The sequence below is a fragment of the Myotis yumanensis genome, unplaced genomic scaffold (genome assembly GCF_028538775.1).
Source record: "Myotis yumanensis isolate MYYU_CA2020_CCGP unplaced genomic scaffold, mMyoYum1.0.hap1 SCAF_3, whole genome shotgun sequence".
Taxonomy (NCBI): domain Eukaryota; kingdom Metazoa; phylum Chordata; class Mammalia; order Chiroptera; family Vespertilionidae; genus Myotis; species Myotis yumanensis.
Genome location: NW_027223754.1, coordinates 206,801,290 through 206,945,468, shown reverse-complemented (window position 1 = coordinate 206,945,468; position 144,179 = coordinate 206,801,290). Strand labels below are relative to the sequence as shown.

At 48.7% G+C, this 144,179-nt stretch overlaps 1 protein-coding gene across 1 annotated transcript; it reads left to right on the top strand.

Annotated features, from left to right (window-relative positions):
- The first annotated feature begins 31,013 nt into the window (after positions 1-31,013).
- On the top strand, positions 31,014-134,579 carry CACNG2 (calcium voltage-gated channel auxiliary subunit gamma 2). The gene is made up of 4 exons (XM_070411043.1): positions 31,014-32,254; positions 121,490-121,573; positions 129,029-129,169; positions 130,548-134,579. Exons 1-4 carry the CDS (start codon positions 32,044-32,046, stop codon positions 131,081-131,083), a joined length of 972 nt encoding a protein of 323 aa, XP_070267144.1. The 5' UTR covers positions 31,014-32,043; the 3' UTR covers positions 131,084-134,579.
- The last annotated feature ends 9,600 nt before the right edge of the window (positions 134,580-144,179 follow it).

The window sequence follows — 144,179 nt, the reverse complement described above, 5'->3', positions numbered from 1 at the left end:
CGCACGCCCCCCCCCCCCCCCGCCCCGGTTGCCAGCCACCACCAGGCCAGAGGAGCTCCCAGCCCAGCAGTGACTGCACCAGATTAAGTCTTAAAGCAACGATTCAATGGAGACCGAGAACAAAGCTGGAGCAAAGACGCTTCGATCCATTCCAATTAGGAGCCGCCTTTCCAGAGGCGCAGGCTGCCGAGGCTGAAGGCAGGCAAAACGCCACAGCCCAGCTGTGCTGGAAGCGTGTCTGTTTTCCTGAAATCCCCGGAGGCGCTCCATCCACTGCGCTCATAACCCAAGGCCTGTTCTGAAGGTTAGAGGATTCGACTTGGGTGGGGATCTCCGCCACCAAAGGCCAGGGGCCCTTCCGTTCTTGCACTGGCTAAGGAAGGGGGAGGGGGGGAGGCAGGGGAAAGACACCTGCGGCCCGTGGTGGGCATGTACCGTGCTGCTGCTTCATTTTATCTGTGTTTATTGCTGTGGTTTTAAAACTAACATTTATTTCAGGCTTGTGAAGAGCAGATAAAATTAAGATATAACCCTGGCCACGTCGCTCAGTTGGTTAGAGTGTCGTCCCGATACGTCATACGTCAAGTTGCTGGTTCGATCCCCAGTCAGGGCACATATAGAAGCAACCAATGAATGCATAAATAAGTGGAACAACAAATCCATGTTTCTCTCCTTCTCTCTCTCTCTCTCTATCTATCTCTCCCCCTCCCCCCCCCTCTCTAAAATCAATCAATAAAATAAGTTTAAGATGAAGATACACGTGGGGCCTGGCCCTGCACACGGAAATGGAGCGCAGGCTGGTGCTGGCTGCTGCAGCCTGGCTTCGGTTAGGTTCACACCATGGTTTGCTGGCCTTTGACGCGCTCTCTCCAGTTGGCACCATGATATCATATGTTGAGCACAAGCATTCAAAGAACTGGCCCAAATACCAAAGCTGCCCATTCTCCAGTTGACATGCCAACCGTAAGCATTGGCTGGGGTAACACAGGACTATGATGAGTTCATGGTGCTGAGTCCAGAACGTCCTTAGGGGCTGTATCCTCTGTGAGGCGGTGTTTAAATTAGGAGCACACAGGAGCCAGGTCCTGGTGGGTCCTTGCTACTATTAAAGAAAGTTTTCAACAGTATAGAGGTTCTTCAAAAAACAAAAAATGGAACTGCCTGGCAACCCAGCGATTCTCTTCGGTGGAGTGTTATTTACAATAGCCAAGATATGCAAGCCACCCAAGTGCCCATGATTGTACCCATTTTACAGATGTGAAAACAAACTGGGGCTCAGAGAGGTGAAGCCAAGTCCTCAAGTTTAGTCAGGATGTAGAACGCACACAGGACCTGTGCTCTTTAGGTCCAAGTGAGCGAGTAGGTGTGCAGGCAGGACCCATGGCTGGGATGTTTAGGACAGACCTGCAGGGACACGGCGGTCCTGCAGTGCGAGCAGGGAGAACCCGTGTTTAAACATGGAAGTTGGGGGTTTGGAGAAAGACTCCCAGGAAAGGTGCAGGTAGGGGTTGTAATGGGGTGAGGAGTGGCAGGTACTAGTCCAAGGTAACATTTACTGAGAACCAGGCCATGGTAAGCCCTCAGCAAATGTAAGCCCTTAACCTCCTCCTTTGGGGGCCCTGCCACCACCACAAGCCACCCAGTGAGGGGCCCACTGCACAATCAGGGGCATCTGCAGGGTAGCCCACAGTCCTCCCACCCTCCAGCCCCGCCTTGGACACACCAGAGCTCCTGGGACCCCCATCCCGCACACCCAGCACTACTGGATGCCTGGGTCACTCCAGGTCACATCTGGCCATGCTGTGCGGGGCCCCTCCAGACCAGCGACAAGGGCAGCCGGCTCAGCAGAGGCAGAGGAGGAGACAGTGGAGCCCGCAGACCCTCCTGACCCCGTCCAGACTGCACTGGCTTCCAAGACCATCTGCTCAGGCGGGCGGGCCGCACGGGGCACTGGGGCAGAAACAGCCGGCACTCGGCCGGTCATGTGCGGACCCCCAGGACCTGCATGGTCAGGAGGCCTGGCTGGCCTTCCCATGGCAGCTGCCAGAGCTGCTGGGCGGCAGGGGTACCGGGCTGCAGGCACAGACCCTCCCTGACAGAGGTCCCAGGGATGGGGGCCAGGGAGAGCTCTGTGATCAGAGAGGGTGGGAAAGGGGCTGGGATGGGGAGGAGAAGAGGCACCACGTGTGTGCTCCCCTTGGAGACACGAGCACTGTGGGCTGGTGCAAGGAATGGAGCCCCTCTGATGCCCAGGTACTCCCTGGCCTTCCTGGTGCCACCAGAGCCCCCAGGACCCAGGAGTGAACTCAGTGCCCCTGCCTCCTGGGTCCCCAGGGCCCCCCAAATGATAGCCAAAGCCCCCAACCATCCCTTGCATCTGCTTGAGTCCCTCTAATCCAGGTTTGCCTCAGTCACCATGGTGACACTGTCCCAACATCAGTCAGAATGTCACCCATATGCATAAAGCCCCTCAAAAGCCTCCTATACCCTAAATCCTTGTCCTGGCCTGCACAGACCTCAGCAGCCTCATGTTCTCTCTCTCTCTCTCTCTCTCTCTCTCTCTCTCTCTCTCTCTCTCTTTCTCACACACACACTCACACTCACACACACTCACACACACACACACACACATACATACACACACACACACACACACACACTGTTGGTGCTTCAGTTTCCAAGACTTTCAGTTCTGTGTTTACTTAACTCTCTGTGCCCGTTCCCTCATCTATTAATGGGACAGTTAACAGTATCTTGGTTTTGGTTCCTGGTCACCCTGAGACACATGTGCAGGCAATGGTGGTTGTTTGTAGGTGATCCCAGAAGCACAGGGAAGTGAGCCCGGGAGGGAGAAAGGCCACTGAAATGTGCGCTGATGATTTACTAATAATGATAATCATAATAATGCCATTGTTTGTCGTCATGACTGACAGTATGCTCTCTCCGACCCCAGGCTTTACCCAGGCTGTCCCCCTGCCTGGCACACTCCTCTGCTCATCCTTCCTCCACCTGGCTCATATCCGGGTGTGCGTCAGGGCTCTGCCCAAATGCCACCTCCTCAGGCAGCCTTCTCTGAACCACTGGGTTTGAGCATCTCTCTCTTGGATGGGCTCACAGCACCTACCCTGCCCCTTTCCTCCAGAGCATTTCATCATCGTTGTCACCTCAAATTTACTGGCACAATTGCTTGTGATGCTCTTCTCATTCTGGGTCCCTCCCGCTGGACTGCAAGCTCCCTGAGGACGCAGCGGTGACATTCATCTTGGGCCTTGACCGATAAGTCAGTCACTCTCCAGGTGGGCAAGACGGGAAGGGCATTCGTAGGGAAGATGGGACCCTGTGGGCCAATGGGCTGAAGAGTGAAAGGTAGTATGGAGGACATAGTAGGGCTTATGCTAGGAAGGGACAGAAAAAGTGGCCACAAGGGAAGTGGCAATAGGAACTGGATGTATGAAGAAGAAGGCAAAGGTAAGAGGGACAGAAAGGTCTCAGGCGCCATGCTGCCCTCTAACACACTGTGCCTGTCCCTCCGTTCCTGTTCCTTCATCCACGTGGTTCCCCTGCTTGGAATACCCTCCCTTCTCCCGCCGCGTGAACCCCAGAGCGTGAATCCTTCCTGAAGGATTCCCTGATCACCGTGCAGAGAGGCAACAGCGTCCCTCAGTAAGAGGGCCGGCCTTGAGAACAGGTGGCTCTGGGTGCAAACCCGGCCTCTGTCAAGGGTGTGAAATGTTTCTCATCCCCATCCACCCACATGACAAACAATCCTGAAAAGGAGAATTGACTTTCAGGCAAAGATAGGTCAGAGCCAGGGCCACTGTAAAATGGCTTAAAGATGAATCTAAGAGTGTTACTGCAAAGCCTTTTGCTAAGACCTCAGAAAGATTTAAAGTGCCTCATAGACCCTCTCAGACAGACAAAGGCCTTATGGGGGTCTTAAAAGCATGTGCTGAAAACCCAGCCTTTTAAACCATTGCTCTTTGGGAAAAAAAAGTTGAAGAACAGCCTTGCCAGGAACCCAAGGTTAAAAAAAAAAAAAGATTTATGGGGGTAGATTTATAAAATGGAATGAATTAAAAATTGATTCATAAGAAGCCCTCAAAACTTTTAAAGGAGTTGTTTTGGCTATGAATGAAAGGACAGAGAGAGCACCAAATGAAAAGAGAGCCCTTTGGACCCTCAAATGTCGATGGGCAGGAAGGCTAAGAAAATGACTCAGCTGCAAACACTGGTCCTTTGTTATGGAAACGCCAGGGTAACTCAGAAGAAAGAACCAAAACCCTAGAGGGCAGTAGAACTGATTACTAATCAAGGAATGGGCCACATGTGCCCAAGTGGATTTCAGAACTGCTATGGACCAGTGACAGCTATGTGTCTTCCCATCTCCCCCTTTAGTGGGAGTGTCTACGGGGGTTATTCTGTGCCTGTCCCACCATTGCTTCCTGGGTATGCGGGGAGGACGAGGAATTTGTTTCTTCAACTCACAGATCTTCCTACTGAGAGGAGTGGTTCTCAAGGAGTTATACCCAGGGAACTCTACCAAAGGAGACATATCCCTACCTGCACCCAATAGTCTTAGACGATAACACGATTGCCAATGGAGTACAATGGAAGTGGCATGAAGTGACCCCTGAAGATAGGTCCTAAAAGGCAAACCAGCCTCTTAGAACTCAGCCACCATGCTGGGAGGAAGCCCTACCCAGATGGAGAGGCCATTGTAGGCATACTGACTGCCAGCCCAGAAGAGGTCACAGCCACCAGCATGCAAGAGAAGCTGTCAAAAGGACACCAGCCACCATCTAACTGACCCAGGGGACCCCGGGTGGGGACTGCCATGCTGAGCCCAGTCACCCTTAGAACCACGAGAGAGCATAACAATGATAAGTGATTATTGCTGTTTGACCCTCCCCTACATTTAGAACAGTTTGCAATGCAGCAAAAACAGCCGATGCAGGAGGTGAATAAGAGAATGAGAGCAAAAAGAAGGGAGGAGGCAAGGATGGGGGAGGGGGGAAGAAGGAACCACGAGGCAGGACTTTGTGTGTTGTTCACTGCAGAGGTCTGGCACATAGTAGGTGCTCAATTAATACTTGTTGACTAATGAAACATGAAGAAGGGAAAAGGAGCAATGGTAATTCTGAGTGCAAACTTCAGGATGGACCCAGGAGAGACTGCAAATGCCCAGACAGAACCTTTGGCTGCCCCAGATCCTCTGCGTGAAGGTTGAAGAAGAGAGAAATCGAATCAGTGGATGTGGCCTGGGCCTCGGGGGCAGTTTGCTCTTGAGCAACCAGCGTCAGGACTCCTAGGAGGGCGCTGGCAGGAAGGGGCCAGCTTGAAGGCTGGGAGAGACCCTGCCGAGGAGCCAGGCTCTGTAGGTTGGACACGCCTGGTCTGCGGCTACAGCGCCATCCAGCTCTCAGAGGCTGTCCAGTCGCTGCTCAAGGTCCCCAGCTACCCACCCCCTGCCACCCCCAGCCTGCCTGAACTTGCTTTCTGTCCTGCCAACCAACCCTTCCTTTCCAACCCCCCAGCCTTTAGGTTTCGTTTCCTATTCCACATTCTCTGTTTCTATTTTCACGGATCTGCCTTTCATTTCTCCTGCCCCCTTCACCCTGTTCTTCCCCTTTCACCAGCTTTCTTCCAGGACTCTTATTTGTTCTCCATTCCCGTCCACTTACTCTTCTTTCTGAAGCTTCCACTTGTTCCTCTGAGAATTTTAGTCCCATCCACCATGTAATCTCCCCTGAATCTCTTCTGCTAATGTTTCTCCTCATCCCTGTTTTGGTCTCTCTGTTTCCTGGCCCCTTCCTCCCTCACCTTCCTCAACTCATCCACCCACCCCTTAAACCTGTATCTGCCTCACTCTGTCCTCCTCCTCGCCACCTCCTCCCTGCCTTTTCTCTTCCTCAAACTGGGTTGTGAACGGCGCCTCGGAGCAGGACGCGCTGTAAAGCCGGGGTCCCGGAGGGCCAGGCTGTGATCATTTTATTTTTACAACGTCCTTGGATGGAGGGAGGTGTCTGTGCGGGGTGGGGTTGCGTGCTGGGTGGGAGGGACCATGGCGACGAATAGCACTTTCTACGAATATAGGTCAGTTTCTGAGCAGTATCCCAGGGGGCCCCACGAGAGGACCTCCTCGGGGCTGGCTCTGTGGAGGTGGCCACAGTGCCATCTCGGGGAAGCAGCGCGGAGGGGACCTGGCGGGAGGAGATGGGCGGGCTGCTCTTCGGGAACCAGAGGGCCCTGCCAAGAGCAGCTCCTTGGGCTCCTCCTTGGGGGCTGTGAGCAGGTGTGGGCCTTTTCTGGGCACATCTTCAGAAAGGATTCTGGAACCCCTCCCTGATGGCCAGCCCGACCTCACACAATGCACAGAACCCACACTGTGCCCAGTTCTGCTGCGTGTTCCCAGGACAACTGCTTAACTTCTCTGGTCCTCAGCATCCTTATCTCCAACATGGGAGAAACATTACCCCCGGAGAGAGCGAGGACATTAGTAACATGGGGAGGAAACGGCATGTTTTAAATACCTTCACTGTGCCACCTTCATACCTTATCACAGCGAACCTTCCGTCCTGCAGGGAAGCCTCAGTTAGTCCCATCTTACAAATGAAGAAACTGAGGCTGAGATGTCACGAGGGCTCAATGAGATCAGAGTTGTGAAAAGAGCTCTGCGACTACTGCTGGTTAACAATGGCAGCCACAGACTCCTCCTGGACTGAAACAAGCCGTTTCTGGCATCCAGAGAGCAGCGGCGACCATCATTCCTTCAAAAGTGTCGCGTGCCCTTTCTGTGCCTGGCTCTGTGCTGGCGGTGGGGACATGATGGTGGGCAGAGCAGACAAGGTGTTTGTCCTCACGAAGCTCACATTCTAAGAGGGAGACAGACATCAAAACAAGACAAAACCAAACTTCACACACACAACTAAGAGCACAGTGACAGTTGGTGCAGGGTGAGGGACATGGCCACAAGAGAGAACCCAGGGAGGACCCAGAGGAGGCAGGAGAGAACACCCCTGAGAAAGTGAAGTTTCTGTTGCAATCTGTAGGAGGAGCATGTGTTGTCCAGGCGAGGAGCGTGAGAAAAGCATATTCCAGGTAGTAGCATGAGCATGTGCAAAGGTCCTGGGGCAGGAAAGAGCATAGTGTAATGAAGGACCTAGAAGGTGGCCAGAGGGCTGAAGAGAGAGAGCTAAAGGTAGGGGTAGGGACAAGAGCTGGTCCTGGGGAAGACAGGAGGCAAGTACCAGAAATGTATGTGAACCCATTTAAAGGTTTTAAGCAAGAAGTGACATGAACTGACATCTGTTTCCAAAAAAAAAAAAAAAAATCCATCTGGCTACTGTGCAGAGAAGAGGCTGCAGAGGAAGGAGCAGAGTAAACAGGAGAAGACCCCAAAGAAATATCTAAGAGATGATAGCAGCTTAACCAAAGAAGATACTCAGACCTTTACAGTTTGTAAAGCTCTCTCTCTTGCCCCTGGGAGATCATGATTGTGCCCATTGGACAGGTGAGAAAATGGAATCTTTAAGAGGTGAAAGTGGCTTGTACAACACAACTCATCTATAAGTGTTAGACTCTGAACTTCGAGCCCAGTCCATGCCTCTTTCCTTTCTGTCTTATGGTCCCAGGAGAGTTAATGATGTGGCTCAACTGAGAGTTCAAAAATAAGCTGTTGGCCTTTGAAATGAGGATCTTTGCACATCCTCCTTGTCATTGTACTTTTACTGCATTTTTCAAAAGTTAAGCTTCCTAACTCTTGGTTTCTTAATCTGTGAAATCAGGACAATGACCAGCCATTCCTGCCAGGGCTATTGTGAGAATTAAATGATCATGAATGAGCCTGGCCGGTGTGGCTCAGTGGTTGAGGGTTGACCTATAAACCAGGAGGTCACGGTTCGATTCCCAGTCAGTGCATATGCCCGGGTTGCAGGCTCGATCCCCAGTAGGGGGCGTGCAGGAGGCAGCTGATCAATGATTCTCTGTCATCATTGATGTTTCTATCTCTCTCTCCCACTCTGAAATCAATAAAAATAAATTTTTTTAAAATAAAAATGATCGTGAATGTAAAGCACTGAGAAGAATGTCTGGCATACAGTAGGCGCTTAATCAATGTGAGCTCTCTTTTCCTTGAAGAGGAGAGAGGGTCCAGCCTATCCACCTTCAAGAGCTGGTGACCTATGCCCACTGTCATGCCACTGACCGTGGGTAATGGGTTTGACGATCAGCCCTGCCCCTTCCCCCCTCTCCCCCACGACCGCCCCCTGCCCAGCACAGGCTCTGAGCTGGTCACTTCTCTGAGTGAGTCCCTGCACCCTGGCCACAGGTTTCCAGAGGAGGAGCCCATCACACAGCTGCCCTCTGGCCAGGATGTCCCTGCACAGTCCCCAGCAGCAAGCCACCCTTGGCTGGTTCCTGAGCCCGTCTCCTTCCAACCACGTGCCCAACTCCTGGGTCCAGCCGATTGACAGATCTCTCCTGGGCCCAAGGAATGAGAATGAGGGGTGGGAAGCCTCATTCCCTGTCCAAGAAGGACCTCCTTATCAGCATCACGATGGATTCAGGTGGGTGGCACCTTCCTCTCCAGACAGACGTAAAAAAGGACGCTCAGAGAGGCAGCGTGACTGCCCCCCAGTGGCGGGGACAGTAAGTGGACAGGCTGGGTAGGGGACTCGGAGCCACCTGACTTGCCCTGTGTTCAAAAAGGGAAGAGGGGTCGAAGTGAGTTAGGTCTGAAGTGTCCACTGTATTTGGTGGCACAGTGGCAGCTGCTGTCCTAAGAGCAGGCCCGTGGTGGCGTGAGGAGGTGGGTGTGAGCGAAGGCAATCCTGAAAGCCTGGCGTAGAGGTGCCAGCTGCAGAGGGACCCGGAGCTGCGGGAGGGTTTGCACGGCTTTTATTAAGACAACAAACCAGGGGGGTGTTTATACACCAGTAAGGAGGAGCCGGTAGTAGAAGGAGAGGGAGGCATTCAAGACACAGGCTTTGTTTCTGCCGTATCTGTGCCTTTCATCTCAGGCTGCCCCAAATCCTATTTGAAAATACAGTATAAATAAATGATCAAATAATAAGACATTGTTTGTTCCCTGCCAGCGGCGACCTTGAAGGGTCTTTAGAACAGTCTTTGTTCTCTCCTGGCTTATTTCAGATTTGCTCTATCGTCAGCAGCAAACAAACACTGACTGAGCAACTGCCATGTGCCAGGCGCCGGGCCGGCTCGGGACACAGAGCCAGAGCCCAGCCTCCACCCTCAAGGAGCTCACAGTCTGAGGGTGCAATGGACATGGAGATGAGCCCCGGTGAGACAATGGGGCCTGTGCAGAGAGATGCACACAGCACAGGAGTCACCCCAAGGAAGACAGGAAGGAGTCTTCCAGGACTGAGGCGGGTGAGAGTATCATGGAGGACCTCAGGGGAGAGGCAACACCTAATCAGGGCTTTGAAGGACACCCAGGGGCCCACCAGGCAGAAAGATGCACAGCACATGCAAAGGCCCTGAGGTATGACAGAGCCAGAGCCTACAAGGGCTTTGACAGTGGTGGAGCCTAAAGGTGAGAACAGGAATAGAATGAGATGAGCCTGGAAGTGGGTGTAGGGGTCAGGTCAGCAGCGTGGATCACCTGAAGACTTTAACAATACCTTGTGCAGTGGAGTGAACTGATGCTCCCCTGCCCGAGTTTCAGGGGGAAAGTTGAGGATTAGAGAAAAGCTATTAGGGATTCATTCATAGTGTCTACCGTGTGCTAGGCAGGATTCCAGAGCTTATGGCATGTGGGTAAGCAAAACAGGAAAGAGCTTCACCCCTGAGGAGCCGACCTGCTCATGCCAGGAGTCAGACAACAAAGTGCAATTCTAATTCTCTTTAAGTAAATTGTATAAGATGTCAGAAGCAAAGAAAAAGTGGGGTAAGGTAGGTTGGAGTCTGGGGTGTGGGGTGTGGGTGATACAATCTTAGTGTGGTCAGGAGGAAGAAGTAGACCTCAAAGGAGGTGACGGGATGAGCTGTGTGTACATTGGGCAAGAGGGAGCAGCCAGTGCAAAGGCCCTGAGGCAGAAGTGTGCCTGGTGTGCCAGGGAACAGCAAGGTGACTAGTGAGGCTGAGCAGAGTGTCACAGGAGAACTGTGAGATATGAGGCCAAGCCTGGAGAACCCTGGAGAGACCTCCTCAGACCCTTGACTTTTATGGGACTGAAGTGGGGAGTCACCACCCCAGCTCAGGCAGGGAGGTGGCATGGTCTGATTTATGTCTTAAGAAGATCATCCCAGCCATTTTGCTGGAAATGGATGGAGAAAGAGACCCATTAGAAGCTAATAGGATCATCCAACTAGGAGAGGATGGTGGTTCAAACAAGGGTGAAAGCGGGGAGAAGCGATCGATTCGGAATATAGAATTTCCTGATGGATTCGCTGGGGGTGTGAGATGGAGAGAGGAGACCACAATGACTCTGGAGCTTTGGGGCTAGGCGTCAGAAGGCTGGAGTTGCTGGTCATCACGGGGAGGACACTACAAGAGAAGCAGGACTAGCAGAGGAGACCAAGGGTTTATATTTATTTACTAGAGGCTCAGTGCATGACATTCGTGCTCTGAGGAGCGGGGGAGAGGTCCCTCAGCCCAGCCTGCACCCTTTCACAGTCCGGGAGCCCTTGAGGGATGTCCAACTGCTGGTTTAGGCCCGCTCTGCTGGGAGTGGGCCTAAGCCGGCAGTTGGACATCTTTAGCACTGCCTCGGAGGCAGGAGAGGCTCCCACCACTGTCGCTGCGCTCGCCATCCATCAGCCTGGCTTCTGGCTGAACAGTGCTCCCCCTGTGGGAGCACACTGACCATCAGGGGGCAGCTCCTGCATTAAGCATCTGCCCCCTGGTGGTCAGTGCATGTCATAGCGACCAGTCATTCTGCCGTTCAGTCAATTACATATCACCCTTTTATTATATAGGATTTTGTTAATCCTCACCCAAGAATATTTTTCCATTGATTTTTAGAGAGACTGGAAGGGAGCGGGAGAGAGAAAGAGAGAAAAACATCGATGTGAGAGAGACACATGGATTGTTTGCCTTCTGCACGCACCCTGACTAGGGCCAGGGATCAAGCCCATAACTGAGGTATGTGCCCTTGACCGGAATCGAATCCAAGACCCTTTAGTCCACGGGGCGATGCTCTATCCACTGAGCCAAACCAGCTAGGGCGAGACCAAGGGTTTAAATGTACGGAGTAGGAAGTGCCTATCTGACGCCCACGTGGAGGTGAGAAGGCTGGTGTAGGTGGGGGTCATCCATGTGCAGAGGGCATTTGTGAGGAGAACACTTGGCCCCAAGGACCCAGGCGCGGCCCAGGGAGGGGTGAGGTCCCCGTTAGCGTCACATAGCCGGGGTTATTTTTACAGGAGCGGGGTCAAGCCCATACTGGTAAGAGGAGTGCATGTGCTATTTTGTAAATCTAATGCTATCTCTGGAAGACTCCAGGACTTCTGTGTTTGCCTTGAAGTGAATCGGGAGCAACCAGCGACTGCCCTGCTGAAGGGCGAACACCGAGTGGAACCCAAGCACCTTCCACGTTTCCCCAGCGACGGCCCTCAGCCTCAGCTTACTCGTCCACAATCTGGGCCTAAGCTTCCCCATGCGAGTTCTGGGAGGAGGAACTGTGATGGTGTATTTGGCAGGTGCCACCAGGCTTGAAGATCGCAGGGCGCATGGAGAAAGGGACAGAGGAGACCCCGGGCCCGAGAGGAGGGTGCCCAAGGCTTGGTGTGACAAGGGCCGTGGGTTTCCAAAGCGTGAGCGACATAAAAGGAAGCGGAGAGAACTTAGGTCAACACCCTGGCCCACTCCCAAGACCAGGGCCCTGGCAGTCAGAGATGCGAGGTGAACCCCCAGCTGCCCCTGAGAACTGAGAGGAGAAGGGGGTGTTTCGGCCTGTGCTGCATCTGATCAACACCTGCTCCCTAAGGAGCCTGACCCTGACCCTAACCCTCACAGATACTGTGTACTGAACAGACATGCGGGGCGGGGGCCACCTGCAGGTGGGGCAGCAGGGCTGAGCCTACGGGCGGCACAGCCAGCTCTGCAGAGGCAGGCACACGAGGAGGCACACGAGGAGGACCCGAGAGGATTCACACACACGAAGCACATGTGCATGTGCTCATGCATGCACATGCACACGCACACACACGTGTGTGGGCAGGAGTGCACACATGCACACACGCAACCCCGGAGGGATGCTCCAAGTTTCCCACGAGACTGGCATTTTTAAATGAACAGGATTGAGTCTTAATAACCAATATGAAGTTGTTCTTTTTAATAACTGAAAGTGACTGGAAAATTGTGGAATCGGCCTGCGGTGTTCTTCAGCTACCCAGCAAGAAGGATGAGACTCAATAGAGCTCAGTGGGAGCAGTTATTAGAACAAATAAAACATAATATCACCTTTTCCTGTTTACCCTGCAAGCTGAGGCTGCTCACCCAAACCCGCTTCATTAATTACTATTATCGCCCCATTCCAGGCTGGGAAGCTTTCTTACCATCCTCCCAGGACTCCGAGGAAGCCTATTAATTTGGGAATCTGATATGTGAACCAGAAAATTGGTGAGTGGAAGTCTTTCTCGCGGCAGCCCAGTTGCTTTCCTATCACAGCACATGTTTGCAAAGACATCCAGCAGTTAGAAGGGTTGAAGAAACCTCTATAACTGATGACAGTACAATAACACTCTCCTCACACTATAATGCTTCTCCTCTCTCTTCTCAGGAGTTTTCATTTCCTCCCAAATTAAGACGGAGCAGGGATCTGGAAGCACCAGATCCAAACTGAAGGCCCAGTCCTGCCATCTCCTAGCTGTGTGACGTGAGACAAATCACTGCCCCTCTCTGGTCCCTCAGTCCTCGCCGGCACTGTGATCATGGCGCCCAGCTCACTGAGTCCATATGAAGAACAGGTGAGAGGCTGTATGGGAAAGCCCCCGTGAATGGGAACCCACAGACACGGGAGTTGTCACCTTCAGAAACATTTTTATGACTTCAGCTACTACCACCAGAAATCAGAGCTGATGCTGTAGAAACCAACTCATTCATTCATTCATTCATTCAGGAACAATGGAGGCAGCTGAGAGAGTTTATCCCCCATCTTCTAAAGAAACAGGAAGTTCTCTCCACTTTACCCTAAAAAAAAAAAAAAAAAAAGCTCCCCGGTGTTTTTATTCTGTGGGCCCCTACCTGTGCCCAGCTCCTATAAGTTGTTTATACACCCTTCTCAGGGGAGCCCTGTGATGACAAGTACTACCACCCCCACTTTGAGAGGAGGCTCACCAGGGTTGCTCCCACGGCAGGGCTGGGATGTGGGCCCAGATCTGTGCTCCATGCTGGGGGAGCGCTCCCTGCCCTCCCGCCTGCTCCCCATTCTAACCTGCTAACCGAGGTCTCCCTGGTGTGACCTTCCCCTCTCTGGGAGGGACTCTGCTCCAAGGACGAAGGACATGCCACTCAGGCGGTTCCTCCGATTACGATTACCGCAGGATGAGTCTTCCCCATTCACTGAGCCTCCGGACCGTGAATCAAAGCCTGTCTTTTTTTTCTCCCTCCGCTACCAGCCCTTGAGTTTCCTATTTCGCCATTAGCTCATTGAACGGTGGCAGCGTTCCCAAGCCTCATTCAGGAGAACTCTGCCTTCTGCAGGACGCAGAGAGCAGGAGCCAGAGCCAAGGGGACCAGGAGGGGGTATAGAGCCTATTCGGACCCCCCCCACACACCACCACTCCCCCTGGGGTCACCCCAGAGGCTAGGACCCAAGTATGACTCGCTCAGCCTCCACATCCTCCTCTGTGAGTGGAGGGTCAGCTTCTAACCCCTAGCAGATGCTTCCTGACGTATGAATCATAAGGCTCTAGGGTAAGTGAGGGGCAGTTCCATGCGATGTAGAATGAAGAGCTTTGTAAGTTGTGGGACACTGTGCCCCTGCCAGCCGCTAGTGCTTCTGCACACACCAGGGAGCCACGGGGCTGGCCTTTCGTGGTGGCCAGAGAATGCCCCAGAGTTCACAGCCCCGGGCCTGTGCAACATAAATGTTCCCTCTTTCAGGTCAAAGACACCAGGGGGCGTCTTGGGGCCCCCTGGATCCCAGTTTTAAGGGTAGTTATTAAATGAGGTGATAATGATGATGATAATTACCCTCTACCTGCTCTAGCTTTCTCTGTCCCCGCAGCGATGCCCCTCCCTGTGACAGATGAGCAAACTGAGACCCAGTGAGTGGGGAGACTTGGCCACGGTCACACAGCTGTGGCGTGGGGACCCCTTTGTGGATGGTCTCTGACGTGGGGACTGTTCAACCCAGAGAAATTCGATTCATAGAAGGTCATAATGCCTGGTCCCCCGCCCATCGCACACAGTTGTCTGTCTACACTGGCTTTCAGAACTAACTAAAAAATGAAATGAAATGAAAAATGAGCAATCTTCTGCATCAGTAGGAGTCCCGATCTCTCTAGAATCTTGGACCCAGGCATCGTTGGAGGATGCCATCCGATGTCTGGTGTGACAGCTAGAAAGGCTGTTTTTGTTCCTGGGGTCGATGCTCTGAGCGATGAGGAAACAGAAACCCAGAGGGGCCGTGGCTTGGCCAAAGTTCCAGGGCCCAGCCCGCCAGGTTACTCTCCTATTAAAAGTCACTATGATTTTCATTTCTAGGAATCTATCCTACGGCAAAACCTGGAAACCATTTTATGTACCAAGTTGTTCGCCTCAGCATTATTTATAATCATGAAAAAGGGAAGCATCCTTAATGGCAACAATAGAAAAATTAATCACATTTTCCCCCAACCACCTGCTTTCTAGATGTGGGGCCCATTAATCTGTCCTCTGCTTTTGGAAGACTCACTGCCATTTTAAGCCTCCAAGTCTTTGTACATGCTGTTCCCTCTGCCTAAAATTCCCTTCCTTCCATTGTCTGTATATAAGCTCCTATTCTGCCATCAACACACAGCTCAAAATTACCCAGAAAGATGAACAGTTTATCTTTAAATGCCCAGCTCCTAGCTCAGGCCTGGGATATAGAATGGCTTGTTCAGTAATCTATTGAATGAAGGAAGGGACCACCTAGTGAGGCAAATACGTAGGTCTCTTGAAGCTCTCTATGGCTATTTATTTCTTCTGGCTTTTTTTTACCTAACACCTAAAACAAAAAGACAAATTCTGATGTCTGAATTGTATGGTTTGGCATGAGCTTTCACCCCATCTTCGGCCAATCTACCATGCTATTACAGCAGCTTCCCCCAGCACCCCCTCCTGGCCCCTGTAGCCTGTTAAAGCCATGGCCCACCTGGTCCAGTCCATAGGAGGTGTAGTAGACAGAGAATCAACCCAACAGCCAAAATCTCAAGGTTACTCAGGTTCCTTAATTATGTTCTTCAAGCATCATAATCTGAATCAGCATTTCTTAAAGTCCACCTTTCCGTTCCCACTGCCTTTCTCATCCTCCCTGAAGTTCCCCTACCACGCTTTCCTTCAACGCCCTGAAAAGTCCCTCCTGGGCCCCAAATGGAGGCTTCCTGGCCATTTCCCTCTCCCTCTTTCTTCTCGATTCTGTATCCCAAAGCTGTCTCTCCCCCCACCACCACCCCCCCCCCCCAAAAAAAAACTAATCAAGAATCAGCTGAAAGTCTGAAAGGAGAAACCAGGAACTCTTTTATGAATAAACTAGAGGCCCGGTGCACAAAAATTTGTGCACTCGGGGGGGAAGGAGGGGGTCCCTCAGCCCGGCCTGTGCCCTCTCGCAGTCTGGGACCCCTCGAGAGATAACGACCTGCTGGCTTAGGCCTGCTCCCGGGTGGCAGAGGGCAGGCCCAATCCCTAGGTGCAGACCCTGGTCGGGCTCAGAGCAGGGCCGATTGGGGAATTGGGGCGCCGCCCCCTGTCATGCACAGAGCAGGGTGGATTGGGAGGTTGCGATGCCACCCTCAGTCACGCTCAGGGTAGGGCCGACTGGGGGGTTGGGGCACTGCCCCCTGTCACACTCAAGGCAGGGTCGATGGGGAGGTTGCGGCGCCACCCCCTGTGACGCACAGAGCAGGGCCCATCAGGGGGTTGGGGAGCTCCCCCCTGTCACGTACAGAGCAGGGCCGATCAGGGGGTTGGGGAGCTCCCCCCTGTCACGCACAGAGCAGGGCTGATCAGGGGGTTGAGGAGCTCCCCCCTGTCACTCACAGAGTAGGGCCGATAGGGGAGTTAGGGCACCGCCCCCTGTCACACACAGAGCAGGGCGGATCAGGGGATTGGGGCGCCACCACTGTCACACTCAGGGCAGGGCCGATGGGGAGGTTATGGCTCTACCCTGTCACACACAGAGCAGGGCCTGTGTGTGTGTGTGGGGGGGGGGGGGGGTTGGGGCACTGCACCCTGTCACACACAGAGCAGGGCCGATCAGGGGGTTGGGGCACCTTCCCCTGTCAGGAACAGAGCAGGGCGGATAGGGAGGTTGTGGCCCCGCCCCCTGTCACACACAGAGTCGCAGGGCGATCAGGGGGTTTGGGCGCTGCCCCCTGTCATGCTGATCTGGTGCCAGGAGGCCTCGCGGCTCCGCTGATCCCGGTGCTGGGAGGCATATTACCCTTTTACTATATAGGATAGAGGCCTTGTGGCCAGCTGGTTTGCCCTGAAGGGTGTCCTGGATCAGGGTGGGGGTCCCCACTGGGGTGCCTGGCCAGTCTGGGTGAGGGGCTGAGGGCTGCTTTCAGGCTTGCAATTGACTGAAGCTCCCAACCGCTCCTTTTTTTCTTTTTTTTTTTTTTTATTCTGGGCCAGCTTTAGCTCTGGCTCTAGCTCTGAGGCCTCGGCTGCTGAAAGCTGGTATCTGGTTTGTTTGCGTTCTATAATCGAAACAATGTATAACTCCAGCTCTGAGATCCCGGCCGGCTGAAAGCAGGTTTCTGGGGTTTTGTTTAGCTTCTATATTTGTTACAATGTTTCAAACTGCCAGGTCAGAGGCCAGCAGCGGCAGGCGGGGAACGTTGGAGTCCACCAGTCACTAGAGCAAGCAAGCCTCATGTTCGCTTCAGTGCATGGCTGCTGGCCGCCATCTTCGTTGTCAGTTAATTTGCATATATTCACTGATTAGCCAATGAAAAGGGTAGCGGTCGTACGCTAATTACCATGTTTCTCTTTTATTAGTGTAGATTTGTCATTTTTAATGGCTTCCTCCTACCTAAAGAAAAAATGTTATTTTATAGCTTCTCCTCTTAGTCCATTCAGTGTTCCATCTTCACCCTTTTTTCTTCCAGCTCGCAACTTCAGGGGTGATTCTACCGTAAAGTGAACCAAGCAACTGTCTGTGCCCCAACCTTGTTAGTCTATGATTGACATTCTCCAGGTTCAAGCCAGAATGGCAGAAGGGCCTAGTGACCTCTAGTACACATTCCCATTTTACCTAAATCAGTGTGGTTCGTGTGCAGGCTACACTACAATAGTGCATATGTCGCCAGCATTTTTTTTTCCCAAGGGAAACATTGTGCTTGAGCACATTTAGCTACAGGACCCATTGAACTTGACATTGTCAGAGACTGACTTAGAGCAAATATGAGCTAGCATGGACCGTGTAAAATATTAAGTACACACAACAAGAGTCTGATACAAGCCATTACCACCACCTGCACCCTAGAGAATCTGCCCTGTGGATGCTCCTCTGACGTTGGGCCTGTTCAACCCAGAGAAATTCGACACGTGGAAGGTCATCAACTCCTGGTCCCCTGCCCATCACACACAGTTTTCTGTCTACATTGGCTTTCAGAACTCACTAACCACTGGCTTCCGGGGCTTCCAGTTGATTTGGCATTTTATGAGCAGCATAGATCAATTGGAAAAGTGAATTATCCCTGGTTAGTGACCAATAATAAGATAATAACATTATAACCACCCAGAAAAAAGTGTGGAGGAGCTGGAGAAAATGTGACAAGAGCAGAAAAATTGAATTAAGTTATGCAAAAAAAAACAAAACCCAAAAGTGGGTGACTTTGCATGAAGGCAAAGAGCAGTTCATTTGGCTTCAGAATTAAATTATTCCTCTGTTATAAATGAATTTCACACTACAAAATGTAGGCGATGTATTGAAATGATCATTGAGCTAATACAGCCAATAAATCGTTATGATCTCACTGCACTATCTTAGTTCCTTTCTGTGAACCTGTCAATGGCTGACCACCTGCAGGAAGATCTGGTCCCACCGCTTTGCTTTACTGCCCGTGTCCTGTTCGGCTGTGTCGGCCTCATAGACCTTCCTGTTTTTATCTCAGAAGCTGTGCATTTGCCAGTCCCTCTGCTTAGACAGCTGTCCCAGATCTCCACGCAGCCTCCACACCTGCATTCAGGTCTCGGCTCCCCCAGCTCCTCTGAGGGACCTTCTCTGGACCCCTTGCTGAAGGAGGACCCCACCATCAACCCATCCTCCCCATTACCGGTCTTCTCTCTCTGCTCCACAGTCCTACTTTGGTTTTATCTTTCTTGGTCCTTCCTGCTATATGAAACTATATACGTACTAAAGGCCTGGTGCATGAAATTCATGCACGGGGAGGGGGGGATCCCTCAGCCCAGCCTGCACCCTCTCACAATCCAGGACCACTGGCTCCTAGCCACTCGCCTGCCTGCCTGCCTCATCGCCCCTAACCCCTCTGCCTGCCTGCCTGATCACCCCTAACCACTTGCCTGCCTATCTGATCACCCCTAACCACTTGTCTGCCTGCCTGATCACCCCTAACCACTCGCCTCCCTGCCTGATGGCCCCTAACTACTTGCCTGCCTGCCTCATCGCCCCTAACTGCTTACCTGTCTTCCTCATCGCCCCTAACCCCTCTGCGTGCCTGCCTGATCACCCCTAACCACTCGCCTGCCCGCCTGATTGCCCCTAACCACCTCTGCCTGCCTGCCTGATCGCCCTTAACCACTCACCTGCCTGATCGCCCCTAACCGCCTTGGACCCCACTACGGTGGCTTTGTCTGGAAGGATGTCCAGAATGACATCTGAAAGGTCGTTCGGCTGTCCAGTCTAATTAGCATATTACGCTTTTATTATTATAGATATTCATTGATAGATTCATTGCCATGAATAGATGTAGAAGATGTAAAAGTAGTACATAGTGTTTGCCAGCAAGGTCCTGGGATCCTGGGCAAGGTACCAAATCTTGTGGGGCCTCAATTTTCTCACCTGGAATGATAATGCCACCTCATAGGGATTACTATGGACTAAATTATGCCCCCCCCCCCCCCCCACACACACACACACACTTCAAGTGTTGAAGTCCTAACCCCCAGTGTGGTTGTATTTGGAGGCGGGGCCTTTGGAAGTAACACTCATGATGGAATTAACTCCCATATAGGAAGAGACCAGAGAGCTTGCGCTGTCTCTGTCTCCTCCATGGGAGGACACAGAGAGAAGGTGGCCACCTGCAAGCCAGGAACAAGATCTGAACTTTCCAGCCTCCTGAACTATAAGAAATAGAAACAAAAATGCCTGTTGTGTAAGCCACCCAGGCTATGGTATTTTGGTATAGCCGAGTAAGACAGGGCTATTTTGAGGATTTGATGAATTAATGGATGTAAGGCAAACAGACTAATGCCTGAAACATAATAAGCTCCGTATGCATTTTAAAAACATTTTTATTATGGAATATTTCAAATATAGACAAAAGTAGAGAGACTAATCTAATAAATCCCCATTAAACCATCACTGAGCTGCCATAATTATCAATTCATGGCCAATCTTATTTTGTTTCTACTTCCATCCATTTCCCCAACCCTAGCTTATTTAGAAACTAACTCCAGACTTCATATAATTTTATCTGTAAACATTTCAGTATATATCTCTAAAAGTGGGACTCTTTATTTTAAACATAACCATCATATCATTATCACACCGAAAAATAATAAACACAATACCATCCTCACACCTTAAAAATCAAGCTTCTGTCTTGGTCTTTGCCACCACTATGTCCCCAGACTTAGAATAAGGTCTAGCATACAGTAGGCTTCAATAAACAGGTATTCCATAAGTGAGCCTTATCTCTTTGCTTCAAGGGTCTCAAATTTGACAACCCTTTTTCTATTCCGTTAGATTTGTACTCTGCACACATTTTTATGGTACCTACTTTTGGCTTGAATATTAGTATTTGATACCTTTAATAGTCCTGGAAGTGGAGGGGTAGGACCCATTGGGGAAGGGGAAGGAAAGCAACAACATTCAACAAATATCCCTGCTCCCTTATTGCATGTTTGACCCCATGTAAGTCGCTGGGATCCAGTGGTGACTAAAACATCACTGAATTAAATAATTTAAAAGTTCGTGTAGAGCAGCGGTTCTCAACCTTCTGGCCCTTTAAATACGGTTCCTCATGTTGTGACCCAACCATAAAATTATTTTCGTTGCTACTTCATAAATGTAATGTTGCTACTGTTATGAATCGTAATGTAAATATCTGATATGCAGGATGGTCTTAGGCGACCCCTGTGAAAGGGTCGTTCGACCGCCAAAGGGGTTGCGGCCCACAGGTTGAGAACTGCTGGTGTAGAAGAACGAAGATAGCAATAACTAGATACTGTGAAAGAGAGGAATATTGGGGAAGAACTTGGCTTATTAGCTATCAGAACATATTGAGGCCCCTATAATCAAATCCAAATGGTGCTGGTAAGGAAGCGATACATAGCTCAATAGAGCAGAACAGAGAGATCAGAAAGCAATCAGCATCTTCATGAGAAGCCAGTATGTGGCAGAAATGGTATTCAGTGGGAAAAAGAGTAATTGTTTCATTAATGAAACTTGCACAACTAGCTATCTTTTGTAAGAAAGTTAAAACTTTGTTTTATATCATATCCATAAATAAACCTGAGACAAATTAAGGATTTAACAGCCAAAAAATTAAGATAATAAATATTTTGGAAGAAAATGCAAAAAAAAAAAATGACAAGGGCAGTCTCAGGGCATGAAAAAACAAGCAAGTCCTACTTGAAAAAAATTTCATTTACTCCACGATATTACTTTTTATGGCAAAAGATATCATTCATAAAGTCAATATAAAAACAAGATAGTCTGGCCAGTGTGGCTCAGTGGTTAAGCATCAACCCATGAACCAAGAGGTCAGGGTTCAATTCCTGGTGAGAGCACATGCCCAGGTTTCGGGCTTTGATTCTCAGTAGGGGGCATGCAGGAGGCAACTGATCAATGATTCTCTCTCATCATTGATGTTTCTATCCGTCTCTCCTTCTCCCTTCCTTTCTCCTAAATCAATAAAAACATATTTATTAAAAAAAAAAAACACCAAGAAATTTGAGTACAAAACTATTTGCAACAGAGATGTTAAATAAAAGGTTAATTACTAAAGTGCTAAGCAATGAAGAGGAGGGTTGGAGTTAGGTGAAGGATAAAAACAGGTGAGACACAGCGCAAATCCAAGTGGCCAAGAAACATACAGAAAGATGCACAAACTCCGGCTTACCGGAACTTGCAATTAAAGTAACTATGAGATTTCATTTCATCCCCATCAGACTGGGAAGTAATAAAAATAAAAATAATCTAACACCTATTGCTGGAGCGGATGTGAAGAAATCGTAGGCTCATGAATTGTTGGAGAAAATGTGATGTATCACAGCATTTTTGGAAAGCAATCTGGCAACATCGACTGAAATAAAAAAAAATACATATAACCTTTGATTGAGCAATTCCACTCCTGGGGATCTTTCTATCGAAATAAAAGCTCCAGTGAGAAGGATGTATATACAAAGATGTTTATTGCAGCACTGTTTATAGCAGGAGGAGGGGAGACAGGAAACAAATGCCTGTCAATAGAAGACCAGATGAAGAATTGATAGTACTTATCACTACGAAAGATTATGCTGCCATTAGAAGAATGAATCAAGCTATGGCAGCCGACGTGGAGGGCATCCCTTCGAGTTGTTGTTTGAATGACAAAGCAAGAAGCAGAAAGGGTGCCTCATATAATCCCATTCTGGGAAACAGTGACGGCCCTCCACTCGTGAATGTGTGTATAGACAGGTGCAGGAGTGTGTTCATGTGCACATGTGGTCTGCATGGCTATTTTGTTTATGATTGTACAGACAGGCAGAAATACACAGGTTGTTAACATGGGGATGAAAGGGATGGGAGAGTGATGTGCATAGGGCAGTGATGGCGAACCTATGACACGCGTGTCAGAGGTGACACACGAACTCATTTTTTGGGTTGATTTTTCTTTGTTAAGTGGCATTTAAATATATAAAATAAATATCAAAAATATAAGTCTTTGTTTTACTATGGTTGCAAATATCAAAAAATTTCTATATGTGACATGGCACCAGAGTTAAGTTAGGGTTTTTCAAAATGCTGACACGCCGAGCTCAGAAGGTTCGCCATCACTGGCCTAGGGAAAAGGGAGTCAAGCCAAAGAGAAAGAAATACTAAAAAACAGCTGGCAGGAGTGGCACTATCTCAGCGATGCCCTTTTGCAGAGCATCTCCACGTGGATCTGTACCGAAAGACAAAGGGAGGTGTGGGAGAGCGGAGAGCACAGAAGAACCTGAAGAAGAAGGGGAGTGTGCCTGAGAGGCAATGTGTCTGTGGGGGTTGGGGAAGGGGGAGCTGGGGGAGGTGAAAGGATGGAGGAGATTGGAGGAGCCGGGCCAGGTCTCACAAATGGGTTACCGATGCTGCCACCTCACACCACTCCTGAGCATCTGTCTGGACCACATAGTCCCAGGCGCTTGGTATTAATTAATCTGAGGGAATCATTACCATTGGTCCCATTTTCCAGATGAAGAAATTGGGGCTCAGAGAGGGAAGCACCATTCCCAAGGTCCTTGGGACGCTTAAGCCAGTCTTCTAACTCCAGGCTCCAAGTTCTTCCACTGCCCCATGCAGTCTGGCCTCCAGAGCTAATACACCCCCCTTAGCAGCAGGGGCAGTCCCCGGCCGGAGCCCTGAGCAGGGGAGGAGGGGGGAGGGGGACGAGCGCTCCTTTTCCTAGATCTCAGGGCATCATGCCTGCCTCAGGACCTTTGCATCACAGTTCCCCTGTCTGGGATGCTTATTCCTCTTGCTGCTGAGTCAAGCAGGAGGGAGGAGGCAGTTGACCAGCAGTGCCCCCCCACGCTGATTATGTACTGGCAGGACTCTGCACAGGCACCTCAGCAATCCTCCTTCTTGATCTGCCTGAAATCCACATGGAGAGGAGTGCCCCCCCCTTTTCTTTCCTACTTGTCACCTCTCCAGGTTCCACTTTGTCCAGGAACCTCAGAAGTCCCCACCCCCATTCCTCTCAGAAACCCCAGCATCTTCTCCATAAGACACAGATGGCTTCCTGGGGCAGAGTTCCAGGCCAACTACCCGCTCCCCGCCCCCCCCCCCCCCCCCCCCAGGGATATTCTAGCCATTTCCTTCCTCCTCACCCACTTGGCTTCTGTTTCCCTCCCTGCTGCCACAGGGGTTTACCGTGCAGTTCACACATACCTGTGAGTACCTACTATGTGCCAGACAGAGACTATAACAGTAACATGACTAGGCCCCTCCCCTTACACTATAAATCATAAAATAAGCACATATGTGAGGTGAGAGGTGCTGGTAAGAGTTAAGGGGAAACATTAAGCAGGTAAAGAATGCGTGATGATGGAAGAGGGATGGGTGGGCTATTTTATGCCGGGTCGGTTGGGCCCTCCAGGGTAGACAGCTGTGGGAACCAGAGATTGAAAAGGAAGCCAGACAGGGGAACTGTGATGCAAAGGCCCTGAGGCAAGTATGGGGCCATGGGATCTAGGAATAGAATAGGAGTCTGGTTTGTATGGAGGAGGAGGGGCTGTGAGGTAGCGGAGCCTGGTCATGTAGGACATTCAGGATCCATGTTCTGTCCTGTCCTGCGTGCTCGGTCATGCACACTGCCTTCGTCTCACTTCCTCCATCCATTGGATTCCTTCTCCTGTAAGAGTCGCTGGAAATCACCTTTTCTTCCTTCCCTTCTGCCCTTTAACATTCTGTTTCTTGCTTCTCCTCTGCACCTTTGTGTGGCCTCTTTACTTTTTTTTACTCTGTAACTTCATTATTAATAATTTTATATTATAATTGTCGTGGCCATGGCTCAGTGAAATTCCATACCCACCCGGGGATGGCGGGAGGTTGCATAGTTGGTGTTTCGGAGCTTGGAGTAGGGGCAGAAGTCCCGGGTGAGAAAGGACTTCTCTGTGGGAATTCTTGTCATGGACACTGCCGCGTGGATATTTAGTTCCCAGCTCTCGCCAGGCTCAGAACCAACCACACACCCTCTCCCGGCCCCTCCGGCAGCAGATGCTTGGGCTCTCTGAGGCTTCCTCCGCAGCCCTCCGCAAGGAGCGAAACCTGCCATTTCTCCCAGCGTCTCCTTCCCTCCCAGCACAGGGCCTCTCTGTAGGGGATGCTCCGCGTGGAGCTGAATAGCCATGCGGGCTGGGAGCCTCTGGTCATCCACGTGGGCGGGAGTGGGGTCCAGAGAGCAGAGCAGGCCCGGGAGAAGCAGCATGGAAACTAGGCCAGCGCCCGGCCTTCCCACGTCTGACTCTGGTGCAACCTCTCTCCCTGTTGGCTACCAGGCCTCCCACAGCTCTCAGGCCACCTCCCCTTCCCCACCCCAGCTCTCCACCTGCTGAGCATCAGGGGCTTCTAGAGACCTGCTCCTACTATTTCTAAATCCTTTATCTAGTTCCCCTGGCTTGACCCCCACAGCCATAACCTTATTCATTCACTCAACCATTCCCTGAGCACTTACAAGGTGCCAGACACTTTCTAGGGCCAAGAAAGTGAAGCACCATTGAAACCATCCCTCTTCCACCATTGAAGACACTGCAGTGAAGAAGACCAATGTGATCTGACATCCTGGGGGAGGCGGCTGGGTGGGGAGAGATTTCAGATCATAAATAATAGAGTGTCAGGTTGCAACAAGCACTATGATTTAAACCAGTGGTTCTCAACCTTCTGGCCCTTTAAATACAGTTCCTCATGTTGTGACCCAACCATAAAATGATTTCCGTTGCTACTTCATAACTGTAATGTTGCTACTGTTATGCATCGTAATGTAAATATCTGATATGCAGGATGGTGTTAGGTGACCCCTGTGAAAGGGTCGTTCGACCGTCAAAGGGGTCGCAACCCACAGGTTGAGAACCACTGATTTAAACAAAACAGTCTAACGTCCGAGAGAGCGACATTTTAAGTTGTGTGACCAGCAATGCTTCACTGGAGGAGATATTCCAGCTAAGACCTGAATGATGAGCTAGGGGTCCAGCACTAAGGGAGAAAAGCATCCCCGCAGAAGGAACAGTAAGTGCAAAGGACTTAAGGTAGGAACAAGCTAGGCCAGTGATGGCGAACCTTTTGAGCTCGGCATGTCAGCATTTTGAAAAACCCTTAACCTAACTCTGGTGCCGTGTCACATATAGAAAATTTTTGATATTTGCAACCATAGTAAAACAAAGACTTGTATTTTTGATATTTATTTTATATATTTAAATGCCATTTAACAAAGAAAAATCAACCAAAAAATGAGTTCACGTGTCACCTCTGACACGCGTGTCACCTCTGACACGCGTGTCATCGGTTCGCCATCACTGAGCTAGGCACCTCTTACCCCTGAGGAAGCTGAGGCTCAGAGGGGTTAAATCACCGCCCAAGGCCACACAGAGAGGAAGCAGCAGAGCTGGGGTTCAAACCCAGGCCCATCTGACTCCACAGCCTGTTCTCTTCCCACTTCCTTGCTCCTGCCTGGGAAAGAGCCACAAGGACAGTGATGCCAATGGATGGCCCCTCATCCCAGGCACAGCAGTCTCCCCGGAGTTAGCCTCAGCCTTCCTGTCTGTCCCCGTCAATCATACCAACCTCCCTGAGGTCCCTCTTACTGATTGAGACCTCGTGGCTTTCACATGTGCTGCACCTCTGTCTGCAATGCCCTCCTCTCTTCCTTGACCAATGGTAACCTTTCTCCTGGCCCTTGAGGGTGAGCTTGTCACCAAAGCAAAGCCTTCCGAGACACTCCAAGACAGAAATCAATACTCCCTGCCCTGGACTCCCACAGCACATGTCTTCATTTCATTTCATTCATTCATCAGATATGTGTTGTGGACGTACTATGTGCCTTACATTAAACAGCAAATCCAAAACATGGAGAGACGTGCCACAAGACAAGAGGGTAGGAGCCCTGACTGATGTGGCTCAGTGGACAGAGCATCGGCCTGCGGACTGAAGGGTCCCAGGTTCGATTCTGGTCAAGGGCATGTACCTTGGTTGCGGGCACATCACCAGTAGGGGGCGTGCAGGAGGCAGCTGATCAATGTTTCTCTCTCATCGATGTTTCTAACTCTCTATCCCTCTCGCTTCCTCTCTGTAAAAAATCAATAAAATATATTTTAAAAAAGAAAAAAAAGACAAGGGGGCGGGGGCTGTGGGAGACACAGCGGAAATGTCAGATACCCCAGATCTTCCCCAGGCTGCGTCTCAGTGCCCTGGATTGGCTGTCTGCTTGCTGATGTCCCTGATGTTGGTATTTTAATTTCATATGCAACCCTAACTCCTCAGCATGGTGCCTGGCATGCAGCAGACATGCATTTGGATTTTTATATCAATAAAGTAATTCCTTTTTATAGAGCACCTGCTATGTGCTCGGCACTGTTCTAAGTGCTGGGGAAAAGATGTGAAGAAAGCAGACCAAACCCCTGCCTTCAGGCGGCTTACGTTCTAGTGGGGCTACAATGTAATTGAGTGAATTATTTACAAATCTCGTTTACTAATTAACATGCTGAGAAGAGAATGAATGGGAGCAGGAGTTAAGAGGCAGTAGAATATAGCAAAACTCTGTATATGACCTAAACAGGATTCTCAATTCCCCACTCCCCGTACCTCCAACACTCCTATCTGCTTCTCCCACAGAGTGGCCCATCTCAGTAATGGATGCCAATATTCATTTGTTTCCTTCCCAGCATCCCCAAATACCTCCACTTCTTTCCACCCGCATAGCCACAAGCTGGTCCAGGCCACCATTGTCTCTTGCTTGGAGCCCAGCAATAGCTGCCCTCCTGTCTCCCTGCCTCCAGGTCTGGTTTTCACATTCCATGTTCTACCAGCCTCCTCCAGGTTGTTGCTTATGCTTCAACCTCATTTTCATGGCCTCCCGGCTCTTAGCCTAAAATATTTCCCATCATTATCCTTGTATCAGCCATACTTAGCATTTCCCCCTAGAACTGGCCAATCGTCTTTCCCATGTGTGCACACTTCTGAATCTTTGCACATGCGGTTCCCTCCTTCTGGAATGCTCTTCCTCTTCTCAGCGCCCCTCCACTCTTCTCAGCTCCCCTCCACGCATTCCATATTGGCCTAGCTTACTCTTTCTCATTCCTACATCTCAGCTTACATGTCCTGTCCTCCAGCTGTTCCTCACTCCCGAGGTTGGATCTGGTTTTCCTGCTCTGTGGCCCCATAGCATTCCTCACCCAACTGTGGCTATTCCTTACTTGTCGGTTTCTCCTGCTTGTCTTCAGGTCCATGGAGGTAGAAACCATGTCTGTCCTGCTCAACATCCCCAGGAATCTGCATGGTACCTGACACATAGTAGTTGCTTAATCTGTTGAACGAATAAATGAATAAACATGGGATTTGGAGCGAGTAGAAGTTGAAGCAGTGCAAAATATTCAGATCTGTGGTATTTCACATACCTTAATATATGACCTTGAGACTTGATACAAGACCTCTCTGAGTCTCTGTTTATTCATTTATAGGATAAGAGAGTAATATGCTTTTGCAGGGTTCTTGGAAAGTTAAGTGTGAGAATCTGTGTGAAAATGCCTGGCACCTAGAAGTTACTCCCTAAATGCTTGTCAGATCTGTGGATGAGTAGGAAATAGACTGGGTGTAATACCCTTATTCAGAAAATTCATAGCTTGGGTCACAGCACAGTGGTAAGGACATAGGCTCTTAAGCTGGGCAGCTGGGTTGGACTACCAGCTCTGTCACTCACTAAATGGACAACCTTAGGCCAAATACTTAAAAACCATTATGTGACTCAGTTTCCTCATCTGTAAAATGGGAATAATGATGGAATTCAGCTTAGATCAGCACCTGGCACATGAGCTATTGTCATTGCTTTTAACATGTAACACTGACAACCACACAGGTAGGCTCTTGCCTGTGGTCCTCCTTAACAGATGAAGAGAGAGTTTCAGAGAAGTGAAGTGACTGCACAAGGTCAAACAATGAGGAAATGTCAGCCTTGTGCTTCAAGGCCAGGTCTGCTGCTCCCAAACCCCATGTTATTTTCACTCCATCAAAGAAGGAGCTCAAAATAGGCCTGTGGCATTTCAGCTAATTTCCTCTAAGCCCTTACCGAGTAACCAACCGCAGGCACACAAAGCTGCTCCCCTAAGAGCATCCATTCAGCAGCTGCTAAGTATGTGTGCCTGGTGGATCCAGACCATCTAATGGGACTTGCACCAAGCCAGCTCTTCCCAGGTGACCTTGCCTGGTCTGCAGAAGGGACCTACGGAGTAGAGCTGGGTTAGGAAGGGGCAGAGGGTGGTACGTGAGTTAGATGGAAAAAGAAGCTGGAGACCAACTGGATGTAAATGGGGGGAGAGTGCCTACTATGTACCAGGAATTTCATCGATCTCATACTATTTAACCTCACTATGATCACTCAGCCATTGTTTATTAAGCATCTACTATGTGTCAAGCTCTGGACTAGGTCCCGAAGATGTAATGGTGAGTAAGACACAGCTATTGACTTCAAAGGGCTCCAAAGTCAGTAGGAGAGATGACACATACACACTAAAGTGCTATGAATGAGATGGTAGAGGCCTGAGCAGGGTGGCAACAGTGAAAAGCGGGGAGCAGCTGGGAATAACATCAGAAAAAAAGAAGGCAGGTGTTAATGTGCCCACTTAACATACTGTGAAACTGAGGCTCTGGGAAGTGGACTTGTTTGGAGTCGTGCAGTTTACCAAGTAGCTGAGTCGAGCTATGCCATCAGGTCTATTTTGTCTCCAGAAGTCTCTTTCTTTCCATACTTGCTGCCTGAAAGCTCTTACCTTCCTCCCCAGTCCCCTTGCCTTTTCTCAATGATTATCTAGCCAGAAGATTAACAGAATGCTGCTAAAGCCGTGGCTGCTGTCAGTGGCTAAGATGTTAGCTGCTTCTGTGGACAATCAGAAGCTCTGAGTCTCTGTTACTGATTTCATTTGAGCAAAAGATTCAGGGGTTGGTGTGAAAGGGGTGGGGAGATGAGAAGGAGGCCTCTATCTCCAGTCTGAAGGGACTTCTAGGACAGGTCAAAGGTGACAGAGTGAGGGCAAGCTTCTCAGGCTTGTGTGGCTATACGCAAGCCTCTCTCCACCGCCCCCAAAGGCCTAGTCTACCTAAGAGCCCTTCCTGCTTGCCCTTCACTTTTTCCTCAAAAAAGGAGCCAAGAAAACCACCCACCTGACCCACTGGCTGAATGTGCTGGGTTCCCTGCTGAGTGGGATCCATAGATCTGCCCCTTCCCATCCCCATCCTCACAGGACAAGAAACCAAGCTGGAGAAATCTTCAGTCTGCAAATGTGGCTCTTTCTATAGCCTACAGGTACCTTAGCAGGGGTGTGAAATCCCCATTCTGTTCTCCAGACACCAGAACCCTCTCCAGGTGCCAGAAGCACAGCAGTCCCCCCTCACAGGGTGATAGAAGAGAGCAGAGAGGGAGAGAAGGGAGTATCATGCAGGTGGAGAAACAGGTAGTTTTTCTACACACATACAAGAATTCATTGGGCATGCCTGCAGGTCATCTCTGAGGTAAGGGAAAAAGTTGGACAACACCAAAGAAAGTCTAATTTTAATTCAGTCATGTATTACATACTCTTTGAAAATAACCAGATCTCTGAGAAATTGTTAAGTAAAATAAAAATGGAGAGAGAGGCCAGAAAGTATGAAATGATTGAGTTATGAAATTACATCTCTAACCCCCAACTGACCCATCAGACTCACAGCTCTCTCTAGGCTCCTCCCCATCCCCCCCCCCACTCCACCCCCAAAAACAAAGACAGTGCACCCTCCATCATGCCTCATGTGTTCTCACTCACTTAACTATGAAGCTGATCAGAGAAAAAAAGGAATCAGTAGCAGCAGGAATCTGATGTGCTGCGTTTTCCAGGGTTTACATTAAGGAAAAGTTGCACATATAGAAACAAGAGGTGACGCTGTGATTAACCCAGGATAAGGATTCTGCAGAGGAGGAGATGTGTTAGGATGTGTTTCAGTGTTCCCAGCAGGGAGACTGTTATCTCTTCCAATCCAGTTTATGAATGGCATGGGAAACTTAAGAAGGGTTCACATTTCACCCACTTCCCCTACAAACATGTTTATCTGTAAGATGAAAATCATTGCCCAAGTCCCAGCCACCAGTCACCCTTCGGCACCCTTTTTCGTGAATATAATCTTTCCAAAATGTCTGCTTGTAGGAGCAAGATTTCGAATTTCACGGAAAACTACAGAGAGACACACACACACAGTGCACTGCACACCCCCACTTCGCCAATAAGAGACAAAGAGACAAGAGAGGAACAACCAAAAGGAGACGCAGCTACCGTGGCAAGAAAATAAAATAAACTCCCAAGCAGCAAAGTGAAACTGATGATTTAAAAAACAGAGAAAGACCTTGTTTGTAATTACCCATCCAGGTTATATTTTCACCGCTTCCAGGCAGAGAGAAACGGCTGGTTGAAGTTTTGTGCCCATCTGATTGTGATGGGAGGGTTGTATTTGAAGCTCTGGGCACGTAGAGATGGAATGAGAAAGAGGCTGAGCTGGAAGAAACACCGAGGGAGAGGGAGGGAGGGGGAGAGAGAGTGGGGGGGGGGGGCAGAGGGAAAGGGAGCGAGCTATCTCTAGCTACGCCTTCCTCTAAGCTCTGGGAGCCCAGGAGAGCGCTCATTTTAGGGTTTGGGAGAGGAGTAAAAAGAGGAAAGGCGCTCCCCCCAGCTCTGCCCTGGCCTCGCTGCCCGCTGCCGGGAGGGGAGGGAGGACTCTGGCCCGCGCCCCCCTCCTGGCCGGCCGCCCTGCCTGCCCGGGCGCGCGCGGAGCGGGAGGCGCAGGGAGCTGTCCAGTTCAGCACCACCCGGTAATGCAGTAGGTGGGAGCGCCTCCGCCGGGCCGGCGGGCAGGGAGTTGGGGGGGGTGGGCCGGCAGGCGGGCGGCCCATCCTGCAGCAAGACGCCGGCTCCGTTGTTTCCAGGAGCTTTGCAGATAGGGGGAGGGAAACCCGCCTCGATTCTCCGGGAGAAACCCCTTCCCTCCCCCACTTCGCCAACACTACCCCGCCACCAACAACAATAACCGCCGCCGCCGCTGCTCGTCCTGCCGCCGCTGCGCCTGCCCGCCCTGCTGCTGCCGCCGCTGCCGCTGCCACTGCCGGGGCAAAACCATGGAAGGCGAGACCCCCGCACCTGTTCAGCTGAGATCAAGGGCTTACAGAATACTGGGAAGTCTGGTCTGAAACGAAAGCGCCGAGACCCCCCAAGGAAGAGAACTGGCGAAGCAAAGGATTTTCATGGCGCAGGCCGCAGAGACGGAAGGTTGCATCTCGGCTTTTACAATCTCTAACTGTCTAGGTCCCGACCATGAGAGATTGTGTTGAGAATGCGGCTGTTCCCTGGTTCACTGTGGAAGCCATCTCCAAATTAGCTATCACATATGGAAACTGGAGACCAGAATTTTAGGAAAAGAGCTTAAGGCATCTCACTTGGGGGGGGTGGGGGGTGTCTTTTTATTTTATTTTTCCTTTTTTAAAAAAAAAATCACTGCAACTGGAACAGTTTCTGATTTCAAAAGGCAAGCCTCTCTTCCCGTGTGATCTTTATAATTTATACTCTTTTCCGTGAGCTTTCTTACTTCCCCTTTTTTATATCTCTCCATAATCTCTATTCACACATATATCCATTATATTAGTAGTGGAATTATTTTTATTTTATTTTTTGCTTTAGTACTTGCACCCTCACACACACTCTCCCGAGAACCAGAAGTCGGTTGGGTGTTTATATAATGAAGAATTATGGGGCTGTTTGATCGAGGTGTTCAAATGCTTTTAACCACCGTTGGTGCTTTCGCTGCCTTCAGTCTGATGACCATAGCTGTGGGAACCGACTATTGGCTCTACTCCAGAGGGGTTTGCAAGAGCAAAAGTGTCAGTGAGAATGAAACCAGCAAAAAGAACGAGGAAGTTATGACCCATTCTGGATTATGGAGAACCTGCTGCCTAGAAGGTATTTGATTTCCCATCTCCTCCCCCTCTCCACCCCACCCCTCCCCACCCCTCCCCGCTCCCCCTCCCCACCCTCCTCCGGATAAGTCCCCTTCACATTCCACCATTTTCTTACTTCACTCCTTCCACCACGGATCAAGGTTGCTTGGGTTAGTTTCAGAGGAAAGGAAATCAATAAGCCAAAACCATTCTCAACTCTCAAGCCACCACCACCTCCCTTTCCCCAGACCTCTTCATTGGAATAATCTATGATGTGATGAAAACAACAAGAGATTGTCTTTAAAAGTCAAATGTGTTCTGCCTACTTCGGAATCATTAGGATTTGCCATTTGATGTAGTCTTGCCATCTATGGGGGGAGGATAATTGTTTCTCTCACACTGTTGTGAGAGAAATTCAAAAATGTTCTTCTTTTCCCCCTCCTCTTCCCCTTACTCCCCAAAAGTCCCAGACACATCATCATCTGAAAATCTCCTGTAAAAAAAAAATTGTTTCTAAGAATCCTTACTTGGTAAATCCTAATTATTCCAGGATCTCAAGCTGAGTTCAAGAGCATTTCGTAATGTCTATGAGCTACACATATTGTTGGAGGCGCCTGGCTGTGTGTGTATGTGTGTTTTAACGTTTACAAAGTCTAAAAATACATACGTCTCTCACAGGAAACAAGCCCAAGTTCTAATAAACAGAGATTCACTTGCAGGTTAAGCTGAGAACCAATTCACTTCCACGCAGAGTGACATGTCTGTTATCCAGAAGCGCGTAGAGTCAGCATTGCAGCCAGTTGGAGAATCAGACATTGTGCAGGGAGGCCAGGGAGGGAGGCGAGGGCACAGGCAGGTTGAGCGGGGTGGGGGCGGGGGGGGGGGGGGAGACAGGAGAGCAGTGGGACAGGGGTGTCAGCTGTTTGCCTTGATCTTGCAGGGTCATTGGGACATGTGTGCCAGTGCATGTGCTGTGGGGGGAGGGGTCCCTACAGTGTAAAGCCTGGGTGATCAGGGTGCGGATGAAGGCATGTGCTTCTGAGACACACTAATAAGCACTGAAAAAAACTCCTGCAGGTCATACGACCTGCATTTAGCAACAGACTTTAATGGGAGGGACTGTGTTTGAATGGTTACAGCCACCCATAGAAAGACGTGCACAGAGAGATACATGTTTCTGTGTGGAGAGAAGGCTTATGTGCTTTGCTTCTGATTTGAGCCAATACTGAAGGCTGTTGGAGGCAGCGTCGGGAAGCAGAGACTGCAGGATTGTTTGTTAAGCTCAACATGGGATGGTAATGCAGGGAGTAGAAGCCAGGAGATGGGGGAGCAAAGAGCGAAATGGACAGGAGTGGGCGAAACTGATGTGACCCCAGGGTCTAATCCAAACTGAGCAAAAGCCGCTCTTTGGGAGATGGTCGTGTCTGGGAAAGAGCATCAGCTCTGTGCCTCCCCCCGCCCCCCAACATTCTTGGTGCAAGCGGTTGAGTGATGGCTGGACATGTTTTGAATAGCTAAGTGACTTCAGTGAGCGATGGTCTATTTGACGCATACTGCATTTGGTGCCCTTTCTCAATCCAAACTGCTGCTTTGAACATCGTCTGCATAGCAGCTCTCTGCTGAATACTATATGCTCTTCCCCAGCCAGAGAATCAATATCGGGAAATTAATAGAGACTGTTTTAAACACACCCCTCCTTTAAAAAAAAAAAAATGAAGAGCCTTTCATGCAGCTGGCCATTAACCGCGAAAAGACTTCCATTTAATTAAACATTTATGGCCGACTTTTATTCCGAAAGAGAAGAAAAGCAAAGTGAATGAGGGCTGCTGTAGGGAAATGATCACGGTGGCAATTTGCTTCCCTTGGATTTAAGTTAGATGGATGGAGATATGCGGCCACGGGTTAGAGGAAAGCAGGACACTCTTTTAGGAGAACGATCCCCAGCACCCGGTGACTTGGTCTACATATGCTTTCCTTATGGGGGTTCTATTTGCATTTACTTATTCCTATGATCTTTTAAACAATTAATAATCCCCAGAAGGCAAGAGGACTAGGGAGAACTTTGGATCAGTTGTGCATTAAAAGGCTTAAATATTTTCATTAAAATTCCATCTGTTTGGTGTCCACATCCCCAAACGTGCTGCCCAACCAGCTCCTTTAACTTTCTCTCCAAGCCACACACCGTCTCTCTCCCTGAATCATCCTTAAAAAACTTAGGCCTGCAACCCTTCCCAAGGGTTGTGTGATGCACACAGGAGCTGTGGGTTTGGCCCCTCTCCCCGGGCTGGGGCCTCCAGGCAGTGAGGGGATGGCTGGGCCAGGCTCCCTTTGGGACCTTCGTTCTGTTTTCACTTGTAGCCAAGGCCCAGGCAGGAAGGGTGAGTGTCCAGGGCCCCCACTCAACCTGGCCTTTCATTCCCAAAGCCTCTGTCCACACGGGCTTTGCAGGCCCCGGACGGCCTAGGAAGTTGGGCCTTGGCCGCTTAGGAATTAGTTTGAAGACGTTAAGCCACTTCATTTCAAAGGCTGTGCTGGTTTCCAAAGATCGTAAGCATACTTATTTCTGAAGGCTGGCACAGACGGCTGTTGTGGGGCTCTCATGGGCTTGCTTTTCTGAGCATTCACAATAGGGTCATCCTTTACGGAAATCAGATTATCGGTGCTTCCGTCTCCCCCAACCTACGGTTTTTGTGAGAAACTGGACTTTCAAAAAACGGTCCCCCATCACCTCTTTATTGTGCCTCCTGCCCATACCCAAGAAGTTGTGAACAGATCTCAAATCTTCTCCCCCAGAGGCTGCTAACAACTCCAGACAGAACACAACCCTGTCTGCTTCTGCTCTCTCCTGCTCTCTGGCTTTCACTGGGGCGTTTGCTCTTGAGATGATTTTTTTTTCTTTCACTTCTTGATGAAAATAAGAATCAGAAAATATTTCCTTGCCTCTCTTGCTGCTTTGGAAATGAATCAGTCTGCTGCAGAATGAGAAGTGACAGGACCACCTGTTAGGGGTGGACACAGCAGGAGGGGACAGGAATCCGGAGGAAACTACCTTTATGTGTTCCCTCTGCAGAGTCAACAACAGCAGTGTCTCCGTGTATGAACTTGAACCCCTAACAGGCTGGTGTCCTTAGTGGGGTTGGGAGGTTAGGGGATGGTCTGCATGTGGATACAGGTAGGTAGAGAGTGATGGAAGTTCTTGAACTTTTCACAAAACCTGAGTTAAGAGCCTTGAAATGCAGAGATGAATTGGCCGTTTCTATAAAATCTGCAACAGGACACTAAAACAGCTTGTTCCAGGCGAGTATCTGTGGGCTGTGCAGTGGCTGGCTGCCTAAGACATTAACCTCTGTTGTCACCAAAAGGAATCATTGTCTCCAGGGGCAGCAAGAAATTCACTCCTTGTGTGTATTCTCCCCTGTCCCTCCCCCCGTCCCAGCTGCACGTCTGTCTCCCCCAGAGGATCTCCAGGCCCGCAGAGGAGGAGCCCGGGGTACAGTGTGGTCTGCAGCAGAAATGCACCCTGCTTTCTCGCTCCCTCTCCCGCCCCTTTCCTTTCTGTGAGGCACAGTCGAAATCTCTCTCTGTGTTCAGACTGTTAATTCCCTCTGCTGAATTTCCAAGCTCCTCTTCCTTCCACGGCTTCTCCTGTCTCCCCCTCCACATGCTGCTTCTCACGGAGGGTCTGCCGTCCTTCTCCTGCTCTGCTCTCACTGAGCAAGTCATGTCTCGATTTCCCAAGTCCGTGGTTGCACAGTCTTTGCGAGGCTGCGAGGTGGCGAGTGCTCTGCGCAGGGCTCAGCCACGGCTCCCTTGTTCTGAAGAAGGAAAGGATGTGTCTGGTATGTTAGGAAAGCCAACCACCTTTCCCAGACACTCTTGCCTTTCAGTATGGACAAGCTGGGTATGGAAGTCACTCATGGGCCTTCATACTGTGTACGCACGGCTCCAGAATTCCCAAGATAATCTGACTGTCTTTTGCACTTTGCACACAGTAGGTGCATAAAAAAATATTTATCAATGGATTGACTCAGAAGTTCTTAAAATTACTGAAATTAATTCAAACATCCTAAGGACATGTGACTGTGACAATCAAGTGAGGGGGGCAGTGAGGAAATCAGGCTGGTTTGTTTGTTCTTCCTGGAACTTTTTTTTTTTAAGAATAATAATGAGTCATGAATTCATTATTATAAAATAAGAGAATTCCAAAGGAGTCAGTCATTGCGGGTGCATTAGCTCCTAACTGGCTAACGAAAAATCATCAGTACATTCAGCCTCTACAGGGAAGGAAAGAATAACCCATTGATTTTCTTCCCTTTCCTGCTTTTCAAGTGTATCAAAGGCCAGTTTGATCTTAATACTCACCAGAATAGACACTGGGCAGAGAGCAGGCATTCTGGCCCGTCCCTGTGTAGCTTCCCCAGAAGCTTCTATTCGTTACCAAACTTCCCCACCAATCTCCCAGACCCTGAGAACACTCCCCACCGTCTTGGGCTCTGCTCGAAGTTTCCCATAGAACCAGGCCCAGCAGCCCAGCCACTCACCTTGGAATGAAGAACGAACTCTGCAAGTGCCGGACATTCACACTGCCCTCCTGCCCCTGCCTCCCTGTGATGAGAATGACCCACACAGTGTGATACACACACCAGGACACATGGGCAGAAAGTGGCAGAGCCAGACTCGAATCCAGGCCTTTCAGGTCCACCTGCAAGTTTCTAGCGGGCTCCGCGCCCAGCCCCCGGCCCACTTGACTTATCCTCATGGCTGGCATCGGACTCTAATCTGTCTGCACCCTGTCGAGTGCCAACCTGAGCATGTCAGGAAACCTGAGTTCTGACCCACCCAACACGCAGCACCCTGTACCATGCAGGGTGACAGTTCTGCCCCAGTCTGCTCACTCCCATGAGGCTGAGGGAATGCAATGCTGAACTCCAGGGCAGTCCCACCATGTGCCTCCCTGGCTTCGCCCTTGCATTTCGGAAGTGCCCTCAATGTAAACTGTCCGTTGGTTTTATGTTTGCAAGCATTTTTCAAAAAGTGGCAAGTGGATGTCCCCTGTCACTCATGGGAGTTTTCAGGTGAAGCTTTGTGGGGTGTGTTGCAGCTGAAAGAATCCTGCGGCCACACAGACCTGGGTTCATGTCAAGCCCTGCAGCCTCACGGGCCATGTGATTTGGGGCAAGTCATTTCACCTCCACCAGCCTCAGTTTCCCTTTCTGTAAAAATGAAAGATAAAAGCCTTCTCACAGGGCGGTTGGTAGTTTAGCAACTAAAGGAATGGATGTCTGTCATCTACTTCCCGATGACCACCTTGTTGGAAATTGCAATCAACACCCCCCAGCCCCGCCCCTCATCCACCCTCCTTCCTGTTTTATTTCTGTGCAGGGCACCACCTTCCGGCACACAGCGCACTTAGCTCAGGGCGCTTGTTGTCCACTTCCACCTGGACTGTTAGCTCCACCAGGGCAGGGCTTCTGTCTGCTCTGCTCATTGCTGTGGGCACAGCACCTGTGACAGCACAAGGCGTCACCCCGCCTTTGGTGGGGAAGGAACAAATGACCACTGCCTGCTGCAGGGTGCACCTTCCGGAATGGCGGTCCCTTCACATCGTCAAAGGACTGCTCTCTAAATTACATCCAGCCAGCAGTGGTGGCAAAGGCATCTTTTTTTTTTTTACATTCTAAAAAATAATGGACCCAACACAGAGAAAGGAGGGAAAGAGGGAAAAGCGGGGGAAGAGGAGAGAAGGGGAGACTCAACACACAAGGGGTGATAATAAAGAAAGATAATAAAGAAAAGGAAATGGAGAGGTAGGAAATGCCTGGGAAGGAAGTGCTAGGGGCTGAACAGCCTCTAGATTAGCGGTTCTCAACCTGTGGGTCGAGACCCCTTTGGGGGATTGAACGACCCTTTTACAGGGGTCGCCTAAGACCATCGGAAAACATATATATAATTACATATTGTTTTTGTGATTAATCACTATGCTTTAATTATGTTCAATTTGTAACAATGAAAATACATCCTGCATATCAGATATTTACATTACAATTCGTAACAGTAGCAAAATTACAGTTATGAAGTAGCAATGAAAATAATTTTATGGTTGGGGGTCACCACAACATGAGGAACTGTATTAAAGGGTCGCGGCATTAGGAAGGTTGAGAACCACTGCTCTAGATAGACACTGGCCATGATTTTCTGCCTCCACATCGTCCAGGGCGTCTGTCACAGATCCCCGGGGACAGCTCCCCACGACTGTTCGCTCCCAGGTCCATGGGGGAGACGACACACATCCAGACTGATAATGCAAGGAATTTTTTAAAATTTCCAACTCAATAGCTCCTCTTAGACTTGACTAGATATATTTCATCCAAATACCCATATTCAAATGAAACAGGCACTTTGAGTTTCTAGGTTGATTTATAGCCACAGATCAGTCCATTTCTTCACTCATTTATTTTACTTACTAAGTCTTTGATATACCCCTGCCAAGTGCCAGGTGCTGGGCCAGAGCTTGGGTCATAATGGGAAGTAGTCCCCTTGGGGGGGGGGGGGGGTCACTGTCCTCAGAGTCCTGAGGGCCAACTGAGAGAGACAGACCCTACTTCCAGTAAATCCCAATGTATATACAAATGCCAACAATAAGTGCTCCCAAGGAGAGTCCCATGGGACTGTGCGTTTATATTACCATCATATCCAAGCAGAGAAGGCACCCCTGGATATCTGAATGTGAATGGATACCTGAAGGATGAGTAGGAGTTAACTGGGTGAAGAGAGCAAGAAAGAGCATCCCAGGTAGGAGGGCAGCAGATGCAGAGATCAATAAGGAAGAGAATGAGACCAGTACTGAAGAAGGCCAGGTGGCTGGAGACAGAGATGGGGAGAGGAAGTGGTGGGGGAGGGGTGTTGTATGGTGTGGGAAGGGGAATACAGAGGACTCAAAGATAGGGACTTGTTGGTCTTGTTAAAGAGTTTTGTTCTTTGACTTCTGGCTTCTAAGCTGTGTGACCTTGAGCTGGTTAATTCTATCTCTGCACCTCATTTGCAACATCTACTTAATGGAGATGAGAATGCCTGTGCCTAAGGTTGTTGTGAGGCTTAGAACACTGTTCCCTTCTCTTCCTTGTCATGCTCTTCCCACTTCCACCCCAGCCTGATTATGGTGGTCTCTCTGGCCTCAAAACTTCCATGACAGCACAGAAAAGAGAGGAAATAAGTTGATTCAACTCTAATCAACCAAATTCTAAATATAGTCAGTAGAGGTGTTTAGCCAACCCTGAGCTTAATATAGGGAGGCAGTGGTGAACAAGCCCCACCCTGCCTCAGGGACCCTCCAGGCGAGTCCCAGTTCTGGGATCCTAAAGAGCAGGCATCTTACAGAACAGCTCCTTTTCACATAAGACATCTGACATCGCCTGCCGCCACCCCTCCTCTTCGCCCTCCTGCAAATTCAGAGGGATTCCTGGCATCTTTTACAACGTTAGGATCATTGAGGATTCGAGCTGGAATTTGAATGAGCTCATTTATATCACCAGACTTTTTGAAAATAAGAATGAGAGTAAAGGGATGTTAACTGTGTTTCTCAACGCCAAAAACTGCACGTCAACTTTTGTAGGATTATCGATAAGCTACTGTGGCCTAGCATCCTGGTCCTTGCTCCTGGGCATATAAAGGACTTTATTCATCCAGCTCCGTCTTTCCTCTGTTCTAAGACACTATCAATTACAAAATGAACTATCCACTTAAACAGCGTTCAGGGGAGGGGAAAAGGAATTGAATGTATGCATCAAATGTAAAACACACTCTAATTTCAGAAATGTGGAAACCTAAAATATGTGTCTTAGAATCAAAGAAAGATGGTAAGCCCTCTTGCTGGCAGAGAGAAATGCAGGCAGGGTGCTGAGAGGGCCCAAGGGATTTCTTTAGCGTGCAGCTGGTATCTGTCCCATGACTCAGGAAGCAGCAGAGGAGAGAAGAATGTGGTCTTACCAGCGCCTTTCTTCACAAGGAAAAGGGCAAGAGTTAATTTTTTTATTCAACAGCTGTTCCCTGAGCACTTGCCAGGTACTGTGTGAGTCTAGGACAGAGTTAAAGGCTCTATCTCTGCCCTCAAGGAACTCTTAGTCTAGTAGAGAAGACATACCAGTGAACAGACGATGACAACGGCACAGCATGAAGTATAAGCACAGGATTCTGGAAGCACAGAGACTGGGCAGGGGGGGTATGTCAAGGAAGATGGAGTTCTGAAGGCTACATCATAGGGGTGAGCGGGCCAAGGAGAGGAAGGCACTTCAGACAGAAGGAATGGCATGTGCAGAAACACATGCCCAAGCAGTCCAGCATGGCTGGAAGACAGAAGCGGGGAGAAGTGAGGCTGGGAGATGGCAGAGACGGGATCCCAAAGGAACGTAAATGGCTCATGGAGCAGTATGAGCTTCAGCATGGAAGAAAAGGGAGACCCAGATCGCTAGTGAGCAAGGGGAGGTCCCAACCAGCTTTGCCCATCAGCACGATCACGAGCTGCTGAGGCCTTAATGGAGGGCATCGGGGTGGGAGCTGGTGAGACTCACAGGGATGGGGTGAGGCACAATGAGGAGGGTGTTGTGGTGCCCAGGTGACGTACACTGTCAGTTGTAGTAAATGGAAAGTAAAGGGAGGAGGGAGAAGCTTACAGGCGATGTACAATAGAGGTGCATCACAATCCTCTATTCCTTTACCACTTCCTGGTGTAACAAGCCTCCAGTGAATGCATATGAGGCCCTGGGGCTCAGAGGTCCAGAAAGGCTCGCTCACATGTCCCTTCTCCAGGCGCCTTCCTGACCACCCAAATCTAAAGTAGCCCCCAGTTCCACTACCCTCTTTTATTTCCTTCTTCACCATTTAACACTGACTTTTTTTCTTTTTAGCGTTTACTTGTTTATGATCTGTGTCCCCTCTAAGACTGCAAGCTCCATGAGGGCAGGGGCCGTGTTCGCCTGGCACAGAGAGAGAGCCTAGGAGCTACCTGTTGAATGAATGACTTAAAAAAAAAAAAGCGGTGCCTGCCCTCAAGAAGCTCCCATCTAAGGAGGGAGATGGGCTTGGAAACAGAAACACCAAGCGTCCTGTTGACCAGTCTTTTCTGCTCGGCCTGGCTGGGGCCACATTCTTGAGAACAGGCAGGGCTTTCCCTTGCACCCTCAACTGGGGCCATAGCTTTGCAGTCGAGCTTCAGAAAGCTGATCAGCCACTGCGAGCCTGCTCCCTCCTGGGCAGCACTCACCTTTCCTTTCAATCCAAACCTCTGTTAGTTATCGCCTGGCCCACAGGTACTGACTTAGCAGCCCTGGGGCCTTCGCCTTATTGACGCTGTATTTATTCACTCTTCCCTGAACTTCCCGGGCCTTGCATAGTCTTCCAGCTGCTAACGAGAATGCCAAGGATTAGGTACAAGATCCCAGGTGCACAGTTGCTGAGGCCTCATTGTACGGGGAACCGGCACTCTGCAATTTAAACACCCCAGTGCCAACCTCGCTCTGGCCTTGCCATTGGGCAAAACTTATTGGTGACTGGCTGTGGCTGACCCCGAGACCCTTCTTTACCCCGTGTTGCCCCATCTCGCGCCTTTCTCACTTTCTTTGCATGAAGGTCATTCATTCTTTTCTGTCACACACACCCCACCCCCAAACCTGGATCTCTGTCTGCACAGATCCTTCTTGAATTCTCCCTAAGGTTGGGAACTCTCCTCCCTAATTTTCCTCCAACATATTTTACAAAGAAGGAAACTCTGAAAAACTTCAGTACTAATAATAACTATAAGTAATAATCATAGCTAATCATCTGCTTAGTACACTCTTTGTGCTAAGCACTCTTAGATGCTTTCCAGAAGTTAGCTCTTATTCAGTCTTCAAAATGCGGGAGGTATGCGCCATGATGCCCCTTCTCTCCATCTTAAGAAGGTCAGAGAAGTTAACTCACTTCCCCAAGTTCACACAGCAAGTGGCAGAGCTGGGATTCCAACCCAAGTCTGTCCAACCCAAAAACCTATGCACAGCCTTCTATGACACTAATTACATTTTCCCCTACCCCTCAAATCTATAAATAAAATTCTTGGAGAAGTTGAAAGCTAAGCAGAAATTGTACCCCATGCATGATGACGTCTTCAAACATTTGCAGCTTGAATAGGATATGCTCCTTACCCAGGTCAGAGAGGGGAAGAGGAGGGGCCGCCCTGCTTTCTCACTGCTGTGAAAACTAAGGGTGCCTCAAATGCATGGACATCCCTCTCCTTGAAGCTGGCAGAGAGGGAAGGAACATCTATTCCCTCTCCCCTGTCCTATGCCTGGAGGGCACGTTCCAACCACAGTGTACTTGTTTTGGAACTCAGCTAAGTTGTCGCTTCTCCCTGCTCCCCTGCCGCCTCCACCCTGCACCCACCTGGGTTTCGTTCCCTCCCTCTTTTCTTCCACAGCATCCACACAGGCTTCCCACAGTACCTTCCATCGTCTCTGTTGCTTGTTTCCATCTCTGCTCTGCCTCTAGACCAAGCATGTCAAACTCATGGCCCGAGGGCCGCATGCCTCATTTATTTGGCCCGTGTTAGCCTTTGAGTTTGACATGCTTGCTCTAGATCATGAGTTCTTGTCTATTTCTTCAACAAGATGTACTCAGTTACTGCTATGTGTCAGTTACCATCCGCCAGGGGTGGGGGTGAGGGGGCTGGGGGGAGAGATACAGGGGCACAGCGAGCACGCGCAGGGCGGAGAGGTGAGGTTGTTCCAGGAAGAGGGTGCGAGAGTGGGGGTGTTTGGAAAACCACACAGGTTTCCAGTTTTGCTGGAGGACCTGGTGTGGGAGGGAAGGTAGAGGAAGGATGAGATTAGACGGACAAGAAAGATTAGACAGCCTCGAAGACCACACCATGAAGAGCCGGTTATGCTGTGTAAAGAGGCCAGAGAGGAGACTGTGGAAGGAAACGATAAGATGAGATCTGCACTTTAGAAAGAGGGCTCAGGAAGCTGCGTGACGTGGAGATGGGAGGAAGAGGAGCACAGAGCAGGGAGTCCAGGAAGGAGATGACCGCACAGCCCAGCCAGTGAGGAGGCAGCTGACCCCGGCAGGGCACTGACAGACCCACAGGTCCTGGGAGCTGTCGCTTGTGTTGAGTAAGGTGTGATGGCAAGTGACCTTCACTGAGACAGGGCAAAGAGGAGAAATGTGCAATAAGATGGGGCCTTTCATCTCAGATAGAGGGATTCCACGCCTGCGTTCGCAGGCCCAGTGCTCAGCCAGTGTTTGATGAATGAATGAATGAATGAATATAAAAAAAGCTTTGCCTCTAAGACTAGGATGCATATTTAATCTCAGGTTTTCCTCAGCACCGTCATGATGAAAGCATGCATTATGTTCTAGCCAGGCCTGGAATCCATGTCAGCTTATCACTTACCAGCTACGTGACCTTGGACGGGGATTTCACCACTCTAAGTTGATTGTCTCTTGTGTAAGTGGGGAAAATTAGATCTCACTCATGAGCTGAAGTTTCAGTAGGTTGCTCCATGCAAAGTGCTTAGCAAGGTGTCGGTACAGAGTAAGCACTCGAGAAATGCCAGGTGCTGTGAGTAGCAGTGGTGTGTTTATTATTGATTATACTCCCAGCTGCAACGGGTGACCTGCAAGTGAGCTGTGCTTGGCCTTCAAATGTTCTACACATTGAGAACTTTCTTATATTTTTTTAAAAGTTCATATTTGGGGCTTCCCTTGAAAAAAAATAATCGTATTTTTGTCACTCTCGGCCCCTTTCCTGCTTGGCAACATCAGCAGGAGCCAGATGTCCCTTCAGGTGTGGCAGGTGCTCTGCACTCCCCAAGTGTCTGTGTGGCTGCTTTTCTCCCTTGGCCTTCCTCTGGCCTCTGCAAGCTCTGAGTTTGCAAAAGCTCCTCTCTGCCAATGGCAAACTACAGGCGGAGCTTTGTCTTCCGTGGGCTGAAAACGTTAGCAAAACAATGTCAGCCCAGGCAGGGTGTAGCAGCTAAGCGTGAATAAATCCGTGCATCTGTAAATAAATGCGCAAATAGCTCGCATTCCCCAGCAGTGCTTGCAGGTAAGACTGGGGTGGAAGGCTGGCCGCATCCACTCCCTCTACTGAGCATCTCCAGGACAAGTTGTTGCTTTTAAAGAGAGAGAGCCTCTCACCCATTTGCTGCCACTCTCACCGCTTCTCTCTCAGAGGCTGACATTTTCTGACCTTGACCCCCGTTGGGGAAGCGCACCCTGTCATGCAGACCATGTGATGTGTTGGATTCAATAACTAAATGACAGGCGCCAGGGAGACAGTCCACGCTGCCAGTGTTGGCTGAGAGGGGGTGGGGGTTTTGCTGGAAAATGGGGCATCTTCTACTTTGAATTTTTACCTCAAAGACTTCATAGAGAAGAAGCAAGTTTCAGAAGCTTTCTTGGTAGGGAAACAGTTACCCAGCAATTGCTCAGAAAGGATGTGAACTTACAAAAACATGCAGTTTTATCGGGAAGAAAGGTTGGATCTGATCCAACCTGGCAGTTTTTGAATGTTTGCTCTGTCAGGTTCTGTGCGAATCCATGGGGCACGGAAAAAAGTCAGCTCTGAAGTGGGGGGTGGGGCTGCCCTGATCCTCCTCTTCCCAGTTCCTCTTGCCTAGTTTATTTTCTTCATCATACTTCCAGCTTTCTGAATGTGTCTGTCTACAGTGTACATTATTTCTCTCCCGACCAGAATGTGAGCTCTGAGACCAGGGTCCCTGCCTGTCCTATTTACTGCCACAGCCCCGGGATGAGACCAGCCCCTGGCACATGGTAGATGCTTAGCAAATGTTGGTTGGATGACAGAAGGCATGCTCTGCGCTGAAGGTGATCAAGGCCTAGAAGAGACAGGCATGGACTGAGACCATTGCCAGGAAGCTCAGGCACTGATGAAGGCCTGAGCCAGACAAAAGAGCAACTCTATTTGGGGAGGTCAGGACTGGGGTCCCCCTGAATTAGGGTTTGGAGAATGAATAGGAGTTTTCCAAGTAGAACAGAGGAGAAAGGCACAAAGCAGACAGAGGAAATGAAATCCCCTGAGGCTGCCCCACAAGGGGGAGGTGAGGAGAGAGCAGAGCACTACAGGTCCTGAGCAGCACTTCTCAGGCATTAATGTGAACACCAATCATCTGGGATCTTGTTGAACTGCTGACGCCACAGAGGTCCAGCTTGGGGCTGAGACTGTGTCTTGCTCCTGGGGGAGGCTGATGCCACAGGTCCGTGGGCCACACTTGGAGAAGCAAGGCTTTGGAACATGGCCAGTGGGCTCTGGTGGATGTGCATCTAAATCCTACCTCTGGGCCAGTTTCCCCGCCTCTGAGATGAGGATGATGACCTTCCTCCCAGGCACTGAATGAATTCAGAGTGCATGAATTTGGTAAAGCCATTAGTTCAGGCCTGAGTACTTCACACAGTATGTTTCAGCTAATATTGTTATTTATGGCCAAAGATGGCGACTAGAGATGTGAGAGGAAGGACTGATTTTCCCTGGGGTCTCCTGTATGTTGGACCTTGTCCAAGGGACCACACATATGTCATCTTCCTTAAGCCACACGGTACTCTATAACATAGGTGTTACCATGATTCTCATTTTACCAGTGGGGAACAGAGGGAGTGTATTCGTTTCCAATTGCTGCTATAACGAATTACCACAAACTTAATGGCTTCAAACAACACAAACACATTGTCTTACAGTTCGGAAGGTCAGAAGTCTGAAATGGTCTCACTGGGCTAAAATCACAGTGTTGGTAGAGTTCCTCCTGGTCTAGGGGAGAATCTGTTTCCTCGCCTTTTCCTTCTAGAAACAGCCCACAGTCCTTGACCAGTGGCCCCTTCCTTCACCTTCAAAGCCAGAAGCATCAGACAGAGTCCTTCTCATGCTGCAACCCTCTGACGCTGACTCTTCTGCCTCCCTCCTCCATATTTAAGGGTCCTGTGATACAGTGGGCCCAAATGGATGATTCATCTGATTAGTAACCTTAATTCCATCTGCAACCTGAATTGCCCTCTTCTGTACAATGTTACATACTCACAGGTTACAGGAATAGGGATGTGGACATCTTTGACAGGCATTATTCTGCCTAGCACAGGAAGTGAGTGCTTAAAGAACTCCCCTAATGTCACAACCTCAGAATGGTTCACCTGGAAGGGAATTTAGAGCTTGTATCAAAGAATTAGATTTGACTACAGGTAACAGAAAATGAAAATTAAAAGTGGCTTACATTAGACAGAAAGTTTCTTCTCTCTCAAATAAAACCCATCTGGAGACGAAGTACAGGTCTGGTCTGGAGGCTCCACAAACTGGCTAGCAGTTCACACTCCTACCAGCTCCCTGCTCCACCATCCCTGCAGTGTGGCCCTTGACCTCATAGCCCAGTAGGGCTGCCAGAGCTCCGGCCATTGCCTTCACATTCCAGGCATCAAGGTGGGGATGGCACAGAGAAATCAAGGCAAAGGGCACCTGTCACCTGACTCCTAAGGAGGTTTTCTAAAAGATATCACACATTTTTGCTTTGGTCTCATTGGCCAGATGTTTGTCATGTGACCATACATTCGCTATAAGAAAATCTGAAAAATATAATCTTTATTCCCTGGTGGCCACATGCCCATTGAAAAATTAGAGGTTCTGCTGCTACAGGAAAAGGAAAGGGGGGAGGTAACTAGGGGTTTACAGCTAGGTCCTTGAATAACATTGTTTTGTTCAAAGTTGTTTTGTTGTAACAGTGATAAGAAAATGAATTGATTCTGTGTGGAGAACTCACTGAAACCCATGAGTAAGCATGTTCTCCCCATGTTTGCACGGTTTTCTCTGTCATGTCTACGTGGTCCCAGTCTGAGTGTGTGTGGGTGTGGGTGTGGGTGTGGGTGTGGGTGGCCCAGCGATGGAAGGGCGTCCTTTCCAGGGTGGGCGCTGCCTTGTGTCCTGAGCTGCTGGGAGAGACTCCCGCCACCCATGAGCCTGAACTGGAATAAGTGGTTTGGAAAATAATTCTCTTACTTGTTTTTTTTTATTGTTTTAATTTATCTTTATTGTTGAAAGGATTGTTTTTATTAATCTTCCTTAAATGTATACGTATGGCTTACTTTATTTCGAAGCTTAATATTAGATATGTTTTGGTTCTTTATTTAGAAGTTTGGTGATATTTTTGTGACCAGAAATATGCCGTAGGAATGTAACTCTTGTTTCTCTTCATTAGCTTATGGTCAAATTGGTTCCGTTACAGGTCATTTCACTTACAGTCACAGTTTCCAAGAGCCTATCGATGACTGTAAGTGAGGACTTACTATATCCAGGGAGCTCAGCTACCCTGGCCCTCACCTTATGACTGAAGAACTTGGGGCCCGGAGAGGGAAGGGACTTGAGGGTGCCATGGAGCCAGCTGGCACTAGTGCTGGACTAGAACCCACTGCCTGTGTCCCAGTCCAGCGCCTAGCACAGTGCCTGGCACACAGTAGGAGCTCACACAGGAGCAGCCTGTGAAACTGAGGGAGCTCTACCATCCCAGAGCACCAAACATTCCCCTCTGGACCACACGCTCTGCGGCACCCCCTTAGGGCGGATGAAATCCCACCTGTGCGCAGGGCCAACTGATCTCCTGGGTCTCTTTATGCCCCTTCCTCCCAGCTTACAGCTCTGCTGATGCCCTGGCTGAGCTCCGTGCTTCTCTATCTGTCCCACAAAGTCACATAAAAAGGCAGTACGGTTTGGCGAGAGGGAGCCCTCAAACAGCACTGGATTTGCTCCAGAGGGGACATCTACTTGGGAGATGGGGCTTCATACCTGGGGTGGTTGTGGCAGGAAATGGTGTCCATTGTCTTGGCATCCACAGTGTTTGTTCTGACACAGTGAAGGGAGAGATGGGGGCCGATCAAAGCCAGAAGCCACGCGGTCACTCTTGCCTTTTCCCACGGGCTGTAAAAACCAGAGCCTCGCCCTGGGGCAGATGTGCGCCAAGATCTGTGTACTTTCTTGTACGTCTCAGTTTTCAAGTCTGCGTCTCCTCAGCCAGACATTAAGGCCCTGGAGACCGGGCAGTGTGAGATCTGCCTCTGTGCCCCGTGGCCTGGCACACAACGGGTGCTCGGTGAATAAACGGGATTGGCCAGTTCATTGGAATGAAGTAACTATGGCAGTGTCTGGCACATAGTAGGCTCTCAGCAAAATCTCTTCATGAAAGAAGGAAGGGAAGATGAAAGGGTGGATAGGGAAGGGAGGAATAAATCGGTCTGAGTGTAAGCTTGCCATGGACGCAGGAGCTCAGAGAAGAAATAGCGGGGTCCCTCCCCACAGGACCGAGTTCACAGGAGAACATGAGGAGCTGGCCCGAAAGGTCTGTTTCAAAGGGCCCCCCTCCCGCTTCAGAACACTGTGTCTTTCCAGCTTCCCAATGGGCCTCAGCGGCCACAGAATGTGGTACAAGGATGTGGCCAGAGGCAGAATGGGTGGGGTGGCTGATGTGAGAGAGAGAGTAATGCGTGACTAAGTCGGTGGTTTTTCGAGTCATGGAAAGCAGGCGAGAGGAGGCAGAAGCTCAGCATAAAGAGGCTGGTGGGGGAGGGGCAAGCGCAGAGGAAGGATGGCAGAGGCTGCGGGAGAGGGAGATGCCTGAGCACAGGGCCAGCCCCCTCGGAGCAGATGGAACACTGGAGCCAGAGGGCTCAGGACAATGGCTCAGAGCAAAGAAGCAGCAGCAGAATGTGCAGCAGGGATGGACACTCCCCTCTCAGCCCCAAAACACTGCCCAGGGAGAACTCACTGAGACGTACCGGGCAGGGGAGTAAATGTAGACTGAGCGATGAAGCCACAAAGCCTGTGGCCAGGACTCGGGCTAAAATTACAGGCTAGACGATAGGACCGCACACCACAGCAGCCCAGACCATAGCTGTTCCCTGGAACCCAACCACTTCCTGCCCCAGTTTCTTCTCGTGTTGATTGCCGCACGATCCAGCAGAAAGAGCCCTGTGTGGTCATCAGACCGCCTGGGTTCGAATCCCAACTCGCTCTGCAACCTCAGGCAGGTACTTAATCCCGCTGAACCACCCACCACAGAACACAGGAATAATAATGCTTATGAAGCAGGGTGCTACAAAAGTTAAAATAATCTGGATAAAGGCTATGCACCCGGAGTGGGAGCTCGAAAGATGTTTGATGTTGTTTTAAATCGAGATTTCCCACCCTTCAGTATTTTGGGCTCCACCTTCATTATTTTGGTCACAACTGATATTGCTATTAATCAAACACATATCTTTACATTGATTCCGTTTTAGCCTCATCCTAAGCAATGATATTCAAGGAATCTCTGGTTTAACCTACTAGTTAAATTTTTAACAAACATTAAAAATTCTCAGCTTCAATCTGTTTAACTGTCCATCCCTATACCAACCAGATTCATCTCAGAGACCACAACACAAGGCCCATCATTTACTTTGCAAAAGCACCATTTTGACTAATAAACTACCCATCAGAGGTGGGAAGATTGGTGTCCCTCCATCCCCATTACTTGCCAGCTTCTTCTTTATTTTTTTTTTAAATTTATTTTAGAGAGAGGAAGGAGGAGAGAAAGAGAAACATCAATGTGACAGAGAAACATCCATTGGCTGCCTCCCGCACCCGAAACCTGGGCATGTGCCCTGACCGGGAATTGAACCCACCATCTTTTGGTGCACGGGACGAAGCTCCAACCAACTGAGCCACACTGGCCAGGGCCCAGCTTTCTTCTTAGGTGATGGAAAGCAAAGAGAAGGTCAGAGGCCAAATCCACAGAAATCACTTGGACTCCAAGTCTTGCTGTGGTATCAGGAGCGCGAGGCTCTTGTTATAACCTGACCCATTCTTCCGTCTAGAAAAGACAATGGTGTGGATGACCCCCAGGGGGAGAAGTTGTGAGCCTGCCTCCCTTGCTGACAACCTGGCTTGAGATGGGTCTTCAGATGCCCCCTCCCAGGTCGACCAGAATAAGAGGAATTCGCTCTCTCCTCTACTCTACCATAGGTTAAGGGCTTTCTCTCTCCACCCTATAGTCTTTCAAATATAGAGGAATTTGTCCCTAGTATGAACAGATACTACTTGGAAGACGCTAAGAAATTTCTCAGTAATGACTGTGCTAAGGGTGTGTATGTGTGTGTGTGTGTGGGGCGGGGGGTGATGGGGTAAGTTGGCCTGTGATAATAGTAAGGACTATCTCCCATGACAGTAATAAGAGAAAGGATTTGGGGGAGCACAGGAAGGGCTTGGAATACTGTGACACACAAGCCCCCGAGTCTTGAGGGTTGGAGTCCAGGCATTGGATGGGAGCAGAGGGACACAAGAATTTCTTTCTATAGCTTTGGTCCTGACTCAACCACTTGTTTTCATGGGCTTCGCTGTGCCCCACCCCCACCTGTCTATAAAGCACCCATTGAACTTGAAGTGTTGACCTTCACCCCAAGTATGTTTACCCCAAAGATCCAGCACTGTCTCGTTAGAGCCCATACCACCGAGAACACAGTCATTTCTTAAACAGTTAAACAAATCAACACAGGATTCAAGATATAAACTAATTTCTGGACATTAATGTGGAGCCTGGAAATAAATCACAGCTGTGAACGAAGGAGAGGCCTGGAGAGAAAGATGGGAGGCCCAAAGGAAGGGCTGAAAGCGGCGCTTCCCCTTCAGAGGCCTGAGCTGTCGTAAACTGGTTGGCTCTAAGAGCCCCCTTTGGGATGGCAGGCATGGGGGCAGTAAGCGTTCTCGCAATGAAGCTGATGGGATTTTAATAGCCAGACAGATGGCCTGAGAAAAAAGGAAGAATTTTTTTTTCAAATGAGGGAAAACACTTCCATAGCTTCCCTTCAATTAAAACAAAGTGAGATCCCTCCGTGTCGGGAAGATTTATCACCATTATTAGTCTCGTCGCTTTGGAGGTCTTCTTTTTTAATAACTGCATGATTGAGCATCAATAATAAACGAGAGTAGTATTTTCCTACAAATTAGAGGGTGTAGCTGTCCACTGACTTGCAATGCAATTATTATTATTTTGGCTTCATTTGATTCCATCATTTAATAATAATCCCAAATAATTGTGGCGTTGTTCTTATTTATGCAATCAAACAGTTATCACTTATTGGATGTTTTCGTGGCCATCCTCCTAACAAATGCAGATCCATCAAACCAGCGTGAACAGCCAGTATTTCCCAAAATCTGCATCGCAAAACCTGGGAAGAAGAGGAAATACAAAGAAAAGAAGACCTGCTTAAAGAAAGAGGATAGAGAGGAAGGAAGAGAAGAAAAGCAGTATCTCTTGCACACCCTCCTAGGTGCCAATCATTTTTACTAGTATTGCGTCCTCAGAGCAATTTGCAGAATTTGTTTTAGGATCCTCATGTTGCAGGTGAGGAAACTGGGGAGCAGAGAATTGCGTAACTTGCCCAAAGTCACACAGCTAACAGCTGCAGAGGTGGGAGTCAGGTTTAAGACTCCCTCGTCCCTCCAGCTTGGGGCTCCCAGCCCTGCCACCCCACCTCCAAGTATCACCCCGCTGTGAGAACCATCTCCCTCCATGGAGATGGGCTGGCTCCGAGGGTCCCAGCTATGAATAAGGGGCAGCAAATTCACATGAGAATTCTGCCTCCTGGTCTGCCTATGCCACTCTTCCCTAATTCAATTATCAGATTCTCCTAGTGGCTGAGCATGGTAGATATGAGCTGATGGTAGGGCAAGAGCTAATCCCCAGGAGCATGCAGCCCAGGCATCCTTTGGCTGTAGAGGAAGGAGCATGGTAGAGGGAGGAGGAGGCGATGTGCAACAGGAAACATACATGTACTGGGCCCACACCTACCATGCCTGGATGCTCTGGGAGCTACTGTATACACCTTATTTTATTCCATTCCCAGAGCATTTCCCACATGGCAGTGATCCCCAGCGCACAGTTGAGAGAACTAAGACCAACAGAAGTTCAATAATTTTTTAGGTTACTCACTGGTGGAGTTAGATTTAAACCCTAGTCCAAACATTAATGGTCAATTTTATGTCCATGTCAGAGTCATAAATTTTGATAAAAGACAGAAGGAAGCAGTGGGAGAAATTAGGGATGTGACCCAAAAAGAGATTGAGAATAAGTGTGGCTGCCCAAGGGCTATGGACTTAATCCCTTTCCTGCCCCAAAGCCGATGCTCCAATTCGATAAGCATCCATTCACCGGATGGGGACAACATGCACACCATGGGGCTGAGGCGCCATGTGCGGACTGAGGGTCCTGATGTACTGCCGCTCTTCCACTTCAGAAACTTCTGACTCTGAATAAAGAGATGTACTCTTTTCCCCACAAAAAGATAAAATAATGGAACTGCTCTTCACCGTGATGTTTCCAAATAGGAAAGGTCTGGTCTCTCTATTGGGGCATTTGGAAGCATCCTCTGCATTCTAAGGTGCCACCAGTCACTTTCAGGCTCTAAGCTCTAAACCCACTGCAAGTAAGGGCGAAGGGTGCAGAACGAGAAAAAGAGAAGAGTCAGAGAAACAACCAAAAATCGAAAGAAAATGATAGATGATGATGATGATGATGGGATAGATAGATGTAACAGATAATGATAGATGATATAGATATAGGTGAAAGATGATAGATAGATGATATAGATATAGAAATAAGTAGATCTATAGAAATAGAGATCTTGAACGTCTAACTCATGAAGAACACAGACAAAAACTCTTGTAACAAAATAATAAAGTAGAAAATTATTTTTCTATTTTTCATTCATATTCTTTATAAAGGATAAAAGTGTAAGTAAAGAGGTTGATAGGACAAGAACAGAGGTAAAGGTCAGGATCAGAGTTGTTCAGCTGCGGTGGCACTGATGATGGTGTTAACAATGAAGGTTGTGGTTAAGGAGATGGTGGTGGCGGTGATGATGGTGTTAACAATGAAGGTTGTGGTTAAGGAGGTGGTGGTGGTGGTGGTGGTGATGAGGGTGTTAACAATGAAGGTTGTGGTTAAGGAGGTGGTGGTGGTAACAATAAAGGTGGTTGTGACTGTGGTGAAGCTGGCAGCAATGATGTTGACAGTGTTAGTGAGGAAGAGGCAGTGATGGAGGTGGAGGTGGTGGAAATAGTGATGACTATGCTGGTAACAGGCATTGTCATCATAATAACTGACATTCAGAACATTCTTCACAGTTTCTAACGCCTTTTAACTTGCATTACTTTGTTTTAGAAGAAAAACTCTGTTCACAACAATATGCTCGATTTTTCAAAAACAACTATTTCTAATCCTAGATCCCCCTACAAGTGTCACCCCAACTGAGCCAAGTTCAGAGTGGACAGTTACATAGGGATGAGTGGGCACCAGGGAAACTAGGGAAGTGCTACAAAAGCCCTCTCCAGTCTTCCCTCAACCATTTGCCCCCACCCCAAGGTTACTCACTCAAATCAGTCCCCAAAATTGATACTATGCAATGCCCTTGTCACCTGATTGCTGATTCATAACTTTTATAAAATGCATAAGTGAGTGTAGTCTGGCTCCTAGCGATATATAGGAATCATTTGTGATAATGAAACGTTTACTTTATAATTAGGCAGCAGCCCAGAATGAGTCTTCCATGAGAGCAAGCTCCTATAACCTCTTAAGGCGCCCGACTGACGTAGCCAGGGCGTGCCCAGTGGCCAGTGCATTCTCCCTTTTCTACCTTTTCTTACAAAGAACTGTCTCCCCTGTCAGTCTACCACACTTCACTAGAGCTATTCACACACCTTTCTTTTAAGAAAATTCAAAATGCTGACAGATATGCTGCCCACAAAATGATTTCTTTAAAAATAACCTGGTAACAGTGCTGCAGTAACTGCCTGCTCTGAGCTATACCACGAACTTGAACTGGGAATGCTGGCTGTCAGAGGACTGGACATCCCACAATGACACGACCCACGTGTCCTTGAAGGGGGGGAGGGCAATGAGATCGGTGACCCCCGAAGGGTTTGGGAGTGAGAGAATCAGGTCAAATTCCTGCGAGGGCATCTGGGAAGAGTAGAGATTGCTGTGCAGAAGTGAAGCTGTGTCTACAGTGTTTTTAGAGAAGGGGCTGGTGTCGTGGCAGCAGGAAGAGAAGGTAACTTGCTCTGGCTCTGGTCCACAGAGTGGGGGAGGGGGCAGGTGTGAATGACTAGCACGGAGGTGGAAATTAGATGGATCTGTAGTGTGGGGAGGTGGAGGGAGAATGTTATCACATGTGCATGGGGAAGGATGGAGACAAATTGGGTCACGTCTTTGTGGAAATGATGAGAGAATTGGGTCAGAACTGTGGGGGAGAAGGCTCGAGAATTGGGTCGAGTCTTTGGATAGAAGGGGGAATTGGGTCAAATGTGAATGTGGGTGAAAAGAGGGTAGTAGAAGGTGATAGAGAGAGTGGGCTGATGCTCTAAGATCCGAGGGGAAGGGGGACACGGAAGCTGCTTTGATCCACACTGGGGTTAAACATTGAGTTTCTGTATTATGCTCATCTCCTCTCAATTCCATTGACTTGTGGACTCCCATCATATAACGTTAGACAAGTAAGGCTTTCCTTTTCCTACCCCAAATTGTAGGTCATAAATCTCCATCAGGACAGGATGTAATTCATTCTTCAGCACTTTGCAAGCCAACCCGTATTGTCATTTGGGGAGGTGACAATTCTGTAGGTTGATGTGGCCTCGTTTTACCTAGAATGTAAGCCTGGTGAGCAGCTGCCCTCCCTTTGGACTTCGGCATATCAACAAATTCAACCCCTCCTCTCCTCTTCCCACCACTGGCAACACTGCGTGACCACCCATGACTCGCAGCCTCAAAATACATTTGTAAACAAAAGCTGGGTAATAAGTTCATTTGAGCGGCCTCCAAACTGGCTTTGTTCAAATCCGTGCAATCATGGGGCAAACCACAACAATACTCAGAATTGTGCTTGAAAGGAATTCGCTTTTATTAATTTACTGAGCTCCTATTGGCTACTTTAGCTGAATACAACTATTCTCAAGGCAGAAACAGAATGTGCAATTCACAACTCTGTCCGCTGTGACACTGTACCAAGAAAATATATTAAATCCGCAGAACTTTATTAGGAGTGAGCTGAGCCACAGGGTCAGCGCATATTTCTCTGGCAATTTCAGCTTCGTTTATGCCCATGTGGGTTAAGCGGGGTTTCTGTTGATGTGTTCAGTACCCCCATGACCTGCCGTGTCCTCTTGGGAGCTCTACTGGAGTTATAATGAACCTGCTCAGATGGGGCCACATTGTTCAAATCTGCATTTCGGCTTCTTCTGAGAATTCCTTCCTATTGACATGGATCACGGTGATTAATGAGATCAGCTTGTAATGGGCTCTGTGGTGTGTGGACCATTCTGACCCACCCGGAGAAAGATGCTCGCGTAGGCAGTACCTGTGGTGGGGAAACCATCAACACATTCCTTGTGGGCCAGCTAGCGCTTAAGAAAGGAAAGACCAAGACCTCAGTGCTTCCTGTGCTTAAGGGGATATTTGGTGCAATTACAGCGATAGATACCTGACACTTTTAGATCAAATAATTTGACTGGTTTTTCTTGACTCTTGGAATCTTTGAATGTTGGAGGATCTTGCAGACTCTGAAAGCTTTCGCCAGGAAATGAGGCGAGAGAGGGACTAAAAGGGAGTTGTTCTCTCTGCAATTCAAATCAAACCTCATTTTCTTCCGCAGTTATTTTAAGTCATTCATTATGATTTTTTCCTCTGAAGGGGAGGCTGATGCTGTAAGACTGGCAGAACCAAAGAGGACACTGAAGTATTATTCCTGCTGCAATTTCAGATGAATTTGGTGCTGACAAAAGATTTTAAAAATACACACCCGCGAATGCACGCGCACGCGCGCGCGCACACACACACACACACACACACACTTCATAATACAAGCAGCAGAAAGAGAGACAAGTCTTCCACGGGCAGCTGAGGGAAATGAGGTCCCTGCCGTTTTTCCAGGGCACTCACTAGGGCTGGGGGAAACTGGAGTCCCCATTTCATAGCAGATCTAGGTCCTCGATGGGCCTGGAAAGCTATGGAAGCTCTGTCCCGGAGGACACGAGGCAGGGGCCCCATGCAGACCCTCAAGGCACCCAGCTCCAGTGCAGGGGCCGTCTCGTGTCCCAGGAAGCCATCCACCCTGACCTTTGGGTCCACAGGAAGGCTGGGAATGTGCATATGTTCACATGTTGCGCTTTGCAGAACACTGAGATCCTAACACATGGATTCACCTTAGACCCTGGGGCCGGTGACAGTTTTGAGCTTCTCCCTGCAACATATCAGCCTGTAAGAGCCCGTCAGTCAGAGCCCTCATCAAGCAAATGCCAATTCCCAGCCATAGGCCTCCAGAAAGGGTATGAATTATTTAAGCCAATCAGCTGTCAATGAGTGGAACAATTATGGGGGTCAAATCCAAGGGGAACACGGAATGGTATTGGCAGCCTGCTTGGAGATTGTCAGATTAATTTCCACTTATTTATTTCTGACCTTATAGAAAATGTATTACCACAAGGTCAAAACATCTCTCTCTTCCTCTATGATTTTGGAACTGCAGAAGCAGAGAGAGAGAGACCAGCAGAGTAAAGCACATGGACATTGACCTGGCCTGCAATTCCAGCCGCCCTGCCCTTTGGGCAAATGACTTATATTCACTGAGCTTCCGTTTCCCCTTCAGAGAAATAGGTATGAGGAGGCCTGCTCCGAGAGAGTGGTCAGGACAATGAACACATTGTAAGTAAAGCCTATTACACAAGCTCAATTACTTGGCTATTATGATAACCACCTTTTCATAACAGCTCAGCGAGATTGTCAGGTTATAAAAATACAACCTTAAAAACAGATCCCTCCAAATACATCAACTAGTCAAGAGATGCTAAGCTGTATCATCTACATTTATACTTTGTGTTGAATTTTATTTGTTATTGACGGTATAATTTAGTGTGGTAGGTGGAAAGTTGGGGTTGTGGAACTTTGGGTTTCAAACAACAGTTTTCCCCTTAATTCTCTTCTCACCTTTGCCCTCCCAACAACAGTCCATCAGGGTCTAGTCCAGCACCCCAGAGCTGGTCCTGGTATCTGGCACACAGTAGGTGCTTAACAAATGTTTGCTGTTGTTTTTTTTGAGTGAATGAGGCTAGTAAGGAGAATCTTGTCGTTAGATCAGTGTTCTGTGAGAGCTGAAAGGCAGAGAATGAGACTTGACCCCTGCGTTCAAGTAGTTGTAATCTAAGCATGGAAAGAGAGCAGTCACATAAGCACACACACACGTGCACACGCATGCACGCACACTCAACCACTGGACTCGGATTGCGATGGGAGTTCGGAGAGAACTTTCTGGAAGAGCCTAGACAAAGCCATGCCCTGGAGGGTGCATGGGGTCTACAGACCCGAGGCAGGTGGGCGACCTGGGGTGGGAGGGCAGGAAGCCTGGATCACCCAGGAGCTCTGGCTGGTGCATGACCAGGATGAGGGGTGAGCATGGGGAATGGGACACAAGGGGGAGGAGGAGAAAGAGGGGCGGAGAGCCTGGAAAAGGGAAAACAACCCCGAAACAATGAGCCTCGGTCCCTCCCCTGTAAACTGGGGTATTAGTATCACCCGCCTCCTGCACTGTGCAGAGATCTGAGGAATCTATGCACTTAAACAGCCAGAACAGCGCCAGGCAAGGGGCAGGAGCTGGCATGCTCGCTGTTGGGTAGCGACAGTTAACCTTATCCTTGGAGATCTTGGGAAGTAACGGTGTGGATGAACTGTTTTAGGAAGCCAAGTTGGCAAAGCAAAAAGCCAAGATAATTACCAGATATCTAGGCCAGAAGAGAACTGATTAGCATCGCTCTGTAAGGCACACTTAACAACACCCAGTGACCTCATTTCTCGAAGGAGAAACGCGAACCCTCGTCTTATTCCTCCCTGTTCCAGAGGCGACATGATGGCAAAATGCAGAATCCCCTCCCGGCTCTTTGTCTCAAAGGGTTTTAACCAAAGAAACAAACTAAACAGTCTTTCAAGGTTCTTAACATTTCCCCATCGCTGGATGTGCGTACTTTATAATAATAACAGGTCACGCATGCCCCTTCTGGCCTTCACTTTCTCCTTTAAAAAGTGTCAGATCCATTCAGCAGCCGCTGACTGGGGCATGGAGCTAAGTACTGGGCAGGACTAGGGGTTCGGAAACAATAGGGCCTGGGCCCTAACTATTGAGTGGGGTGAATGGTCATGCGAATAGCTCAGAAACATGAAATCATGAGGGGACAGGGCCCAAATCTAGAGGCACAGAAGAGGAAGTAGTGAATTCCAGGGAGGACACAGGTCAGAAAGTTCTGTCCAAAGTGGGAGCTGAGTCTGAAAGCTGATTCCATGTTGCATCTGGGAGGGGTGGGAGTCTTGATGAGGAAGGAGGGCCAACAAGGCCCAGAGGGATGAAAGAGCAAGGTGCTGACAGGGGCTGCTGGTCACTGGATCCAGTGGGGATGCAAAGATGGACAGAGGATGCAGTGATACAGAAAACTAGCACCAGCAAAGGCTGGATTGCAAAAGCCTCGAAGCCAGCTAGGAGGTGTGGCTTTCCTTTGAGGGCAACAGAGAGCCTCCACTCCTGGGTTTTAAAGGGGGTGTGGTATACACAGATTTAAAATAATGACAAAATATCACATTAATTGAGCAGTTACTATGTGCCAGGGGCTGTGCCACATGCTTCGTGCATATTGGCTCATTCAGTCTTCATGACAACCATGAGTCTGGATATCTACTTCAAGCCTCACTTAGAGATGAGGAAATGGATGTCCAGAATGGGCAAGTAGTCTGCCCAGGGACACACAGCACAGGAAGGGGCACACCACGCTTCAAACCTAGGCAGCTTGGCCCCAGGGTCCAAATGCTAGTCAGCAGGCTCTATTGCTGCCAGAAAAGTCACTCTGCATGTCAAAGTGGAGACTGGAGTGGAGCAGGGAGGTGTTTGAAATAAATCCCACAGGCCACCCAAGTCTTCATTGTCACTTTCCTTCACTGCTCTCCTTCCTTCTAACCAGTCTCTTCCCATCAGCCTCTCTGCCCCACCTTGGTGTCCTCCCAATGGGACCTCCCACTCTCAGCAGCTCCCACCGGGCACCAGCCAGACCTTTCAGGGGGTGCCAGGCTCGCCGCGCACGAGGCATCCCTTCATCAGAGCTGAGTTGCAAAATCAGGAATCACTTTCTTCCGGGTCTATTCTCTTTATAGTTCAGCTTGAAACACATGCTCTTCTCCCTGGAAGTTCCTATCTTAATGTTGCCTCCTTGTTCTATAAACACTAGGAGATGATGCTTATGAGAGAACTCTGCTTTATTACATTGCAGTCTAGCAGACATAATCAAATCAGGCCTTACTTGAGCTCACTTCCACCGGTTCTTCCCTGGTTGCACCACCCTCTCAGCCTGGGTTTCTTAGCCAGCTCTGACAGTAGGTAGAAAGAGAAGGGCCTGGCATCTAGGATCAGATCCTGGGTCCAGAACCTAGTGTGTGGCCTTGGACAGGCTGGCCTCCTGAGAGACGGGGTGCAGGTGGTGTCCACCCCTTTGCATTATAATGTGGCTTTAATGAGATTAACCCTGGGACATCCTGGCTCCTGGAGGAACTCCCCTACTAGAACCCTGGAATGAGTGTAAGCTCGAGGGGGAACAAGAACCTCGGCGACCCCCAGCACCCAGAACTGCGTAGGTGGTCAAGAAGTACTTCTGAATGAATGCATGTAAAAATGTGCCTCTCCATTGCTGTTTGTGTATGTGTGTATGTGTTACATACATACATGCAACTTTTAACACATACACACATACACACATACACACATACACACATACACAAACTGCAACTTTCTAGGCTCTTAAACCCTAATGGTAAAACTTGTCATTTCTGTTGCACTTTCCTGGGCCTACCTTGCAATTCCTGACTTACTAACTCGGTGGGGTTAGGTCTGCATGATACCAGGTCACAGATTCTTTTGGCCCAGCCGTAAGGAAGGAGGACTGGGGAGGAGCCCTCAGCCAGGCGGTGGAGGGCAGTGAGGGAGGGAGATGAGGATGCTCGGTACCGGATGCTCTCCTTCATGAACTCAGGCGTGCCCTCTCCGAGGCCTGACGTGTGCCTGTCCCTGCAACCGCCAGCCTGGTTCCTCCTGAGCCTCTTCAGGGCATCGGTGCCCTTGGTCAGAAGCGGGCCATGTGACCGAGCCCGTGTCCTGAATTTTCCTGTCTTCCAGCCCCCCACAGATGGGAGCTGGGTTAGGGCTGCCTTGTTCTTGCCCAGGACACAGCGGGGCCCTGTGACGCGGCCCTGCTAGACTCTGCACAGTGTCAGGCAGTCATCTGAGGCGCCCAGGGACGCTGGGGACTGTGAGCGATGCAAACTCTTTGGATGTCTGCTTCCCACAGCTTGCGGGAGAGGCCCCCTTGCGACACATTAATAAAGATTAAAGGTCTCTCTAGTCCCTGTGATCTTCGCCATGTCAAAGGGAAAGAGTCATTTATCCATCCTTCCCTCTGTCGTTTATTAATATTACAAGGTTTTGCTCTAAAAAGAAAGGCTCAGGATGCTTGGAGAAGATGGGTATTCTGCGTACTTTAATGTTCCCATCGCTTTGTCGCTGCATTTCTTGCTTACGTGGGTAGCAGTCATCAGACATCCGGTCTCCCTGGCCTGAGGGAGAGTACCGCTAGTTCCTCTAAGAACCCCTTGGCATAAACCAAGGGCCTTGGAGTTGGGGGCCCAAGTAGATGGTTCACAAAAAGCAGAACTAAGATTTAACGCGCAAGGGCTCCTGTGGATTCCGTAGTTTCTGAGCCCTTCCTCTGCGCCAGGCACCGGGGCGACAAGCACTGGCTGACTCAGGCAAGGTCTCCTCCCACAGGGCTCACGCTCCCCCTTAGAACTTGTCCTAACCAGTGAGGAGGATGGGAGCCTGGGATAGCTGATTGAGATCTATCCTCTTTTTAACTATTATTATTCTAGAAACATATTCTGAGTGCTCAGGATTCTTCCCACATCCATTCCTTGAATCCCTATGTGGCATAGGGTCCTGGTAAATAATAAGCCAAGGTCCAGTAAAAGAGACAAGTGAAAAAGCAAAGTAGAGCCAGGTGCCCCGCGGCGGACATACCGGAGTTCAGATCCTAGCTTCTCAACTTTGAAATGGAGACAAGCAGGACTGTGCTGGACAGCGTAAGGCACGATGGAAGCGGGTGTATAAAGAGCCTTGTAAGTGCCCCGAGATGGAATGTGCTGAGTAAACCGAATCCACTATCACTGTGCAGGGGGTGCATGACTGGGTAGAGGGTCATGCACTCTTTTGCCTAGGCAGGAAGGAAGGCTTCCTGGAGGGGGAGGCACCTGAGCTGAGAGGGTATGAGGATGTGGTGAGTGTCTGGGTTATTCCCACTGGTCAACCTCACCTCCGTGTTTAGTTCACAACGCACACCACCCAAGCCCTGGCGCCTCTTACGGGTGAGAAGTGGATGAGTCAGCCAGGCATGCACACTGCCCCCTCTCACCTGGACAGGGTGGGGGGCCCAGGCTGGCAGAAGGAAGGAGGCCATCGCGCTGAAAGTGGCAATGTCTTTGTTTGTGTGGGAACTCAGTGCCATGTGCTCAATTCCGCTTGAATCACGTTGGCAACAGTTCCAGGAGCAGCGTGGAGTTTCCTTGTGATTTTCCAAGACAGAAAGTGAGAATGGGCTGGAATAAAACCAGCCATCGAAAGCATCGGAAGGAAAACAATGCCGAATGCAGCAGATGCCTATGTGTGCTTTGCAGCCGAGGGCTGCCTTGCCAGGGGGCTGCTCCGTCAGGGGACTCTGTCTCCATGGGTTTTCGTCCCCACGCAAGGATGGGGGTGGGGTTCCTATTTGACTCAATAGGGAATTCAACCAATATTTGCTGAGCAGCCCCTATGTTGTGCCAAGTCCCGGCGTGGGCACTGGAGACCAGAGATGACTCAGGCACATCCCTGCTGTGCAGGAGCTCACAGCCTAGTGAGGGACAGTGACACGTGAACATACAACTACACCAATAGGATGGCACAGGTATGCACTAGGCTGACCCGAGGGCTGAGGCTTCTGCAGGTTCCAGGAGCAGCGTTGTGCGGAGACTGCCCCAGTCTGTCCCCTAGAGACTGGGCCGTCAGACCAGGCGGCGAGGTACGGGGCCACTGGGCCACTGTCCTCCCTGCAGCTTTGGTGGCAGGGAGCCAGGGCAAATGAGTCAGGTTCTTCTGGGGGACTGCTCACTCGGGCAGCCAGAGGCAAGAGGAGCTGTGGGGGCCTCCTCTCGGGCGGCAGGTGGGGGAGGGGCTGTGTGGGGAGTCAGGACACTCCAGGTGTTCCTTCCACCTGCTAGATGCCAGCAGTTAGCACAGCTGGGATTTGAAACCAGGCATCTGGTCCCGCAAGCAAAACCCACCCCAGCACACGCGTTCCCTGTCCCCTCCCCATCCTCCTGCCGCTTTCACCCCTCCTCCTGAATCACCCCAGGGCCTGCTGCTCCGACCCCTCCCACCTGACTCGCCCCCACTCAGGCTATTCATGGGCAATAACGTGGGTTTTGGCGTTGGGGAGACACAGCACACCCTCACTACCTGAGTGACCGAGGGCAAGTTGCCTGGCCTCTCTGAGCCTCAGTGTCCCCATCTGTACAATGGAGATGGAGAAGCCTCTAGGGAGTGAGGCGTGTTAAAGAGCTAATAGTGCTTATGGAAGAGCAGGTTCTAAGCGGTGTTCGCCTCCCTCCTGTCCTTTGCTCCTTGGTGACAATGTCATCAGGATCCCTATGGTGACCTGGCTTCAACCCACACATGGCCCCCACCCCACTTCCCACTCCCACAGGGCTCCCTCCCAGCCATGGAAGACAGGTTGCTTGTCCTCAATAGGATGGAGCCCCGCCTTCCCGGTTGCCTTAAGAACGCATCAGGAACCCTCAGCGGGACTGTGTCCACACCTATTGGGGTGTGGTTGGTACTTTCTGCCACAACCATCTCCTAGACTTCCACAGGCCGTAAGTTTCCTACCCACAGTATATAGTGGTATCTCCTCTTCTGACTGGGCTGCTCCCCCTTGGGAAGAAGCCACATGCCAGAGAGAAAAGGGTGTTCACTGTGGAGAAGCACCTTCAGACTCATGCTCCCCTCGGCCCGCTCCTCTGCAGACCCGAAGGTGGTCCTTCAACGCCTGCGACATACGAACCCCTTCCCTTCACCGCTGCTCCCCCAGCCCAGACACAGCTCTCCACCCAACCCTCCTCCTGCTGGGCTCCATCTCAGTGTCCGTGGGAAGCCGGTCCCGACCACCCCACCTCCGCCCCAGCACCGCCCCCTGTAATTTCCTTCACAGCACCTGCGCAGTCTGTGACTGCTTCATCGGTCTGTTACTTTGTTCACTGACGGCATCTCCCATAGACTGGAAGCTCCGTGAGAGCAGGAGTGCTCCTGCTTTGGCTACTGCCAGATGCCCAGTACCTGAGCAGGGCCTGGCATGCGTTGGGCACTGGATACGAACTGAAGGAAGGAACTAAAGAGCAGATGGAAGAGGAAGGCAGGCCTAGGTCTGAACCCCAGCCCAACACTTAGCAGCCATGAGATAGTAGTAAACTAGCTTCTGAGCTTCATCGTCCTCATCTGTAAAATGGGAGAGTAATAACCATTTCAGGAATCTTTCAAGGTGCTCTCATACGTGAAATGCCCAATATGAGTGAGAGCTGCTCTCTGCTCATCTTCCCTCCCCCAGGTCCTGAACTGTCCCTAACTGTCAGTCCACTAGTGCCTGCCCTCCCTTCTCAGTCTGGGCAAAGGCAGCATGTTCCCTTCATGTTACAGGAGGAATCTGCCCTGACCTTGGTTCTTGTCCTGGTTTGAGATTCAAAGGCCAGGGCCCATCTTCCTCCCACTCAAGGTTAGAGTCCCCTTCCTTTATACCTGCCACACTCATTCTTGGGCCATTTTCTGTTTACTCATGTGGCTTCGTGAAGTCTCTGTCCATATTTGTTGCCCCTGTATTTGTTCTGTAAGGATTCCCCCAACCTCACTGGCAGCTTTATTGCAAACCAGAATATGCCGTGATAAATCCATCACAACACACTTGTGTATGACAACCCAGGGGGTGCTAGCCCCCTAGAAACGACAGGTCTATAGGCTCATCCCCCAAACACGAAGTCCCTGCCGACCCACGCACTCCCTGGACCTCTCAGTACAGTTGGAAGTGGACAAGGACTTGAGATTTGCTTTGTTTCCCCCAGGGCACCAGAACCACACCATTTACTGTACCACCTGCCTGGCTCCCTAGGGCCCCAGAGCCCTTGGTGCTGCTCCATATTCTAGAACCAGCCGCTTCCCCTCCCTGGGTCATGGCAGATAAAACACACAAACCCCAGGAGGTCCTCCTCGTCACAACACTGTCCATTCACAGCCAATCTCATTGTGCCAGTAAAAAAAAGTTTTTTAAGATTTGTAAAACTCAAAACTCTGTACAGTTTTTTTTTTAAATTTAGGCACAGAGTGTCAATCCAGTGCCCAGCACCATCCAATTTAGGAAGTAACATCTTATGGAGATAAACTCCTCGATCCAGAGAACACCCAAGTGAAGGCGATCCCAGCCCAGCCTTCCCAGCCTGACTTCCAGGCCAGCCCTCCGCCCCTTCTCCACCCGGCAGAGGCTTCCTGAGCCCAGGCCTCACTCCTCTGTCCTTGCATGTGTGCCCCATGCATCTTCCGGGGCCAGTGACCCTCTTCCTTTGAGTGGGTTCTGCATACCCTCCAGTCTAACCACAAAGCACACTCTCCTCTCTGTCCATCCACTGTCGCACCGAAGACGTGGATGCCTGGGTTGTCTTTTGCTCAGCTATCCTTCCACGCCCAGACTGCTGATCTCTCGTAGAAGGCAAAGGGGCAAAAATTAAACATCGATTCTTAACAATTAAGGCACAGAACATAAACACAATCATCTCAGCATGATCACAGCAAACATCAGAAACCGAGGCACAGGCCACATGGAAACAACCCACCGACTACCTATAAAAGCTCTCGGCATGTATTCCATGTTTACTGGTGTGGCTTTGTGAGGCCTTTGTCCATATTTATTGCCCCTGTATTTGTTCTGTAAGGTCACACACTGACTTACGGTGCCATGCCAGGCACTAGGATGCAATATGGACAGAGCAAGCAAACAACAACAACAAACTGAAAAATCTATAAAAACCAATAAACGAAGGGCCCCACACTCTACTGAAGATAGACAGACAATAAAAAAGCAAAATGTAGGTCAGACGGAGATAAGTGCTATGGAGAATTTAACAGAGAAGGGGCAGGCCGAGGAGCTGCCATTTCGCCCGGGGAGGCCAGGGAAGGAAGGCCTCAGTGAAGTAAGGGGAAGAGCCACAAGGAAATTGGGGTGGAGCCTAGCACCCCAGGAGAAACAGGGATGTGCTGGGTGCGTTTGAGGAAGTGCAAGGACACCAGGTCCCTGGAGCTAAGGGAGGCCAGGAGGCAGCAGGGGCCATGTTGAATGGACTTTGGCTTTTGCTCTGGTGTGATGGAAGCCACTGGAAGGCTTTGAGTAGAGGAGGGTCAGGATCTGGTTGGTGGGTGGGGAACAGACCACAGGGAGCAGAATGGGAGCAGCAAGACCAGTCAGGAGGCCTTTACAACATCTCAGTGAGCAAGGATGTGGCTGGGATTGCAAGGAGTGGAGAAGGTGATGGGAAGTGGTTGGATTCGGGCTGTGTCAGAAGGTGAAGCCAGCAGGATTTGCTCTGGACTGAATGTGGATTATGACAGACAGCAGTCAAAGATGAATCTACGTTTGGGGGCCAATTTAGTGTCATCTGCAAACTCGCCAACGCATAGTCTTTCCCTCCCCTGAATCATTTATAAGATGACTACAGGGCCCAACATTGTTTCCTGGGAACATTCATTTCCAAACTTAAGTCAGCTCCCACAAGAAATAGGTTACCAGGGGTGGGCAAACTTTTTGACTCGAGGGCCACAATGGGTTCTTAAACTGGACCGGAGGGCCAGAACAAAAGCATGGATGGAGTGTTTGTGTGAACTAATATATATTCAAAGTAAACATCATTACATAAAAGGGTAGGGTCTTTTTTTTTTTTTAGTCTTATTCATTTCAAACGGGCCGGATTCGGCCCGCGGGCCGTAGTTTGTCCACGGCGGGGTTAGACTCTATTTACTAGCCAGCTCCACCTTATGCTACCTAAATGTCTTCAGTAGCCCTTACTGTGAACCTATTAAAGAGATTTGAGAGACAAGTAAATTGCACCATTGGTAGCTCATTCATTTGTTCAACAGAACATTTCTTGAGTGCCTAGTAAGTGCCAACTACTGTGGTCTTAGCTATGGGCTGACTCTATTAAGACCAATAGAACATGGTTGGTCTCTCTTCTCTAGAGTCTTAGGCCAAGGAAGGGAGACAAACATATAAACTGACAAATTGCCATACAGGGAGGTGAGTACTAGAATAGAACCACGAACAAACCGGTGTGGGGACGTCAAAAACCTAGAACCCTGATGCAGGAGTAGAGAAGGGCTTCACTTGATCCAGACTTCAATGACTTAATCAAAACATCAGGTAGAATAATTGATATTCTCCTCACAGGAACTATTCTACCAAAAGTCCAGTAGCCTGAACTTGTGTAACCCGTACAAATAACAGAATGCTGCTCAGCAAAGAGTCACATATGAAGAAGTTAGTCAAAGAGCAATTAAAAAGGAATTCCAATCCTGTGGGAACACTAAAGAGGACTCAACTCATAACCCACAGAAGCACCTCTTGCTTCTCCAGCCTCCTACATCAATGCTGAAATTCTCTGACCCAGCCCCAGCGCTCTGTTCTCTCCCTCCTGAGAGAATCATTGATCGGCTGCCTCCTGCATGCCCCCTACTGGGGACTGAGCCCACAACCCAGGCATGTGCTCTAACTGGGAATCAAACCGTGACCTCATGGTTCATTGGTCAGTGCTCAACCACTGAATAACACCAGCCTGGCTAAAGAACTCTTTTGAAACTCTTGTAGCTGAAGCTCACCCTGACCCCAGAACATGTCTGGATTAAACTGAAACATGTTCATAAGGCTGAGGCTAAGACAGCACTTCTTAATGGACTGACATATCTGGTTTTTAACTTTTGACTTGTGAAGGTCATGGCTTTTGCCACAGTTATCTCCAAATATATATATATATATATAACAATGAGCAGTGTCATAATGGACTTCTTATAAGTATGGGTTTTAAAACTACAGAAAGAAAAGGGAACATGGGAAATCAAGTATGCCCAAATTCACTCTTTAGTACAAGATGAAATAGGAATAAAACCGTTCCTCAAAGAAAAAGGATGACTCTCCTTTAAAAATATGGGAAACATTATTAAATGAGGCAGATATGAATTTGAACCATAGCTCTTGCAGGTATGAAAGTTGAATTACTTTATTTGTTCTAAAACAAATTAAATCTACCTCTAAAAGTACTCCAACACACACACACACACAGTTCTTAGAGAGAAATATATATACATACATATACACATATATGTATGTATATATATAATCTATCATGTTTTTGAGAGGCCTCTTTCTCATCCCATTATCATGGAAGAATCCTTGAAGTCCTATAAGAATCTCTAAGAAAGGGCCTGTCCTCTCCTTGTCCATACTCCTAGTCCTGAAGGTGGGCATCTCCACTGCTTCCACAAGCTTGGACACAGGGGAGGCCAGGCTGGGAGCCCGGTGTAAAGGTCCCCCACGGAGCCCCGGGCCTTTATGGTCTGCAAATGCCTCTGGCCTCTCCAGGTTGGCTCTCCTTGACCTTTCACAACCCTTGGAGCCCTTCTCTTTAGCATTAGATAACCCAGCGCTGCTTGCTGTCTCTGTGAGCCCAGGCTGGACGCCACAGCCTCCAGTGCCCAGTAGCCGGGCAGGTAGCCTAGTGGCAGAAGCATTCCAGGTGGGAACTGTGGGCAATTGCACAACACAGACCCCAGGAGGCAACCCAGGTCAGCTCCAGCCAACTGCAGGCCCAAGGTTGCCAGATCTTTTGACTTTTTAAATATTCAAATTGGCATGTGAAACCTCCCATTTTTCAATGTTAGCAATGCATCCAAATTAGAAAAAAGAAATACCACGTGGGCCAACTGTGCTTTGCCAAACAAAGCTGCTCTGCTTACAGCCTGGGCCTTCCAGCACGGGCCACACTGCAGCCCACAGCCCATGCCATTACTGTGCCCCTGAGGCTTGTCTGCCTCCTTGGGATGGGGTGTGAAAACTAACTACCCAGCAAAGATCCAACCTAAATTAATTGCTCAGCGGGGTATCCTGCCCCACATTCACTCATCCAGCAACATTCCTGAGCACCTGCTATGGGCAGCTTGCTGGGGATGGGATGCAAAGACCTCAGAACTGTGATCCCCGCCCTTCTGGCCATACAGCCCTGTGGGCAAAAAAGACATCAATCAAGAAAGCACACCAATTACTGCCCAGTCACTGCTGTGATAAGTCTTACAGAGAAGAGGCACAGGTGTGAGGGGAGGCAGGGCAGGAAGAAAGGAGGTCCATAAATAATGAGATTTTGTTCAGGGGTTCAGGAAAAGGGCTGAGGTCTGAGGGTGAGCAAGAGTTAGGGGGAGTAAAGAGTAGTCTGGAAGCAGGGGATAGAAGGGTTTGGATGCAAAAAACAAAACCAAAAACATGTAAGCAAGGTCCAAAGAAGTCCAGGAGGCCGCATTACAGAGAGGGAAGGCAGGGTGTGACAGAAGAGTTGGACAAGGCCAGCTCAGGAAGGTCTTTGAGGTCATGTAAGAACTTTGACCTTCTTTCTGGGCTCTGTGGTCAGAAGGCAGTAACTATGGGGAAGGTTGCAGGGGGTGTATGGGGATGTTGGAGACCAGTTGGAAGGATGGCGTTTCCTGAAAGGCAGAGGCTGGGGAGGAGCATGTTGGGGGCTAGAGGAAGTCAGGAGCACAGCTGAGGACACATCAAGTTTGAGATGCCTGAAACGAAGATACTGAGTTGAGATGGCCCTCAGGTGGATTCAGTCTGAAAATTAAGAAGGCAAGAACCAGCTCACATAGGGATTTGTAGGCCATGGAAGGAAGCTTGGATTTTTGTTTTGTTTTGTTTTGTAAAATGGGAAATCACAGAAGACATTTTAGTCCGATCTAATTTACTTCCAGAAGATTGTGCTGACAACTGAGGGAAGAATGGAGGAGAGGGGTGGAGGGGAGAAGACCCATCGGGAAACCTTTGCACGCAAGAGGATGGTTAGGATTAGGATGTTGGAGTTGGAGAAAAGGAATACATTTGGGACAAGACTTGCTGATGGATGCGACATGGCTGGTACAAGAGAGAGAAGAAAGAAGCAAAGAGGATCCCCAGGGTTCTGTCTTGAGGAAATGGAGGGTGTGGAGGGGGCTATTTACTGAGATGGTGAAGGGAAAATTAAAACTTGAATTGCATTGGGAAATGCAGCTGAATAAGGTGTTACTTGGGCAGGGAAATGATAACGAATGTTCTCCCAGGGGTCCTGGAAGTGGGAGGGCAAAGAGGGAGATGGGTGGAGGGTAGATAGCCTGAGGCAAAGGGAAGCACGTGTTCCCAGTGCGGACACTCTGAGTACCGTTGTCCTGGAATATAAGGTACGAGCCACGAATGGCAAGACAAGGTAGAAAAGCCAGCAGGAACCCTGTGAGGGAGGGTTGTTTATTTCATGTCACCAAGAGCAATGGGTGTCTAGGACATTCTGCATGGATGGATTCTGGATTATTTATTTCACTGATAAAGAACTGTCATTGTACAATCCCATGGTAATTTTTTCCCAATGCTTGATTTGGAAATCATGTGCTCTTTTTACATTTTCTGTTTGCATTTCATTATGAGCCTCTTGGATACTTGCCATGACTTGATGGAATCATTTCATAAAGGACTTAACATACTGGGGGGCGGGGGGGGAGGGGCTGCATTATTTCTCAGGTTGATACCAAGAATTTGCTGGGAGTAGAGCGGGGCAACGCTATTACATGGCTGGTGCAAACCTGCCCAGTAGTTAGAAAAATAAACGTTTGAGCACATATTTTCCTCTAGATCCTGCTTTATTAGAAAAAGATCTTAAGTTTATCCCAGAGTTACTCATTCATTCATTTATTCAACAAAATTTTTAAAAAATAATTACTTTGTTCCAGGGGAGCCTAAGCTCTGGGGATCAACTGGGGAGCAAACAACAAACACACACACACACACACACACACACACGCACACACTGCTAAGTGTTGTGAAGACAAAGCCTGGGGAATTAGGAGAGTGTGTAACCAGAGGTTTAGCTCAACTGGAGGAAGCTGGGCTTTAAGGGATGACATGGTAATCAGGTAAAAGGTGAGGAAGAAAAGAATGTTCTAGGCAGAGGTATGGGCATGTGCAAAGGTCCTGAGAGCAAATTGAGATAATTAAGGACCAGGAAGGAAGGCAGAGTGACTGGAACAAAAAAAAGTGAAGCAAGACTTATGGGAGGTGAAACGAAGGCAGATGTTTATTTTTGTTCTTAAAGCAATGGGAACCTCTGATGGATCTTAAGAAACCAAGAATTGATGTCAAACCAAGAATTGATGCATCTTATTTTTTTAATATTCTTTAATTCAATACTATTCCTAGGAATTTAGCTTAAGGATATAGTAATATATGGTAGAACGTTTCACATTGAAGAATGTTCATTAATGTTATTTATGACAAAAATGAGATATATACAGTCCTGATGGGGCCTCTTCTTTATATCCTAAGTTATAGAACTTCTGTGCAGCTTGTCTTCAGGTGGTTGTCTAGGTTGATTGTGCTATAACTGAGTTGTAATCTTCATGTGGACATGGGAGGAGGTGAGTGCAGCGTCCATCTTGACCAGATCCTAGAGTGTGTGGGTTTGAATCAGCACTTACTAGGTGGGCAAGTGACTGAACCTCCCTGTGCTAGCTCTGCTCCCCTGAACGAGGGCAGGGAGACTCCTGATGGATGGAGACACTGAGAGGCTGGCATGGCCATGGCAGTTATTTTGTGGAAAAGAATCAAACATGAAACTCATAATAGTTGTACATAGATGTGTGCAAAAACCAAATGGAAAAAAATAATCTTACTGATGCCTAATTCCTGGGAGACTATAAAGTAATTTTCTCTACAGAGACAGAGCTGTCCTCAGAGTAAGCGTGCCATGCACACCCGGAGAGGGGCTTCTGCTTGGGCCAGAATTTTGGGCCCACAGGGAAGTTCCACCGCTTCTTTAGGGAGAAGGAAAGCAGAGCTCAGATCCCCAGGCCTGGATGGCTTGTGGCTGGCAGGTGGGAGGGGATCTGGGCAGAGAGTCTCCATCTCTAAGGCTACTGACATTAGTTGGTGAGGCTTGGCCCCAGGTCGATGGTCATTCGTGGGGCAAAGAGAACCTGTTATTCTGAGAAACAAGAGGCCTCTGGCAAGGAATGAAAGAAGCAAGAACAGAGAAGCCGCCCCCTCTGGCATAAAAGTGTCAGTTGCCAGATGCCAGATGGCATTCCCAAGGCTGGTGGGGTCTCAGAGGCCAGGTGGGGGTCACAGCAGACAGACAGCAGAGTGACAGTGGCTGGGGTGCAGCAGCATGTTGCATCTCTCGGGAAGCACCGGCCAGGCCTGTGGCCACAGCGCTCAGGCCACACTCCTTGGGGGACTGTAGAGCGTCTGTCTCAGTAGGAGGCTATTCTGAGGACTTGGTGCAGGATTTTGCTTGTGTTCTTAGTTGATTTTGGAGAAGGTTCAGGGAAGCAGGGCTTTGTCTGGATGGGGTGTTCTCATGATGTGGGTGTCATTCTGATTGAGCATCTGTGTTAGTCTGCTCAGGCTGCCACAACAAACTTCCACAGACTGGGTGGCTTAAACAACAGACATTTATTTCTCACAGTCCCCGAGGCCGGCAGTCCAAAATCAAGGCATCGGCAGGTTTGGTTTCTCCTCTGTCCTTGGCTTGCAGGGGGTCACTTTCTTGCCGTGTCCTCACATGGCTGTCCCACCATGCCTGAGTGCCCCTGATGTCTGTTTTTAAGATTCCCATTTTAAATTACCCCTCCAGTAATTTAAAGTACAGATGAAAAGATAAGAATAAGCAAGGATGACTGAGGCAGACCTGTGAGGAGGCCACTGCGGCTGTCCAGATGAAAGCCGATGGTGGCCCGGTCTGGGATGGTGAGTAGAGAGGGAGCAGAGCGGAAGAATTTGATAGGTAAATCAATAGGACTGAATGCAGCTAAGTAAGCGACAGCATCCCTAAGAATTTTAAATGAAGACATGCCAGAATCATTTGACTTATTGATCACTTACAATATAACTAATCCACTAGGAGCAAAAGCCATCCAGAGCTGTTGTGAGCTGACCATGACTGGGTGCCTGGAATACATAGTATCATTGCTGCCCCTGCAATCAGACCACCACACCAAAGGCTGTAAGAAAATATAAAACAAGGCTCCCTACCCTCGTGTAGTAATACCCACCTCATTCATTCATCCTTTCCTTTACTGATTACTATGTGAGAAATCTCATAGCATACAGATATTAGGGAGCCCAGAGGAGAACATCAGTGTCTGCAGCTGGGAGAGGTAGGCAGGGGGAAGAAAAGGGTGGGGAGAGCTGATGAGATTCCCAAATGGAACATAAGAGCATAACACCAGAACATCTAGGAGGTATGTGGTGTGACTGGCACCCAGGGTGCCTGTTGGGGAGTAAGAAAATGGCCATTCTTCCAGAATGGTTTTACATTTATTCATATACAAGAGGAAGTTTTTGCTCTTTTTTATAAACTAAAATAGACTTCTTAGATTTTGTGAGATTTTTTAAAATCCCCATTCAAGAATATTTTTCCATTGATTTTTAGAGAGAGTGGAGGGAGTAGGGAGAGAAAGACATTGATCAATTGGTTGCCACCTGAATGCACCCCAACCAGAGCCAGGGATCATACCTGCAACCGAGGTACGTGCCCTTGACTGGGAATTGAACCCGAGACCCTTCAGTCCATGGGCTGATGCTCTAACCAACCAGGGCAGATTTTGTGAAATTTTAAAAAACAAATATACCTGACTGCAAATCAATTTTTGTGAGGCTATACATAAAACTTGGCCGAGGGACAGCTAATAGTAGCAAGGATAGCAATCTTATCTGATTCAGATTTCATCACCACTTGAACAGCTTGCAAACAAGATCTTGTGTTCTTTCTCTGTGTAATGCTCAATTTTCATTCCAGTGAACTTGGTGTGTGTTCTTTGTCTTGTTTTGCTTTTTCAGTATGCCAGGAGTGATGTCACTATCTCAAACCTGAGTTAGGAAACAGAAACATTAAAGGAAAGTGGGTACATTTCATCAATAGTGGCCAACCAGCCGAAACCGGTTTGGCTCAGTGGATGGAGCGTCGACCTGTGGACTAAAGGGTCCCAGGTTCGATTCCGGTCAAGGGCATGTACCTGGGGTTGCGGGCACATCCCTGGTGGGGGATGTGCAGGGGGAGGCTGATCGATGTTTCTCTCTCATCGATGTTTCTGACTCTCTATCTCTCTCCCTTTCTCTCTGTGAAAAATCAATAAAATATATTTTTTAAAAATAGTGGCCAACCATACCTATAAAACAGGTATTTCCCTGGAAAGTAGGAGAAATAGATAGTGAAGAAAAAAAGAAAAGCATATATACTTATAACCATGGAAAGATATTTCTGAGATCTGAGCTTGATATTAGTCATTTCATACTTTTACAAAATCAAGTCAAGCCAAAATTTTTGATAGATTTCTAGGTGGAGGTGCCCAACACATGATTTTAATGTTGGAGTTTATGTCTATCTCTAATTTCTTTTCTTTCTATTTCAAAATTTTATTTCAAACTAATGTTGCTCAAATTTTATGATAAATTAATGGGAGGAATGATGTAAGCAAAAATCTGACTATAGGAAATTTTATAGAGAAATATGTATTTGACCTTTTTAAATTTGGATATACAAGTATACAGTGGCTTCTTACAATGTTTCTTTTCATATCTGTTCAACTGTGGGAAATAGGAGTTGAATGAGGGGAGGGTGCAAAACTGAAAGAGGACATGCATGCTTCATGTACACTTCCTATAGGAGATCCCTGTGGCTCCAGAGATACAAGGTCTCTATAAAGTGACAACATCCATAAATGCCAATTTACACAGCACTAATCCACTGCCACGAAAAAAGAAATTCTCCATCTTTTCCCAGTAAACTTTGAAAACAATGAGAAGCACATGTAATAGTACAGCAACTTGCATTTCTATAGCAACTTTCACTAGAGAATTTCCCAGAATTTTGCAAACAGTAATTAATTAGAGCCTCTAACATCCCCGCGAGGAAAACCAGAGATGTGGGTATGCATGGAACAACCCCCGATACTGACTCGCTATCACCTCTGGGGTGGATGAACAGCTGTTGTTTAAGAAGTGTACAGCAAACAGAATTCAACATTTTAGAAAATGACTGGACTTAGTATTCCAAGATGCAACAGAACGCTGGATTTGGTGCAGGTTTTTGTCTTGTCATGTAAATGTGATAGAGAGGGATGAGAGCGGGATACTGTTATCTGTGCCATCTGCCATTACTGCATCCCCTAAGGCTGGATCTACCCCATGGCATGAAGTTCATCACTCCAGAGATGACCTCATTACCAAGCTATTTTGCCCCAAGGAATGTAACTAACTTCCTTGACAAACACATATATAGGACCTATTACTTGCCAGGCACTGTTTTAAGCATTTAGTAACTTTTAACTCATTCGATCCTCATAGCAACTCTTTTTTAAATCAGTATTATCATTGTTGTTGTTGTTACTACCATTTGAGGAAACTGAGGCATAGAAAGTTTAACAAATTTTCCCAATGTCACCCAGCCAGTGAGTAGCTGAGTCAACGTAGTCTACTAGTTCCAGGGTCCATGCTATATGCTTTACCCTATGCTACCTTTTAGGGTCGACATCACCGGCAAATAAACTTGAATGCTTACAAATTGGCATGTTTTCTCAGCGTGGTCATGTGGGTTGTCTCCTTTTTCAAGGAGAGTTTTTGGTGCGCTTTCCCCCCCTCCCCCCTCCCCGCCCCCTATTCATGGGTTACCAGGAGTAGTGACTCAGAGGCAAGAAGCCAATCTGAAAAGAAAAGCACCTCTTGCTTCAGCACCTTGGAGAGCGCCTTCCAGCTGCTTTTCCTGGCCGAGCAGCAGCTCTTGGAGCCCTAATGAGGTTCCATGATAAGAGGGTGAGCCTGAGGACAGCAGGAGCCACGCTAAAAGGGAATTTTTACTACTTGCTAAGATCATACTTTTATGACATCAGAAAATGGGTGCAAATTGTCCGACCAGTTTAAGCCAGGTCATCTTGTGCCTGGGACCTAACAGCTCTGGTTTTCCCATTCTTGGGCTACTGGAATGTCTTGGGCCTGAACGCTGATGAGTTTCATATATAATATCCAATTTCCTGCCTGGCCGGTGTGGCTCAGTGGTTGAGAATCGACTATAAGCCAGGAGATTACTGTTCAATTCCCGGCCAGGGCACATGCCCAGGTTGTGGGCTCTATCTCCAGTGGGGAACATGCAGGAGGCAGCCAATCAATAATTCTCTTTCATCATTGATGTTTCTATCTCTCTCTCCCTCTCCCTTCCTCTCTGGAATCTGTTTTTTAAAAAATTAACACCCAATTTCCTCTCTTTTTCCCCCTCCCACCCAGATCCCTGGCAGGAGAATATCTCTCAGGGCAATTAGGCTTCTGCCCAGGACCATCGATGTACTTTTTCAGTTTGCCCTGAAGAAAAGGTAGTGACGTTTATGGTTATAAGCACAGGCTCTGAATTCAGACTGCCTGAGAATTCATCTTTGCTCTGCCGCTTTCCAGTTGTGATCATGAGCAAGGTACTTAACTTTTTTAAGCCCCACTTTTTCCATCTGTAAAATGGGGCTAATAATAATTATATGATCATCATCATTATTATCATGATGGTCATAAGATTGTTCTAAGGATTAAATAAGGTACTATGATTAAATAACAGATATCAGTATGAGAAGAAATAGGGAAAGTAGTAATGTCCCTTTCTGAACAATGAAATTCTTGTGACTGATATACTTTCCCTCTCTGCCTTGGTTGTCTGGGATCTTTGAGCCAAAGCTCCCATTTAGCATTGTCAACTGTATAAGACCCTATGACTTGCTCACTAATTTTTCTTTTCTTCTCCTCTGGTGCTCACCTTCCCTTCTGATTGACATATTCTTTGAGCCTGATTCTTTCTGTGATTGTATTGTCTGTGTCATTTCAAGTCACTGCATGAGATGGCTAGACAGCTTTGGATCATTAGAATACAAGCCCCAAGTGAGCAAAGCATTTTGCTTGTTTTGTTTGTTGCTGAAAGGCAGACAGAAAAAGGCAATGGCATCTTCCCATATCTGTTGCTCAGCATAATCCCTTCACTGGGATTTAATACAATCACTAAGCCAATCGCTTTGCACTGGAGCTGGGTCAGCTAGTTGCTACAACTTCACTAATTACCCAGGATTCCACCAGCCCTTGCCAAGCCTACAAGCTTTGGGAGGAGTTGCTGTGACGACAGTGTTCACCATGCAGCCTGTCTTTCCCCCATTGTCTAAGGACAGGAAATGAGGAAACAGGGTAAGGGGCTGGTTAGAATAATTCCTCTTTATCAAGATAACTAATCTCAAGGTCTCAGCTGGTGTGGACCCCTTCCCTAAAAAGTTAACAGGGTTTTTACCAGTTTGATAAAAATAACAGTAGTAAAATTAGTCGCAGCAAAAACATGCCCTTCTGACTCAGAGACCCAGTGTGTGGGGGAAGCCGTGCCTGTGACAGGGAGATTCCCCCAGGAAGGGCTGGAAGCTGTGACACAGCCAAAGGCTCAACACTGCTGCTTCTTATGACAGATGATTAGGCAATCTGAATGCACAGGAGGGCTGTGGGGGGAGACTCAGTCGACTTCCCATCCAAATACAGTAGCTCCAAATGCTCACCAGCTAAGTTCAGTTCCAATTAAACTTAGGTTTCTTGAGTGCTTACTATGTGCCAGGCCCAGGGAATGGCTGCAGGCAGCGGATGTCCAGGTATTTGGTTTTAAGAATACAGTTAGAGCCAGGCTGGTGTGGCTCAGTGGTTGAGCATCGACCTATGAGCCAGAAAGTCACGGTTCGATTCCCAGTCAGGGCACATGCCCGGGTTGTATTGTGGGCTTGATCCCCAGTGTGAGGTGTGCAGGAGGCAGCCAATCAATGATTCTCATCATTGATATTTCTATCTCTCCTCTCCTTTCCTCTCTGAAATACACACACACACACACACACACACACACACACACACTAGTGAGCCGGTGCACGGATTCGTGCACATTGAAAGGAAATTAATTAGAAGGTGGCTGGAGGGGCGGGACTGGGCTAGATGGGCCAGACATGCCCTGGAGCCAACCTCCTGCAGCCCCTCCCCCGCCAGCCGCACCTGGGGTGGTGCTGTGACTCAAAGGGCATCTGCAGAATGAGTGGGGTCCCTCCGGCAGGTGGGGTCCCCCCGCCTGCCTGTGGGGATTGGGTTGAAACCGGCTCTCCAACATCCCCCGAAGAGTCCCAAAGTGCGAGAGGGCATTCTGCAAAGTTGCTGTTGTACAGGGTGTGGAACGTAAACAAGTGTGCAGTAAACCAGATTCAGGGCCGACAGTGCCCCAGCAACAACATCACCCACCACCAAAGGTGGAATGGCAAGACCCGTGAGGAATCAGGCTCCCTCCTCTGTGGTTTTGGGGTGCATCCCCCGAGAACCGCTGCTGCCAAGTCACTGCAGCTCAGCAGCTCCTGCATTGAGCGTCTGCACCCTGGTGGTCAGTATGTGTCATAGCAACCAGTCAGATGGTCAGACACTTAGCATATTAGCCTTTTATATACATAGATATATAACAAAGCTGGGAAAGATGGTCACGCATTCCCCTCTCTCCTCTACTTCCTCCCTTCTCTAGGTCAGCCTTGCTCTTAAGATTTTAACACCTTCCCAAGCTAGAATCAGCCTCCCTTACAATTTCTGGAAGGAATCCAGTCTACCCTCTTCTCTCTCCCAGCAGGTAGCATACACACAGCAATTCCAGCCAGGCAGGGAACGCTTTTCTTTCTCTCCCTTCAGGAAATCTTCCAGCTCTGGTCTCGTTATAAGAATCTTGCATTTGAAGTCTCGCTGGGAATAAACACACGTTTCTGATAACTCTAAAGATTAAGCCAATGAAATAAAAATTCATTTTTGAGACATAAACTGTAAATGACCGGGATTTTCCACGGAAATATTGGCACTTTGGTGGAGGCACGGCGGCCCTCAAGTTGACAGTAATTTGCTGCAGCGTGCCAGGCAGTCCTAAAGTCGTTCAATAGACAAGACATCATCAAATACCACATCTGAATTCTGTTCATATTATTAGAATGAAAAGGGTAATGCAATTCAATTGCCTAGAGAATCGTCGTAAACACAGACATAAACAGAACTGGCCAAGGGCAAAATTGCCTAGCAAGTGAAGTTTGTCTACAGGGCCCCTGGCCTGCTTCCTTTGCCCTCCCAACTCAGTCCTCCCTTTTACAGGAATCCTGTGTGAATTCAAATCAACATATTACCCCTCCCAAGGGTAGTTGCTTTTTAAATGTTCTTTCTAGTTTGGTAATACGGGAATTAAAAACTCACATTTATCAAACACCTACAATGGACCAGGCACATTTTCATAAACAATGTTCATCTGTGTTGCATACTATACACTTGTTCATTCAAAAAATACTCATTGATTGTCTACACTAAGCTGGGCACTGTGCTGGGTGCTGAAGATCCAGCACAGACCAAAAGTCAGATCCTCCCCTCATGGGCTCTGTAGCCTAATGGGAAGAAAGAAGCAATAAACTAAGAAATACATGAACATTTGCAGGCAGTGGTAAGTGCTGTGTAGAAAAATGAAGCAGGGTATGGGGAGAGGGAATGACAAAAAGGGAAATGTTACAGAAGACAGGGTAACCATGGAAGCTTCTCAGAGGAGGTGACAGTTGAACAGAATGAATAAGCGTGTTGATTTCTGGGGAAACATTCTGGGTTCAGGGAACAGCAAATGCAAAGACCCTGAGAGTGTTCAGTGTGTTCCAAGGAGGCAGGTAGGAGAGAGCAGAGTGAAGGAAGGGCAGAGATAGAAGCGAGAAGAACAGAGAGGAAGTGGGGCCAGACATGGAAGTGTTTGTGGGCTAGGATGAGGTATTCGCCCTGAGGGACATCAGAAGCATTGGAGGGTCTACGAAAAGGGGTGCCATTCTTGACATGGGTTTCAGAAGCTGCTCTGGCTGCGGGGTGGAGCACAGCCTAGATGGGAATGGGTGTGGAAACAAAGAGCCCATTAGGAGACAACTGCAATAACCAAGGCAATAAGTGAAGGTGGCCTGGAAAAAGAGTGAGCCAGGGGGGTGATGCCAGTCAGACCCCACCCTCTGATGTGCGGATAATGCTCCCCATCGTGCAAGAGAGGAAACTGAGGTACAGAAAGGGCAGGTAATTGCTCAGGTTAGTTGGTTCGGAAGCAGCCAACCAAGTCCTACCGGCTGCCCAACTGCAGAGGCCTGAGTGCCTCTCTTTGCTCTGCCACAAGCTTCTCTGCTCCCACACGATGAAAGGCACTGTTTTCTGGTGGAGGAAGTCTACTCCTCAGAATGGTTTGGGAGGCTGGTGATTTTTCTGGGCCCTTGTAATCCCACTCCAGCCCTTGCTTGAAAAGGGTTCCACCACAAGTTAAATAATAGTCAATACTTTTCAAGCTATTACTATAGACTTGGCAGTCTTCTAAGTGCTCCCCACTGGTCCTCACAACAACTATGATGAAGGAATTATGATTCCCATTCCCATTTCCCAGATGAGGAAACTGAAGCTGGTCCAAGGGATAGAGCTGGGAGTGAGCCCTGCAGTCTGGTTCCAAGAATCTGGACTCTTGAACATCATACTATTGAAGAGATGCTTACATTTCAGTATCCTTGTGCTGACATTGGGCGTGGAGACGGAAGTTCACACTGCTGACACATTGGACAGGGGCAGCAGGGGCTAAGTGGCCCCTCCTCAAGGGTGCTGCCAGGGACTTCCTGTCCAGGATGGAGGCCAGATGAGACGGCCTCAGGGTCCCCATCCATCTCCAAGTTGTGATAAGTCTGTTCCTGCATGTCACTGGCTTGTCCCTCCTGGGGCACAAGTCTTCCAGATGTTGAGAGAGAAGAGCTGAGTAGTCATTAATAAACCATGGCTGCCAACTCCCAGTTTTATTTGATGGATGACAGAGATGTCTCCAATCCTTCATTCTTCCCAGTCTTAAGAGGGAAAATTGGAGGTACAGGCTTATATGGGGAGGACAAGGATGGGAACAGGGATAGAACAGGGGAGGAAGAGTAGATGGCGGGGTGGGGACTTCCCAAAGGACAGGCTGAACTATTCTGGGGAAAAGTGAGGGTGGTCTGTGCCCCTGAGGGAGAGAGAGACATGGGGAATGCTGATTCTCAAAATACCACAACTTCTGGTCCCCCCAGAAGTCCCTCTTTGCTCTTACCCCAAAAGCCCTCCCCCTTTACCCACCTTGCTTCGAAGGCACTTACTCATTTATAAGAGCTTTCCTGAAACCCCGAGGCAGAACTCACCTAACTCACCTTTATGCCCCACTCACATAATCACAACAGCAGAACATCTTCTCTTTGTAGAGATCTGCTTTTACATACTTACTCTCCTTCAATTTAGCATCAGAACAGCCCTACAAGATGCATATGGTCCTCTCCATTCTACAGATGACCCGGAGCTCAGATAGGAGCCCAAAGTCACACAGTTGGGTGACTGGAGGGTGGTGACCCAAAGCTGGAACAACAGACTCACAATGCAGGCCTCTGCCCCTACACATTCCCACATCCGCCCCGCCCCACCCCCACTGGGTCCCCTGAGGGCTGGCACTTTACTCATTCACTTTTGCATCCTCAGCACCGAGTTGGAACTTAGTAAACACCGATGGAAATGATTCATAGGTGAATAAATGGAAGAAACGGAATTGTAATGACCCGGCTTCTATAAATATGCTCACATGCACTCACGTTGTCAGGGACGAAGCCAACAGTTTTTGAGAACTGTTTATGCATTTGATAAGAATTTCTTGAAGTACTTATTGGATATCCACTGAGTGTGTCAGATCTGGGGAAATTGTGGGGAACAGAGCATCCCGATCCCTAACCAAAAACAAGCAAATGGTCTACTAGTATAATGTCACAAAGGGAGAGATATTTGCAAATTATTAGATAGTAATGAAGAGAGTGCAGGAAACTAAGGAGGAGCTATGGTTAAGACAGGGACATTCTCTGAGTAAGGAATATTTAAGGTTGACTAGGAGTCATCCAGGAGAAAAGCAGGGGGCGGGGGGAGTGTTTTGGGCAGAAGGAATGGCATATGTGAAGGCCCTAAGGCAGAACTAAGAGCTAGAGCCTTCCAGAAAGTACAGGGAGAGTCGTGTGGACAGAGCCAAGAGTGGGAGAGACCGGGGACACCGCAAGGAACACTCACAGGGCTTTATGAGCCTCGTTAAATATTTTGGATTCTAGTGTAATTGTGATGGGAACCCTTTGAGGGGTGTGAAGCAGGAGAGTGCCATCCTTCCATCGGTCTATGATGGAAGGATGAGAGTGCCATGTGGCCATGGGGAGCAGAGGGGGAAGCAGAGAGACTGGCAGGAGGCTATTGTCATGACACAGATAACAGCCATGCAAGCCAGGGTGGTGAAGAGGATGGATTTAAGGTCCCTTCTAAAAGCAGGACATCAAACACAGAAGATGATATTGACATAACTCAGTCCTGTCTGCAAACGGACCTGTGATGTACCACAGGCAGTGTGGCCTTGGAAGCAGATGAGATTCTAATCCACAATCCATCTTTTATGGCTCTGTAGCTTCAGGCATAGCTTTCAAACTCCTGGAGCCTCAGTTTCCTCATCTGGAAAATGAGGATAAGAGACCCAGCCTCCCGGGAATGCTGTCATTGAATGAGACAATGCATGTGACAGTGTGGAGCACAGAGACCTTCCCTGGACAAGTGGGCATCCCCTTGCCACCTCCAGACACCAGCAGTCTGACTTGTGGACTGCCCTCCTGATTCCTGAGCCCCACTGCCCCCAGCAATCACTTTTAAAGAAAGAAGTAATCTCCATATACTCCATGCTAAAGAGAAAATGCAGGATGGCCTCACCACAGCCTGCCAACCTCCTACCAGTGACGCTTGTCACTGACCACAGCCTCTCCTTGCTTTAGCAGTAACTCAATTACCAGTGCCTGGGCACCTTCAGGCAGGAAGCTTCTCCCATGGGTCCCCATTGTTTTCCTGAGGAGCCCAGGACACAAGTCAATTTCTCAGCCCTAATAAGAGCTTTTCAACAGCTGACAGTAGCTATTGAGCATGTGCTAAGTACAGCCTTAAGGCCACCCACGCTGAATCCCCAGCCGAGGTCCTGGCCAGCAGAGAGGTGCGACGTGGGCTCTGGCATCAAAGCCTCACATAGCAGATGTTGCCGCCTTCAATGCCCGCCCAATTATGATGTTAACGCCTGGACATTAATCCCTGAGTTCTTGCCAGCCAGGATCTGCTCTGCTCTCTGGTTTAAGAACACAAGTCCTCAGGGAGGATCAGGGAAGGGTCTTGGGAAAGCCACACTTTCAACAGCTCAGATTCAAAGCCGGACTTCTCTGCATCACACTCCAGGGCTGAAGATGTCCAAGTATTTCAGCCCCCGTCACCACAGGGCAGTCAGCAAGGATTGTTATTGCAGCTGAGACCCAGAAAATTAAATGTCTTACTCAAGGAAATAAAACATGTTGGTGGGAGCTCCCTGGATACAAATGTGTTTTCCTGATACCCAGGTTTTGGGAACGTGTTACATAAATAGCAAGCTCTACAAGAATAGGGCAAATGGCTCGGTGTCTGGCACACGGTAAATATTTTTGGCCTGGAAGACTAGCCCTGATTCAAACCCAGTATCAGGAGTACACTCTAGGTAGACGATCCACTCCACATTATCAATGACAAATGGTGTGTGATTTTTTTGTTTTGTTTTGTTTTATATTTTTATTGATTCCAGAGAGGGAGAGAAAGATAGAAACATCAATGATGAGAGGGAATCATTAATTGGCTGCCTTCTGCATGCCCCCCAATGGGGACTGAGCCTACAACCTGGGCATGTGCCCTGACAGGAAATCAAACCATGACTTCCTGGTTCATAGGTCAATGCTCAACCACTGAGCCACGTCAGTCGGGCAACAAATGTTTTTTTAATACCTGGCTCTACACCATCCAGAGTGCCCCTATGCTACTTTTTCCTTTGTCCAGTCTGTGTGTGAGCCACAGAAGCAGGTCCCGAGGGGACCTAACAGATGCAGGCCCATGCAGGGCTTCCTGGAGGTGACGGAGTCTGAGTTCCAGGGCACAGGCAGATGAGAACCTGGCAATGGTGCGTTTGGAGTAGGGGAGCGGGTTTGGAAAGTGCGTTCTGAGTGGAGAGAACAGCTGTGCAATGTCCTGTGGCTGGATCGCAGAGGAGGTGGGAGAGAGAATGGGATGAGGATGGAGAGAGAGGTAAGGCTCAGACAATGCGGGACTCAGTGGGAAGTCATTGAGGAGTGCTGACGCGGAGGACCGGAGGAGTACGATGAGCAGAGGTGGTCCTGAACAGACTGGCGGGGAGTCTAGGCTGCAGGAAGGCCATTGTGGAAGCTAAGCCCCAGTCCTGGTGAAAGAAGATGGTAGCTTAGACCAAGGAGGTAGCAGCAAAGATAAAGAGGATGGATTTTAAGCAGACTGAGGACCTAATAGATTAGACATCATAATTGAACATGGGGATGAGGAAGGGGGAATAGCAAGGAAGATTCCCATAACCCTGACTCTTACAACTGGAGATTGTGAGGCAGAAGATGCTGGAAGAGGGACACGTTGGAGGGACAGGGAAAGGGTGTGAATCATAAGCTCAGGGTTGGGAGCACTGAGTCTGAGATGTCTTTGAGACATCCAAATGCAGACATTCTGTTGGCAGTTGGAGATAGGGGAGCAGAGAGTGGAGAAGGCAGAGCCAGAGACAAATAAAGATGTCGTTGATGTCCAGGTGGTAATGTAGTCTGTGGACATCCATGGATCTCCTAGGGACACACATCAAAAGGATGCACCATGTTGTACTTCAGCGTTCTCCTGCTATTGGACATCTGAGTTGTTTCTGGTCTTTTGACATTATTAATGCCCTAGTAATGAATATCCTGGTCCTAATTTATAGCTTTATCCATATTCTAGGTTAATTTTCTAAATAGCCTACATCTCTAACATGATTAGCAATGGATAACTGCTAAGAGAATGGATATATATTATGCATCCAAAATAAAACATAAATTCTTTTTTAATGGACCATTATAAAGATCTGGTGATTTACTGTCTTCCCTATCTAACCAGACAAAGGGACCTTCCACTGAATTCTAACGGCTAATCCTGGAGACACTCACTCTACTCTTGTCCTTCATAGGCCAGATGCTCTAGGGAAAAATACACAAGAAAGGTAACTGTCTTCCCATTGTAAGTACCTGGAACTTGTGAGTTGGAACTGCTTTATATTTCTTGACATCCCCTTGGGGCCTAGTAAAACTCTGCCCAGGGTCGATGTGTAACGACTACTGTAGATAAACTATCTGGGCAAGAGGATGGTAAGAACCATGTCTATTAAACCCCTGCTACATTCCCAGGCCTCTTCTGGGAGCTTTAAACATAACACATATATTCCAAACCTCCAAAAAAATGTTTTATTCGCATTTTACAAGGATATTAGGGTAACAGTCACTGATATAACAACTAATCTCCAAATCCCAGGGGGCTTAACGCGTAGAAGTGGATTTCTCACTCACATTTGCTTCTCACTCACTGAAAGTTCACAACAGGCAGCTCTACTCCAAGCACTGATTCAGGGATATGGGCCTGTTGATCCTGTGGCTGCTCCATCTTCAGCACACAGCTTCTGGAGGTGCCGGCTCCTCTGCCTCAAACCAGGAGCAGAAAGGGCATGACGGCAGGCCTGTGAAAGACTCCCATGGGTTACCCTTGAAAGTGGCACACATCACACGCATCCCATTCCACTGGGCAGGACTCAGTCCTGCTGTCATACCTAACTGCAAGGAAGGCTGGGAAATGTAGTCCGGCTGAGTGCTAGGCTACAGGGTGGTTGGGTCATTCATAGCAATCTCTGTCATGTGATGGTAGAAACCAAAGCCCAGAGAGGTTAAGTAACTTTCCTGATGATACTCAGTCTGTGCACAGCAGAGCCAGGATTCACACCCCAGTCTGTACAACTCCAAAGCCCATGCTTTCCCCACCACACCCTACGAATTGACAGCCATCACTGCGGCGCTGCTCTTCTGGGGCCTCTGAGAGGCATCTGTTTGAATCAGCATGGTAATCATTGGATTTCACATACATCCCAACTCCAAAATGCAAAGAGAGTGACAGATGCACCCTAAAACCAAGGTTCAGATGTATTTTGCGGATGCATCCTCCATTTCTTTCAACGTTGCTACTGGTGTGCTCCTGCAACAAGGCAATCAACTCGCTGACATGCCCTCACATTAGGTGGGCACATATTCCTGTTCTGAAGCCTCTGCCTTATGAACTTGACATATTCAGATGCTATGGCTTTTATCTTGAGTAAATTAAAGCTTTTAAAATGTCAGAATGTTTTTGTTTCACTTGACATTCTCACCATAGGTCAAACTGCCTCCAAAACAGACACGTCTTAAATAGCTGTCTGACCATATCGCTCAGGATGGCTTTTTAGGAAGCGCAGGACGTCCAGGAGTGTGGTGATCTGAGCCCCTTGAGGATCAGTAATTCTGTTTGGATCTCTTCCCATGTAAGCAATTTACAGAACACCCGCTGTGCTATGCATCTTGGGTTTGCAAAATTGAAAGGAATCTTGGGAGTTCATTGACTCTACCGCTGCTTTGCAAGCATAAACCAAAGAATTTATTTATTTATTATTGTTGACAGTATTACAGAAGTCCCCCATTCCTCCTTGTCCCTCCCCTTTGCCCCCATCCCACCCCAGATCTTCACCGCATTAATATCTGTGTCCATGAGCTATGCATATATGCATATAAATTATTTGGTTAATCTCTTTCTATTCTCCCTATCCCCTTTCCCTCTGAGCAATGTCCTATGGCTGGATCACAGAGAAGGAGGTGGGAGAGAGAATGGGATGAGGATCAGTGTGTTCCATGCATTCATGTCTCTGGATTTTTATTCATTCAGTTTATTTAGTTCATTAGATTCCACATTTAAGTGAGATCATGTCATATTTGTCTTTCTCTGACCAGCTGATTTCGCTTAGCATAGTAATTTCCAGGTCTGTCCATGCTGTCACAAAGGGTAAGAGATCCTTCTTTTTTACAGCTGCAGAGTATTCCATTGTGTAAATGTACCACAGCTTTTTTATCCACTGGCCTACATGGACACTCGGGCTGTTTCCAGATCTTAGCTATTGTAAATATCCTGCTATGAACATAGGGGTGCATATATTCTTTCTGATTAGTGTTTCAGGATTCTTGGAATATATTCCCAGAAGTGGGATCACCATGTCAAAAGGTAGTTCCATTTTTAATTTTTTGAGGAAATTTCATACTGTGTTCCACAGTGGCTGCAGCAGTCTGCATTCCCACCAGTAGCATACTAAGGTTTCCTTTTCTTCACATCCTTGCCAATACTTGTTGCTTGTTGATTTATTGATGGTAGCCATTCTGGCAGGTGTGAGGTGATACCTCATTGTAGTTTTAATTTTCATCTCTCTGATGATTAGTGATATTGAGCATTTTTCATGTCTATTGGCCATCTGTACATCCTTTTTTTAAAATATATTTTTATTGATTTCAGAGAGGAAGGGAAAGGGAGATAAAAACATTAATGATGAGAGAGAATCATTGATCGGTTGCCTCCTGCACGTCCCCTACTGGGGATCGACCCCGCAACCTGGGCATGTGCCCTTGACCAGAATTGAACCTGGGACCCTTCAGTCCATAGGCTGAGGCTCTATCCACGGAACCAAACCGGCTAGGGCATGTATATTCTCTTTGGAGGAGTATCTATTCAGGTCCTTTGTCCATTTTTTTAATTGAATTATTTGTCTTCCTTTTGTTGAGTGTATGAGTTCCTTATATATTTTGGAAATTAACCCTTTATCAGATGTATCATTGGTGAATATGTTTTCCCATACAGTGGGTTCCCTTTTCATTTTGATGATGGTTTCTTTTGCTGTACAGAAGCTTTTTAGTTTGATGTAGTCCCATTTGTTTATCTTTTCCTTTGTTTCCCTTGCCCTCGGAGACATATTGGCAAAAATATTGCTGTGAGAGATGTCTGAGATTTTACTGCCCATGGTTTTGCAACTTACATTTAAGTCTTTATCCATTTTGAGTTTTTCTTGTATATGGTGTAAGTTGGTGATCTAGTTTCATTTTTTTGCATGTACCTACCCAATTTTCCCAATACCATTTATTGAAGAAACTGTCTTTACTCCATAGTATGCTCTTGCCTCCTTTGTCAAATATTAATTGACCATAATAGTATGGGTTGATTTCTGGGATCTTTGTTCTGTTCCATTGATCTATATGCCTGTTCTTGTGCCAGTACCAGTATGTTTTGATTACAATGGCTTTGTAGTATAGTTTGATATCTGGTACTATGATCCCTCTAAACTATAGAGCCTAAAAATTGGGGAAAATAATTCTATTAGTAATAACAATAGCAGTAATCCCCAATGAATGCATTCATCCATAAAGTATTGACTGAGAGCCCACTTTGTGCCAAACACCATTTAAAAAGCTAGAGACAGAACTGTGCATAAATTTGTTTCCTGACCACATGCGGCTGACATTCTAAAGGGAGAAAGTGCTAATGCACAAATCCTATATAATAAAGAGCTAATATGTTAATTAGACCAAACAGCAGAATGACCATCTGGACGGCCTTCCAGATGAAGATGGGGCTGCGAGGGCCAAGGCAGCCGGGGCTGCGAGGGCCAAGCCCCTTGCACGAATTTCATGCATCAGGTCTCTAGTAAATATATAATGCACTGAGTGGTGCTGAGTGCTATGAAGACAGATTAAGAGAAGGTGCACACTGATGAGGTGGGGGTTGCTAAGTTACATGGGGTGCTAGGGAGGGTTTCTCTGAAACAGTGCCATTTGTACAAAGATCTGAAAGAAGCAAGGTAGTGAGCCTCTACAAAGGGATAGTAAGTGAAGATGTAGGAGAGTATGTTTGGCATTTTCCAGAATCAGCAAGGAGATCAGCTGAGCTGGGAAGAGTGGTAGTAGAGATGGCAGAGAAAATTGGGAAAGCGCACAGGTTGGGTAGAGCCTGTAGCCCATGATAAGGATGTTGGGCTTTTTACTTGAACAGGTTGGGTAGAGCCTGTAGCCCATGATAAGGAGCCTTGAAGGGTGAGTAAAGCTAGAGAAGAGAGGAGGTTTGAGGATCAAGTCCTGGGGTACACCACCACTCAGGGTTCAGGAAGATGAGGAGGAGCCAGCAAACAAAGTGAGAAGGAGAAGTCCAAGAGGTAGGGAGAAAACCAAGCAAGGGGTGCCTAAAGGCAGGCTGAGGGTTTAAGGAGGGAGTGACTGACAAGATCGAATGACACTCCTTTGTCACACAAGCTGAGGACAGAGAACTAACCATCAGATAGGATGAGCAGAGGTCACTGGTAACCACAGCATGAGCAGAGGATGCTGGAGATGAATGCCTAATAGAGAGAGATCAAGAGACAATGGGAGAAGGAAAAGACTCTTCCCCCCCCCCCCCCCACTATTTTCCAGGCACAGTATAGATTCTTTATATGAATTTTCCAATTTCATTCACAGGACCACCTTGGGGAGCAGCTGTTCTTTCCATTTTACAAATGAGACTCAAGGAGATAATGCAGCTCATAAGTGTGAAAGCTGGACTTGGCCTTCATGTGTGCCAGACCCAAAGCTCCCATGTTCTTTCCTCTGGGCTAGTCCATGTCTCTTAGAGGTCATCTGGGACAACCAATACAAAATGAGTTCCCACTGTTAAAAAACCTCAGAAAATAGGTCATTCAGCTTCTCTTTGAAGAGTGTCCGAATCGTTCTAATGATGTATCTCTCCTTTAAATTCTCAATTAAATTCTCCATAATCCACCTTGTGCACTACCTCACCATAGAGTGTGTTGTTCAAGGAAGTTCTTCCTTTTATTACTCCACTTCCTTCCTCATTTAAAAAAAAAAAAAGGAAAAAAAAAAGTCTTGCCCTGGCTGGTGTGGCTCAGTTGGCTGGGCATTGTTCCATACACTGAAAAGTTGCCGGTTTAATTCCCAGTCAAGGCACATGCCCCAGTTTCAGCTCAATCACTGGTAGGGGGCATGCAGTAGGCAGCCAACTGATGTTTCACTTCTCTCTCTCTCTCTCCTCTCTCTCTAAAAATCAATAAAAATATTTTTTAAATTTAAATAAATAAATAAAAAATCTTATTTGAGATTAATCAAAGAACTTATATGCATATATGCATAACCCATGGTCACAGACAATAGTGCAGTAAAGGCCTGGGGAGGGGGTGGGGGAGGAAAGGAAGGAGTAAATGGGGGTGGGGGGGGGGGGGGAGGGAGACATCTTTAATACTTTCAAAAACAAAGATAATGTTTCCTAAAGGAAAAAAAGTCTTATTTGAATAGGAAAACAATCCTATTAATACCTACTCCGGAAGAGTGTGAGCATTAGAGTTTTTTCTATCTTGGACCCTAGAGTGGCTCCAGGCCTAGAAAGAAAGCCCATGTACCTGCTGGAAATCTCCACCTGGATGTCCCACTGGCCCTTGTATCTGTTTAGATGCTTTGAGCTGCAAGTAAGAGAAAATGTAACTCAAACTGGGTTTGCTCACAGAACGGGGTGGCTCCGGCCTATTGGCCTGGGTTTCTCATTATCCTTATGGTGGTAGTGAGACAGCTGCAGTGATATAGGACTACCCAGCCTCAAAACACAACACCCAGACAACCAGGAAGTGTCATTTCTAGGTAAAAGCGAGGAAGCCGCTTCCCAGAAGCCCCCAGAAAACCACTCTTCCCATCTCATTGGCCCAAGTTGACCACATGATCATTCTCATACTAATCATTGGCCAGGGGCCACCTGTCTAGACTGGAGGGCCATCCCTAGCACTGGGGGTGGGTCAGCAGAAAGGGAAGGGAAGGGAGGCAATTGTGAACAAATCAGTGTTCAGAGGAAGGAGGAAGAGCCAAGTATGTACTAAGGAAATGATACATTGTATCCACTACACCAGAGTCCTACTTTTGCCCCACCCTGTATGTGTTGTATAAATGAATGAATGAATGAATGAATGAATGACTATTCCTCCTGCTTCTCATCACCTGGCCTCCATTACCTGCCTAACACCTTTGTGTTCTTCAAGCTCAGGCCTGCCAATCATCAGCACACACACAGAGTTGCCTCTTCTCTATCCAACATAATAACCACCAGCATTCATGTCCACCACTGTATATAACACCCTGCATTATAGCTATGGCTCCTCCCAGCCGTAATCGGGGCTGCCTGGGGAGGGCATCTTCATCACCCAGCTCACGCCTGCCCAGAGGAGGCACTCAGTGACTAGGTCTTAAATGAAGGGAAGAATGTATTCTCCTCTCATCTTAGGGCTTTGATTATTCCCTCAGAGAGAAAACTAGACCCATGCTACACATCTGTCAGTCAGCCTCAAAGTCTGAGACTTGGGGGCGTGGGGGCAGGCAACCTAAATATCCTCTGAATGTCCCTTTAAGTCTTTACTCTTGCTGTAACTGGCTAACACTTCTCTGAATTATTTGGGAACTAAAGCCTCCCTCAACATTGTGTTTCTGATGGGTTGCTATTCATTTTGACAGTTGTCAGATTGTTTTATTTATACCAAGCTCTCTCTGGGGCTTAGTTTACTGTAGCCTCTCAATCTAACGCCTAGGTAGAAGAGAAAACGACTTACCTGTAAATCTTTTTTTATTGAAGGTGTGCCATAAAACAGACCTTCCTTCACATCCCCTCTCTCCCCTGAGATTTAAGGATTCTTGGTTTTTATTGTTATCTTTACCACTTGTTTGGAAAGGACAGAGCAGGAGGAGGCTGGAGAGGCTCATTAGCTCCACCCAGGAGGGACTGTGGGCTCACTCTCTCCCACCAGTGGACCCAAATAGTGGGAACTTTCAAGGAAGTTCTTGACAGTTTCATACCCATAACACGGCAAGCTGGGGGAATTTACTATATGACACACATCCGTAGAGCCCAAGTCGCAGGCCATTTTCTCCTACCTGTCCCTTCTGTTTGATTTCTGGCAGCTGTCCATTGGTAAAACCACCAATTCCACTGGGAAAGCAAAACCCTCGCTATAAATGAGGACTTTGGAGGCCCCTGCAGAGAGACACTCTCTTGCTCATTTTAACTGATTCCACTCATCAGAGCTGGTGCTGAGTTAAGGTATTTGCAGGAAATGAATATTTCAGAAACTCAAATGAACATTCCCTCAGCCAGTCACTCCCGCCCCGCTCGCCCACATCCATCCAGGCTAGAATGTTGATTAAGGTCGATGGGAAATTGCTTAATACTCTGCTTCATTCTGTCTCTTCATACCTACTAATCACTGTCTATTTAAAAAACATCTCGTCCCCAAACGTCTGTTTTAAAAATAGCATATATTATTCTTTGACAATATTAAATCTTTAGTAAGTACAGAAAAATATGAAGAAGACAACTGAAATAATTCATTGAGAAATAAGCACTGATAACATTTTAGGAAAAATACTGAAATTTCTTTGTCTTTTTCTCTGAGTGTAGATATATATCTTACTCAGGATTCAACATATTGAATACAAGTTCTCTTTTGTCTAAACATCATATAAAAATTTTTCCCATATTCCTTGCCTTTGAGAACATATTTTGAATGAGCTAATTATGTTTTGCTAGTTTTAACATCCATCTTAGATCAAATAAACCCAAAGAAGTTACTCGCCACCCTACAACCTCCCAGTGACAAGTGAGTCCAAATTTCAAAAATCAGAGTTATTCATGTTAACTGTTTTCTGGTGGTCTCCATGGCAACTCACCAACAGGCAAGACCGAGGTGAGTTTAAGGTAGCAAACCTGAGAACGTAGAGCTCAGAGCCCAGCTGTCGTGGGTCACAGTCATCTCTAGATTGTGGGATTATGGGCGGTTTTCACTTCCTTTATTATCCCTTTCTGTACAGACTAAATTATATTACCACAAGCATGCCTTGCTTTTAAAATTGGAAATAAACCATAATGCTATTTTCATTTGGAAGCAAACAATATCTAATTATATATTTACCCTGGCTCTCTCATTCTGCCTCTCTGTGTACACACACACACACACACACACACACACACACACGGCCAGGAGTCCCATTCCCACCTTCCATTGTTCCAGTGCACAGCCTCCACCCCTGCCCATACTTCCCTCCCTGCGCCTGCGTGGGCAGGGGTGAGAGAGAGCAGGGGGCTTGCACCTCATTCCCCAGTCTTTTCCTGTCTGGCTCCAATCCACCCATCTCAAGTCTGATGCCAGAAGGCAGCATTGCTCAGCAGAACGGAAACAAACTTTGATGGGAACAGGCTTATGATGTCAGAAGGGCTGTGTCACTTCCTATCTGTATGACCCTGGCCAAGTCACTTAACCTCTCTGAACCTCAATTTCATCTGTAAAATGAGGATAAGGAGACCTGCTTGCAGGATTATACTGTGATTAAATTAAATCATCTCTGACAAAAACATGCATCAAATAAATGCCTTCACTATATGCCTTCACCACGGACCATCTTGGGGCCTGAGTTTTACTCTAAAACTCTCAGTCCTTCCTCTCACCACAGCTGAGGCTAAGATTTCCTTGGCTATAGCTGCAGACTCTTAATCAGCGGAGACTTTTCTGCTTGGACAAGGGGGTTCGTTTTAATGTTCGAGCAGGAACCCTCTCAGAGGGCTGGGAATTTGATTGCTAACGCAAAACATTGAGTAGACAAGAACCAAAATATTACTCAACTCTCAGAAAGCTCTCTCCTAGTTGGTTGAGGGTCTCAGCTTGGCTTTGCCACGAAACCCATGAAGATCTTTCATAAATATTGTCTTCGTTGATAAAGAGGGAAACAGACCAACAAAACCCTGATGGTTTCTATTTTCTAATTTCACATGTAATCTGATTAAAAAAAGAGGAAGAAAGAGGAGGAGAGGGGAATGGTGGAGAAGCAGGAAGGAAGAAAAGGATAAAGTAGAGTGATATGGATCAGATGATTCTTTAAAAACACATCAAAAGACAAAAGAAAGAAAGAAAGAAACAAAAGGCAAGACTGAAGTAGGTCGATGCTGTCATCCTTTGCCGTAGGAGCAAGCTTGGGCCGAGCATTTCAGTGACCTGTTCAGAGGCTAACACAAGTCGGGGTCAGGAATTAGATTAGAATTTGGAGCTCTTAGTTGGTCTGCAACTGACACTAGTTTTAAAGATGGCAATGCAGTCTATAGCCAGGTTTTCAGGCAGCTAGCTCATTCTGCTAAATGTTTCATGCCTGTGTCTTTAAATCCCCAAACATTGCCTATGACTGAGTTGTACTTGTTTTCATTTTTTTTTTTTTTTTTTTTTTGCTTTTCTCCAAGAAAATGGCTAGAGGTAGAAAACCCCATATAGTCAAATTACTTTCAGAAGGTTTTACTAAAAATTATTTTTTAAAACTGTAGTTAAAGATAAACACAAGTCTCCAAAGCTGTGCTACTTTATCAAGTAAGACAAAGCATAATGCAGTTTCTTTCTAAGAACCCAGATTATCTGCTATCATTGGTGATTATCTAAATGTAATATTACAGTTTGCAGAATGGAGCAGCCTACCAGACACCGTGAAGCATTGTTCATTCTTTCTACAATATTTACTCAACACAGAGTTTGTGAGAGGAGCTGTCTAGACCCTGGGGACACCAACTAAGGCAAACGAGGGGTACCAGTACTCTGTCCTGAAAGACCCCAACCTTCAGCAAGGGGGTGGGCAGGTACACAAGCAATGTGAAGGCAGAATGTAGTCTCCAAACTGTACAGCCAAGAAGGATCATCTCATCCAACCCTCATTTAAAATGAGGCACATGCCCGACCAGTGTTGCTCAGTGGTTGAGCGTCGACCCATGAACCAGGAGGTCCCAGTTCGATTCCTGGTCAGGGCACATGCCCAGTTTGCGGGCTCAATCCCAGTAGGGAGTGTGCAGGAGGCAGCCAATCAATGATTCTCTCTCACTGATGTTTCTATTTCTCGCTCTCTCTCCCTTCCACCCTCTGAAAGCAATAAAAACATAAAATATATATTTTTTAAAAATAAAATAAAGTGAAGCACAGAGAGGGGAGGGGGCTTACCCAAGGTCACAGAGGAGTTATTGGGAGAGCCAGAATGAGTTCTCAAACTCCATATCCAGTGCTCTTCCTCTATATAAAGAATAGATTTAGTGTAGTTTTTGAAATGTGCCGAATCCCACACCTGCAATTGTGCACAGCCTAGTGGAACTGCAGAGAGCCCTTTTTAACACATTTTAGGACCCAAGCCTCAAAGAACCTTGGATCCAGAAGGGGCCTCTGGTTCATGATCAAGAGGGTACATCACCCAGAGCTACCAAACCAGAGTATGGGAGTCAGTGTCTTCACTGCTTCTTTTTTAAATTTATTTTTTTAATCCTTGTTTTGGGTGTTTTGTTTTTATTAATTTTAGAGGGAGAGGAAGTGAGAGAGAGAGAGAGAGAGAGAGAGAGAGAGAGAGAGAGAGAGAGAGAAGCATTGATCGGTTGCCTCCTGTATGTGCCCTGACCGTGAATCGAACCCGCAACTTTTTGGTGCACAGGACGATGTTCCAACCAACTGAGCCACCCAGCCAGGGCTTCAGTGTTTCTTAATACCGTGAAGGTGCATATCAGACCTGACCTGGGACACTATGAGCAGGTTCAGAGAGGGGCCAGCAGAGTGGAGGGATGATGAGAAATCCAGGGAAAGAGAAACAAAGAGACACAGGGAGACAGTTAGGGTGGTGATCACTGGTGTGGGCTTGGGAGGCAGACAGGCCTGTGTTCAAATCCTGGCTCTGACCCTCGAGCTGGGTGGCTTTGGGGGTGAGCAGCCTGACCTACCTGGGCCTGCTTCCTCATCTAGAGAGGGAACCTGTGCATCTCCCTACCTGGGGCTTGCTACAGGGGCTCAGGGAGCTCAGGGGATGAGGTGCAGTGCCTGACATGCAGTTGGTGCTACATAAAGGAGAGCTGGTGCTCCCAGCATCAGGGTGGTCTGAGAAGGTGCCCAGAAACCTCTGCCTGCTGCTCGGCTCCACCTCGGGCCACTCCCACCACTTCCCACAGAGATGCCCAGAGTTCAAAGGTGCTGCATGGTTTGGAAATGATTCAGGGCGTGTCTAGAACCCAGATCACCAATTCCAAGGAGCCTGGCACTTCAACACCTGAAGCTCAAGAGGGAAGAGCCTCCCAAGGCTTTAAGAACTGATACGTCTTAATGATGTGGGATGAGGAGTCACCAGGCAGGAGCAGCACAGCCCTTTGAGAACATTGAGACCAACTCCATCCTGGAGGCCCAGAGAGGTCAGGCCACTTGCCCAGGGTCACCGAGAGTTAATGGGGTGAACCAGATAGAGCCTCAGTCTCTTCATCCCAACAGCAGAGGTAAGAGTTGGGATTACTGAGAGGATTCAGTGAGATTTTGCAGTAGAGCATTTTGCGCAATGACTGGCCCACAAATGTCTCAATGAATAATACTAACAGCAATTATTATTATTATTATTACTATCATAATCATCAACAAAAATATTATCAGCATCAGTTTTGAAGCAATTCCCCATACTCTCAGCCCAGTTCCCTTCAGTGGCTTGAACCTCATTCTTTCAGACTCAGTCCTGCTGTATTTTTTTAAAATATGTTTTGATTTATTTCAGAGAGAGGAAGGGAGAGAGAGATAGAAACATCAATGGTAACAGAGAATCATCAATCAGCTGCCTCCTGCACATACACCCCTCCCCACAGGGAGATGGAGCCCACAACCCGGGCATGTGCCCTGACTGGGAATTGAACCATGACCTCCTGGTTCATAGGTCAACACTCAACCACTGAGCCACACGGGCCAGGCAGTCTTGCTGTATTAACCAACAGTTAAAGATACTGGCAAACTCTGGGCCAAGCACTGCTGCTCTAAGTCACTTGACCCTCAGAGTGAACATTATCAGGTAGACACTCCTGTTACCCCATTCCCAACATCAGGACACTGAGCGTAAGACAGTAAGTCCCATGCCTGAGATTCCACCACCAGGAAGGAGCAGTGCTGTGATTTTTACTGAGCAGTCTGGCCCCAGCACAGGAATGTCAAATGCTCGTCCTTAACACCTCAAACCTTCTCCAAAGTCATACCTCTGTTACTTCTCCAAATTCTGCAGCTGATTGAAAAGGGTGTCTTACCTTGTCTTTTAAGTAAATTAGTGTCAGAGGAGGAATGACATATAGTCAGGGCCTAAAAATTGTTCACTTCCCCCCCTAGAGTTCCAGAGCTAAATTTCTGCTTTCACTGGGCATTTCTGTCACCAGGTCCCACCCATGGATGGCTTGTGTCTACACACATTGCTGAACTCGCTTTCCCTATCTTAAGGCCAAGGAAGTGAGTTTAGACCAACGGCTCTCAGAGTGCCCAGACTGTCAGCACCTGGGGAACTTTTTAGAAAGGCAGATTTTCGGGCTTCGCCCCAAACTCACTCAATCAGAAACTCTGGGGCTGGGCTCCAGCCATCTGTTTCAACAAGCCCTCCAGGACATTCTGGGGCACACTGACAACTCGGAACTACTGACAGTAATTTGCATCATGCCTAGTCTGTGCCCAATGCATAGTAGGAACTCAGGAAACACAGGTTGAGCCAACTGTCCGGGTCTGAATCCTGCCCCTCCACCAACTAGCTAAGCAACCTTAGACAAGTCACAGCCTCTGTTTCCGTTTCCTGTCTTTAAACAGGGAACGATAGCAGTGCCTGCTTCGTTACCGTGTTTGGAGGGTTAAATGAGATTATAGAGATAGAGCATTGAGTAGAGTATGCAGCAGATAGCGAGCACTCAGTAAATGGCACATGCTGTTTCATTGCTGTTGTCATTGGCAAATGCATGAACCAACCTGCATGTTTAACATGATGGAAAACAGTGTGGATTGCCTTGCAAACATTCACGCTTGTCTTAAACGGCTGGAGCTCCAGTTGCCTTTTTAATTCAGCTCCATCCAAGAAATAGTTGCTGAGCACCGAGTATTTGCCAGTGCCTTACGATTCTGTGATGCCAGGATGAATAAGACCCTGTCCCAGGAGACAAATGCAACTGCGCTGTGGGGAGGGAAGCGGGCAGGCATGTGTCACAGCGCCCAAGGGTGCATGGGTGGAAAAGGGCGGCTTCTGGAGCAGGTGTGTGCACGCACAGATTCTACTTCATCTTTGTCTTTTTAATAAAAAGCACATATGGGCGTTAGGGATGGAATTTATCCTGTTCTCCTGACTTCTTTATCAAATTCAAGAATGAGCTCAATACCTATGCGATATCATCACTTATCATTCATCCAGGCACCAAGTTTAATCCACAAACAAAAGTCATCTTTGCGCCCCAACTGCTCCCATCTCATAAGATGTAAAATTCTTACAAACAAAATATGTGACCAGAACAGACAGGCTTGGACTGGGTAGCAAATCCAGCAGCCAGGAGAAGGCTCGGTGAAGGCAGCTCTCGCTGTGGGCTTCTGCAAGTGGGGAAGGCTTCCCAAAGGAGGCGCAACCCAAGGACAAAGCTCCTTCCTTCGGGGCTCCTACTGGCCAGATGCAAGAGAGAAGTTGGCGAATACTGCAAATGTGGCCTTGCCCTCGTGTGGACTCCCTGATGCTAGGCCCCAAGCTGAGGGCTTAATATGCAAGCCCCCTGAGAGCTCCATAACAAACCCACTACCACCAGCACCCTTTTACAGATGAACAGAAAGAGAGGCACAGAGAGGTTAAGAACTTGCCCAAGGTCACACAGCCAGTGATTGGTGTCACTGGTGTTCAAAAGTGGGGAGTGTCACTCATAAGACTATGCTCTTAAACATTCCACCATATCATTAGAACAAATGAACTGGCAGAGGGATGAGAAGAGATTTTCTAGGTGGTGATTGTTTATTTGAAGGAAAGGGAGAAAAACATTAGAGGCCTCTTTCTCCAAGTGCATTTGGGTGAATATATTTCTCCCCCTATACTGCAAGCCTCCCTCTGGAGTGCGGGTTTTGCTGTCACCTGGTTGAGAGTCATTCAATTGCCTCCCAGAGGACCAGCTGCCTTAAGTCCTCATGCCAGTGAGGGAACCCTTCTCTGAGCCACTTGCCCTCTGCAAACACACTGGGAAGATTGGTGCTGAAAGGTGAGTGTCCAATTACTTGTCTTTGCTGAGTGAAGTCACAGGAGCCAGGGAGGATCTCCCAGAGTGAAGTCCTTCCCAGACCGCAGGCCCAGGCGCTGTGTGTGTTGTATGCACACGCTTCTGTATTTGCGAGTTGATGATAATCTTTTCAAATCCACTTACGCATAACTGGCTTACACAGCGCTGTGAGGCTCCTGTGAGCACCATTTCAGTGCAAGAACTTGCCTCTGTGTTTACACAAAGCAACGGCCCCTCGTGACAGCATTGAACTTTGAACAGATTGACAACCATGTCCAGCTGCCACTGGAGTGGCAGGTATGTCCAGCTTTCAAGTGACAACCATCAGCCCTCGGGTTGAAATATTTTACATGATAAAGACTAAACCCTCTTGCGGTCTGTGGCAATGGGAAGTCAGACTCGTAGAACATCACTTTCACTTCTTAAATTATTTAGTAAATTGAGGCTGTGATTTTACATCACGAGAGTAGTATCCCTGGGCAGGAAATTTACTGCCTTCACTGTCACAGACTGAAGAGAACAGAAGTAACTGTGGTTGGCGGGCTCCCCTGAACTGAGGTCAAATGACAGGGTGGTGGCCCTCATGCATGAGGGCCTTGAGATAATTCACAGTGAAGACGTCGGTAGACAAACAGAGTAATCACTTGGCACGTATTGGCCAGGGCATGACGAACTCGAGAGAGGCTCCCGCAGAAAACATCCATCGCATGAAATCAATGTTGTTAATTTGAATTCGATCAGTATTGCAACTCTGTATTTCCTCGGTAATTCTGTTTGTATTTTACAATCATATAAGTGCTTTAAATTGGGAGCATAAGAAATCTGTACCTAGCAATGTTTTTACCTTTTAAACATCGGAGTGTTTTTAAGGCTGTCATCCTGAAAGCCATGAGAATCATGTACATTTCATGCACCCTACACCACTCAGGTTTGAGAAACCCCAAAGCAGGGGGACGAGCACAGAATCGGGGGGCCTGACGGAACTGAGTTTAAATCCTGGCTCTGCCACGTCGCCGCTGCAAGATCTTGGGCAACTCCCTATTAACCTTTCTCAGTTTCCTCATCGGAATGGGAATCATAACATTGGCATCAGAAGTCCGCTGTGAGGATTTAAAAAGATGTTTTGAGGAAAGTGCCAGGCATGTAGTAGGCATTACATTATAAAGACTAAACTCTTGCGGTCTGTGGCAACGCAAAGTCAGACTCCCAGAATATCACTTTCACTTCTTAAATTATTTAAATTGAAGTGAACTTCCTGTCCTTTTCTCTACATTTTACCCCCGAGTGCATGCCGCTCTGTTGTTCCTCTATTTTCACAAGTGGAGGACAGGCCAGGGAGAGCAGCCACGCCCACTGTCAGTGACCACCTTGCTGAGCCATGTCCATTCTTTCTCTTTCTGGTTCGTTTGGACCAGGGGCAGCCAGGCCCTGGTGGCCATCAGGAAGGCAGAGAGGTGGAGGGAGGCGGAGCACATAGAGCTGCCACCTGTCTCCCCAGGAAGGGGAAAGCCAGGCACTCGTGTGAGGGCAGTCAGCAGACCTGGCAGCAACTCGGGGCAGCCTCTGCAGCCCGGGATGTGACAGAGGAGCAGCTGCCTCCAAGGGGCCCCTGCAGGCACACTTGGCTGCTTTCCTCTGGGTTCCACCCAGGCTCCAGCCCAGCTGAAGACACAGCCATATGGCAGCAGGCTCCTCTTTGGGAAGCAAAGGGAGGTCGGTCCTCCGGAGACCCAAGGGAGCAAAGTCACAGAGAAGAGGCTGGCAGTGTCCCCGGGCCCTGGAACCATCCTAAAGCCTCCAGGTATCACCAGCACACGACTCAGAAGTCACTACCCGCCCCTCCCCCTCTGCCCTCAACCTCTGCCTCCGGTGGCATTTAGCCCCATGAAATCAGAGACAGTCATTCAGCACACGTGTATTGGTCAGCCACTATGGCCGGGTAGACATGCTTCTACTCTAGACCAGCAGTCGCCAACCTTTGGGACCTCACTGACCACCAGTGGTCCATGGACCACTGGTTAGTGACTGCTGCTCTAGACAAGCAGTTGAAACATGCAGGGCTCCTAAGTTTTAGACTGAAGGCTAACAGACCCTAGAATGTGGCAGGGGTTCGACATACGCTATCTCAACGAATCTTCTCAGAAATCCCCCACAGCAGGAGCCGTTCTCCCATTCCACAGGTGAGCAAACAGCTCAGGGAGGGTAGGTAAGCAGAGGGCTGATGAAGACAGAGCTCCGTCCTTGCACTGTGATTCCCAAGCTCACATCCATCCCACCACACCACACTGCCTTTTGAACTCAAGAGGGAAAGAGAGACTGATGTTTTATGGCACACCTATTAGGTGCCAGGAATAGGAATTTTCCTAGATGTCGCCCTTTTGTCTTCATAATAAGCCTACAATGCAACTACATGAAAAATACATAAGTTCAGGGATGGAATTCTAATAAGGGAGGATTTCAATAAAAATTCAATATTAAAATGACTCAACAAGAATAACTAACATTTAAAGAGTTCTTAGTATGTGCCAGGCATTTCTCTAAGCATTTAACCAAACTAACGCCTTCACAGCAACTCAATGAGGCCTAAACTTTTCTTATATCCATATCACAGATGAGGAAACCAAGGCAACAAGAGGTTCAGTAATTCAAGGACATTGTCATTCAGAGGATACCAGATTTGGAGTCTTTTGTAGCAATGGCTTTATTTTTTTGAGCCCTGGCTTAGAAAAATGGGAAATGAAAATTCCACCTACAGCTTAGGTAGTTCTGAGGAATAAATGGGGGGTGAACATACATACGCTTTCTTACCTTTACATGCAGGATGCCAATAAGGTCTTTTAAAAAGAAACTGGTACCTATTGTGACATTATTTCTTTAGAAAGCAAAAGGCTAAAGCAGAACATGCAAAGATGTACTCACGTAATCCACACGCATTTACTGAGCACCTGCTATGTGCCGCACTGTTTTAAACATTGGGCTGCAACAGTGAACAGAGCAAAGCTCTGCCTTTGTGGATCTCCCACTCTAGCAAGGGAGACACCGAGCAAACATACAGCAAATAAAAATGCAAACAGACATTAGCTAGTGATTAAATAAGAAGAAAGGTAAATCCAGCTACGCGGGAACAGAGGACAATGGTCAGACGATTTTTGGTCAGAGACCTGAATGAAGTGAGAGATGCAGCCGTGTGGATAGGGCAAGAGTGGTGCAGGCAGGGAGCCTGAAAACAGGGAGGGGAGGAAGGGGAATGCTGCTCAGTGTGTTTAAGGAGAACCTGGGAAGCCTGTGTGTCTGAAGCAGAGTGAATGGTAGAGAGTGACAGCCTAGTGTAGCAGTCATCACAGACTAGACCAGGGGCGGCTGTAGGTGATATGCAAAAATGGGTACAGTGGGTGGCAATCCATGCCATTTGCTCATTGGTCTTCTCTGTGTGAGATTCCAGACAATCACCACAAACTTTGTGCTCAGTCTTTCCCTCCAAACCAATCTCATGGGGCCTTATATGCTGTAATGGGCATATGGCTGCAAAAACATTCATTCCATTCATTCATTCCCCAGACAGTCACTGAGCACCTGGTGTAAGCCAAGGCCCTTGTGGGTGGTGGGGATACACTGTGAATAAAACATACATAGTTCCTGCTCCAACTGGGGCATCTCTAGCGAGGGAGACAGGAAGTAAACCGAGTCATGACGCCCCTTGCTGTCAGTCAGGCACTGCTCAAGAGGTGAGGGGAGGCACCCGAGAAGCTGGGAAAGGAGAACCCCCTCTGCCTCCAGGCTCCGACGCACCTCCCTCCTGTGCAGTAGGCCCAGGCCGTCTGTCAGTGCTGCTGATTCACATCACAGCTGGTAATGGGCAAATGAATCATCGCAAACCACAGAAAATCCCCCAACCTCATTTGAGTCAATAGTTGCAATCGTTTCCCTCCACAAGCCTTTCACTAGCTACACTGACCCAGCAAAATTGATTGTGGCATCGTAGCTCCCACTACTTGTAGCTCCCACTACTTGTTGCTCCCACCACCTTGCCCACTCTCTGGCAAGGGCTGAAATGGTACATGGGCACGACTGGAGACACAAGAAGGTAGGCAGGCTACCTTTTACCTAAGGACATGATGGTAAACCAGCAGCTCTTTAAGAGGCTAACACTCCAGCAGAAAAAGCAGGCCAATGTGCCATCTCAATGAGGTGTGGGAAGTATTACCAAATGGGGGAGCGTGAATGCAGTGGGAAACAGATGAGGAGCCAGCCCATTGTTTGGGGTGATGTGGGGGAAGGAACAGGACTCCAAGGAAGCCTTCCTGGAGGAAATTATGCATAAACTGAGAGCTGAAGAGCCAATAGGAGGCATCCAGGGGGTGGGCCGAGGGGAGGGGGTTGTAGGGAAGTGGGGAAGGAAGTACACATGGAAAAGGAGGAAAAGTCGAAGAGAGGAGCCAGCACAGCAGATCATAGGAGTCAGAGCAGCTCAGGATAGCTGAAGCGTGGCTTCTGAAGATAGATGAGACGGGGATCTGAACAGCAAATTGTGATGGATCCTACAGAGCTTGCCAAAGGACCCTATCCTTTAGGAATGGGGGAGGGGAGGGGAGACGGGGACATTGAGCATCTTTAAGTAGAGAAGAGGCAACCCAGATTTCATCTTTTTGCGAATCACAGTGGCTGCAGGGTGGGGAGTAGATCTGAAATGGGTAAGAGGGAAACAGGGGAGCCGTTGAGGTTGGAGGGTGTTCTAATAGCACAGGGAGGTTCAGTGGTGGTCTGGACCAAAGCTCAAATGGTTCAAGGCGTGTTAGAGAATTGGTGATGAGATGAGAGTGGGGATGGAGAGGTAGACACCAAGGGTACTCCTGGATTTGCAGCTTGGGAAAGCAGCCGGATGAGGCGTGGTTTATTAAGAGAGAGTCTCTGGAAAGAGAGTCTTGGGGGGAGTAGACAATAAGTTCAGGTTGAGGTCCAGGTATCTGTGGGATGTTCAGAGGGAGATGTGAAAAGACAGGCCTGGGTTGGAGGCAAAGACTCGTGGATCATCAGTATGTAATGAAAATTAAAGCCAGGAGGAACTTACACAGAGTGAAAAGAGAAGAGGGCCAAGGGGAGAGCCCCCAGGACGCCAAATTACAGGATAATCAGAGGAGGAACTTGCAAAGGCATCTTAAAATGAGCAGGAAGAAAACCAGGCCACAGGGTGAGAGGAGGGTCCCAGGCGCCAAGGGAAGAGGCACATCAGTGGACTAGCGTGCTCGGCTGGGTCAAATGATGCCAACAAGGCACGCCAGAGGCCAGCAAATATAGTAGGGACGGGTGTAAAAATGCCTCCCATGCTAGCATTCCATGTGGGGGGGAAGGTGTTGGAAATCTTTGTACCCTACTTCTTCATTACCCTCTGCTCTACATGAATGCACAGGAGTGAATCAAAGATTCATTTGTGCAATGTTTCCCAAAGGATGATCAAAAGACTGTATGTAGCCCCTGAGGTAACACACACACACACACACACACACACACACACAGTCAGGAGTGAAATTAATTTTGGGGAGGGCTGTGCACTATACTCCTACATTAGAGTTCGACAATGCAATTAGTGTAGGAAAGGCCTGGCAAGCCCTGTTAACCCAGCATTCCCCCAATTTATTTGGTCATGGCTTTTAGGTGGCAGAGCTGGGATTTGAACCTAGACAGTCTGCGCCAGATAGTATACTCTTCAACTCCACATTCTACACCCTTTAAAACATCCCCCTGATACTTGAACTTGGATTTCTGGAATCTGAATCTAAAGTGCTAACCTGGAACCACTCACATTATTTATGTTCGTTGATCTTCACAACAGCAGTTTGACATAGGTGTTATTAACCCCATTTACAGTGGAGGCTCAGAGTATTACCACAGCTCATAGCAGGCAGCGCTGGAGACTCTTGAATTTGGGGGTGGGGTAGGGTCTGACTTCAGAGCTCATGCTGATGGTCTGTAACCTCGTGCCATCAGACTGCTGTCATTTTTACAGGCTGTAATTGGACAATAGTCAGTATATTGCACAACTTCTGGGGCCTAGACCTGGCCAGGCAGAGTGGGTGCTGGCCATGGTGCTGGAACAGCATCCCGGAGATACGCGTGTCAGATCCCATGTTAGTTGCTGGAATGGAGGAAATGGGGGTGTTGAGAAGATCCTGAAGGAGGGGTTGGCATGGCCAGGACAGTGGAGAGAAGAGGAATTCGGGGGTGCTTGGACAGCAGTCATATTTGGCAGTCAGTGTGGCTATACCGGCACATACCTGTGGAATGTCAGTGTTGGCTGGAATCAAAAACATGGCTGTTTAAGTTTCTAACATCCTTGATCTGCAATGCCCCTGGGTTCCCCTGTGCAGGGCTGGCCTCCTATTAGGAGTCTTAACCTGACCTGAGGTCATGACCTTGAGCTTCAGATAGGTTAGATTCACACGCAGCATTTTACAGTCACATGCTGCAGCCCCAATCTGAGAAAATACAAGATTCCAAAGCACAGAATGGGCCTGGACCCTCCATCACTGCTGTCAGCGCTGCCAAAAGCAGTGCCCTTGAGCCAGAATCTGCAGGCCTCCAGGCTGGGAGGCACCATCCCAGCCAGGCAGCCCCTCCACAGCGCTGGAGATAAACACACACACACACACACACACACACACACACTCACACACACACACTCACACACACACTCACACATGCAAGACTCTGATGTAGCTCCTAATTAAAGGGCCTGCAGAGCCCTCTGTGCATTATGGATCTAATTAAGTTTTGACATCATATCAAATTGAATCCTTTTATTAAACATTTATCTTCAGATTCCAGAGTGTCACAACACCACATTGTTTTAAGTGACAGAAATGCAAAGTGTTTGGCTTCCCAACAGCAACCAACGTGCTGCTCTTAGTGGCCAACGGTGGGCCAGAGGCGCCGGCAGGGCAAGTCTTTCCAGAGCCCGCTTGCTCTTCTTCAGTGGTTGGAAGAGGCCTTGTGGTCCCCTGAGAGCTGGCCTCCACCTCTTCCTCACACACCCATCAACTAGTACAACCAACTCCCCTGCCCTGCTGACCTTGCCCTCTCGGAGCTGTCTGGATCAGCTGGACCATCTCTCAGTAGTTTTCCTCATCCCTCAAGAACCCTTTTCCTCCTGGGATGGTGGTGGAGAGGCAGAAATGGCCTGGCTGTCTCATCTGCTCCTCCTTTAGTACAGGCGGGCTTTAGGGGACCAGGGCTCACTGTGTCCAATTCTTCATCCTCCCCTCAGTCCCCCAGACTATGAAGGTTTCAGAGCAAAGATTCTGACTTTTTCATCCTTATCTGCTTCCCTAGCAGAGTGCCTAGCACATCGAAGGCTGCCAATATGTTTTTAATCCATTGATTGATCATTAAAGACCAAGTGCTGCCCTCAGCTTTATGGTTTTGAGAACTCTCTTTGCATTTTCCCCAAAGGACATCAAGTCCTCAGGAACTGATTCCTGCCAATGAGACTCATGGGAACCCCCGTTTCCACTTATACAAGTGGCTTCGGAGGAAGGAACCTCTCCACTGAGGAGATGGACAATTCTGAGGGAACCACATGCTCTGAAGTGTCTTCCCACCTGGATGATCTTTTTAAACACCTTGAAATTCTAAGACTCGCATTCTGATCATTCTCTTTTCTAGATATGACAAGCCCTGCCACTCTTGTTATCGTAACAAAGATAGTGATAATATATCATGTGTACTGAGAGCCTGTAACATGCACCGTTCTAAGAGCTTTACACATATATTAACTTAACCCTCACCAAAACTGGAAAATAGGTAATATTATTATCCCATTTTACAGCAAGGAAACTGAGGCCCAAAGTGGTTAAGCAACTTCCCCAAGGTACACACCCAGGTATTCTGATAGCATCTGTCTTGAGTTTCTATTTTTAAAAAGTAGTTAATATCAAGCTCTATGAGCCTCCAGCCCCTCATCTGTAGAATGGGTCATGAATGGAACTCACCCAAGGGACTGATGTGGTAAGTAAATCAGGGGAGATATAAAGTATTGGCACAGGGAGAATCTTTAAGAAATATCACAGTGCCTCACATGCCCTGAGAGAGAATAGATGCACAGCTCAATCCCTGTCCTCAATGCACACAGAACACGATTAAGAAAATGGCACATGAACTGGTGAAATCAGAAATAACAAGACAGGACGGCAATACAAGAGCTGTCACGAGGCAGCTTGTGGTTAATTGCCAGATGAATGATCGTGGGGGTAAAAGCAGAGTTGAGAGGAGGCAGCTCTGAGCTGTAGGGATCAGGGAGGGCTCCTTAAGTCCTAGCTTCCAGGGGATGAAAGGCACCTCAGAACCATCTACTCCACCTCCCAGAAATGCCCCCTGCAGCATCCTTAAAAGGCAGCTGACCACCCTCTGCATGGACCCCACCAGTGACAGGGAGCTCACTACCTTGGGAGGCAGACTGGAAAATCACAACACTCACCCAGGTACCAAGCTGACATCTCACTTTCCCTTTGACAGGGTCCAACTGAGGTGAGGTGCAAATTGAAGGAGGTGCTCGGTGCACCTGCACGACCCTGAGAGCAAGTGCCTCCTTAAATTTAGACCAGGGCACCTCACCTAGTCTGATCCTGCTTGTAGAATCCCCACCAATGGCTCCTAGCTCTCCTAGCCCAGTGAAACAGGCATGTTTTAAATAGAAAAGAAGGGAGGGCTTGGTTTGGCTGGGAGGGAAAGTGTGAGCAAAGGTGAGGAGCGAGGAATGGGCAAATGCTTTTCTGAGACCAGCTTAGTGGGGAGAGAAGAGTCAGAACAGATGAGGCGGGAAGCCGGGGTCCAACTGGACATAGCTGAGAATGTCTGGGTCTTAAGACATCATATGCCAAAACCGGTTTGGCTCAGTGGATAGAGCGTCGGCCTGTGGACTGAAAGGTCCCAGGTTCGATTCCGGTCAAGGGCATGTACCTGGGTTGCGGGCACATCCCCAGTAGGAGATGTGCAGGAGGCAGCTGATCGATGTTTCTCTCTCATCGATGTTTCTAACTCTCTATCTCTCTCTCTTCCTCTCTGTAAAAAATCAATAAAATATATTTAAAAAAAAAAAAAAAAAAAAAAGACATCTGCTCTCTGTGCTGCAGGCAATGGGAGTCTTGGAGACTTCTGAGTGAGCCAGTGTGTTTGGCTTGGAAACAAGAGTGTGGTTAGATGGATCCCCAGGCCTATGGATCCTGTCGCATGAAACATTTCCATCTGTGGGTGAGCGGTTTGGGTGGCATTTGACCACTTTGGCCTGGATCTCTGCCATGAAATTGAATGGGCCTAAGCAGATAAAAGAAATGAACCAAGGGAAGTTGGGAAAAAAATCAATGTTCAGAAAGTTAAGGTGGATTTTGTGAAGCAGGAAAGGCCATTGGCATTTTTTTTTCATTCCATCGATGAATCTGGGTGCATATTGGAGACCTTCATGCCTGCTAGCAGGAAGGAGTGTCCCTCAGAAGGCAAAGTCTGCAAGACATGTCCTGGCAGCCAGGCCTCGTGATCTTTGTGCGTGGAGTAGCAGAAGAGAAGCTATCCCTGTAGAGATGTTTGCTTCCCTAGCACTTACGATGTGAGAGGCCTGGTGTCCACCCAGAATTATTTGTACATTATCTTGTTCATTTTTACAACAACCTTACTCCCATTTTACAAGGGAGAAGATCAAGCCTTAGAGAGGGAACGTGGCCTGACCAGGTCACACACCAGTGCAAGTTAGAGCAGCAATCCGTCCAGGGTTTGGAAAGTGCACGCACGGAGGGAGAGGTGTAAGTCTGGCACAGACTTGCTCACTGAAGGATGGCTGTGCTAACCGGCCTGCAGCTTTGCATGGCTGGGGGGGGGGGGGTGGTTGCAATTTACCAAATGGGTTTATTAGCTCTCATTTCATCTATTCAATTACACTATCAGAGAAGCAGCACCGGCCCATTTCCCCATTTTACAGATAAGTGATCTCAAGCGACTTCATATCCATCCACTTCTCTCCACCCCCACAGTCCCTGCCCTGCCAAGCCACCTCCAGCTCTCACCTGGACCACTCCGGTCAGTGTGACCAGGCAAGAGACCCTGGTGGCCTTGACAGGGCTCGTGGCTTCAGTCTTCCCCTCCAGTCTAATCCCCAGTCGACCACCAGGGCCATCAACCTAAAGCACAAGTCTGGTCACATTAATCCCCTGCTTAAAACCCCTCGGTGGCTCCCCATGGCTCCTAAATTCATACTTTGAATGGCTTATTAGGCCTTAAATAATCTGATCACAGCTACTATCTCTCCCAACTGGCTACACACACACACACACACACACACACACACACACACACACACACACAGACCAAGCATCTGTCTAGAAAGACCCATGCTCTTGGCCTCAAGACCCCATTCATTCTCTCTCTCTCTCTCTCTTTCCCTCTCTCTCTCTCCTCTCTCCTCTCTCTCCCCTCTCTCTCCTCTCCCACCCCCTCTCTCCCTCTGTCTCTCCATCTCTCTCTCATAACCCTTGCTCTTCTCCCTAGCACCTCTCTGCCCTCCCTTCATCTGCCAACTGCCCACTTCTACTTATCCTTTTTGGCTCATCTAAGATGTGGCTTCTTCCAGGAAGCCTTCCTGGCAACCCCCCACCACCCAGACTGAGCCATGCATCCCCCACCCACCTCCAGTGTCCTGTGCTCTGCTGTAACAACAGGGCACAGGGTCACCTAGAGCCCCACTATTTGGGGTCAAATCTCAGCTCCTTCGCTCACACTGGCAGTTAATCCGTAGATGCATTCCCTCACCTCTCTGTGCCTCCATTTCCGCACCTTTGAAGTGGAAAAAACAATGAAAGGTGTTTAAGGATAAAATGTAATGTGCCCAGCCCAGTGCCTGGTTCATGCCAGCTTCCCTGAGGGGCCGTCCGCCACCACCCCTGCCCTCCCGTTGTTTTCATTCTGCATCATAGTAGTTAATTATTTGTCCAGGCGTCTCCTGGACTCACAGTTCTTGGGGACAGGGAATCCTGCTGCACTGATCCCCTCTCTATGGTGGTGCCTAGCTCAACCACCACATCTAGTAGATCCTCAGTGAACTTGAGGACTAGCCGAAAGCCTGAATGAATCAAAAGTGAATGACTTGCCCTGGATCACATGGGTAATAAATGGCAGAAGGAGAGCTCGGAGACGAGCTCTCTCACTGAATGGCACGGCCATCTTTCCTCTCTACCACAGGCTTCTCAAGATGAATGTGGAGCTGTTGGCAGATGACAGTATTTATTCATTATCTGCCTGCTCCTGGGGCTCTGGGGTTGACATAGTCATTTGAACAGTCCTGTCTTGTAGGATCTAATCGTATCAGGTCCCGGTCCTCCCTGGGCACGTCTCCACCAGGGAGCTCTCTTGACACGTCGGAGTGTGATCACCATTCTCTGACTAGTCTGTGAGCTTTCTGAGGGCAGGGACTGCATGTGACCCCTCTGTGCCCCCAGCATGGGGCCCAGCAATGGGAAACAGCACCTACCACTGACTGAGCCCTTATGGGTGCCAGGAACTGTGCTGAGCCCTCTCGATGCAGTGCTTTATGCTATGCTCACAATCCTGTGAGTCAGGTCTTTCTGTCTCCCCATTTTACAGACAAGAAGACTGAGGATCAGAGAAGTTCACTGGGATACAAATCCAGGGTCCCACCTCCAGACTCTGAGGCTAACTGCTGACCTTTACTGCCTCTTTAGTAGTAGGAGTTGAGTTAACTGAACTGTATTTTGGGAAGGTTCCTTCATAGCCTACTTCATGGAGTATGTTTTAGGTTAGCTTGTTACCTGTGCCAAGGGTCCTTAACCTCATGGGAACAGCCTTCAATCACACTGTGGTGTGAAGTGGACCTGAGGTTTTCCTGTCCCTGGGGCCTGCTCCAGTGTCAGCACTATGGGGGAGCAAGACTCAGAGCTCAAGGATGTGATGAAGGTGCCTTGAAGTTCAGAACACAGATCCTTCAAGTTCTCCATCTTGGTGAGGTCAGACCCATATCAATCCACCAGCCCATGAACACCCCTCCCCGTGATGCCTAGATACCCAGTATGGGGCCCTGACCACCATCTCCAGGGGCCTCCTCCATAATTTCTAAGTACCGACAATCCATAATTGTAGTTTGCTTATTGTCACTGGGATCTATTACATCCCTCCTGTCTGAGGTCAAACCCATCATCTTACACCCTTCCTAGCCCCCTTAGTCCAAAGCTGATGTACCCCACCTACGTCTCAGCAATGCCCCCACCTATGCCTCCCATATTCATGGCCACAGCTAGCACTGAATAGTAGAAAAGTTTACCCTGAACAAAGAGTTTGTGAGGAACATGGAGATACCTATTAATTCATTCAGTTATTCTATAGATACTTAATGAGCACCTGTTAGATGCCAGCACTGAGGGTTCAATAAATTGTTTTCTTAAAAATGTGATGATATAAAATACATATAAAAAGTCTTTTTAAAAATATATTTTTATTGATTTTAGGGAGAGGAAGGGAGAAGGATAGAGAGATAAACACATTGATCAGCTGCCTCCTGCACACCCTCTACTGGGGATCGAGCCCACAACCGGGGCATGTGCCCTGACTGGGAATCTAACCAGTGACCTCCTGGTCCATGGGCCACTGAGCCACACTGGCTGGGCAGAGACTATTTTAACATATATGATTATGTTTATTAGGATTAGGTTCAGCTACCAGATTTTTTTAAACTAAAATTAAAAAGATGGTTTATTTCTCTCTCGTTGCACAACTCTAGAGATCAGATGCCCAGGGCTGATATGACTCTATGGTGGCATGGTCCAGACGCCTTTACCTTATTCTATCATCATGCAGCTCTCCATTCTCAAGGTTGTGTCATGTTCCGAGATGGCACCGTGGACCTCCACAGTCCATATACCCAGAGGAAAGAGCTGAGCAAGGGATATCCCATGAAGGACATTTCTCAGAAGTTGTTCCCACCACTCCCACTTACATCCCTTGGTGAGAACTTAGTCACATGGCCTCTTCTAGCTGCAAGAGAGGCTGGGAACTAAAGTCGACTTTCTAGGAAGCCACATATCCAGGCGAAACATAGGAAGATAGAGAGAGCAGGATATTAGGAAACAGCCAGCAGGCTCTGCCATAGTGAGGCATTGAGAATAACAATAAAATGAGTGCCTGTGCATTCACTATCAGGCTAAGAAATGAAGCATCCCCAGTACGTTAAAGCCATCGTGTGCCCGCCCTGCCACATCTCCTGCCCCACCCAGGTCGGGTCAACACCCTCTTGAATCCTGTGTGTATCATCACCTTGCTTGACTTTAACGTTTCACCACAATTGTAGGTATTTCTGAGCAATCTATGGTCTAGTTGTACAAATTTTTTAACTTTGGGGAAATGGAACCATACCATATGCATTTTCCTGCCGCTTGATTTTTTATGTTCAACATTATGTTTGTGGAATTCACCTGTGCTGACATGTGTAGCTGTGATCCACTCACCTCCACTGACCCCATTACAGTAATACCCTCCCAGGTATTATCATTCTCTGACAACAGAAGTGTGGGCTGTTCCCAGTGTTCGGCTGTTACAAGCAGCGCTGTGACAGACATTCTAGATTCATCTCCTTGTGCACACAGGCAAGTGCTCTTCCAAAGCAAATTCCTAAGAGAAACTGCTGGATGGTGGGGTCTACACATGTTTTGATATTGTCAAATAGGCTTTTAATAAGAGAGGCACAGAATCTCCTGTGCCCTGGAGATTCTAATAGTTGACATAATGTTCATCTGTTTAGGAGGGGATGTGTAGTACACTCCCTGCCCACACACAGGTGCATGCACATGCGCACACACACACACACTGACTCATTCATTTGTCTGTTCAGTAAACATTTGTCATGTAGCCATTATCAGTAATTACATAACACGCCATCAATATAACAATGAGTAAATGAACCCTCCTGTTTATAAGACACAGACCCACTTCGGAAACACTGGAATGTGCCTGTGAGCCTCTCAGAATCCAGGCCAATGTGGTCTGTTCGGGGAACTAAAAATCCTGCCCTTAAGGAGCTTACAGATTGCAGCCATTTGTTTCTGAACAATGATGCCAGGACGCAGAATGTGACCAGAACAGATACAAAGTGCTTGAAAGGCTCGCGAGCCAGCCCAGAGTGTGGTCCATCAGGGCCCCGCAGTGTCGGCGCTGCCTGGGAACTGTGAGAAATGCAGACTCTCAGGCCCCAGCCCAGGCCCCCTGAGTCAGAATCTGGCTTAACATGACCCCCGTTGATTCCTGTGCTCATTACAATCCAGAAGCACTGCATGGGAGCTCTGGGAGGGAAAGAGTCTTTCTTGCTAAGAGCAATCAAGAAAGGCCTCCTGAAAGAGGTGTCATTTAAAACAGAAAGAGAAGGGAGAACTACATTCATTGAGTGCCTGCTCTGGGTTAGGAACACACTAGGGGCCTTCACTTCTGTCATCCCACTGAGTCCTCGGAATCACCTCGCAGGACAGGGATTAATATCCCTTTCTTACAGCTGAGGAAACTGAGGCACAGAGAGGTCGCACAACTTGCTCATGGCCACACAGCAGATAGCTAGCAGAGCCAGGCTTAGAAGCCAGATCTTTCTGAGTCTGAGCACAATCTCTTCCCCTGCATCACATGGAGGGAACTAAAGAAGTAGCTGTGGAGACAAGAATGAGGACAGGATACTACCGTATGAGCAAGTACTCGCTGTGGGGTCAGGACTTCTGCGGGTGAGAGCTCGGGGCAAATGGAAAGGGCACACTTGGGGGAATGAGGAAGGCAGCCACAACAGGCTTCTTACCCCATTCTAACCCCAACCAGTGTCTGCACAGGACCTAGCACATAGTAGGCATTCAAAACAATCCGGTGAACGGATGGATGAGCAAATGAACAATAGGCAAATGAGTGAACCACATAGGCTGTTGTTTCAAACCCTGCAGTGTCAGCACTGTCTGGGAGCTTGTGAGAAATGCAGACTCGTGCCAGCGCTGTGCCGGGGGGGGGTTGGTGTTCCAGGAGGGACGAGCCAGGCACCGCTCACCCGCTCAGGGTCTCCTGAATCCCTGCCTTCAGGGAGGGCCCTGCCAGCAAAGCAAAGAGCTAGGAGTAGCAAAGGTTTAAAACACAGAGAAAGCAGCTCCCACCAAACCCTTCATTTGCTTCACTTAAAAAAATTACTGAGCCAGCCTCCATCTCGCGCCTCAGCCCTCCACCAGAGCCCCGCCACCCCCTGCTCCCATGCTGTTCCTACAACTCCTCAAGAAAAGTGGAAAACAGAATAGCTCCGTGCAGCCCCTAATGACCAGGTTTATGAAGAGCTTATTGAATTCAAAGACATGAGGCAGCAGTTGGTGTTGCGAGATATTAATGTGCTTTTTACAAAGCTGATGAAACCTCCTCTTAAACTACTTAATACCTGCAAGCTGAAATTTCCAGTGTGAGCCGGTCAATTCCTGGAGGCAGAGCTGTGGCAGCTGCAGGCACAGCCCGTGGCCTTTCTGTTCTGACTTGGCCTGAAGTCTCGCGGCTCTGGGGTTGGTGCGGTCTTGCTGCCCTTCTGGGGTTGGGGTTCAGCAGAGATTTTTGTGCTTATTGGGCCCCTAGTTCATGGTGGGAGAGTCTCCCCTCACTCTCTCATCTTCCAAAAGCTCAAAGCCAGTGTCTGTCGGGGGAGTGAGCAGTTCAGCCTGGACCACGGGCCCCTGCGGGATCTGGCCCCTGTCCCTCTCCAGCCACCTCCTGCCCTCCCCTCGCCCACCCTGCACTCTAAGCGGAAGCCATGTTTTTGGAAATCTCCAATCCCACTAGGATGTCATGTCTTTACACCGGCCGACCCCTCACAAGGGACAGCCCTTCATCCAGTGGTGTGCTGGTAGATGCCTAACAACTGGCTCTCTGGGGACCTTGAGTTGTACTATTTGCCAATTCCCGTGGTGCAAATACTCCCACCATGGCTGACTTCAAGCTTCTAATGTAAGTTAGGAAAAGACACCAACTGTCGGCTCCCATGAGCCGGTACAGGCCAGCTCCAGCATCCACTACCTTCAGGATTCCTCATGACCCTGACTCTGCTTTGGGGAACTTTCTCTGACACACACACACACACACACACACACACACACACACACACACTGAGTCTGTTCCTCCTGTGTGCCCAGCACTCCCCTGACTTTGCTCTTGCTGGTCCCTCTTCCTAGAATCCCTTCTCACCCTCCACTACTTCCTCACCACACCCCAACACACACACACACACACACACACACACACACACACACACACACACCGACCTGCTTTTCCTAGCTAACTCCTTCTCCATCTTCGGCACCTTCTATAGCAGCTCTGCCACCCGCCTCCCGCCCCCCCTCAGAAGGCCTGTGTCAACCCCACACACTCACACACACACATATGCACCTACTGTGTGTGCCCAGACAGGCCCTGCTCTGTCACAACACATATCCTGCTACACCACAGCATCTGCCTTCTGTCCCCCACCATAGACTGCAAGTTCTGTGGGACAGAAAGCATATTTTTCCCTGTTTTCAGCAGGTTGCACAGAGAGTGTACATACAGTCAGCACTCCATAAATGTTAGCTGAACAACTCTGCTCCCATAAGGCTTGCACATCCCTCTAATATAGTATGTGAGACATTGCATTCTAGTAAATTATATTACATCCCGAACGTTCTGTCTTTCCCTCCAGACTGTGTCCCTGGAGGGAAGGGGTCAGGTAGATTTTCCTCCACCACCCCCGGGCCGGACACTTAGCCCGTGGTCTCCTTTTGGGGAGAGAGCCTGCTTGAGAATGAAGCCAACTGGGAGGAAAGCCAACACCAGGTTTTTTGAGCACCTGGATCCATCTGTGCCTGAAGCCATACAACCCCTGGGCTCGATGACCACCAATCTAAAGGAAGTACAGCAGAACTCTAGGCTGGCATCAGGAAAACAAGAGTACACCACTCTCCACTGACTGTAGTGATGTCTATGACAGGAAGGTTCTACCAAATTTAAATTCCACCAAAGGTGATTGAGTGACACTGGTACCGCCTCCCCTCATGAGCCTCATCATCACATTAGTCAGACTGAGTCCAGGGCCACAGAGCTCCAAGTGCTCCTGGAGATCCCACTACATCCAGCCGACCCTCACAACCTCATCGCTACTGTCAGCATCAGAGACCATTGAGACCAATCCCTGGGACCCAGGTGACCTCAGTCGTTCTCACTACTAATCATCTGTCCCTCAGCACTCTGTTCATCCCCTAATCTGACCCATCTGCAACCTCCCCAGCCTCCAAGTTCTTGCCCTGGGCTCTCTGGAATTTTGTCCCAATGTCAGCAGAACCACCCATACTCTCAACTTCTCTTCTTGCTCTGACGGAAGCCTGGCTCTCTCCCCTGCAATTGGGGGTGTTTCTTGGCCCACACTCCTGCTCCTCACTGCTGTTTCCAGACCATTCCTCAGCCTCCTTCCTAAACTCCCTGCCTCTCTGAAAAATATCCTGGTGCTCTCCGTCTGACGTCCTAAGCCGCCATTCACTCCGGGCACACCTTGTTCTGTGGGAAGGTAGTACCGCCTGCCTCGTTCTCCAAGGCACTCCTGTAGACAGTCCTCTTAGAGATTTCACAGTCAGGCAGACAGTCCCCCCAGCACACAGCCGCACTCCCCGCCTCAGCCAGCAGATACTAGTCCTGCCTTGCTGGTCTGGTCACTGGTCCTTAAATACTGAAATCCTACCTGTCACACCGATCAGCCCCAAGAAGTCTGGGGAAGAGGCTGGCTTCTCTGTTTACCGGCAGAAGAGGGAGGGGCTGGGACCGAAGCCCCATCTACTCTCCCTCCTCCCCAAAGAGGGGAGGAAGGGTGAGCTCTGAGCCTCAGGCCCTGCAGCTCTACCAACCCCAAGGCCCAGCCCAAGCAGAAGCTCAAGGGCCCAAGCAGAGCAGATCCTTCCTGCTGCCCTGAGTGACAGGCCAAGCTATGCTCACACTACTGCTGTGAGAGCACCACTTCTGAGGTTTCGGCCCTCCCACTCACCACCATCAATCCCGCCTGCTGGGGTGCTGAGGATGAAGGGCCATTTTCGCAGAGTCCTCCAACCAGAGTGGGAGAAAACTCAGTACTAAGATTCAGTACTCACTGAGATGGAACGACTCGTGCTGCAGCAGAGAAGGGCCAGGAGCATCTGGTGTGGTTCCCTGTGTCAAATCGTGGTCCAGACAGGGCCGTCATTTAGCTTGTAAGAGCCTCATCATCAAAAGATCACACCAATAATTTCTAAAAACCAACCGATAATTTGGGGCGTATTAGGATAATGTGATGAATCATTTGCACTTCAACTGTTAACTTAGTAAGCAGTTTTGTAATATATACTCCATGCACATAGAAAATGAAAATGAACTGTAGTTTTGTCTTATATGTTCATTTGGATGCCCTTTCCAGTTGCTAAATGCTTTGCAACCTCCTTGCAACCTGAACCACCCAGTTCATGGGTTTACACTTGGCCCTGAGATTACCAATAACCACACTCCACAATCTCAGTCTTTTGCGTCCGCTCTTGGACTCCCAGGCCCATCCTTTCAGCTCACTCCCACGAGCCCCTGACCCTAACAATTCTCTGACCCCCACCCTAGCTGCCAATGCATCGACACCCATCTTTCCTCTGCCCCGTTTACCCAGCTTTGGGCCTGTCCGTTTTCATAATCACTCCCTCCCCTTCTTGCACTCTCCTCACAGACCCCCGTCCTGGTTAAAGGCAACCCTCCAGCTAGATAAATTGCATCGGCATGCTTAAATGTGGCCTGAGAAAACCACAAGATCTCAAGAGGGACCTTGAAGCCACCGACATACATACTTCATGTCTCAAACCTGGTCCATTTTCTCTCCCTTTCTTGTGGAGAAAAAGTTGACTCCCTTCCTCTTTCCTCGAATCTCCAACCCTGCCTCCCCTTCCTAATTCTCAGTTGATGATCCTGCTTCCCATTCCATCAATAAAATAGAAGCAACCAGAAGAGAAGTGTCACAAGTTCCCACCATGTCTACCCACATGTATCTCCTGCCCTCCTGGTGCAGGAAACAGGCCATCATCCACCCCATCAAAGGCCACCCTTGTACTTGTGTCCTGGACCTCGTCCCCCCTCACACTGCTTATACATTGCTCCCTCCTTTTTCTGGGCCAATTCTTTCCTCTACTGGAACATTCTCACCAGCATCACTCGTGTCTTAACATCTCCCCCAACACAAAATAGCCAGCAGGGTGGTAGACATCTCACTGGGAGGTAGAGGGGAGGAGGCAACAAAGGATGTGGTGGGGGCTCAGGCAGCCAGACCAGCATGTGCAAAGATCCTGTGGTAGGAAGGAGCATGCAAGGAGGGAGGCCCAGATAGCATGTGCACATAGAGGGGAGGACAGGCAGAGGCTGCTGAGCACGGAGAAGCTGTTGTGTATTTTAACCTGGAGATGGCCTGATCAGATTGGCATTTTCCAAGGACCAGTTTGATAACTCTGTAGAGAGAGATAAGAGTGGGTGCAAAATGACCAGTGGGGAACTTATTGCAGTCCTCCAGGGAAGCAAGGAAGGTGGTCTGGCAGTGGGTGATATTGTCGATGGAGAGCAATCGATGAGTTTGAGAGATACTGAGAAGCTAATACAGCAGGATGTCATGAACCTGCAGTGAGGAGGAGGAGATGTCAGCGATGATGGCTGGGCTCAAACTTGCACCAGGAAGCAATGGAGAGGTATTCGCTGAGCTAGTCGGTGCCTCCGGAAGACCAGGCTTGAGGGAAAGACCATAGTTCAGGTTTGGACCTGCTGAGCATACGATGCCTTTAAGACATCCACCATGAGACATCAAATAAGCAGTTGACTATCCAGGTCTGGACCTCTTAGGAGAGGTCCGTGCAGCTGATTATTTCACACAGCCTCCCAACAAGCATCTCTTCACCCTTCTTCCGTGCTCAGCACTGTGCTAGGAGCCAACAGTCAGTGCAAAGATGGCTGAGGCACAGTCCTGTGCAGAGGGCAGCCAGGCTGCGTGGGGAGCAGGTGCGGCCGTGCACCCTTAGAAGAGGGGTGTGGAGGCTCCGCCTGCGAGCCCTTGGCTTGGGGTTGAGCACTGTCCACGATCTGGTAGGAGACTTGGGGCATGTCAGGACCATTCTCCGCACCTCACCTCCTGCAGGCTTCCTTAGGAAGAAAGATGCCTGGCATAGAGTTGGCGCTGATGAAATATTTGTCAGATTGAATGGAGAGAAAATGAAAGTGCTTTGCAAAATGCTTTTCAAACACACTGATTTGTAATTTTAACACTAGGGAGGATAGTATATCCTCTTAGCAGCTGGTATAAAGACACTTTTCAGGAGAGAAGGGGGTGTGGTTGGAAAGGGGGAGAAGCTGTTGAGGCCTCCTGTTAACCATTTGCACGCCATAAGTGGTTAACACAGAGGTCCCTGCTGTCGTGAAGTGGACACGGTTGTATATTCTGTTCTGCGCATCTGTCTTTGTGGAGACTGCATTGCATAGTTCACTCATTCGCTTAGTGACTGTTGGTGGGGCCTACAGGGGTGAGAGGCAGGTTATAGACTTTAAAAAGGTCTATAGACGCAAGCGGCAGACGTTTTTAAATTAAATTTAAAATACCGTGGCAGTTAACTGGTTAATGAACCAAGATGCATGAGGGCAGGGCAGGTGTGCTCCGGAGGACGGAGGACAGAGAAGCGGGGAGACAACAGGTCCGGGAGAAGGGAGCAAGGAGAGGGACTGCCCAGACACTCAGAGAAGAGACCTACCCTTGAGAGCATTTTGGGTAAAATTCTGTGCTCTTGGAACCTTACAAAGCTTCCATAAAGTTGCCAGAAATCTCGAAATGCTTTAGGGAATGATTTTTCTTGCAGAAGTCGGGAAAGGAGGTGAATTTGGTACAGAGACAGTGAATGGGAGGTGAGGAGGGTCAACCATATAACAATAGCTAGAAATACATAAAATGCTTATTTCCTGTAAGTATACCCGTGTTCTATAGATGCGGGCGTACGTAATGTACACAGGTTTGTGTTACAATGCTTTAAAACTCATAACCAATTTCCACAGCATACAATAAAGCCTTCTTTATGGGATGGGCCACTCGGAGTTCTCTAGGAAAATAAATTGCTAGCATGTACTGAGGACTTATTAATTAGGTTATATTAGCTACTGTCACAGAAAAATCCCCAATGTCAGTGGCTGAATATAGTCCAAATCCATTTCTCTCTCACAGCAATGCCCTCGAGCACGTTCACTAATGTGCCAGGCGCTGTTCTGAGCACTTTATATATGTCAGTTCATCTAATCCCCATGACTAGCTGCGAAGGCAGAATTCCTATGATCTCTACTTTCAGGTGAGGAAACTGAGGCGTGTCAGTGAGGCTGAACCTGCCTCTCACCCCTGCACCATATCTCACCTCTACACCTTATCTCCCAGCCTCTCACCCCTACACCATATCTCCCAGCATAGGGGAAGTTAGCCAACACTTGTCATATCTATGCTGGTGCTGGGGACACAGAAGTCCCTGCTGTCATGAAGTGGACATGGTTGTATATTCTGTTCTGCGCATCTGTCTTTGTGGAGACTGCATTGCATAGTTCACTCATTCGCTTAGTGACTGTTGGTGGGGCCCGCTGTGGCATTAGGGTAGGGTTTTCACCTGAGCCAGTTCTCACCTTCTCACTGAGCAAATATTTAGAGTCAAAAGCCCTGATTCCATCATTTCCTGGCACAAGGCCTTATTAATTTAGCCTCTCTGAGCCTCAGTTTCTTCATCTGTAAAATGGGGATGAAAATACCCCCTCAGAGGCCTGTGGTAGAGCAGAATGAGTCTAGTCCAGGGGTGGGCAAACTTTTTGACTCGAGGGCCACAATGGGTTCTTAAACTGGACCGGAGGGCCGGAACAAAAGCATGGATGGAGTGTTTGTGTGAACTAATATAAATTCAAAGTAAACATCATTACATAGAAGGGTACGGTCTTTTTTTAGTTTTATTCATTTCAAACGGGCTGGATCTGGCCCGCGGGCTGTAGTTTGCCCACGGCTGGTCTAGCCCAAAAGCCTGGCAGAGGGCCCAGCCTCCCCCCACCCACCCCCAACCCCCGTGGGGGCTCACCCGCTGGATTTCAGAGCTTTTGGTGGCCGGATGCCGTGAATTTCATGCCCTGCAGATGGGATGGCGCTTTGCAAGTTTATCCAAAGTGCTGTGGGAATGTTTGTCAGCATCAGTTTAGGGTTTGACTTCTTTGAGAAGCTATTCTCTTTCTCTCCTCCAAACTGTGGGGTGACTGTGGGGGAGCTACGGCACAGAGGTGACCACAACCCAGTTCATCATTCATGGGCTTCCTCTGTGGCAGTCCCCAGCCCCGAATCAAACCTCCACCACCCGCCAAGCTTCAGCTAATCCTCAGAAGCCTCCGTGGACGGCTGGGTTTTGAAGTCTTAGGCCTTAGATCCTCTCTCCAGCACTGTGTGTTTTGATTCACCCGGAGGATGTCCACACAGACAAAGCAATACCTCCCTTCCAGAGTGAGGGAGAGGCTGGGCCAGCTTCAGAAGAGGCCAGTGGTCTGAACCCCAGAAACTATGATGTCTCATGTGTCCTTTCTCCTCTTGTTTTCCAGGGAACTTCAAAGGTCTCTGCAAGCAAATTGATCACTTCCCAGAGGATACAGATTATGAAGCTGACACAGCAGAATATTTCCTCCGTGAGTGCAAGCCATTTCTATCTCCTTCAGGGGGATGGGTTCTGCCCTCCAGCCTTTAGAGCAGTAGTTCTCAACCTTCCTAATGACGTGACCCTTTAATACAGTTCCTCATGTTGTGGTGACCCCCAATTTCATTGCTACAAATTGAACATAATTAAAGCATAGTGATTAATCACAAAAACAATACGTAATTATATATGTGTTTTCCGATGGTCTTAGGTGACTCCAGTGAAAGGGTCGTTCGACCCCCCAAAGGGGTCGCGACCCACAGGTTGAGAACCGCTGCTTTAGAGCACAAACACCAGGACTATCTAGAGGTCCCTGTCTCAGCAGAGGGCCTGCCTCCTTCCCTCCTGTCCGGAGACCAAACCGTCATGCATGCTGTTCCCTCTGCCTGCAACATCTCACCCTCCCTTCTTTGTCTGACAAACTCCAACTTATCCACCAGGTCTCAGCTGAAACATCACCTGTTCCAGGAAGTCCTCCATGCCCCTGAACAGATTCCCAGAGCACAGCACTTTTATTAAGCTATAGAGTCCTTGTCTGTTTGAGCAACCATCTCCCTCACCGTCCTACCAACGCTACTAGCCAGGGCTCTTCCCATCTTGTTTGCATTATATGTTTAGCCCAGGGCCCTCAGTAAATATTTCTTAAATAACTGAATGAAGACACTCATCAGGCAGTGCCAGATTAGAACTTCTACTGAAACAATGTGAGATTTTTATTTTCTTTCCCCACAAGTCAAGTCAAAGTTAAATCCTGATGTAATAGCTGCGATCTTAAGTCCACCTGACACATATTAGCAAGAGAGAGCCTTTGAGTCCCCCAAAAAAGTTCTCAAGAATCAGCAAAAACTAACAAGATGAAATGTTCCCCGAGAAATGGATTTCCAGGAGAGGGGCTGAGGGTGCTTGACACCCGGGATAGCAAAGCCGCTGAGCAGAAGTGGCTGAAGGCTCGGCTGGGGCTCTTGGGCCTGCCTTCCCACCATCCCTCTCCTCCCAGGAACGCCCCCTCTGCCCCGCTCCACCCCTCCCCTGAGGCAGAGGGGTTAGCATTACTCTCGGGTTACTTTCATGAAAAATGTAGGAGGCATTTTATTTTATGGATCACCCATCTCTTTCAATAATTACTCCTCACATCAAAGCCAATCTCAGGTCAGCCTGGAATTGGGTTTCGCTGAGAAGCCACAGAACATGACGTCAGCCAGGCAGCTGGGAAGAGGAAGGAAGGGAACATGATGCAATTTATAGATTTCTTTTTAAATGAGGGAGAATATCTTACAATGCTCGTCATTTATTTTTATGAAGTCCTGCAAGACGCTGCTCATAAATGGAATTCCTAAAGGGCCATTTGGTTGTGTTCCCTGTTATCATGTCTGGGGCCCCTGAAGGAGTCTGGCGATAGTAAGAAGGCTGATTGAACACCGCCCATGTGCTAACCCTGTGCTCAGGGCTGAGGAGATCGAGAGGAATGAATGAGACAGGCTGTGGCCCTGGGGAGACCACGTGGGAAGGACTCTCAGGGGAATAGCTGGACTGGGAGACCCGCATGCAGAGATGCATCCTGCAGACAGAGGTGGAAGGGGGCAAAGCTGAGCCCCACAGCACAGCCCCAATGGTTGAGCATGGCTAGATGCCAAGTGCTTGCTGCAGGAACTCTGTCTCATTCTTTGCTGTGCCTTTAGCAGCTTCTGGAATATAGTAGATGCTCAATCAATGCTGCTTGTTAAATAAAGGAAAGCTAATAGGATTCTTCAGTGACTATCCCTTACTTACTCCATACCTTCGTTTCCTAATTCTTAAAGAGAGAAGAGCTTCAAGTGTTGGGTTCATTCTGGTGTCCCTGGACAAAAGACTTGAACATATATTAGCGGCGCAGGGTCCGAGGATCTGAATTGACTAAATTCAACAATATTTTTGAGCATTTAGAATAGGAGGTCGGCAAACTTTTTCTGTAAAAGGACAGATAGTAAATACATTAGGCTTTGCAGGCTGTACAATCTGTCCCAACTACTCAACTAACCTTGGAGCACAAAAGAGGCAGAGACAAAACGGAAGGAAATGAAACTTTATTTACAGAAACAGACAGAGGCTACATGCACCATAGTTTGCTGACCCCTGACCTATAATATGCTAATCTTGGGCTAGACAAGAAAAGTAGTTGTTTAACCTGGAAGATGTGAGTTGCTATCATTCTCTGTTAAGCTCTAACCTGGTTGGCTGGAGCATCTAAAAGACAGGGATCCTTCTTGAAGGATCCTCTGCCCCAACCTGCATGTCATGATTTGTTACGGATTCTTCTCCCTGCCCCTTGGACCATGAACAGCGACTCCTCTGAGTAGCTGCAAATAGACAGTTCGCTCCACCCCTCACCCAGCTGGAGATGTTTGCTGAATGAGTAAATGAGAACCCACCCTTCCTAGGGCCCCTTGGCACAATCACCCTCTTCCCAGAATGAGGACAGAGGTGGATGCAGGGTCTCAGGCTGAGTCAAAGCCACCCTTCCCAGCCTCAGAGAACCCCCTCCCTTTTTCCCCTTCTCTGCCCCCCTATGCTGGGCCCACCAGGCACTGAGGGGTCTCCTAGGTACCTCAGCGTGGGAAGTGTGGGGAATACCAGGGGTCAAGGTCTGAGCTTGTGATTTAGAGGGAAAGGACCTGAATTCAAGGTGAGGTCTGCTCTGTGGCCTTGGGCACGTTACACAACTTCTCTGAGCCTGGATGAATACCAGTCCCCGGGAGGGACTCTGAGGAGCGATGAGACAAAGGCTAGGATGGTGCTTTGTTAGAGCGTCCCCGCTGCCCATGGAACATGAGAGAAGTCCATCACCCCGCTTCAGGTTAGAGGACAGAAGCACAGCAATACACCCTCCATGCTCCTGAAATGCTGGAGCCACACACACAACCCCATCCTCCCATTTTACAGATGAGGAAATACCGAGGCCCGGAACGTTAGGCAGGACCGAGTGCTCCTGTCCATTGTCCGAGCCCTGCAGCCCCTTCTGGAAAAATTGTTCCCACCAGAGGTCACCATGGTCAGCGTGGCTAAAACTGTGGTGACTGATCCTTGCACTTAGGGAACCTGCTCAGCTGCAGCTGGTGCTCACATCCATGCCACCAGAGCCTACGTTTCACAACACGGGGCCTGCCCTCCGGCCGCTGTGCACACGTGGCAGTTTCTATTCGGTCCTGGCCCACGCATTCAGGTGCGGGCTGCAGCCACCATGCTGACTACACCAGCCAGTCATGAGTCACAACCTGCACTTGAACCAACACCAACCCAGGTAACCGCAGGCCCAGGGGGAACAGCAACAGTAAGCTCTACTGCGGGGAGAACCAGCATTTCCTGGTGCTCTCAGTACCAGGCACTGTTCTAACTGCTTAAAGTGCACATACTCATGACACCACTGCAGTCCTCTGAGCCGGCATCTGACCCTCTCCCTGCGGCACCGGGGGCAACTGAGGCTCAGGGAGGGCAGGCAGCACCGCGAGGGAGACGGTGCAGACCGCTCTCTCCCGTCCTGCAGCGGGTCACCAACCCCAGAGACAGCAGGAACTGGGAAGGCTCCCAGGACCTGCACAGATGGTGCTCCCGGAGGACGCTCACTGAGCTTCCAAGTTCTGTTCATGTGTCATTACACGCAGCTAACGCTCATTGGATGCGCGGCTGTGTCGGGGCCAGGCCTAGCACTTTATGCATCATCTTCATCCATCTGCACGACCACCCCAAGAGGAAGGTACTGCTGGTGTCCGGTTACACAGCTGAGGAAGGGGAGGCACGGAGGCCACAAAGACCGGGGAGGCCGGGACGGGACCCAAGCGGCCCACACCTGGAGCCCATGCTCCCAACCTCCACTCTCGGCTTCTCCCTCTTCTCCTCATCCACCATCTTCTTCGTCCTCTTCCTATTTCTCTTTCTCTCCTCTCCAATAACACCTTCTCTCTCTCCCTCCCACCTCCTCTCCTTCTCCCTTCCTCTCTCCCCTAATCTCCCTCACACACTCTCTCACACACACACACTCTCACATACTCTCTCACACTCACATGCACTCACACTCACATACACTCTCACATACTATCTCACAATCACATGCACTCACACTCACATACACTTTCACACACTCTCTCACAATCACATGCACTCACATTCACATACACTCTCACATACTATCTCAGACACTCACACACTCACATACTCACACACTCACACACTCATATTCTCATACACACACTCAAATACACACACTCATACTCTCACACCCACACACTCTCATACACACATGCTCTCACACATTCACACACTCACACACATGCACTCATACACACATTTGCTGCAGCCCATCCCCTTTCACAGTCACAGTAGCCCTCACTGCAATAGCCCTCACTGCAATAGCCCTCTCACTGCAATAGCCCTCTCACTGCAATAGCCCTCTCACTGCAATAGCCCTCTCACTGGTTCCCTGTACTCACCTTGGCCCCTTCTTAATCCATGTGTTTTTTTAATCCTCACCTGAGGATATGTATTTTTTAATATCTTTCTTGTTGAGAATCCTTGTGTTTCTAAGATGCAAATCAGAGTGTGACAGTCCTGCCCGCTTTAAGTCCTTTAATGTTGCCCATTGTTCTGGATAAAGGTAAGCTCTGGAGCATGACCCACAGGACCCGGGTGACCCACGAACCCGTGTGGCCTGGCCCCAGCGGCTCCATCTCCCTCAGTGCTTCCCCCGGCCCCTCCACCAGCTCCTAGTGATCCAGCTCCTTTCAGTTCCCTGGACAAGCCCTCGCTCATGCTGCTTCCTCTCCCCGGGACACTCTCCACATCCCGCCTCTATTCTGCCCAATTAGCTTCCCCCTATCCATCAGAGGTCAGCTCCAACATCACTGCCTCTTCTGACCCCCACATGACTCAGAAGAGGCTCTGAGAGGCATGAAAGCAGGGGAGTGCAGTGGTCGGCACACAGAGCCCAGAGGCAGACTGCCTGGGTTCATACACCCAGGTCCCCCATGTCTCTGCTGGGTGGCCTTGGACAAATGGCTACACTCAATGAACATCAACTTGTCCCATGCCTTCATGGTGCCATACGGCATCTTTATTTCATAACACTGTCCTCGTTGATAACTATTTATCTGTGTTATTATCTGACATATATCTTCTCCATGAGATCTTATAAAGACATGGACCGGGCCTGTTTTGCATTCCTCTGTCTTCATGCCTACCCTGGGACCTGGCACAGTGGCCAGCACTCAGCCTGTATTTATTCACTGGACTTACAGTTGTCAAGAGCAATGCATCTCCCTGCTCGAGACCTTGCAGCCTTTATTAGGGTCTCAGCCAGAGGTGGCTGAACTGCAACTAGCAGGCCAAATCTGGCTCACCAACTGTTTTTATAAATAAAGTTTTATTAGAACACAACCACACTCGTTTGTTTACATATTGTCTATGGCTATTTTCATGCTACCATAGCAAAGTTGAGTAGTTGCAACAGAGACTGTATGGCCAGCAAAGCCAGAAATACTTATTATCTGTTCCTTTATAGAAAAAGTTTGCCACCGCCTGTTTTTGGAATGTGGAATCTCCTCAAAGCCAAGGCCCATGGTTTCATGGGGCTGGTATGAGGTTTAGATGGGTTAACCCATGGAAAGCACTTAGAAGAGGGAGGGCCTAGCACATAGGAAGAGGTCCTTAAATATTAGTAGCTATTGTGTAGTTCCATATACTCACAGGTCAATAAATACTTGTTCATGGAGCAAATCAGATATTTTCTGATAGATTTTAGCACTAAGACCACACCAGCTTCAGTGGAAAGTCAAGACAATTCATGGCGAAGTTGTGTTCGGACTGAAGGGGAAGGGGCATCATAAATCACAACAATTCTATCTTTTACTGTATTCCTTGTAGTGTCAGAAACAATGCAGATATTATCCAGTTTAATCCTCATGAACTGTTGTGTGCATACAAGTCATATTATGAGGGTCTTGTTAACATGTACATTCTGGTTCAGTAGGTAGGTCAGGCGGGGCCTGAGAACTTGCATTTCTAGCCAGCTCTCCATGAGGTCTGTGCTGCTGCTCAGACTACCCTTTGAGCACAGGGCCTTACAACATATCTGTGAGCTGGATATTATTATTGCTCTTCCCACTTTACGGGATGGGGAAACTGAGACTCAACGAGGTAAAGACATGTCCAAGGTCACACAGACATTGGAACTTCAGTGAGACTAACTGCATAATCCCCATTCTGACTCACTAGCTGGATGGGCTTGGGCAACTTACTTCACCTCTCTGAACCTCGGTTTTCTCATCTATCAACTGGAGCTAAAAACACACACATGAAGGGCTATTATATCATGTATGTTAGGTACCCCCTCAAGACCCAACAAACATTCTCTCTCTCCTGGGTCTTCAAGAAGCTCTCACCAGCCCTATGTGCTTATGAAGATGAGAATGCAGGTAGCTTTGACTGTGCACATCTGAGCATGCATGTGTGTGTGTGCAGATGTGTGGGCTGAGGCTCAGGTTGGGGATACAGCACCTTATCTTATAAACAACTTGCAGGGAGAGAACACCCAAGTTTGGTGAGCAGGTACTTCCATCCCTGCCTGGGGGCAGAGGGAAAGAGTGCTGAGAATGCAGAGTAACCCAGCTGCCCCCACCCCTTGCCCTCTTCCTCTCACCCAGCTAGGGTTCACCCCACGCATGCCCACCTGGACACTACCATTCATGAAATGTTTACTGTATGCCCTCAAAGACTTATCTAGGTGCATTGTCAGAATCAACTCATTTAATCCTCACAACAACCTTAGGAGGCAGGCACTATTACCGTCCCCATTTTACAGATGAGGAAACTGAGGCACAGAGTGGTGAGATAATTTACCCAAACTTACACAGCTAATAAATGCTAAAGCCAGATTCAAATCCAGGTCATGTGATTTCCTGGCCACTATAATGTACTGCCTCTCAATGTACCCCAAATACCCCCAAAGAGCAGGGGAAGGACCTAAAAACTTTGCCTAAGGTTGTCAGTGAAGGTTTCACAGACAAGGGGATTTTAAGTTAGGTTTTGATGGATGACTAGAAGTTTCCTGAGTTAAAAAGAGCAGGAAAAATACTCTAATAAAAAGCTTAGTATGTCAAAGTCAGAGGCATGCAATGACATGATATGGGAACTTTGCTGTGGCTGGACAAGAGGGAACACAGGCAGAGGCCAAGTCACACAGGGCCCTACGGGCCTCAAGGGGCACTGGAGTTGGGGCCTGTAGGCAGAGATGAGCCCCTGCAGGGCTGTGAGCTGGGCAGTGGCTCGCTCGCTCTCCCTCCTCCCTGGTATTGCTAAGCAACCTCGGCTTGGGTCCTGTGTCCATAACCCCCATTCCTGTGTGCCGCCGTCTCCTCCCTCCGCCATGCTCAGCCTCACAGCCATGTTCCTTCTCTCCCTGACCCTCCATGTTCTGCAGGGGCCGTGAGGGCCTCAAGCATCTTCCCGATCCTGAGTGTGATTCTACTTTTCATGGGTGGACTCTGCATCGCAGCCAGCGAGTTCTACAAGACTCGACACAACATCATCCTGAGTGCTGGCATCTTCTTCGTGTCTGCAGGTAATGACCACTGAGCTAGGCAGGCAGAGCCCAGGTTCACCAGTGGGGAGAAGGCTGAGGTTTGGGGGCCTTCTGGCTGGGAGGACCTGGACCAGAGAGGAGAAGAGGGAGGAGAGGAATCTCTGGGCTTTGCAACAGGTCGTATTGAGGGGAAGGCAGGTTGTGCTGGGGCTCCTGCCTGACACCCCTCCTCGCACTGATTCCAGGAATATCCCAGACCCTGTCCCTTAGCCCAATGGCCCACCTTCCTCCCACCTCTTAGAAAAGGCCCAAATCCCAAAGAGCAGAGGAAGGACCTAAACACTTTGCTGAAGGGTGTCAGTGAAGGTTTCACAGACAAGTGAATTTTAAGTTAGGCCCTCCCAGGGTACTGGGCCTACCCTCTGTTGCCCTCTCCCCTCCCTACCCTACCTCAGTGGAAGCAGGCAGGCAACCAAAACCACATTTCTCAGCCCAGTTACATGACAAGTCACATTTGCTTCCAATTCCAGAAAAAGGACATGGGCTGTAGCATGAGCCACTTAATAAGAATGACTGGCGTTTAAGTAGCACTAATCAAGTCCCAGACTCTCACAGCTTTCATATGTATCAATTTACTTAATCCTCTTCATGGCCCTACAAGGCAAGTCCTATCATTATCCCCATTCCACAGGCCTGGAAACTCAGACCAAGGTTACCTGGCCAAAGGCTTTGAATCCAGGCAGTCTGGCTCCAGGCACCAGTCCTAACCCCCTGCCACACCAGCTTCAAATCCCAGGGCGGCCTTGAGCAAGTTACCTAACTTCTCTGTGATCCAGTTCCTCCTTTGCAAACCCCTGGAAAAGTACTTAGCAGTGAAGGCAGGTGGTAAATGCTCAATAAACAATGTCTATTATTATTATTGTTACTCAGTAATACTCGAATGCCTCTCCTCTCCCTCCTCCATATCTGCTTCCATTAGTTCTTTCCTTTGTAGCTCCCTCCAAATGAAATTATAAAGGCGATGCTTTCCAACATCCCTGTATGCTCTCCTATCCATGCACTGTGAAAATGAAGGCCCATCCAACTGTCCCTGCACCCCCCCTTTTTTTTAATGTTTTTATTTATTTTAGAGAGAGAGAAATGGAGAGGGAGAGAGAGAGAGAGAAAAAAATCCATTGCCTGACTCCTGCACACCCCCTACGGGGGATCCAGCCCTTAACCCAGGCATGTGCCTTGACAGGGAATCCAACCAGCAACCTTTGTGCACAGGGAGGTGCTCAACCAATTGAGCCACACCAGCCAGGGCAACCGTCCATGTCCTTTAATCCTGCTCAAGTGCCTGGCATTCTGCTTGGAAATTAACATCCTTCTCTCTGATTCTGCCCCGCCCCCTCCGTGTCCACCCTGTGCCCCACAGGTCTGAGTAACATCATTGGCATCATAGTGTACATATCTGCCAATGCCGGAGACCCCTCCAAGAGCGACTCCAAAAAGAATAGTTACTCGTATGGCTGGTCCTTCTACTTCGGGGCCCTGTCCTTCATCATTGCCGAGATGGTCGGTGTGCTGGCCGTGCACATGTTTATCGACCGGCACAAACAGCTGCGGGCCACGGCCCGCGCCACGGACTACCTCCAGGCCTCCGCCATCACCCGCATCCCCAGCTACCGCTACCGCTATCAGCGCCGCAGCCGCTCCAGCTCCCGCTCCACCGAGCCCTCACACTCCAGGGACGCCTCCCCCGTGGGCCTCAAGGGCTTCAACACCTTGCCGTCCACGGAGATCTCTATGTACACCCTCAGCAGGGACCCCCTGAAGGCCACCACCACGCCCACCGCCACCTACAACTCCGACAGGGATAACAGCTTCCTCCAAGTTCACAACTGTATCCAGAAGGAAAACAAAGACTCTCTCCACTCGAACACAGCCAACCGCCGGACCACCCCCGTATGAAGCCACGGGGCCCTCGCTAGCTCCTGCCCTGCCAGGTCCCAGGCAGAGCCCGAGAGTGGGGGCACGGCCGGGCCTGTGGGGTGGGCCTGGGGGTAGGGGAGGGAGGGGGAAACCAAACCATCCACTGGGGGGGGAAAACCTTCCCAAAGCAAAAAAAAAAAACACAAAAAAACAAAAAAAAGAGAAAAACATAAGTAAATTAAAAAAAAAAAAGAACAAAATATAAGAGGAACAAAGAAGCCAAACAACAGAAAATGTGAAAAACACATTAATGAGGGAAGAAAAAACAAACTTTAAAAACAGCGAGAGGATAAAAATTAAAAATAGAAAATAAATCTAAAAGAAAATGCATGATTTCCCATGTACCATTATTTTAACATTTAATAAAAACCAATTTAAATGAAAAAAATAAAAGGGAACTAAGATAACATTAAAGCAAAAAATTGAGAAGGAACAGAAAGGAAGGGAGATGTTCTTTGCATTTAATCAGGGCTTTCCGTTACTTGCTTGTTTGTTTTTTTAAGCTCTGGGAGAGTTACTTTTCTGTTCCCTTTAACCCCAAGAGGGCTCTGCCTCCCTGGGTGAGTGGGGGTGGAGACTCAGAGGCCCCGGGGCCAGGTGAGCCTCTTGGTCACTGCCAGGTCCCTGGAGCCTCTGGATGGGTGCCCCAGGAATGCTGGGCAAGCTCCTGGCTTGCGAGTCCACTCCACCCAGCATCAATGGGGCAGTTATAGGCCTCCAGGTGACCCAAGAGTCCTTGGTCCCTCCTGTCCGAAAGGTGCCTGGAGGGGGGCGCACTTGGGGCTTGCCCAGCCCCCAGGTTCCCAGTCCTTAATGGTCCTTAACCCACTGTGATGACTTCCTAGGCCTTGAGGGAAAGGAAGGAGAGGGATGGCTGCCGGTGGCTTGCTGAGATGCCCAGAAACCCCGGAATCCTCAGGGTGAGCCTCCTGCGGTCAAAACCCCAAGATCCTGTCCTTGGGGGCAGGAAATCCCACCCCCAGCCCCGGGGATATAAAGCAGCTCTCCCTCCTCACCCCTCACCTCAGGGCCATCCAATGACCCTGGGGCGATGGTGGACCCCCAGATTCATAGGCCCGCAGTCCCCTGGGAAGGGGGCTCACTGACCCTTTGGGGGTCCTTGGACTCACTGAAGCCCCCTTGGGGTTCAGTGAGTCCAACAATGAAATTGCAAAAAGGTTTCTTTTTACAAAAGAAAAAGGAAAAACAAGTGGTGATTTTTTTTTAATAAAAAAAACCACAGACTATAAATAAATGTAAATATATAATATGTGGATTTACTCGAAAGAAAATCAGATAGTATTTTTCTTTTAATTCTTTTCCAGCTTTAAACTGTGAAAACAAAAAAATGGGGTGGGTGGGGGACTTAAAATTTAGCAGGGAACTTGTAAAGAGAAAAACAAAACAAATATACAAATCCATTTTTTAAAAAATACTATTGTGAGAGATTAGAGCTGGGCTTAAAGCAGGAGGGAGAGACAAAAGGCCCTAGGGAGCTGCAGGGAGTTCCTGTCACGAAAGATCTCTTCCTTAGACCAGGAAGGCGCTGCTACTGTCGGAGAGAGAGAGAACCACGATGGAGAATCCTCTCTTCCCTAAGGAGATCGCACAACACACACACACACACACACACACACACACACTCCTTGAAGCCCAGGGCTAGAATCACTCACAGGGATACACATGCCATCTAAACCCTTCCATCCCCATACACAGGCAGAGGGAGGGTCCAGAGAAGATGACTCATGCCCTCCAAAGCCATGGACAGCAGCTCCACACTGGCATGTATGCTCACAGTGCCCTCCCACCACACACATGCACATCACTTGCATGCATGGAAAGGGCACCAGTCTAGAATCCAGCTTTGAATTCTGAAAACCCCTGCTGTGTGGCCTCTCTGGGCCTCAGTTTCCCCTGTGTAATAAGCATGTGGATTGACCCAGATGAGCTCCAAAGGCTCATTCTTATTCTTGGCGCTGATGACTTTTAAAAAGATATGCCACCTGCCCAGAGGAAGATGCCAGAGACAACCAAAATAGCTGCCATCCAGCCCCAAAACATTGAGAACATTTCTGAATTATCGGTCATCTGTTCACACACACGCACACACACACACACACACACACACACCATATGCCTCCTCACTGTGCTCCCAACCCCCTGCCCCCACATCCAACGTCAAAGCAAAAACTACACACACGTGAGCAAACGTATCCTGCCATTCAGACAGAGAGGGAAAGGGCACCAGAGGTCCCCAAAGCCACTCTTCATTCTGTGTCCCCTTTAATGCCATAACCCAGTCACAGAAAGGGGAGGGGGCTTCCTTGTGAGAAGACATCAGCCACCATGCTTCCCCCACTGTCTTTAGGGGTCAGAGAAAAAGAGGATCCTCTAAGGCTTGCTGGGAGTGGTGGAGGCCAGGAGATGCAGAGGAGAGCTTTATAAAGTTTGGCCCCAGGGTGAGGACCAACCTCAAAAGTTAAACTTACACCACAGACTAAAGTCTGCAGCATCCCGGGTTGCTCTCCTTTCTTCCCAGACGGACAGGGGCCAGTTCAGACCGAGAGAAACCCAACAGCTTTGTAAAGCTTGGATTTCAGCCCAGCCTGCTGGAGGTGGGGGGCCCTGCTGCCCCCATCTGCATGTCTCGGTTTGCCTCTTTCTTGACACTGCCCTGGCCTGAAGTTTCTTAAGGTGAGCTCTGGGAGTTGAGGGGAGTGGCTAGCAAGGCTTTTGGGGTTTCCACACTCCCAGCTCCCCTTCCCATCTTCTGTCTGGGAAAGGAAAGCTCTGTTCTTAGGTCAGCAGCATCTGGAACCCTAAATTCCGCCTGAACCACAAGGCAGATCTGCCGGCCCAACCCAGCAGTTCCCGGGAGGCCCCCGGGCCCCAGGGCAGAGCAATGGGGGCCAGTACCAGGTGTGGCGACCACCCAGTGCTTCCAGTCTGGGCAGAAATCACGACCTCTCCCGCCCCACTCCAACCTGGCCCTCCACCCCACCAGATTCCACACCGGAAAGGCTCGAGGACTGGAGAGAAGGGTGAGGCCCACCAACGACAACGAACGGCCGGCGCTGTCCAGAGAGGACGGCTGGCCCCAATTTGTTGTGGCCGAGTGTCCGGGACGGAAATCACTGCTTCTCTCTGGGCTGGGAGGCCAGGGTCCTGGGTCCTCTGGAAGAAGGCCATTGGGTGTGGGTGAACCCAGCTGGGCTGAGAAAGGGCTGGGGGCCCAGAGGGAAGAAGCCAGGACTGGGATGGCAAGGGCACTGCTTGCCAGGGTGGATGATTGCTCATGTCCAGCTCAAACCAGTTCAAGAAACCAACCTCCATTTTATTTTCTTGGTGGGTCCTTTTTTTTTCCAGACTGTTAACAGAAAAAAATTTTAAAAAGCAGAAAACTAAAAAAAGAAAAAAATCCTGGTACATGAAATAAAGATTTTTTTTATAGCTTGGTCCTCACTTCAGTGGATTTCTTTCATTGCTTTCTCAACTCCTAGCATCCCATTTCAAACAATCGCAAAGGCAGAGATTCTCAGAGATGAGGGATGGGAGGCTGAGAAGCCATGCAGTAGAGTCCCCACGGGGGTGTGAGGGGATGAGTCCTTTCATAAATATCCCTTGCCGATACTTGCACTCCTCCATGACGGGGGGCTCACCCCAGCCCCTGCTGGACAGCACTCACTGGTGAAAGTCTCCTCTGCACAATGAATTGCAATCCACTCTTCCTTGGAATCCAGCAACGCTGAATGAGTTCCCTCCTTTTGCAGCACAACAGTTCCTCAGAAGATTGTGAGTGTGATGTCCTTGAGTTCTCTGCCTAAAATAACCCAGTGACAGTCCAGGGTTTCAATTTTCCCCAGGAAAGGGTGCAGCCTGGAGTGGACACAGTACTCAGACGGACACAAAACACAGTCCCCTCCAAGACGAATGGGAGGATTTTGGAAGGGGCCCTGGGACTCTCCTGACGTGAAGAAATGGGAAAGGCAAGATGGGATGTGTTCTATTTGGCTCAGGCTGCTATAACAAAACACCACCGGCTGCATGGCTTAAACACTAGACATTTATTTCTGCAGTTCTGAAGGCTGGGAAGTCAGTCTAACATCGAGGTGCCAAAGGATAGGCTTCTGGTGAGAACTCTCGTCCTGGCTCGCAGATGGCGCCTTGTCTCAGAGAGAGGAGTTCTGGTCTTCCTCTCTCTTCTTATAAGAACACCAATCCCCTCACGGAGTCCCACCCTCGTGACCTCATTTAACCACATCTCCCAAAGGCCCCACCTCTAAATACTACCACATTGGGAGTTAGGGCTCCAACATATGTATTTTGGGGGGAACACAGAAATTCAGACCATAACAGGATGCTAACAGGAGAATTTGACCCTTGACAGTGAAGAAAGGCCCCATTGAAGGCAGCCAAACAGCCATCCCCCCACTGTCCAGCCCTATTTGAAGGATGGCTGTGCATGCCTCCCAAAGGCATTAAACACATTTCATTTAGTTCATTTTAACTTTAAAAAACTGTCATACACTTAAGATGGGAGGAAGGTATTTAAAAATCAAATCAAGACTTTAAAAGCAAACAGAAAAGTACTTATCTGTTGGAAAATTGTACCTCTTTGCCCACCTTCCCATCACCACTCTTACTGAATTTATTATCCTTGACTCAGAGATGAGGTATAAACTCACAACCAATCCATGACAAACAGGAAAAAGAAAAGCTGACCAAAGCCAGTTTAAAATGAAAACATTATGATAAATTGCTCTGAAAAGAGAAAAAAAAAACCGCTTCATTTTATCCTACTGATATCTCTCATCATAGATTTTTTAAAAAGCATGGAGGTCTCATTCACTACAGAAGCTGGGATTCACTGGCCTGGGTATTTTAATATTTTCATTTGAAGAGGCTGAAGGTGGTCCACGTCACCTTCAAAACAGCCACAGTAACGCACAGCGAGGGGGATGGGGAAGGTCCCAGAGGTCATGGCCCAGGTCCTGACAGACCAGGGCTGCAGCACGGGTCTCTAGGAGGGAAGACACTGTCTCCATGTGGGGGAGGAAGCCTGTCACTGTGCAACTCTCCCAGAGGCTCCAGAGAAGGGCGATGGCCCGCTCTGAGCCACACAGGCCTAGGGGAGCCCAGCCCTGCAGTATGGGACCCAGGAAAACTTCGCTCTAGAATTGGCCAACGCTCAGAACTCCCTGCTCAATTCAGCCCAAGTTCCCAGGGGCCCACAAGCATCTCTCCCCCCAGGCTCACTCCAAACATTTATAATCCCAGGGCAAGAATACAAATGGAGGCCCACATACCATAAATCTAAATATCTGACAGCTAAAAATTAAACTTTAAAATGATGTTCTATCCTTCCATCCTGACGGTTTGAATTTGGAAAGCTCGACCTCCTCTAATCTCCATACCTGAAAGTGACAGCATAAGGCAAGCCAGTCCTGGGCCCTTGACTCTGCCACCCAGCACACAGCCCAGCCTCCGTTCCCTCCCCACCTCCAGCTCCACTCAACATGTCCAGGCCTCTCCCACACAGGGGGTGCCCATTCCAGCCTGCACATCCATGTTCCAGCTACTGCCACCCAAAACAGCCGCTCCTTGGCTACCCCTCAGACCAGTGCAACCTCAAGATAGATGGAAGCCAGCCCTAGAATCTGCCTCAAGTCCCTTTGGGAAGGAATTCAAAATACAGTTCTAGGAGAGGGGTGTAGGCTCAGGGTGAGCATATTCTGTTGGCACATAGACTCCCCCCCCCCCCCTCCGGCCATGGGGAGGGGATGGTCAGAGAAAGGCCAGAGCAAGGCCCCTAAAGCCCAGGACCCAAGGAAGGGCCCCTCCTGCAGTGCATGTCCACCACACGGCCTCTCTCTGGCTTTTGATTGTATATTTCAACACTCAGGGTGCAGCATAAGGGCTCTGACTCCAGAGGGTCAGGGAAGGAGCCATAGAGCTCAGAAAACCTATTCCTTCTTGGGAAAAAAGGCACACTGGAGTCCAGAGAGGACAAGCTATGTGTCCAGACTGGCACTGTGAAGGTTCCAGGCCCCAGCCTCCTGACCCGCACTGTCCCCAGCCACCCTTCTGGTGGAGGTTTGGGCATGCCTTCGCCATCCTCCATCATGTTCCAGGCTTAGAGTTTCCCCCTCGTAGTGCTGCTAACCTCGCCAAACTCCAAGAGCTCCTAGAGTGTCTGCAGGGAGTGAGGGAAGGCGGCTGTCTCGGTGAGTGTCTAGACCTGCCTAACAAGGAGCATCAGTTTGGACTGGCTTCCAAGCCAATGGCAGAAGCTGGCGGGTAGCCAGACACCGCCTGCTCCCCTGGTGCCCAGGCACCGGAAAGAAATGTTGCTGGGCCAGCGTGCAGACTTCTCCCAGGCATGAGGCGCTCTGCCCTGCCTGCCCTCCCTACGATGGGCTGTCCCAGACAAAATCCCAGTGGGGTGCTGGGACCGCCTCCTACAGGCATCTCTGCTCAATTCTGTGTTCGGTTAGGCCATTTTGAAATTGGCAATGGTGGGTATGTTTACACCACAGAAATGGGCAAATGCTACAAATCAGGGATTTATTTTTTTTATGAAGAGCTGACTGTCAAACATTTACCAGCACACCATTGCATAAATCTGTAGGTGTGGCTCACTTATGCACACCTTTGAGACACATCCAGAAGCCCACGGTGTGGTGCATGTGTGCATGTCCATGGACATATTCTCTTTTTTTTTTTAATTAAATCTTTATTGTTCAGATTATTACATTTGTTCCTCTTTTTTTCCCCCATAACTCCCCTCCTCCCAGTTCCCGCCCCACCCTCCGCCCTCACTCCCCACCCACTGTCCTCATCCATAGGTGCACGATTTTTGTCCAGTCTCTTCCCGCATCTCCCACTCCCCTTTCCCCCCCAAGAATAGTCAGTCCATTCCCTTTCTATGTCATGGACATATTCTTACATGCACACATACTTCTGGAATTAGATCAACTCACCCAAACGTATTCATTCAGTCTGTCAGGACTTACTGACCACATCCCCTCTACCAGGCCTTGATCTTGGTCCCAAGTGTCCAGACATGACAAGGACATGAACTTTCTTTCAGGAAGCTCTCAGCAGAGACAGGGCCATGGACAGGAACCCGAAGGTTGCTGAGAAAGATGATACAGCCACACAAAGGCGTGGAGAGGAGGGTACACTCACATGGGGCAGGCACACAGAGGAGATGGGGCTTCAGCGAGGATGTGCACGCCCACCACACACATTTCTGTACACACTCAATCTACACGCGCTCGTAGACCTGTCCGTGCGCTTGCATACACAGGTAAGCATGGAGGTGTGTACTGCCACAGGTGCTTGCATCTAGGTGGACACATGGACCACATGTACATGCATGTGCATTATGGTTGTGCCTATACATGCCCAAAACATCGGCCAGAACAAAGGAACACAACACTAGGGGAGATGCCCATTTTTATTACCAGGCACACCTAGCCTGAAGCAATGAGAGCAGTCTCTCTCTCTCTCTCTCTCTCTCTCTCTCTCTCTCTCTCAGTAACTCCCCCAATCTCTTTTTCAGTCTCCTCTATCCTCTCTTGCTCTGGTTTTTGCTTTCTCTCCCTCGTCCCCCTCCCACCCAGTTACCAGCCTCAGTCTCACCTCACCCACACTGCTATTATGCAAAGGATTCCAGAGGGAATGAGAAGTAAGGGGTGAGACCAACCCAGGCACCTCTCTCAGCCTCTAGCTCTCAAAGCAGAGAAGTGAAGAGAGCCTGCCTGGGCGCTCTGAGGCAGCCCTCTGCGGTGAGATGAACAAGAGCAAGAACCCCTGGCATGAGGGGGAGGAGGAGAGAATCCCTTCCCATCCATCAAGCCAGGGAGTCCGGGATGAGCTGTCATGCCCCCTAAGCAGTTCAAAATCTCACGGGATAGGAAACTCGGACACGGATGTCAGGCAGGATGTAGTCAGCTGTCAGAAGGTGACTCTAGGCGGGAAGAGGGCAGCCAGGGGAGGGAAAGGGTAGCCTTGAGCTAAACCACTATTTCTCTCTCAAAACCTTCAGTGGCTCCCTTGTGCCCTCAAAGTAAAGTCTTCAATACTGTCCCTCGTTTGGACTCTGGCTGTCTGTCTTCCCACAGCAAACTATCAGACCATATATTATCACAGACCTGTTAGGCAGATAAGGAAACTGAGGCTCAGAGAAGCAGAACGGGGCTAAAAGGATGGGCTCTGGAGTCACACTGCCAGGGTTCAATCCTGACTCTTGCCATTTAGGAGTAGCACAACCTTGGGCAAGTTATCTATGCCTCAGTTTCCTAATCTGTAAAAGGAGAATAATAATAATAGCACTGTTGTTATGCGGAGTACATGAATTAAAAGCATTGGAGCAAGCATGTCAAACCCAAAGGCTAACACGGGCCAAATAAACAAGGTTTAAGTTTATGACAGCCACAAAAAAACAAAAGCTTCAATTTTCATAGAAAAGTAGGTTTATTTCGATAGAGACGTGCTGAATACAAAGGGCTGAAATAAATGAGTAATCATTAAAATAATGCATTTTAATAAAAATTAGTATTTTTTTCTTGAACATTAACTTACCAGGCACTGAATAACTGCACAAATTTATAAGCATAACGCAAATAAACCTATTTTTCTTGTTCTCCGAAAGCAAAATACTTCCTGTTGTACACACCAAACAAGTCAGTACAAGACTAATGACGTGGCAATCGGCCACTAAAATATTCACTGCTAGTATTAGTGGAGTGACATATGGTGCACCCGCGCATAAGGCATGTGAGGAAAATAAATGCAACACCATTATAGTAATCAGTCATTAGCGAACGCTGTAGTTTGTTATTAATAATTATGTATAACAGGATATTGTAAAAATTAAGCTACAAAAATTTTAAAAACGTTTCTTACATACAGTTATATTGGCTGGGCCACAAAAATATTTGTTGTGGGCCGCGAGTCTGACATGCTTGCATTAGAGCATAATGCTTCTGTCCTGAGACACAATAACAGTTTTACAGCACTTCCTATATAAGTGAACACTCAAGACTGTGCCATGCACCAAGACATACTCAGAATGTGGCAGAGCGGTGCCCTGATCCTCATGTGTACCCTCCACTCTGTCCTGCCTTCGTCATCCACATACACAAACACACGCAGGGTCACTAGTGCCTTAATGGAGGCCGCTCGGGGCACAGCGGGGCAAGGAGGAGGGAGGGTGAGTTCTCCTTGGCAGAGCTAGGGGGCCGGGGCTGCACAGGCGGTGCCAGGAGAGGCTTCACAGTTCTGGGTTGTAAAAGCCCTTGAGGGCTGAGGCTTAGGCTGTACCCACCTCCCTTCTGGTGCTGCTGAAATCTGGTTCTCATGAGCACTCGAGACCACTCTGATGCCTTTCATTCATTCATCTATCCATCCATCCATCCATTCATTCAGCTCCTATTACATGCTGCCCTATGCTCAATACTGGGGGTAGCAGCAATCAAGACAGACCGGAGCTCCAGCCCCCTATAAATCATATTCCAGAGGGGAAGAAGGAAAATTAGCAGGTTAAGAATCAAATAATAATATGATCACAAATTGTCATGAGTGTTATGAAGTAAATTCATTTTTAAAAAGTAAAAAGTAAATTGATTTAGAAAAGTAACAGGGCTTGACCGCTCCTTTGGGTATCAAAAATGTAGCAGCTTCAAACAATAAGCATTTATTATCTGCTTGGCTGGGCAGTTTTGCTCTGCACGGTGAGGACTGAGGCTACGGTCACTCGGGGGCTTGACTGGGCTGGAGCAACCACACTGGCTCACCCAGGGGCTGCGGTCAGCGCTCACTGTCCGCTGGGAGCTCAGCTGGGGCTGTTGACCCAACCCCCATCCTGTGGCCTCTGTGTGTCTGGGGCTTCTACAGCATGGCACCTGGCTTCCAAGCAGCAGAAACTGAAAGCTGCCAGTCATTGGAAGGCCTAACCTCGGAAGTGTCAGCAAGTCACCTCCGCCATATTCTGCTGGTCAAATCAAGTCCCAAGGCCAGTTCCAGGGGAAGGAAGAACCAAGTCCACCTCCTGATGGGAGTAGCAGCATAGGTGTGAGAAGCAAGGAAATGCTAGGGGGACATCCTTGAAGGCTGGCTACCACAACCCCTTAGGCAGAGCAGCCTGGAGGCCTCTCTGAGATGCTGATTTTCAGCTAAAATGTGAAGGGTCAAGAGGGTGGGTCAGACAAAAACAGGGATGGAAGGGAAAGCCAGGTTCCAGGCAGAGGGAACAGCATGTGCAAAGCCTCTTTTCCTGCGGCAGGAAAGAAAGTGACCTGTGAGTAGATCTAAAGATGACCCAAATGGTTATCACTGGTGAGCAAGGGACAAGTGACAGGCGATGAGGTGGAAGGTGGGCAGAGGTTGGTCCTTGTGGGCAGGCCTTTGGATTGTATTCTAAGTACAAGGAGAGGCCCCCCTCACCCAGACATGACAGGGAAAATCACCCCTGGGCTCTCCATGCAAAACTCACTCAGCTTGACACTGTGGGGGGACAGATCTAAGTTAGCCAGGTCTCTTCCCTGAAGCTCATAATTTGAATTATTTACTTGTGATCTGTGATCTGCCCTTTTCCATTCAATTAACCTCTATTTAAGAAGCTCCTTCTATGAGTGGAACAGCTTACAAGACACATAAATAAAAAACAATGTTAAAGGTATGAAACCAAGGCCATGGAAAGGAGGAAGCACTATGACAAAAAAATACAAGCTTCCTGGCAAGCGAGGCAAAAAGGAAAACATCGTAAATTCTGCAGCTTTCGCTGTCAATGTTGACACTTTAGGTGCTGTAGAGAACATTTTTTTTCTTGCGCTCATGTTCTCTGGAGGAGAGAGAAAACATGTGTGAAACAATAATCAACAACTCAAAGCTAAAAGTAGGGAAGGGCAAAAGAGTGCCTCAGACAGAAACTGGGCTGGAAGTCTTAGAACCCTTACATCTCAGAGGACTCAGCCCGTGGAGGGCAGCAGAAGCGGGCAGGTGGGAGAGCACGGGCAGGAAGTCAGAAAGGCCTGTATCTGCAGCCCAGCTTCACCTGCCACCAGCTGTGTAACATGAGTAAGAGACAGCTCCCTGAGCCTGAATGTCCTCATCTGAGAAATGGATCCAATGATCCCTACTTAGGATGAGTGGCTGGAATGCTCGGAGGAGACACTGAATGTGAAAGCTCCTAGCACAGCGCCTAGATGTAGTTGGTTGGTGCTCGATGAAGAAGAATCATAACTAGAATCTATTGAGCTTCCCCTTGTGCCAGGCATTAATTGAAGCACTTTCTATTTTAATGCTAACAGCAACATTATGAGCTAGATCCTATTATTATCCCCAGTTTACAAATGAGGAAATGAGGCCCAGAGAGATTAAGATATGTGTTCAAGGTCACACAGCAAGAATGTGGTGGAGCTGGGACAGTAAGCCAGGCAGTCTACTGACTCCAGAGCTCACATCTTCACCCCGACACTAACCACTTCTCCAGCAGTGTTCTCCTTGTCCCTTTCTCTTTACCTTCATCCCCCACTACACACCCACTCAGGCTGCTACGCGCTCAGAGCTGAATGGGAGCTCCTCCCTCCATGGAGCCAAAATCCCCATCCCATTGGCTCACCTCACTCTCACCTTCTTCCCACGCCTTGCCGCTCTCTTGTCTTAGCTCTGTTTTGCAGAGTTTGTGAAAGCCACACTAACTTTTCTTTTATGAGACAGCCCTTTAGAGTCAATTGCTTCTGCTAAAGGGCCTGGCAAAGGGTTAACTAACAGAAGTGAGACTCAAAGCTGGCCATAAAGGATGAGGAGGAGTCTTCCCACGGGCTCCTTGACAGCAGAGACATGACTCACTTATCACTTGCTTGGCACATGGCAAGGCCTAATAATCTTATGAATTGAGTAAAGGTGAACTGAATTGAATTGAACTGAGTTGAGATAAATTGAATTGGACTGAACGGAATCACAAGGCTGAATTGGATGGAGGGTGAAAGGATGGATAGATGATTGGATGGATGGATAGAAGGACAGTTGGTTGAATAAATGGAAAAATGAATGGATTTTTAGATGTTAAGATGATGGATGGATGGATGGATGGATGGATGGAAGGAAGTAGATTTGGTGACCTAGTTAGTAGGGAAACCTTGTAACTGAAAGCACAAAAGTAGGAATGACCGAGGTGTGTTAAGGAAACACTGAATATATCAGTGTGACTGGGGCAGAGGGCTCACACCAGAGAGAAACAGAAAGAGACACCCACATTCCCCCTCCTCTAGGGATAGATGGAGGTGCTGGGGACAAGTTGTGTGCTTGGTGGCTGCTGGGGAGGGAGGAGTTAAGTGCAGGATGGCTCCCCGGCCAGCTGCGACCAGGGTGACACTGACAGATTACAGTGTGTCCTCCGCACTAATAACACTGCGGCGTCCTCCTCCTGCCGCTCCCCAGCCAGCGCCAGCTTCAGTGGATCAATACCAAGAGACGCACACTGAAAGTCCTCAGCCAATTCCCTCCGAGGCTTGGACGCGCTAGAGCAAGAACCGCAAAGTAGAAGGGACCTTAGACATCAGCTCATTCTCTGCACTGGGAGCTCCTTGGGCCAAAGATGGTGTCCTATTCACCTTGGCATCCCCTGTCCCATCATAGGGCCAGGCAAGGACAAACTTCTCCAAAAGTTTGCTGAGGGAATGAATCAACCTCCTGGCCAACGCAGGAATCCTCACAAGAACATCTCTATGGCATATGATCCCCCAGCCTCCACTTGCATACCTCCATGGACAGAAGGCTCTCCACCTCCCCCAAGCAAACAAAGCCTTCCTTGATCTGACGATTAAAATTGGCTTCCCATCATGCCAAGTTAAATAAGTCAGAGAAAGAAAAATACCGTATGGTTTCACTTATATGTGAAATCTAGAAAAACAAAACAAAAACACACTCACAGAAACAGAGCTCAAACTGATGGTTGCCAGATGGGAGGGCTGGGGGGATGAATGAAAAGGGTGAAGGGGAATATAGTCAACAAAATTTCAATAAGTTTACATGGTGACATAACTAGACTTAGTGTGATCACATTATA

Bases quoted from the DNA above. Each gene is read 5' to 3' on its own strand.
- CACNG2 (XM_070411043.1), top strand. From the start codon at position 32,044: ATGGGGCTGTTTGATCGAGGTGTTCAAATGCTTTTAACCACCGTTGGT. The intron at 32,255-121,489 runs GTATTTGATTTC...CTTGTTTTCCAG, and splicing joins GAGAACCTGCTGCCTAGAAG to GGAACTTCAAAGGTCTCTGC. The intron at 129,170-130,547 runs GTAATGACCACT...TGTGCCCCACAG, and splicing joins CATCTTCTTCGTGTCTGCAG to GTCTGAGTAACATCATTGGC.